This window comes from Heteronotia binoei, chromosome 9 (genome assembly GCF_032191835.1).
Source record: "Heteronotia binoei isolate CCM8104 ecotype False Entrance Well chromosome 9, APGP_CSIRO_Hbin_v1, whole genome shotgun sequence".
Taxonomy (NCBI): Eukaryota; Metazoa; Chordata; class Lepidosauria; order Squamata; family Gekkonidae; genus Heteronotia; species Heteronotia binoei.
The window spans coordinates 53,878,435-54,003,299 of record NC_083231.1 but is presented as its reverse complement, the minus strand read 5'-3'; the positions used below and the strand labels follow the sequence as shown (position 1 = coordinate 54,003,299).

General features: G+C 41.3%; 3 protein-coding genes across 3 annotated transcripts; 1 reads left to right on the top strand and 2 right to left on the bottom strand.

Annotated features, from left to right (window-relative positions):
- Positions 1-10,995: 10,995 nt before the first annotated feature.
- ASIC5 (acid sensing ion channel subunit family member 5) lies at positions 10,996-41,985 on the bottom strand. The gene is made up of 10 exons (XM_060247322.1): positions 41,946-41,985; positions 41,079-41,385; positions 40,634-40,865; positions 39,955-40,077; positions 34,344-34,493; positions 23,671-23,818; positions 16,331-16,387; positions 15,348-15,516; positions 12,042-12,133; positions 10,996-11,269 (listed from the first exon to the last, which is right to left on the bottom strand). The coding sequence occupies exons 1-10, from the start codon at positions 41,983-41,985 to the stop codon at positions 11,079-11,081; spliced, it is 1,509 nt and encodes a 502-aa protein (XP_060103305.1). The 3' UTR covers positions 10,996-11,078.
- A 13,225-nt stretch (positions 41,986-55,210) lies between these two features.
- Positions 55,211-70,505, top strand: TDO2 (tryptophan 2,3-dioxygenase). The gene is made up of 12 exons (XM_060246605.1): positions 55,211-55,397; positions 55,728-55,830; positions 56,839-56,929; positions 59,955-60,025; positions 60,522-60,649; positions 62,005-62,191; positions 63,330-63,437; positions 64,573-64,684; positions 65,210-65,267; positions 66,894-66,973; positions 68,994-69,084; positions 70,212-70,505. Exons 1-12 carry the CDS (start codon positions 55,363-55,365, stop codon positions 70,363-70,365), a joined length of 1,218 nt encoding a protein of 405 aa, XP_060102588.1. The 5' UTR covers positions 55,211-55,362; the 3' UTR covers positions 70,366-70,505.
- Positions 70,506-71,193: 688 nt separating this feature from the next.
- CTSO (cathepsin O) lies at positions 71,194-87,030 on the bottom strand. The gene is made up of 8 exons (XM_060246606.1): positions 86,654-87,030; positions 84,921-85,029; positions 83,996-84,129; positions 82,742-82,909; positions 82,141-82,262; positions 74,026-74,189; positions 72,599-72,691; positions 71,194-72,162 (listed from the first exon to the last, which is right to left on the bottom strand). The coding sequence occupies exons 1-8, from the start codon at positions 86,810-86,812 to the stop codon at positions 72,128-72,130; spliced, it is 984 nt and encodes a 327-aa protein (XP_060102589.1). The 5' UTR covers positions 86,813-87,030; the 3' UTR covers positions 71,194-72,127.
- Between the last annotated feature and the right edge of the window lie 37,835 nt (positions 87,031-124,865).

The window sequence follows — 124,865 nt, the reverse complement described above, 5'->3', positions numbered from 1 at the left end:
TCTATGATTCTGTTTCATACAAGTAACTGCAACTGCTAAAATATTGATGTTGGTTTCCAACCATAGCAACAACCATGGAATGCCTGGCAAATAACTCATAGAGGGCTTTAGAATCATCCAGCTTTTGATCATCAGGAGCTTGGTAGAGAAACCCCTAGATATGTAAAACCTTGCATGCTTGTACTTGTGCTGAAGCAAACACATAATTTGTCAGCAGCTCTGCCACAGAGCAGACATGAAAATGTTCTTCACAGGGTGTGTGAGTGAAATGGCAAGAGACTTAGTTGGGTTGTACCAACTTTGCTAAGGGATTCACTTAAACAATACTTTGTAGACATAAAGTGGGATGTGTGTGTATGTGTGCAGGAAATGGGAAGAACTTGATCTCCGTCTCTGTTACGGCAGGATATACTAGCCTCCAGCAGTCATTTGCATTTTGATACCAAGAAGATATATTTAGAAAATGCAGCTTGACACCAACAACTGCTAATATCATTTCCCCTGCACATTTGTTTTGAAAAGGTCATATCCTTCCTTTGCTCGAGACTATTCTGTGAAAAACCACATTAAACCATCTGTTGGAGCTTATTTTGAGAAGGCAGATATAGAGCAATGAAAATGATTTCTGCACTAATTACTGGCATGGCCAGACCCTCTCCCTCTGTTCAATGTCCATTTCTCAAGAAGAGTGTTGTTATCTTCTAAGACATCCCATAATTAAAATGCTTCTGGTGTTAGGACAATTCCACTAGGCACTTCGTTATTCAGAAATGAATTATTTTAGAATAGTCACTCATGCTGGCTTTTTTTGAGCTTGAAATCTGGAAGGCCTGTCTGAGCTGTCAGTTTTGCTTGTGATGATGATATATTAAGGTTGCCTGCTCCAGGTTTTATTTATTTGTTTATTTATTGCATTTATATCCCCCACAAGCAGGCTCAGGGTAGCTCACAACAAAGTCAGTAGTAAAACATTTAAAATAATTAAACAATCAAATTAAAACCTCATAATTTAAAAACAAAGTTCCCAGGAGCTATTGTGTGTATGCCAATTACTTATTTATTTACTTTACATTTATATCCTGCCCTTTCCGCAAGTGGACTCAGTCAAATAGGTGAAAAGCACCAATAGTAAGATTGAAAGTGGAGGATGGGGTGAAACAGGGGCGGCCAATGTACCTAGGCACCCACTGCCTCAACCAAAGGCCTGGCAGAACAACTCTGTTTTACAGGCCCTGTGGGACTGTAATAAGTCCTCAGAGCCCTGAACTCACTTGGTAGAGAGTTCCACCAGGCCCTGTTTGAGGCTAAGCAAATGTCTTTAGGAGCAGGGAACACCAGAAGATGTTCAGAAGAATGCAAGGTTGGGAAATACCTGGAGATTTTGGGGTAGAGACTGAGGAAGGCAGGATTTTAAAAGGGGAGTGACTTCAATGGGGTATAATGCCATAGAATCCACATTCCAAAGGAGCCTTTTCTTCAAGTGCACTGATCTCTTTTACCTGCACATCAGTTGTTACCCCAGGAGATCTCCAGCCACCACCTGAAGGTTATCAACCCTTCTTATATTGTTTTTGTGTCTTGCAAATTTGCTATGATATCTGTTCCTCCCAGTCTTCAGTGGTGAGGCTTTTCCTGGATGTGATGACAAGAGCTAGCCTTTCCCCCATTTGGACCTTAAAGGTCATGGAAATGGAAAAACAGCAAAGCCCTCTGGGTTGTCAGTTAGAAACGCCACATCATACAGGCCATTGGCTTCATAGAATGTTAGAAAGTTGTGTTTGGAACTTGTTGCTACCTGGAGGGAGGGAGGGAGGGAGGGAGGGAGGGAGGGAGGGAGGGAGGGAGGGAGGGAAAGGAAGGGGTGTTTTTTTTGGTTTTATTTTGTATATGTCACATTCGAATTTGTAAACTACCTTGAGCCAGCAAGCCTTGTGCAATTTTTCATGCAAATGAGGAGGATTAAGGTACAAATGTAACAAATGCCTCATAAATAAAAAGTTGCTTCCTGAAAGTGGTGATCCTGTTGATCATACGTTTTCCAAGGGCTATAATTCCTAACATTTATGTTGCATTATGCAGCTATTGTTATTATTCTTCTCATCCTCCATCTCCACTTCCTCCATAGCCTTGCATCATCATTGGAATGGCAGAAAAATATAAACATTGCTCTTCATCTGGATTTCAACATGTAACCCAATAGCTGCCTGTGTTCTGGCTGAAACCCAGGAACATTGATCACAGTAGAATAGGCCGATCCTTGTGATATCAGTACAACAGATCATGTTTCACATATAAGTTTGGAGATATATGAAACATCTGTTTCCTGCTTGCTAGAGGTATGAGTGGTTTGTATTGCATTCCCTGTCGCCATCTCCTTTCCCTGCCTCCTTGCTCTCTCTTTAAGAGTCTCCTGGCAAGGAAAGTGGTATAGTCTGGCATTCTAAACTGAACATAAAATATTTTAAGATCCAAATCAAAACAGTGAAAATGTCATCCTCCCTCAAACAATGAGTTCCTATAAGTGTTACCTAATGCTCTTTATAAACATTTCCAGTGAAATATGAATCATGGAAATACTTTGCACCCAAGGTGGTTCAAATAAATATGACAGGGAAAGTATTGTTTACAATTAGCAAGATTCCTACCAAATGTGGGAATTTGGATAAAAACATGTATGGGTATAGAAATAAAAAGGAAGGGAGGATGCTATCCTAAAGAGAATTATAGTCTTTAAAGGTAATTGAAGAGTTTAGAAGGACTGATGGTACTTAGAATGGTGATGTATTTGTCTTTTTTGTCTTTTTTTAAAAAATCCAAACTATGCTGTCACTCTCAAAGCACAAACAGTTTCCACTGTCCTACTTCCTGTCAATCTCTGTGTGCTTGTAAAGTATTTATCCTCCAGTTTTGTCTGGGGTGGCACTATCATGTCTAAGGTTCAAAATACATTAAGGCCACAAATTTGGATGAAAAGGACAAAATGCCATCAATACACAGTTCAGTTTCAGTTTTGCTTAGTTCATTCAGGAACTGTGTACTTTCTGTTGATACCTATCTTCAAAGGATCAGGCTCCAACATATCCACTAGCATTTGGAACACTTGTATCCCAACTTTCTATCAGCATTAGCATCCAAGGTAGCTTACAATGCTATACAGTGTTTAAAACCAACCAACCAGGGCTTTACCGAATATTTCCAAATACCACTGATACTATACAAATACTATATAAATACCACTGATACTGATACAAATACGGAATTCAACTATTCGGAATTCCAGAAATAGGTTCAGATGCCTATCCAGAATTCCCTAATTCTGAATTTTACCAAAAATGCGGTAAATATTCGGTAAACCCTTTACCAAATTGATAGCCCTTCCTGGGGGTCATTGACTGATGTCATCAAGATTTAAAGAGAACTAGGGGAACACCACCTAGCTTTTTCTACATCATGTTCTATTTTGATATAGCACCAATATTTTAACTGTGTTTTTAATGTTTTATTGTTTTAATGTTTAATTATTTTGTTTTAAGATGCCAGTCTGGCTTGTTAGCCGCCCTAAGCCTGTTCACAGGGAGGGCAGAATATAAATGGAATTAATTAATTAATAATAGTAGCAGCGACAACATAACATACATAGATTGAAATGTTGAGAACCAGTTGGCAGCTTCACCTCATGCCAGGGTTGTCAAGAGATTCTCTGGCCCCTTCCCTCACACCAGCCAGATCCAACCCAAACACTATATGAAAATAAACTACAGGACTTGCTCAGTTCCATTGGCCTTCAGGATGACCCATCCCCAATAATTTTGTCTCACTTGTCCCTGTATCTCAGTGGTTCCAGTGATGTCCTTTTTTAAACCAAGGAGGCAGTTGACTGGATTGTCCATAAATGCAGCCACACATTGCTCAATGACAGGAGTCCCTTCAGGCACTGGCAGCCAGGAACTGGCCTTGAACTTAAAAGATATTATGCCAAAAGAATCTGTGATAATCACAGGATAAGACAGAGGAAGTAAAATCTCAAGAAAAATCCAACCATCCTTAAGAGAACCTTGCGAATCTCATTAATTTTGTGTCACCATTGCCCCTATCAAATCTAAATATCTGCATTCGTATGTGTGTTTCAGCAACAAGTTTCTATTAACAAAGGGCTACTTACACCACTGAGTTGCAAAGTTATTAGGGTTGTTCTGAGCAGATAAGCTCTGTCTATACAAATAAAGACATTCAGGCTGTTTTGTCAACACAAACTTGTTGATGACACAGAATCCTTCACAGATGTTTCTTTGTTAGAAAAATGTACCCACCAGAATTAATAATCTTGCTATTGTTTACGTGTTCAATTTTCTTGGGAGGAAAGCAGAGAGTTCAGACACCACTATTTCACAATAATATCTGAGTGACAACAGAGATGGGAAATAGACACACACACACACAGAGCTCACTAGTGCTACTAGGCAGCAGCAGAAAAGAACAGCTGTGGCCACACAGATGTCAGCAGTCAATTTCTGTCCTGGTTCCTGCCTCTCTGTTGCTGCTCTGTGCCAATTGGCAACAATCTTTACGTACATATCTCAATTTTGGTCATTCCCTGGGTGGTTTTTCTTCTACCTTCACATGCAGAGCAAAAATGTAAGACAAGCATTTCTATTCTGCCAAGGACATTGACTCTTTCCCCAGTAATTTCATTTCAAATGATTGGTCGAATGTTTAAGGATTATTACAAGGAGAGGGCACAGCTTGATGGTAGAGCACCCATTTCAAAAGCAGAGGGTTCCAGGTTTAATCCTTGGCCTCTGTGTTAAATCAGGAAATGTATAAAAACCTTATCTTGCTGAGATCCTCACAGCAAGAGATGGAAGAATATTGTGGGCTTGAGCCCTTGCTTCCCATCATATCCATATAATCAACAAGGAGAACAATCATTTAAGTGCATAGTTGTATTTTCCTGTTCTCATTACTGCTTATCCAAGCAATGGGTTAGGGAGTGTAAATCATAGATGGACTGTATGACCTGCCATGTGAACAGATCATAAACCTGTGCTTTGTGTGAAGGTGACTTCATTTAACTTCAGACATCTTAATAATATTACCTTAAGCACAATTATTAAGAAGTAAATTCCATTAGAATCAGTCAAACTGACTGCTGTATAAACATGCTTAGGGCCAAATTATTATTTTAAATATCTGTTTGGATACCAATTTCTGAAAGGTGTAAAAAGCAATCTAATTTGCTTGCTTCGCATGTATATTTTCTGTCCCTTATTGATGACCTATTATTAGTAGTAGTCTTATTGGAAAGGAAAGGTCCCCTGTGTAAACACCAGTTGTTTCCGACTCTGGGGTGACGTTGCTTTCACAACATTTTTATGGCAGACTTTTTACGGGGTGGTTTGCCATTGCCTTCCCCAGTCATCTACACTTACCCCACAGCAAGCCGGATACTCATTTTACCAACCTCGGAAGGATGGAAGGCTGAGTCAACCTCGAGCCAGCTACCTGAAAACCCAGCTTCCACTGGGGATCAAACTCAGGTCGTCACCAGAGCTTAGGACTGCAGTACTGCAGCTTTAACACTCTGCACCATGGGGCACTTAGTGGTCTTATTAGTGACATGCAAATACTAAAAACTTCCTCCAAAAGTCACTTGTTTGGGTTATTGACACATGTTTCAAGAAATGCAGCATTGTACTTTGTGGGTGAATATTAGCTGGCTGTACTGAATCTCTTCATGTGTATCTGGTTTATTTCAAGTTAAACAAAATTTGACATTTGTATTCCAAACAGTATCTAAATGATATTTCCCTGCATTGATCAAAACTACACGTGGAGTTAAGATTGTCTCAAAAAGCTATCATTTTAATGAAAATGAAAGCACAATTAATGCAATCATTAGAAGCAGAAGCAATGAAAATTAAATTAAGTCTAATCAATTTTAAAAGTTTGTAATTGGTTTAAATAAACTCTGCAGTATATCATTAAAGATATTATTGCAAGAAAAGTTAATTAATGTCACAGTTACTAAAGCACAATCAAACTGTTTATCACTTAACAACTGGGCTGCATCATGAAATATATGAAAATGGGAAGCATTATTGACATCAAATTTTCATGCAGGTTTTGTGCAAAAAATATATATACCGTAGTTTATGCTTTCAGGCTTAAAACTATATCAACAGTAGTAACATCTCTTCCCTTTTCCCTTGGAAGTTTCAGGTGAAAAATAGTTAATGTAGTTAACTATTTGTTATGTAATTCAGTGGGTTAGATGATCCAACCAGTTTTTCCATTGACCACCAAAAAGGCTATACTGGGGGTTATGGGACTTGCATGGATTACAACCATATGGGACATAATAAGGAGGGAAACTGAGTGCCATGAGTGAAAAAGTTGTCTGCATCCAACCCTAAAGTCTCATTTATTTCAGTGAGAAAGTTAAACCTATATTTCTGTAACTCTCTCTCTTTGAAATAAATGGAGTTGAAATGTTTAACAGTCCATGAATACTATTTATTAGCATACTTTTCTCCCACTAGAACACATGCCTTGAGGAGGGGTTACAGTACAGGACCAGAACTTGGAAGCAAGGCCAGTTCCACCAGGTTTCATGGACCCAGTGTGACAGAAACTTAAAGGTAAAGGTAGTCCCCTGTGCGAGCACCAGTCATTTCCGACTCTGGGGTGACGTTGCTTTCACAACGTTTTCATGGCAGACTTTTTACGGGGTGGTTTGCCATTGCCTTCCCCAGTCATCTACACTTACCGCCCCCAGCAAGCTGGGTACTCATTTTACCGACCTCTGAAGGATGGAAGGCTGAGTCAACCTAAGCCGGCTACCTGAGAAACCAGCTTCTGCTGGGATTGAACTCAGGTTGTGAGCAGAGAGTTCAGACTGCAGTACCGCAGCTTTACCACTCTGCATCACGGGGCTCTTCTGACAGAAACTTAGTGGGCACCATTTCCCATTTGATACAGCCCTTTTCTCTCCTAACCACTTCCTTCCATTTGGCCCCTTCCCCTTTAGCTGTATCATTTTCCCCCTCATTCTCCACACCTTTTTCTATTTCAATTTGCTTAATCTGGTAAGAAGAAACCATATAAAATCACTACCCTGTGGATGCAGGTATAGTAGAAATACTTGGCTTTCAATGAAAAAGTAGTTTAGTACATTACTATACTACACTGTTAACATGGGGAAAGACCCAGAGCTCATGGTTTGGTGGGGAGAGTGGGATATAAATGTAATAAAATAAAGAAATAAAAATAAAATAAATGGTTCCTAAGTCAGATAGGTCTCACAATTTGTCAAGTGTTGTGTCTTTAAAATTCCACAGAAACAATCTTAAGACTCCTGGTGGGTGGGAATGGAGAAATTCACTTTTCTGTTACTGTTCCCAGTAGTATCAGCAGCAGAGCCTTGCATCCCTATAGATATCTGAAGGAAAATCATACAGGAAGATTTTAGGGGGAAGGGAGGTTAGTCATTGCTGCTCTGGAGTTTGTTTTATTGCCTCTTGCTTTTATGGCCCTTGGTCTGAAACCTGAATCTCTGCCTTTTACTACAGCAGGGGATTATTAGTGAAATGTGAAAGGGCAATTGTTAGTCTTTAACATGCCCTTGGACTATTGGTTTATAAAACAAATAGTTATTTCACAGCAGGAGAATTAAGTTGATGCCTATAAGTGGGTCCTCAGCCCTCAGGCTTTGACAGCTGTCCCACCTTGCCAACTGCTGACACCTGCTCTGCTTGGAAGACCCAGATTCTAATTCCTAATTAGCCTTGAAGCTCACAAGTCTGATTTTGAGCCAGTTGTTATCATCTCACAGCCTAAACTTCTTCAGAGGGTTGTTGTGGGGACAAAATGGATGAAAATGAAGACATGTACATCACTGTGAATGCTGCAGATGAAAGATGGAATAAAAGTATGGGATAGGTGTGCCCTGATCCCTAGGTGGATGCTGGTGCAGGTGTAAATGGGTTCTGTCTTCTATGATACTTCAGCCTTGAACTCTATTAAAAACAACAAAAATGATCTTTCATATCATTGGAAGTTTTATACATTCCTAATAAGATTATGGGATGTGATTAAAATTGGTGGCATTGACTTCACTGAAATATTTAAATGTTTGATACTGGGATTCCTGCTGGCTCTTGGTGCTTTGTAATATAGAGAATGAGATGATCAGAAGAATTCATCTGTGGTTTCTAAATGTGCCTAATGTTGTATTAAGGTATTTAATGAATCATTTTGTTATACATTCATCTATTAATTAACATATATTACCAATTAGTTTTGTATTTTTGCATATTTCTATTAAAACCAAAAAACTGTACTTTTTGGATTTTCAACTGGTAGACGAGAGGAATCAAATTATACTTGCACATCCCCACTGATTAGCACATCACATTTTCTCATGTGCAGGTCACCTGCAGTATTCCTGTACAGTTGGACTAGGGCCATAGCAGCAAATCCATGAGGCTACTTATAGGTATCACACATTGCAAAGACAACGATGATAGTTTTTGGTGCACATTAGTTCATTTGTTACAAGGAAAGGCGAAAGGTAAGAGGGACACCTGCTGGTGATGAAGTGCAATTAGTGATGTCCAACTCCAGCGCCAACCCTTCCCTTACTATTGTTGAAATGGATTTATATTAGTGAAATCTGCATTTAAAATCATAATAGAAGAAAATGTGTTTTTTAAAAATGAGAAATGCACTAGCCAACAGGATGGGAAGGGTATTTTCCTGCTCTCACTGTATTGTTTTCTATCTGAGGGAATGTTTCTGCACATGAAAGCTCATACCTTGAATAAAACTTTGTTGGTCTTAAAAGTGCCACTTCACTCAAACTTTGTTCTAAAGATTAAGGGTGGTGATAAAAACTGCATGTTCAGGAAGGCATGACAAACCAGGAAAGATGTGGAGTGAGGAAGCAAAACTGAGCTCTTTAGATTCTTTCTGCTTTTAAGAAAGGGGTGTGGGGGAAGGTATTTGTGAATTTCCTGCATTGTGCAGGGGGTTGGGCTAGACCCTGGAGATCTCAACTCAATGATTCTTTGCTTCTAAGAGAATTATTAGGGAGTGATGTGGGAAGGGGAAATGACCATTCTTTATGAGTTCTCCAAGAAAGTGTAGACAACCAAGCTAATAATGAGCAGAGATGAGAAACTGTTTATCACTAAAAACTGGTTGAGTATTAAAACACTCTTGGGTGCAATCCAGTGAAAATTAGGTATGCTTGAATCCTATTGAAAATAAATTCAATTCAATTTCACAGTTCAATAGTTGAAGCTCACTGGTTTTGACAGCTGTGAGAGTTCCTTGCATTTGGTATGCATATCCAGATATAAATGCATGTGCTGATGTGAAGAGAATACTCATGTAGAATTACACACATTTCTTTTTTAATCTCATGGCTGGACATGATGCTGGGATATCAGCAAATGTCCATCTTTTTGACTGCAGGATGGGAAGAAGTGGAAGTATGCAAAAATAACTAGTAAAATCTTTTGTCATTTTCAATTGGATTCTTCAGTATTAGAATTAAAGCTAATTGCCTTACATTAACAATCTGACAGGTGAATTTCTACTGAATTTGGTAGGAATCTCACTCTCTGTTCCCAGACAAAAGTAAGCTAATCAATAAATATCCAACAGTAATGTTTCAAGTGAATTCATGTTATAACATGTTACGTTTAACAACACAAACAAGCTATTTTATAGGTGAATCACAGTGATTCATACACTAAGCTGTTATGGACAACAGCCTGGATAAAGTTAATGACACAATACCTACAAAATTGATACTGATCTATCTTGCTGTATGAGGTGAACAGGCTCAGTATTTTGAAAAAGCTGTTACAAAAATGTTTGTCAAATGAAGTAGTGTCTGATAATGGCTATGAAGGGAACTAACTATGGAGTATAATATTTATTTACTAGAGTTCTACAGTATAGAAGAGGGACAATGTTACACATTTGAAATGGCATTAAATGGTACATAACATTTTGTTAACTATATATATAAGTAATTCTGTACATTTTTTTGCATTAAAATACAATTGTATATTTTTGATATTTTGTACTTTCATGCATCCAATGGCAGAAAGAAGCAACAGTCATTTTCTGGGCCTTTTAAAATAGCTTGCTACTGAATGGATCTACCAGAAATGCTAAAAATGTCTTGCAAGGGGTGGAGGAGCGGGGAGAAAGTCAATTCCTTTCCAAATGAAAACTGGTGTGCTTCGAGTTCTGCAGTCAAAACTCACAGCTCCCAAGTAATTCCCATAGATTTGTAGGGGCTGATTGTGGTTGCTCATTGGCCATCAGTATATGATGGAAAAGTGAATTCATGATCCAACGCTTCAAATAATAGGTTGTATCCAACCAGCTTTTTAGCTGGTGAAAATATCCCTTGACCACCTGAAGCAGCTTTTCTGGGGATAATGGGATGTACACAGACAAAAACCATGTAAGATGGTGGCTGTAGTAAGGAGAAGAATCATGCAAGACAGAGCAAAAAAACTGGCTGTTCCCAACCTACCGTAAAACATGAAATGAATGCTCCACACATGATTTGTATAATGCTTCCTTATTACTAAAAACATTACTTGTTGAACTTGGTTCTGGGACTGCAGATTTATCATAAAACCTTTTGAATTTCACAGACATAGCTATATTACTTGAAGCTGCCTGATCCTGAACTAGACCACTAGTCTATCAAGGTCAATATTATCTATCAGACAGCTTTCCTGCTGTCTGATCCTTTTAACTAGAGATGCTGGGGATTAACCTGGGAGCTTTTGCATGCAAAGGAAATGTTCTAGTCCTACTGAACCACAATCCTGCCCTCACTCAGCAGCTACTGGGAAGGGGAAGGATGAGAATTCCCCTTTGGTTCAGTAATACTCATCTTTATATTGAAAGTGAACATTAAAAGGTACTGAAGTTGTATTCTGAGCATAGCAAACAAAAGTCTCACACATTTCTAAAATTAATGGTATGGTCCCCTTCATTGTAAGCAAAAGAAATGCCATTTACAGCTCCTTTCATTCCTTTTCTGCAAACCCTTAACATTCTTGTATTCTCGTCTTGTGTGATTGTTGATTTTGATCTGAAGTATTCCAGTTGGGAAGTTCTGGTGCTTTCAGTAGAAGAAAGACACACATCCAGCAAAAGTTAGTGAAAATGTATTCAACAACCTCTATGATTGTGATCATACTGGCTCCACAAAATAGTCCAAGCTGCCCACCTACATCAGCTGCAATGAAAAAAAAAATAGTAATTTGGCAATTTCTTAGTTTATTCTGAAATGCCATGCAAATTAAGTGGAAATAGGTTATGTTTCTATCTGTGTAATATGCAGGGCTTTTTTTGAGCACAAACACACAGGAACACATTTCCAGCTGGCTTGGCATCTGGGGATGTGGCCTAATACGCAAATGAACAAAAAAAGCCCTGGTAATATGACTTCAAAAAAACAAACTTGTATAGGACTGAGATGCTAGCAAGGAATCTTAGAATAGCCAGAACTGGGAATTCTGTAGGTTTCAGGGTGTAAAAGGAAAATATACCATTTTTTCCCTTGCCATTTCATTTGTTTCTCTGTCTACAATAACATATTATGTAATAAAAATGTCTCTTTAAGCAAATTAAAGTTTATTGCATCAAAATACTAACAAGGATGGTTATATATCATGATACACCATCATCCAGCTTTCTTTTACTTGGAAGCAACAAGTAAGCATGTTTTTAAATTACTACATTGTTGTTTTCAGGGCTTTTTTGTAGCAGGAACTCTGCATATTACCTGCATATAACTCTGCATACTACCCCTGGTGTAGCCAATTCTCCAAGAGTTTACAGGGCTCTTAGTACAGGGCCTACTGTAATCTCCAGGAGGATTGGTTATACTAGGAGTGTGTGGCCTAATATGCAAAGGAGTTCCTGCTACAACAAAAGCCCTGATTGTTTTTATTTTATACATGTGAACACAAACATGAAGAAATGCTTTTTAATTGGGGGCCACTTACCAAGCAACTCAGATATGCTCAGTGCCTTCTGCTGCTGTGTCATTTTGTAATTCAGATCATGATATTTAATGTCAATATAGACAAGGTTATGCCTAGGGACAATATATTATGATTAATACTGCTGTTATTATTATTTCAATATTTATATGAAACATTGATGCCACTTTAGCTATTGCCATATGATTTGGTCTCACATCACATTTTGATCTGAGGAACTCAGAGTAGCTTATCTGGTTCTATTCTGCCCATTTTATCCACATAACCGGGTTTGATTCAAGGTACTGATCATCACATATAAAGCCCTGCATGGCCTTGAACCCTGCAGGACTACCTCTAGGGTTGCCAAGTCCAATTCAAGAAATATCTGGGGACTTTGGGGGTGGAACCAGGAGACATTGAAGGCGGAGCCAGGAACAAGGGTGTGACAAGCATAATTGAACTCCAAGGGAGTTCTGGCAATCACATTTAAAGGGACAGCACACTTTTTAAAATGTCTTCCTTCCACAGAAAATAATGAAGGATAGGGGCACCTTCTTTTGGGGCTCATAGAATTAGACCCCCTGGTCCAATCGTTTTGAAACTTGGGGGGTACTTTGGGGAGAGGCACTAGATACTATACTGAAAATTTGGTGGTCCTTTGGGGCGGGGCAGGAAGCAGTCTGGGAAAGCTCAGGCTGCTGCGATGGAGCTGGGTGGGAAGGGGAGGGGCAAGGAGAAGCTGCTGCAATCCGAGATAAGAAGGGAAGGGAAGGGAAGGGAAGGGAAGGGAAGGGAGGAGTAGAAGCATCTGGGATCGGTGGTAAGGGGAGAGGAGAAGCTTCTGGGATCGGGGCTGGGTGGGAAGGGCTGCCATTTCCCTTCCCCCCGCTTTCTGACTTTTTGGCCAGTGGGGGGAGGAGGCTCCAAAACTGGGGTCCCCCGCCCAGGTGGGGGATTTGGGAAGCCTAACTACCTCTCCCACTATGTCCCACCATGACAGCTTCACTCATTTGTTCACAGTCTTCTGTAGGTGCTCTCCTGCAAATGGACCAACAACTGTCCACATATGTGCTTTCTCTGTTGTGGCCTCCTCTCTGTGGAATGGCCAGCTCCTGTCATTCCACAGATTGCATAAAATATTTATTTATTTATTTTAGTAAATTTCTATTCCGCCCATTTCCCATAGGGCTCAGGGCGGAATACAACATATAATAATAAAATACAATAAAAACATTTTAAAACAGACAACTCAACAGCACTCAGATTGCCATGACATCACATATTGCCCAGCCAGCGATCTCACATTATGATATCTCATAGGGATGGCAGTTTTTATTCCAATTCCTAGCACAGATGACAGTGTATGTTTTTAAATTACTACATTGTTGTTTTCAGGGCTTTTTTGTAGCAGGAACTCTGCATATTAGGCCACACACCATTGATGTAGCCTAATATGAGATGTTTCCATTGTTTGGGGAAACTACAGGGATCAGCACTGTAATAGAGCAATGGATGCAAAGGATCCTGGGAAAACTTTTGTGAAGGTGCCTCCATTGTCAAGTAAGTTGTAAAATATAGTGTTTTAGATTATTTTAATAAAGAAGGATTAATTGACTGGGTCAGGCTCTTCTGAAAGGATGTTCTTCTGTAACTCTAATCTGGACACTGTGCATTATAATTTTCATAACAACCCCGCTAATGGGTCCCATTGTTTAGGCTTTCTGACATAAATGAGGAACAACTGGTCCCCATCTTTGGCATATGGCTGTAAATAGCTGGGTTTCTCTTTTTATATTTTTGAAAAAAATTAATTGATGATGCTATTAGAGAATTTATGATGTATGCTTATTAATACATGTGCTTGATTACTGTAGCTTAAACACATGGAAACAGAAACATTTCCCAGTAATCTGCCATGCCTCACTGAGTAATTGCTAACATGTGCACTGTTTGTGAACAATAAAATAATTGTCAAACCAAGCTAAATAAAAATGATGCCATGAAATTCTTAAAAGCTCAGTACAGTATCATCATCATATACTCCTATTTTTGCAGATAGGTTATAAAAGCAAACGTAAAAGTATTTTCTACAGGGAAAACTTAACGCATGATAACTAATTAGGCATCAAATTGCAAATAAAGACTATCAAACTCAAAGGATCATAGACTGAAGTCTGCTAGCACCAAATTGGAGATATTTCTTCAGAAAACTGAAGGCTTATGCCACAATGGCTATGGATCAAAGCAGAATGCTAGTTTTGCCTGAAGAAGGTCCCAGGTTTACTGCCTCCTTCAGCTGTAAAGTAATCAGGTGACCATTTACAGCCTGCCATACACACTGTAGGGCCATCAGCATTCAGGGTATGACAAGCTAGATGCACTAATGACATAACTCAATATATAGTAGCTTTAGATATTAATATAAGTATGTAGTAACTTATATTAAGGCCCATGAAATGTTTAGACTTGGGAATATGAAATATGGAATATAAGGCCCATGAAATGTTTAGACTTGGGAATAAAAAGAGAATAAATCAGTAAGACAATTATATTGCATCTTGTTTTAGTTTTACTTTCATAGGGATTCATGAAATAGCATGTATGCTAATAGAAACACACTTGGAGTTTTCCATGTATTCTTACATCTTTGGCTGCCTTATTCATTTCCTGCTGTATACATTTTTACATCTTGCCTAGTAAACTAATTATAAAAGTAGTGGTTTAAATAAAATTGAAATCCTTAACTTATTAATATATTGTTTTAAAAAGAAAATGAATTTGATTGGATCACTGTATCTGGCTGCTCATGACTCATGAGTGGATCTTCCCAGGGAAATTATAACCACATAGGGTCTGATTTGGATCCAGGTAGGGATTTAAGTCTTCTCATCCATGTGATTTTGCTGAATGAGACCAACTGCTGTTCCATGCTGAATGGGAAAAAAGACATGGAATTTCACTTTCCTTGCATTTTTCCTTTCCTGGGATAACAACAGCATACAGGAGGAGGGTCAGTTTTGATTGGTGAAGTCATACAGGCATGCAAAGTTGAAATTATCTTTTCTCTAGCATCATGAACTTGATCTGAAATGAGACCTGAGTCTCGTCTTGTTAGGACTTTAGATTGCTGTAAAGGTTGAAGTAGTCTCACACCAACCTAAACTAATCCATAAATTATTATTGACTCTGTACTGAATCACACATACTTTGGAACCAACACATCAGTTACCTTCCATTGAACCTAGGCTGATCAAATCATTAATCAAGGTTATTCATGTACATGCAAAAGCACAGTGCTTGTTCCATCATAATTAGAAATCAAATTACCTTATATATTCTGGGCTTTTGCTTAGTTTTGCAGACAGGAACTTCACAGCCTTTTTACTTGCAAAAGTTGAATAGGAGATAGTGACTGGATAACGTGTTTCCTCACAAGGTACTGGACAAGTGGAATTATGTGTTCCTACTGTGCACAGCCCCATCAGTTCTATATTATCTAAAATGGCAAGAAAGTCCATACATAAATGTTGCCTGTTTCTGAAGAGGAAAAATCATTTTAACATTTGTCTTTTGCAAAGAATACTAATTAAATATGATTTATCATTATAAAACAAATTGATTAGTAAGCATATCCTTGTCAGAGGGTAATTCATTACTTCAGGACTTAGAGAGTAAACTATATATAAAGTATATATTTATTATCCTTTTACAATGGAAGGGATAAAACCTGAAATATTTTACAATGGAATTTCCAATAGAAATATATTGCTGTCATTCACATTATATTCTTTGGGCCTTCTTACAATGACATAAAATTGTGTTTCAGATGGAAAAAGGCACAACTGGAATTGGTGATATAAGGCCTGAGCTACCATGATATTCAACTGTGATCACTGACAGTATTTGGGAGAAAGCCAAGTATCTTTCCCCTGGTAAATCTCTAAAAATTATTTGAAAAGCAAGCATGTAGATTAGATAACTAACTCTTGTACTGCCTTGATACCCATGCAAACCAGGCATCTCTAGTTCAACTATCTTCTAGCCTGCTCCTGAAATCATGTTTACTATGGACTGGATACTGCTTTGGTGTGACAAGGGCTCCAGACATACAGAGCTTATGGTAAGTTCAAACTCTACCTTTCTGTAGGCCCCTATGGCACTTGCATGGTAAGTGATTGCAGGAGCCACCTGGTTTGCCAGTTGCAAACACTGCCACCACTACAGGGCCATGTGACAGTTCTGCTTACACCACAGAAGCATCTATGAACTGGACTTCAGACTTTGGATTGCTTGTTTCTGATTTTACTTACACACTGTAGGAGAAACACACTTATAAAATTTTTCCAAGTCACACTCTGTTCCAGTTCCTTTTCAGTCCATTCATGGAAGAGATTAGGAAAAGAAACAAACAAAAGTATCAAAACACACATTTGACATCTACTGCTCTATTACGGTGCAATTATTCCAGTCCAAGCTCATTTAAGTCAGTGCACTGTTATACTTTTATTTATGCTCACTCTGAGATTTTATAATTTTTATTAGTTTTAACTACAAAAGAAAGAAGCATAAGCATAGATACAAAAAAAGGGAGGAGGGCATATACAGAGTGGAAAAAGCAGAAAAAAGAAAAATACAAATATATAAGTTTTAATTCTACCTCCAAATAAAATATCCAATTCGTTCTACCTGCAAGTATAGAGTTCTCCATATATTTTACCATCTTTATCTTTCATTATAAAACATTTTTTACTAAACTGTTATTTGCAATACAAGTCTAAACAGTTCTTCAACACATATAAGTATAAACAAGTCAGAGCAATCTCAACACGGAACTAGCTGCTTTGGCTTAACCATGTTAAAACACAGACTAGTTTGTTAGTTTAACACTATCCTCATTAAAATAGACACACAAAAATCATATCTTTATCCTTAAGAAGCTAATGGAGCAATCTATTCCATTTAAATGGCTAGTCCTGGAGGGGGTCTTCTTTACCTACCAAAGTAAAAGGTTCAATTTAACATCATTAGAAAAAGTGCAAGAGTTTTGGAGCAGACATGTTGAACTGGATAGTCAGGAATCTGAATTGAAAGATAATAAAGAAGAAGAGGACTCGAATAGAACTGAAGAAGAGGAAGCCCCAAGAAGGAAAGAAGATAGGGTAAAGACTAGATCACAAGTATCCAAGGAAAAAAAAAGAATACTAGATAGTAATAAGGCGCAGGAAAATGAGTAAATCAGGCTTAAAAATTACATCGATAAACATCAATGGACTTAATGAACCGAAAAAAAGAAGAAAGACTTTCCTCCAACTCAAAAAAACACATTCGGACATTATTTGCATACAAGAAACACATATTAAAAAAGATGACTCAAAATATCTACAAAACAAAAATTTGGGACAGCTGTATCTATCCGCAGACCTGAAGAGAAAGAGAGGGGTCGCTATTTACATTAAGGAGCATATAAAATCGAAATTACTCTATAGTGAGGAATTTGGAAGGATCGTTTTGGTAGAAATAGAGGTTGACGACAGAAAAATAATAATAGGGAATGTGTATGCTCCTAACAATGGCCAAGAAAAATTCTTCGACACATTGCATAAGAAATTGCTGGAATTTGGGACTGCAAACTATTGTATTTTAGGTGACTTCAATGCGGTTTACGATGCACATAAAGATAGGAAACCTGGGAAGGAAAAGATTAAAAAGACAAGAGGTGTCTTACCAAAATCCTTCTTTAATATGATGGAAGAGTTAAGTCTGGTGGATGCATGGAGAACAAAAAACCCTACAACGATGGATTTTACTTATTTTTCGCATGTGCATAACTCCTGGTCCAGGATAGACATGTGTTGGTTGTCAACACCCTTAGCCACATTATTGAACCAAGCAGACATTTTACCAGGAACTTATTCAGCTCACAGCCCAATACAGATTATTTTACATAAAACAGTAACCAGATCATGTTGGACATTAAATACCCAAATATTGAAAGAGCAAGAATTCCTAAAAGAGGCGAAAGAAAAGATTAAGATGTTTTCGATCTTAACCGAAAAGAAGACTCACCAATACAAGTAATATGGGACGCTTTTAAAGCCTTTTTCAGAGGTATTGCCATTAGTTATTCTGCCAGAAGGAAAAAAGAAAGATTACGAAAGTATAATGAATTATTGGAGAAATTAGATAAACAGGAAAAAGTGCAGAAGGAAAGAAGTACGGAAGAAATTAAAATGAAGATTCAGAAGACACAACATCAAATTAATTTGCTTTTGGCGGAAGAATTGGAGAAGAAACTAAAGTGGACCAAGCAAAATTACTTTGAAAATGCAAATAAGACTAGCAGATGGCTAGCATATAAATTGAGAAAGCAAAGAGAGAAGAAAATAATTGGATCTCTGAAAGATGAAAATTAGGTGGAAGTGACGCAGAGGGAGAAAATAGAAGAAATCGTTAAGAAATTTTTTCAGAGGCTCTATAAAGGACAAGAATTATCAGAACATCTGCAAAGAGATTATCTAGAACAAAGTAAAATGAAACAGATATCAGAAGAGCAGAAAAACTCATTAGAAAACTCAATATCTATGCTCGAGATAGTTGAGGCAATGAAGAAGCAGAAGAAAAATAAAGCTCCAGGTTTAGATGGCCTACCTATCGAATTCTATACATGTTTTGAAGAACTATTGATGGAGCCATATAAAAGAGTCTTGGATGAAATATCAGAGAAATCAAGGATCCCTGCGTCACGGGAGGAAGCATTAATATCATTAATTCATAAAGAAGGATCAGACTCAACAGAAATAAGAAATTATAGACCAATTTCCTTACTCAACATAGATTACAAAATTTATGCGACTATTTTGTCAAACAGATTGAAAAAAATTATACCAGATATTATAGAAGAAGATCAGACAGGCTTCATTCCCGGAAGAGTGATGAGATAAAATTTAAGAATTATACTGAATGTGTTGGAATACTATAAAGAGCATCCAGAAAAACAATTTGCAGCGTTTACTTTGGATGCTGAAAAAGCATTTGATAATGTAAATTGGAAATTTATCTTAAAGACCTTAAAGGCAATTGGATGTGGAGATGGATTTGTGAAAGTAATAAAGACTATATATACTAACCAAAAAGCAAGGATTAATATTAATGGATCCGTTTCAAAACAGATAAGAATAGAACAAGGCACGAGGCAAGGCTGTCCGCTTTCTCCTTTGCTCTTCGTATTATCATTAGAACCTTTCTTAAATGTGATAAGAGAAGATCAGGAGATCACGGGAGTAAAAGTGAAAATAGAAATTTATAAAACACAAGCGTTCGCAGATGATGTTTTGCTTACCCTTGAAGATCCTAACAATTCGATTGAAAATTTTAAAAGAAGATTAGAACAATACAGGGAAGTGGCAGGGTTTAAAGTAAATTATCAGAAAACTAAATTTATTACTAAAAATATGACAAAAGATCAGATTGCGGAATTGGCAACAAAATCGGGATTTTCCTACGAGTAGACAGTTAGATATCTTGGCATTCACCTAACTGCGGATTTGAAAACTTTATTAAGAGATAACTATGAAAAAATATTAGAAGATATAAGAGCTGTTTTAGAAAGGTGGTGCGATATGCAAATCTCATTATTAGGAAGAGTCGCCTCGGTAAAAATGAACATCCTACCTAGGGTATTATTTCTGTTTCAAATGATTCCAATCTCAATTCCCCAGAGCTTTTTCCAACAACTTAACAAATTAGTGACAAAATTCATTTGGCAGAATAAAAAACCAAGGATCAAATTAAAGGTTATGCAAGATTCTAAGCAAAGAGGAGGATTTGCGCTTCCGAACTGGCAGATGTATTACAAAGCGTGTGCCTTGACTTGGGTGAGAGATTGGCTACTATTAAAAAATAAAAAAGTGTTAATTTTGGAAGGTGCTGACTTGACAAGAGGATGGCACTCTTACATTTGGTATAGCCCTCCAGCAAAGGATAGCAAATTTCTCAGACATGAAATAAGAAGAGTGCTTTTTAAAGCTTGGTGGGAAATAAAAATGTTGATATATAGATATACACCTAAATGGCTCTCGCCGGTGGAAGCGGCTTTACACCCAAATCTTTACTTTTGGGAGGAAAGCTATACATATGAATGTTTATTAGACTCGAAAGGAGAATTAAAAATTGAGGAATATTCTAAATTAGACTGGTGGTTAAAGGTACAAATAAGATCCAGGTATAAATCCGATAAAGAAAAAGGCTTCTCGAACAGAGTAAACGAATTTGATGCAATTATTTTTGAGTCAGATCGGAAATTAGTCTCTAGAATTTATAACTGGTTACTAGAATATAAAATGCAGGATGAAGTGGTAAAAGAAGCTTGGGTGCGATGGATGAAAGATTTCAGATACAGTATTGAAATTACCGAATGGGAAAAGATTTGGAAAGAAAATTTGAAATTGACGAAATCTGCTTTATTTAAAGAAAATTTGTACAAATTGATTTATCGCTGGTATTATACCCCAGATAAACTGTCCAGAGCATATCCAGAGGTTTCAAATAAATGTTGGAAGTGTAACAAAACAAAAGGTTCTCTCTTCCACATATGGTGGCTCTGTGATAGGGCAAAGAAATACTGGATTCAGGTGTCCATATGGATTCAAAAGATATTAAAAAAACAAATCCCCCATCTACCCGAACTTTACTTATTAAATTTCTGTAAAATTGATGTGTCCAAATCAGAAAAAAAAGTTCTGCTCCATATACTAACTATTGCCAGAATTCTGTACGCCAGATATTGGAAGACCTATAATATTCCAAATAGGAATGAGTTTATAGTTAAATTAATGGAGACTGTAGAAATGGATCTCTTAACCACGAAGTTGAGAGATGGTAATATTACGGAATGTAATGATACTTGGAAATCGGTGTACGAATGGGTGGAACATTTAAGATTTGAATAGATAGAATAAGATATAAGTGTTAGAAAGTTATCTATACGTTCCTTTGTAAATGGTGGTGGGTATGTTGAATTCTCTGAGTATGTATGTTTGCCTATGTTATATGTTGTATGTATAATATAATAAAACAACTTATTTTTCTGGGGGGAAAAAAGAAGCTAAAAGAAAAATACAACATAGTATTTTGTCTATCTCAATATAAACAGTTTCTCCTGGGAGACATACTAAAGACAAATCTGCCAGTTTACATAACAACTGTGCTGCCTGCCTTTTTAACAATTAATCCAACTCTTATATCCCTATTGGGCTAGAAAAAACAACTTATTATAACCCCAAAATAAAAATCACATGCCTGTTCTTATTGAGAGTTCCATACCCACCAAGATAAGAACATTTCAAGAAACCCTTCTTACTAAAAAGAAATATATCTCCGGATTTGTAACTAATATGCACCTTCTCTCTCTTTAATACGATCTGTGACCAATATCTTTATCCTTGACAGATTAGAAATAGAGCACACTAATTTATCTATCTTATTATAGACAATTTCTTCAAACAAACATATTAGAAGGAGATCTACTAATAAACAAAATAATTACAATATCTATCTTCTTAACAGTTATAGATTAATTTGTAGGATTACCCATATCAATAACAAACATAAAAAGCTAAAATCATTATCTGTTAAAGACCAGTTCACCAATTTATCAAACAATTACGCTATCTGCCTTCTTAAAAATTAATCTAAATTAACTATTTTTACATAAAATTATTTTCAGAGACTTTTTAGTCCTTTTTTAATGTCCAAACAAAACAACTTATTGTAGCCCTCCTCCCCCCCAAAAAAGGAAAAAGGAATCTTACTTAGCCTTCTAATATCACATATCAGATTTTCTTACAAATTCCATATCCAACTATCCACTGAGAAAAATCTAATTCAGGAGGCTCTTCTTTCTGAACGATTTCCACATCATGATTTTCTGATTAAAATGCATCTTCTTACTTCTTAATGCAGTCATCCTTCTTGAAGAAAGTGGGAAAAATTCCACAGCCTTTATTTCTCTCAACCTAACTTGAATCAGTATCTATTTCTAGTCTTTTTAAATTACACCATAGGGTTCCATTTTGATTTTCTTTTGTTTGTTTCCCAATGAGTTGCTCTCCCATTTCAATTCCACAGACGTTACTGGGTTCTCTTTAGCACTCTGCTCATGTAGAGTTGGGATTTCACTAGCTTTTAGCATAAAAGCTCCCATTTGCTTCTTAACCAATTCTGTCAATAAACCAAGATCTTGCCTCAGGGACTTCAAACTGCTTAAAATATCTTTTTTTGTGAAAAATTTCACTTAGCAAAGCCATTTTTCTCTGTCAGCAAACTCAGTCCATTAATCCAGGTTGAAAAGTAGCTCAGAGTCCCAGATAGTCTGTCCTTCCCAGTCTCCTCCAACTGGAGTTTAAAATATTAGTGTTTGAATTGCAAATCAGATGACAAGGAGAAATCCCTCTAGCAAATATCTCATTTTGTTCAGACCGTATTGCAGCTGAATAATAGTCTCTTTAACAAATATCCAATTATAATCTGGGTCAATTTAAGTATCCATATTCAGATTAATTCAAATTGTTTCCAGTACTTAGAGATGTTCTTAGCTTTTCATGGCCTCATTCACAGGGAAATTAGAGGTATCGACCTCTTTCCCTTCCTTTGAACTGCCAGTTTATTGAAATGTAAAAACGACCCATTAGCCATTGGGTAAGGGAAAGGACGGTGGCTCAGTGGTAGAGCATCTGCTTGGGAAGCAGAAGGTCTCAGGTTCAATCCCTGGCATCTCCAAAAAAGGGTCCAGGCAAATAGGTGTGAAAAACCTCAACTTGAGACCCTGGAGAGCCGCTGCCAGTCTGAGAAGACAATACTGACTTTGATGGAACAAGGGTCTGATTCAGTATAATGCAGCTTCATATGTTCATATGTTCATTGGCACCTGAAAGCCGACTTACTTGCATTGTAGAATTGTCATGCTTGAAATAGAGGGGTGATAGATCAAAAGCTTATTGAAGAAAAGAAAAGCAAGCAATCGGGCGTTCACCTCTTGCTGCAGTAATGGCGATCACAACAGCGAGAGCTTCAGGGCATACAGAAAGAACAGGAGCAACTACCGTTGCACCCCTGTCTTGTTGTAAAAGTCCAATGCCAAAAAGAGACCCCTCCAGAGGGTCTGATTCAGGGGGGCCGCAAGCAGGAGAGCTTGTGGATCCGACTGAGAGCAAGGCGACGTCTCACTCTGTATGAATGTAGCATGTAATATTTGCATTGCACATGCGAAAAGCCGATCCAATGTATTTAAATTTGATTCTGATAGGCATGACATATAGAAACTATCACTCCACAGCAAATAACTTTATGCTCATGATACTTATTCTTAAGACACCGAAAACCTACATTTGAAACTAATCAATAGAATCTATAATTAATATATAATTATCATAGCCAATCTATAACATCTATAGATTTTAATCATTATGTTAGACTGCAAGTATCATTTGTCTTCTCTCTTGCAATACAATCCTAAACAGAACTACACTTTTCTAAATCCTTTGGTGTTAATTTATTTAGGATTACTTTGCTACTCCAAAACTGATTTCTATTTTCTCATAGGATTTCTTTGAAAATCACTCTGAAAACAAATGTAGCCTCTATCAAGACATACCTGGTAGCATGAATGGTAAGCATTCACATTTCTGTTGAATGTGCCGTGCCTTGCATTCTTGTAGACACCCATAGGTGCTATAGATCTTGTGATGCTGAAGTTTGATATTTGGGTTGCACTCTCCCCAAGGGTATTCTTGGATAACAGTCTTAAAGACAGACAAAAAAGAGTACATGCATCCATTTCTATTGTCAAGTTTTGATTGAACCAAAAATGTCAGTTGTAACACTTTTTAAAATCTAAAATGAATGAAAGTTCAAAATGATTGTGGTGAAATTAACCTTTTGAGTCAAAATCAAACTGAAATATAAAACTTTAAATACCCTCGCTTGATGTTCTGCAGGGCAGATCTGAAGGATGTATGGTTCCCTCCTTTTCAATTTTATGCTCACAAGAACTCTGCGAGTTACATTAGACTAGTCACATACTCCCTCATCAAAGCATAACTCACAGAGTTATTGTGAGCATAAAATTGAAAAGGAGAGAGCCATGCGTCCTGACTGAAGTTCCTGGAAGGAAGGGAAGTTTAAGAAAGTAATAGATAAACTTCTAGACACTTAAGAGTAAACTAAAGCACATTTGTTAGCTTCATTGTATCTATTAATCTGGCAAGACATCTGACATTTTAGTGTTAAATCAGTGTTAAAAGTAGGGCTTTTTTATTTTAGCAGGAATGCACAGGAAGGCAGTTCCAGCTGATTGGAGTTAGAGGGTGTGGCTTAATATGCAAATACATTCCTGCTGGGCCTTTTCTATTAAAAAAGCCCTGTGAGACAAGGGAGGCAGCTGGAACCTCTGTGTGGGGGTAGAGAACGCCTACTACCTACTTTTCTCATCTAGAGAATAGTCCAAGACACGCTTGGGAAACTTGGAGGAGATTTACTTTGGCGGAAAGGGAGCTCCGGAGGGGGCTCCTTTGAAGCTTTGAAGGATCTCCGGTGACGAGTGCATTACATCATCTGCAGAGGGTCTCCAGAGTCATTAAATTGACTTAAATGCACCAGGATCCAGCACCTTTATACTACAAATAGCATCTGGATTACAACTAGGACGGTGTCCACTTGGATAGCTGCTGCTGAAGGTATTGATTCTTATCTTTCACTCCGGGACTAAAATAAGGATTTACAAAAATAACTAAAAGGTAGCAAAAAGATTATATCATGCTGATATAAAGAAAAGGAGGAGGGGTGAATTTGGGACTATTTAATATTAAAGAACAGAGTTTAAAAGTGAAAAAAAGAATGTTTTGAATACTTGCGGTTTCTAAAAAACACCCCCATCTTCACAGCATTGCTGGTCAGTATAATTCCACAGGAAGTGATGTTTTGTATCATCGCATGATTTGATACCAGTGAGAACAGGATTTGGAGGCAAGTAAAGCAGGAAGTAACCATTGGAAGAAGGTCAAATTGAAAGTCAGCCAGCCTACTCTAGGACTGAAAAACCATAGAAAAACATGGGCAGCCATTAAAGGAAGGGCAAAATAAAATATTATTTTAAAGTGTTTGGGACTTTGGAAATTAGTGGAATTGGCATATTTGGACATTATAAAGTTAACACTATTGGACAGTATTGTTCAAAGCAACTATAGAAACCTGAAAAGGAAGAAAATTTTTTGAAAAAAGGGGTAAGAAAAGTCATGACCACCATTTTGGATTTTTTTTAAAAAATTGAAATATTAATATCTTGGCTTGCGGTGCCACAGGAGTGGCGATTTTAAGGTCATTGGAAAGAGCAAGTCTTGCTCCTTTAAATCTGATATATAGTTTTCAATTTGCGGAGACCAAGTTTTTGAGTATTTTTTAATGTCAGATCACAAGCCAATACGTACAAGAGCCATGTCAATGGAAAAGATGCAGGAGCAGTTAGAGGCTATGGAAGCAAGGCTGATGAAAGGAATGAAGGAACTCAAGAAAGAAATTAAAAAGGACATTGAAGCTAGTACAATAGCTTTAGAGAAAAAAAATGAAGATCTTAAAAATGAAACTCTGGTAACATCAAAAAAAGTGGATAATGTGGAGAAAGAAGTAAAAGAATTTGATTCCACCTTAAAAAGTGTGCAAGAGAAAGCTGTATTGCAGGACTGTAAGCTGATGGAAAACCTGGTACGTCTGAGAGGAGTACCTGAGAAAGAACAAAATCTGAAGGATTATATAATAAAAATTATTGTGGATTTTTTGGAAGATGACTTAGAAACATCAAAATACCAATATCACTATGAGTATAGAGTCAATTCTCTCTATGCTAAGAAAAATAAATTACCAAGAGATGTAGTAGTAAAATTTGTGACATGGGATATGGTGGGAAGAATTATAGCCAAAAGCTTTGAAAAGAACTTCGTGGTGGAAGGCAGCGTAGTGAGGATTATGAGAGAGCTGCCAAGGAAAGTACTGACTGATAGAAAAGCCTATAAAAATTAACAGGAAAAATACAGGACAATGATATAAGGTATATATGGATTCTACCAGAAGGTTTGAGCTTTGAACTCCAAGGCAGAAGGATTACAATTACAAGTGTACAAGAACTGAGAAGATTTTTTGAAGAACATAAAGAATTTGGCGACACAGCTTAAAGAAGAAAACATAATGGATTACAAATTATTATCTTGGAATGTAAATGGACTAAATTCACCTCAAAAAAGAAAAGCAACATTTCAATGGGTTACAAAGCAAAAATGCAACATAATTTGTTTACAAAAAGTTCATATTAAACAAACGGATTATAATTTTTATGGAATTTTATTCATTGGCTAAACAAAAAAAGAGAGGTGTACTTTTCTATATTAAACAGGAATTGAAGCCAAAAGAAATTTTTAAAGATAATGATGGGTGATATTTAGCAGTGGAAGTAACATTAAATACAAAAAAAACACTGCTGCTGGGACTATATGCACCAAATGGTGCGAAAGACTCTTTTTAAAAAGAAATAATGCAACAGCTAGATCAAGTGTCATATGATCAAATTATGATAATGGGAGATTTTAATGGTACAATTAAAAATCCATTGAATAGATCGGGGAGGAAAAAAAATAATAAGGAAGGGAAACTGCCAAAATCTTTTTTTGAATTAGTTAAACAAGAAAACTTGGGGGATTTATGGAGGAAGTTCAACTCTGAGGTACGGGACTATACCTTTTTCTCAGCAAGACATAACACTTTTTCAAGAATTGATAGGATATGGTGTACAAAAGACTTAGGACTTATAACTAAAAATATAGAGATTCTTCCTAAAGTAAGATCAGACCACAACCCATTAATGTGGTCAACTAAGTCAATTAAAAAAAACAGAAGTTGGAGGTTAAATGAAAATTTACTACAAAACAAAAAAAATATAGGGATATCTCTAGAAAAAGAAACTAAAGCTTTTTTTCAAATAAATGAAACTGAGGACATGGAATTTCAAATGGTATGGGATGCATATAAAGCAGTGATGAGAGGCATTTTAATTACATTGAATAATAAAGATAAAAAAACAAAAGAAAAACGAATGCTAGACATTCAAAATGAAATAAAGAAAAAGGAAATGGAACTAAGGAAAAGACCCGGGAAGAAGAAAATTATTAGGGAGATTACAATGTTGCAGACACAACTGGGACATTTGTTGAATAAAGAAGTAGAGTAGAACCTGAAAAGACTGCAACAGAAATCTTTTGAAGGAGCAAATAAACCTGGTAAATATTTGGCTAGGCAATTGAAAAAAAAAAGAGAAGCTAAAATTATAAGTAAAATAAAAGGTTGGTGGAAAAGAAATTGAAGATCAGGAAGGTATAAAGAGGGAATTTTTTAAATATTACGCCAAATTGTTTAAAAAATCGAAAATAAGTAAAGTTGGAGGTATATTTGCAAAGAATTAATGTGGCTCCATTGACAGAAAATATGGAAAAAGTCTTAAATGATTCGATGGAAATTGAAGCAGCAATAAATGTAATGAAAATGGGAAAAGCACTGGTCCAGATGGATTTACAGTAAAATTTTATAAAGTCCTCAGAGAAGGGTTAATACCCAAACTGCATAAACTGATGAATATTGTAAGAATGGAGGGGAAAGTACCAAATATGTGGAGTGATTTCTTTGATTCCAAAAGAAGATAGAGATGTCACAGATGTAAAAAATTATAGACCAATTTCATTGTTAAACGTGGTTTATAAAATATACACAAGCATACTAGCAGAAAGACAAACAATTTTTGATGAAGTTTATTAAAGAAGGGCAAGCAGGATTTCTTCCAAGGAGACAAATAAGGGACAATATTAGAACTGTTTTAAATATTGTAGAGTACCATGAAAGACATCCTGAAAAAGAAGTGGTGCTATTCTTTGCAAATGCAGAGAAAACTTTTGATAATTTATGTCTGCGGTGATGGAGAAATTGAGATTGGGAGAGAATTTTATTAGAATGGTAAGAGCAGTATACACTGAACAATCGGCAAGACTTTGTATTAATACAGATTTAATGGAGTATATGATGATCAGCAAAGGAACAAGACAAGCTTGCCCTCTATCTCCGTTTAGGGTGACCAGACCGTCCCGGGAACCCGGGAATGTCCCGGTTCTGGCCACCCAATCCCGCCTCCCGGGCTGCCTATACCGGGACCATTAAAGGTCCCGGTTTAGCCAGCCCCGGAGGCGGTGGGCCGCGGGCGCCGGCGGGGAAGGCGGGGAGTGAGGGAGGGAGCATCCCTGCGCCTGCGCAGGGCCCCTGCGCACGCGCAGGGACGCTCCCTCCCTCACTCGCCTTCCCCGCCCGCGCGCGGGGCCCGTCGCCTCCGCTGGTCGCTGGAAGCCCTCCAGAGACTCTGGAGGGCCTCCAGCGACCAGCGGAGGCCGCGGAGAGGCCGCGGAGCACCCGGCGCTGGTCCCGGAAGGCCTTCCAGAGCCTCTGGAAGGCCTTCCGGGACCAGCGCCGACCAGCGAAGGCGTCCCCGCGGCCTCCGCTGGTCCCTGGAGGCCCTCCAGAGTCTCTGGAGGGCCTCCAGGGACCAGCGGAGGCCGCGGGGACGCCGCGGAGCACCCGGCGCTGGTCCCGGAAGGCCTTTCAGAGCCTCTGGAAGGCCTTCCGGGACCAGTGCCGACCAGCGAAGGCGACCCCGCGGCCTCCGCTGGTCCCTGGAGGCCCTCCAGAGGCTCTGGAGGGCCTCCAGGGACCAGCGGAGGCCGCGGGGATGCCGCGGAGCACCCGGCGCTGGTCCCGGAAGGCCTTCCGGGAACAGCACCGACCAGCGAAGGTGTCCCCGCGGCCTCCGCTGGTCCCTGGAGGCCCTCCAGAGGCTCTGGAGGGCCTCCAGGGACCAGTGGAGGCCGTGAGGACGCCGCGGAGCACCCGGCGCTGGTCCCGGAAGGCCTTCCAGAACCTCTGGAAGGCCTTCCGGGACCAGCGCCGACCAGCGAAGGCGTCCCCGCGGCCTCCGCTGGTCCCTGGAGGCCCTCCAGAGTCTCTGGATGGCCTCCAGGGACCAGCGGAGGCCGCGGAGAGGCCGCAGAGCAGCCGGCGCTGGTCCCTGGAGGCCTCCAGAGGCCAGCGCCGGTAGCGGAAGGGCCCGGTGCTGGTCCCTGGAGGCCTCCAGAGGCCAGCGCCGGCAGCTCCCTCCCTCCCTCGCCATGAGGCCGCCACCGCAGGACTCGCCGCCGCCGCCGCTGGTCTCTACGCCGCCCTGGAAACAGGTAGGGGGGCCGAAAGCGGGGGGCGGGGGGCGGCCTTCCTTTCTTCCCTCCCTCCCTCCCTCCTCCCTTCCTTCCTTCCTTCCTTCCTTCCTTCCTTCCTTCCTTCCTTCCTTCCTTCCCTCACTCCCTTCCCTTCCTTCCTTCCCTCCCTCCCTCCCTCCTCCCTTCCTTCCTTTCTTTCTTCCTTCCTTCCTTCCCTCCCTTCCTTCCCTCACTCCCTTCCCTTCCTTCCTTCCCTCCCTCCTCCCTTCCTTCCTTCCTTTCTTCCTTCCTTCCTTCCCTCCCTCCCTCCCCCCTTCCTTCCTTCCCTCCCTCCCCCCTTCCTTTCCTCCCTCCCTCCCCCCTTCCTTTCCTCCCTCCCTCCCCCTCCCTCCCTCCCTCCCTCCCTTCCTTCCTTCCTTCCTTCCTTCCTTCCTTCCTTCCTTCCTTCCTTCCTTCCTTCCTTCCTTCCTTCCTTCCTTCCCTTCCCTTCCCTTCCCTTCCCTTCCCTTCCCTTCCCTTCCCTTCCCTTCCCTTCCCTTCCCTTCCCTTCCCTTCCCTTCCCTTCCCTTCCCTTCCCTCCTTATGTTCTTATGTGACACAGAGTGTTGGACTGGAGGGGCCACTGGCCTGATCTAACAGGGCTTCTCTTATGTTCTTATGTGACACAGAGTGTTGGACTGGAGGGGCCACTGGCCTGATCTAACAGGGCTTCTCTTATGTTCTTATGTGACACAGAGTGTTGGACTGGAGGGGCCACTGGCCTGATCTAACAGGGCTTCTCTTATGTTCTTATGTGACACAGAGTGTTGGACTGGAGGGGCCACTGGCCTGATCTAACAGGGCTTCTCTTATGTTCTTATGTGACACAGAGTGTTGGACTGGAGGGGCCACTGGCCTGATCTAACAGGGCTTCTCTTATGTTCTTATGTGACACAGAGTGTTGGACTGGAGGGGCCACTGGCCTGATCTAACAGGGCTTCTCTTATGTTCTTATGTGACCAGAGTGGTGGAGTGGATGAGCCATTGGTCTGATGCAACAGGGCTTCTCTTATATTTTTATGTGGCACAGAGTGTTGGACTGGAGGGGCCATTGGTCTGATGCAACAGGGCTTCTCTTATATTTTTATGTGGCACAGAGTGTTGGACTGGAGGGGCCACTGGCCTGATGCAACAGGGCTTCTCTTATATTCTTATGTTACACAGAGTGTTGGACTGGAGGGGCCACTGGCCTGATGCAACAGGGCTTCTCTTATGTTCTTATGTGACGCAGAGTGTTGGACTGGATGGGCCACTGGCCTGATCCAACAGGGCTTCTCTTATGTTCTTATGTGACAATACTGACTTTGGTGGACCCAAGCACTGATTCAGTGTAAGGGAGCTTTGTGTTTGTGACTGGAGTAGATAATACTGACTTTGGTGGACCCAAGCACTGATTCAGTGTAAGGGAGCTTTGTGTTTGTGTCTTCTGTCGGTCACTTCCGGGTTCCTGTCCTGCATCTCGACCTGTGTTATTAGTGACAGGCTGCTTCGGCGTGCCGCTGCGCCGGCCCCCTGGGCCCCACAACGATGGGACCGATGCCACAGGGACGGGCTCGAAACACTCTATAACCCCTCAAAAGAACAGCAGTCTAGCTCGCTTCCCCCGAGCCCTGCCGCCATAAGCCTCAAGGGGGCTCATTTTGCGGCATCTCCCGGCGGGAGGGTGGCACCCGCACGGGACACATATCAAATGAAAGAGGGGGCGCAGGGCTATCAGAAACAGCCGGCGGAGGGAGTCGGGAGACCACCCCACTGGGGGATCCACACCCCGAAAGTGATGAAGGTGGCGCAGATAGAGCCAACAGAGCAAACAGGACAAAATAAATAGGCTGCATTATGCAGCACAGTTGAGAAAGTGCCTTATCCCATATACTGATGAAGTATATACAGGATTTCAGAACAAAATTGTTTCCGGCGGTGATATTTGGGGGATTTTTGGGGATGTCACAGGAAGTGCTGTGAAGTCACTTCCTGTTTCCGGCAGTGGCATTTGGGGGAAATGATGTCATTTGGGGGAAATGATGTCACAGGAAGTGATGTCACTTCCCATTTCCGGCAGGTGACGCGGGGAAATGATGTCACAGGAAGTGATGTCACTTCCTGTTTCCTGTGGTGGCATGACGTCACCGGAAGTGACGTCACCAGAAGTGATGTCACTTCCTGTTTCCTGTGGTGGCATGACGTCACCGGAAGTGACGTCACCGGAAGTGACGTCACTTCCTGTTTCCAACGGCGCGCGCGCTTTGCGTGCGCGCACCCCTACCTCCCCCCCCCCAACGTGTCCCTGGCTGGCCTTCAGACATTATGGTCACCCTATCTCCGTTGTTGTTTATAATGACTTTAGAAATTTTGCTGATGCAAATACAGGAGTTTAAAGAGATAGAGGGACTGAAATTGAAGGGATTTTCCTATAAATATAGAGCATTTGCTGACGATGTTATGTTCATAAATGAAAACCTATTAAAGTAATGCCACTGCTCTTGAGTAAAATACAAGAATATGGAGAACTGGCTGGATTTTATATAAACAAAGAGAAATCAAAAATTTTGTGTAAAAATATGAAAATTGAAAAACAGAAAGAATTACAGAGCTTAACTGAGTGTAAAGTTACGACTAAAGTAAAATATCTAGGTGTGGAAATTACCATGAAAGATATTGACTTATATAAAAATAATTATGAAAAGTTATGGCATAAAATGGAAGAAGAAATGTTAAAATGGAATAGACTCAATTTGTTGTTATTGGGAAGAATAGCCGCAATAAAAATCAATATTCTACCGAGAATAATGTATTTGTTTCAAACAATTCCGATTGTGAAGGATAATAAACAATTTATTAAATGGCAAAGGAAAATTTCAGAATTTGTGTGGGCTGGGAAGAAACCAAGAATTAAAATGAAAATGTTAACAGATGCTAAAGAGGTGGATTTCAACTACCAGATTTAAAATTATACCATGAGGCGGTGTGCTTGGTGTGGATAAAAGAATGGATAACTCTGTTAAATAAAAAACTTCTAGCATTAGAAGGACATGGAAACAAATTTGGGTGGCACGCATATATGTATTATGGTAAAAGTAAAATGGACGGCTTTTTCTCGCACCATTATATAAGGAGAAATCTGTTAAATACTTGGTTAAAAAACAAAAAAAATGTAGATGAGAGAAAGCCGTTGTGGATAGTGCCAACGGAAGTAATAGAAATATATGCTGAAGGTGAAGGAAAGTGGCTATCATATGGTCAAATACTGAAAATTCAATGTGGTAAAATCGAACTAAATATGGAAGAATTAAAAACAAATATGATTGGTTTCAAATTCAACAAATTAAAAACCTGATGGAAAACAACATTAAAAGTGAAGGAATAAGAAAAGAGCAAATCGAATTGGAAACAGTTCTGCTTGGAGATAATGAAAAGTTGAAAACTATATAAACTATTACTGAAATGGTCTACTGAAGATGAAGTAGTAAAATCTCAAATGATAAAATGGGCAATTAATGTTAATAAAGAAATACAGATGGAAACATGGGAATACTTGTGGAAGAACTCTATGAAAATTTCGACATGTTATAGTATTAAAGAAAACTGTTATAAAATGATGTACAGGTGACTCCTAAAAAGTTAGCAAAAATGAACAACAAGATGCCAGATAGATATTGGAAATGTAAAAAGCATGAAGGTTCTTTCTACCATATGTAGTGGACTTGTTAAAGAGCGAAACAGTTTTGGCAAATGATTCAACAAGAAATTTCTAGAATCTTGGGATATGAATTTAAGAATACTCCAGAGACTTTCCTATTGGGATTACAAATGGAGAAATTTCCAAAAGAAGACAGAACTGTAATTTGGCACTTGCTTTCAGCTGCTAGGACATTATATGCGCAGTTATGGAAGCAAGATAAAATACCAGAAAAATGGGACTGGAGTGTAAAAGTTATGTCATGGAGTGAAATGGATAAACTTACAAGAATCTTGAAAGACTATGATTTAGAGGGATTTAAAATGGATTGGGATAAATTCAAAAGATATATATATATATATATATATATTTATTTATTTATTTTATTTATTTAGAATTTATATCCCGCCCTTCCCACAAGTGGCTCAGGGCGGCTTCCAGCATTAGATCCAACATAAATTAAACAATATTTAAACATGTGAGGGAATAACTTTAAAACAGATAAAACAGATAAAACCATAAAAATGAATAAATATTCCAATATATACAGAGATCTGGCAGGTTGCATTAAAATTCTCAAGCTAGGTGTAGGCTAACCGGAAGAGGGTTGTTTTACAGGCCCTGCGGAACTGAACAATATAGAAAAAGAATGGAAAGTAAAAGGACATGGGGTGAATTTTGAGAATACCACTTAGGTTTTTAGAAGAAGAAAGATGAACTATAATAACTGGGTGGGACTTTATAAAGTATAAGAAATGGGTGTTTTTATTTCTTTGCAAAATGGTGTGTGTGTGTGTGTATATATATATATATATATATATATATATTCTTTTTTTCTTATTAAGATTCTTTTAAAGTTAAAGATACCTTTTGATATTAGAATTTTAGGCAATTGGCACCGGCGGAAGTCAAGATTTGGGGGGAGGGGAGGAGGGGAAAGTGTAATGTATGGGGAAGGTAGTAAGTGTTTATTAATATTTTATTAGTATTGGATATAATTACCATATATTACCAAATAAAATTGTTTAACCTAAAAAAGCCCTGTGAGATACAATGGTGACATCAGGGGGTATGGCCTAATATGCAAATAAGTCCTTGCTGGGCTTTTTCCTACAAAAAAGTCCTTGTTAGAAGAGTGTGCAACTAGCACTGCAGATACCAGGATTCAAGTTGCTGCAGAGCCAAACAACTCACTCTGACGCCAGTATCTCCTTTTCTCAGCATAAGAGTAATTTTTTTTTGCTCAACAGCAACTTAAATACTGGTATCTGTAGTACTATTTTAACACTCTTTTTACACTGCGAATACATTTCTTACCTTAAGTTGGCGTATTGCAGCATGGCCATGCATCCCAACAGGTGTAGATATACCCAAGCCATCAAACCGAGGAGGTTCTTGAGGTGAATGGATAGCAAAGGTTATACCAGCATCAACAAAACCAAGAGCAGGGTCATCAGTGAACTGTTCCTAATGGACAAAGCATGCCCCATGTCTTTAAAAAGTTACAGTAAAAAGAGAAACGATTGCTTCCAAACCTGTAATTCCTGCATTCCCATGAACCTGGGAATTGCCCCAATGAAAGATAACCTACAGTTGCAATCAACATTATATAAAGAACAGAATTATTAAGCATTAGGTACATCATATAGCTCAATCTCATCAGAACTCAGAAGCTAAGCAGGATCAGTACTTAGATGGGAAACCACCAGGGAAGACTCTGCAGAGGAGGACAATGACAAACCATCTCTGCTTCTCACTTGTCTTGAAAGCCTCTTTCTGGGGTCTCCATAAGTTATTTATGACTCAATAGCACTTATGTACAAACATACCATTTTGTAATACATAGTTTAATTATATGTCATAATTCTGTACAGCAGCAGCAAGTCAAACATTAATGTAAAAATCATATTTAAATTTTACAGGTTTTTTTGCAAGCACATTCCATTTACTTGGCTATTTCTGCCAGATTCATTTCCATTCTAACACAGATAAATCTGCACTATCAGAGAAAGAGCTGCAATTTTTTTAATGGAATTCATAATTTGAACCCAGTTTCATACCAGAAGTCTTTCCTATTGGGTAAAAACATATTTTATTTATTTTTTATTCTATGACTTATATCCCGCCCTTCCCACAAAATGGCTCAATATCCTTCCTTTTATATAAGGAAGAACCAGCATTGTCACCCTCACTATCATTAAAGAATTTCCTTCTGGATCAATCACAAGGGCTTATCTGTCTTTTTGCTCAGTCATCTGTGGGAGTGGAAAACAATTAATGGAGAGGAGAATGGCTGATTGTATTTAATTTTTCCTGGAGTAAACATACAGAAGAGAAGAACAGAAGTAGAGCCTGCTGGATCAGACACTGGCCCATCTAGTTCAGCATACAATTTTATACTATAGTCAACCATTTGCACTGGAGTGCCAGAGAAACATAGAGGCCAAGGCCCTCCCTTACTGCTGCCTCTCAGTACCGGTATTCAGAGGTTTGCTGAATACCTTCCCTTCATTCACCATGTCTAGTAGCCATTGATGGACCTCACCTGCATGAATCTGCCTAACTCACTCTTAAAGCATTCTGTACTTGTGGCCATCACTACCGCAACTGAAATTAAATTCCACAGTTTAAATACTTTTTCAGTAAAGAAGTACTTCCTTCAATCATTTAATCAATCAATATTTTTTGTATTAACAACAAAATGCCATAGCAACCAACAACCAGACTCAACAATAGGGGGAAAAACACCTCAATAAAACATTCAATACAACAACAAAATTATATGAAAATTTAGGCTGAATTATCAATAATAAATTATAAGGATTTAAAATTTATCCAGTGACATCCTAAGAAAACAACCCAGAGTGGTAAAAAGGAGAGTAGTCAATATATTCATTACTCATTTTTAAAAAAAATCTATAATGGCAGCCACAAATCTTGCCACTTGAAGAAGTCCTTCCTTTTTTCTATCTAGAACCTATTTACCTGGGTCTGATGTTAGGCTTACTGGCCTATAATTTCCTGGATCCCCTCTGGATCTTTTTTAAAGAAACTGAGGTGACATTTATTATTTTTCAGTCATCTGGCCACAAGCTAGATGGGATTCACTGATGAAATTATGACTTGCGGAGTACCTTCTGTCCCATATGGAATATGTTTTAGACTCTTCGATAAGCAATAAATAAATAAATAAAAATCCTCACCACTCCCATATTCCTGGAATTTTTGCCAACTTTTAGAGGTGGAAAGGGTTTTTTAAAATTTGTGTTTCTCCCTGTATGTATCCTACAGAGCCCTGCACTCAACCGATCAGCATCTTTTGGCTGTTCTTGGCTTGAAGGATGTCCAGCTAGCCTGATATAATAAGCTCCCATCTGAGGTCAAGACCCTGTGGGATTTATTGCAATTCTGCAGGGTCTGCAAAATGGAGCTATTCCATCAGGTGTTTTGTTGAGGCAGCAGGTATTCAAATTCTACTCTTGACCTCCCCTGCTGACAGCCCTAGCCTGGTGGCTAGGGGCTCAGTTTTCCATGGCAACACTCAGAAGGCTTCCATCCACCACCACTGACGACAACTTTTACTCTGGTTTTTATTCTTTGTGAGATTCTGAAAATTTAAAAGCTTAAATTTTAATTGTGGATTTTATATTGCCTCTTCATTGCTATTTATGTGACCTTGTAAGCCGCTCAGAGCCTGTTCATGGAGAGGGCAGGATATAAATTGAAGTAAGTAAGTAAGTAAATAAATAAATAAATATTAACCCTCACCCCAACCTCCCAATTCCTGCTGGGATTTTTCATTCTCTTTCTCCATGAAGCTAAGGATATGATTTGAGATGCTACCAATTTCCCAGTGAACATGTTCAGTAGATGAACGTACCTTGATCAACACTGACGATCAGACTGTAAAGCCAATCAGGGATATGTGTGGATTGCACTGAGCAACTTGAGCAGCTACTGAACACTCAGTTGGTAGATGCCTGTTGGTCAGAAGCAGACTCCCAGCTGATCACAGGAGGGTCTTGTTTCCCCACCCCCACTCCAGCCTCACAGCAAAATGAAACCGAGAAGGGACAGAAGCAATGCTTTTGATCTTTGCTTTGCCAAAGCAAAGAGTGTATGGAAACAGCATCCTAACAAGTTCCAGGTTGGGAGATCAGAGTTCCAACTATTTGCAGGTGTTTGAGCTTGCCAAGGTACCCCCTCTCTTTACCTTCACTGTCAATGGAGGCACAGATAGTGGCCACTGGCAAGTCCGCATTTTTTCATCTTCGACGGGCGAAGCAGTTGGCCCCCTTCCTTGAGCGCCGGGACCTAGCAATGGTGATCCATGCAACGGTCACCTCGAGACTGGATTACTGTACTGGGGCTGCCCTTGTGCCGAACCCGGCGGCTGCAGCTGGTGCAGAACGCGGCGGCTAGGCTGTTGTTGGGACTCCCGAGGTGGGAGCACATACAGCCGGGGCTGCGTGGGCTGCACTGGCTGCCAGTGGTGTACCGAGTCCGTTACAAAGTGCTGGTTATTACCTTTAAAGCCCTATATGGCCGAGGACCTGCCTACTTGAGGGACTGTCTCTTCCCATATGAACCCCAGAGAGCGCTGAGGTCAGCTGGAAAGAACCAGCTGAATATCCCTGGGCCAAGGGAGGCCAAATTGAAGACTACTCGGGAACGGGCCTTCTTTATTGCAGCTCCACTACTGTGGAACCAGCTCCCGGAGGAAGTACAGGCCCTGCGGTGTTTGGACCAATTCCGCAGGGCCTGCAAGACCTTTCTCTTTTAAATGGCCTTTACTTAATGCTGAGCCAAGATAGATTCGCTGAAGAAGCTTTTTAGCCACTAAATTTTATAGAATATCTGAGTTATAGCACCATAATGTTAATTTAATATAAGTCGATTTAAATGTTGGTTTTATTTAATTGTAATTATTGTGTAGTATTGTTTAACTGTGTATTGTATTTATGTGTTGTGATCTGCCCTGAGCCTGCCTTGGCGGGGAGGGCGGGATATAAATAAAAAGTTATTATTATTATTATTACCTGTACTTTATACAGTGCTGTATGCAGCAAATTGTCTCTTTAAGCAGATGCCTAAGTGTAACCGGTGTCAGGGTGAGCTCAGGAAATGCAATCTAGTTATATTTCTCTCAGCCCATTGACTTCAGTGGACTTAGAGTATATGTGATGAGTACCAACCAATATATTATTTGGGAAAGTGATAGTTCAAAAATGTTATTTAAAATTCTGCCATTTAAAAATAATACAAAAAAGTTGCAGAAATGATTTAACAGCAACACCTGTGATGCAAGCCCCAATATAAAGTTATTTTCAAAACATGTTTCTGGGATCTTTATTGTGTTTTAAAAAGGTACCAAATATGTTTTAAAAACCCAGAAACCTCCCTGCAATCTTAGCACAGTGTAGTGTACTGGGAGTTTCAAACTCTTTGTTGGTGAGGCTCCTTGCAGCTGCATTCAGATTGGCCACCCTTGCTGAGCCAGTCAATCCAGCAATATCCATTTGAATGAAGCCATTGAGAGGCTCCTTGCAGCTACACTCAGAGTGGCCACCCTTGCTGAGCTGGCCAATTAGGTAATATCCATTTGAATGAAGACCATGCAAATGAGGGTTCCGAGTGCCTGTTTTTCTATTGGGTTTTTTATTGCTAAAGATGTATTTTGGGTGGAGTTTCTGTGTATACAGTTATGGCTAACTGCGTGTATTTTCAGTTGTGTTTTTGCTAATAAAAGAGCTGTGCTGAAATCACTATAGTGTCTGACCCACAACTTTTCACTCAAACATTTACCTAAAGTGGTGGTGGAAAGTCCCATCGAGTTTCAGCCAACATATGGTGACCCCATAGGATTTTCAAGGCAGGAAATGTTCAGAGGTTTTGCCATTGCCTGGCTCTGCATAGCAACCCTGGATTTCCTTGGTGGTCTCCCATCCAAATACTGACCAGGACCCAGCCTGCTTGGCTTGTGAAATCTGATGAACTCCAGCTAGCCTGGCCCATCCAGGCCAGAGTTTACCTAAAGTAATACTAAACATATGGCAAATAGCACACCAGCAAAGTTTTATAATATTTTCCCTTGAATACTATACAAAAATATTTCCATAGGGAATACTCCGCAGGAATACTTGCTTTATCTCACCGCTTTCTATACTTATCATCCCAACATTGCATAGTCATTTATATTATAGATCTGTATCTATTTTCTGTTGCATCTACATTAGCTGCAAGCTGATTCCATTTGACTCCTGCTTTCTTTGTACCTTAAAAGCCACAAGCTATCACAAGGAAGAGTAAAGAATTACTCTTCTCTGGTGCTCCTCACAAAAATCTTCCCCTCCAGAATTCTATATATTACCAGGAGTTTGTGCTGGCTAATTCCCCCCTTTAATTAAGATTCTACTGGTCTCAACATTCTGTATTCCCGGTGCATAGTCTTTTTTTTTTCCTTTCAGGCCATTGTTTTTTGTATGAACTGTTTTCCTTCGAAACATCAATTCTTAAACTGTTTTTCTTCATACTTGGGAAGTCCTTCCAACTATATAAAACCCTGTTTGACCTGCAAGTATCCCTGTTTTAAAGACTTTGATGCCTAAGAGGGGGTGCAACCACTTTTTCTTTTAAATATAGTGATATGTTACTGAAGAGGAAGATGATTATTACATTATGTAGTATCACTTGATTTTCTCTTTGTAAATGATAGAATCTAAGCAAGCTGACTCAATGTCTTGCACTAAGATTACAAATGCTTGTGGTAAGTGAAGTGTAGTTCTGTATTTATTGTAAATATCTGGGCTAAAGAACCATGTTTCATTCAGGTTACCCAAAGTTTCATTCAGGTTACCCAAATGCTTTTAACTAGCAAGATTTAGTGTTGCATTTCCAGAATATTTCAGCGGATGCATATTGCATTGACCTGTTTGATGTCAAAAAGCAAACTCAGTCCCCTTCCAGAGAGGCTCACTCTTCTTCTGGTTGGAACATTAACATGGTTGAAAGTGAAGCAGTTTCCATATTCAGTGAAGACATGCTCAAAATCCTTTAACAAAGAAAGGAAAAGGGGAAATTGCATTAGCTTTCCTAGTCCTCTTAGTGTTCTCCTTGAGAACTGTATCTGTTATACCATTAAAGGTTATTGGAATTGGAATTGGAGAACTGTAGCTGTAGATTTGGATTTATGGGCAAAATCTCTCCATTCTAAGTTCAACACTTAACCACACTTGTACTCTTTGTGTGGCTCCAAAATGGCCATTTTTACATGCTTTCCCTCAACTTCATTTCTGACCAATTCCCCATTAAATTTGTTCCGGCGTCGGAGCTGTTTTTCCCCCCAATGCTTCTGTCTGATTTTGCACAAGCTGCCTCAGGGCTGCAACTCAGTCTGCCTCTTTCCTGCAACAAGCAGAAACTGGTTTTCAGAGGATCTTGCTTGCCATGGGAAAGAGGTGGAGTGAGTCACAGCCCCGAGGCAGCTTGTGTGAAATCGGACAGAAGCGTTGGAGGGAAAGGAGCTCTGACACTGGAACAAGTCTAGTGGGGAATCAGTTACAGTGTCCACATTTCCATTTACGTTATGATAAAAACATAAATATTACCTGAGGGTAACAAGGCTTCCCAAAAAATTCACATTCCAACAATGTGCTATTGTTGAGATAGAAACCATTATTCCTGGTAAACTCCTTGATGCTGAAATTTTGATTTCTATGAAGAAAATCTGAGAGCTCCTGGCCAAACTTGTCCTCAGCATCAAACAAACTAAGGACACCAGAAACTATACTCCAGAGGAAGAAAACGATGCTCAGGTTAGCTACAGCTTGGGTTTGGTACCTGTTGGCACAAAACAAAAATGCTGCATGAGACTCAAATACTCCAGTTTAATCCTGAGGCAGCTCTTAAAACTCTTTCAATGAAACAAAGAACTTGGGGCAGCTTTTTGACTGTATCACTGCCTTCAACAACTATGCTATACATGGCCAATGCACGCTAAGGTGTTTAGTGCCTGAGAAGCAAATAAGGACAGAGGAAACAAAAGTGACTTACCTGTTCAGGTTACAAAAAGTTACAGCAGGAAACTCAATATTTTCAACATATTGAACAACTACTGATGTTGTGGTGGGCCAGCTGAAATAGTTGATGAAACGACTGCGGATTTGCCAAGCAACAAGGATAATGGAGCCCAAGACTACTAACATCCATAGTACCTTACGTGTCTTGCTATGGGTTCGGACAATATTGTGCACCCCATGGAATGAAGTGGAATTTGCAAATTCATAATCATACTTTTTCCTTTCTTCCAGGGATGGCAATTGTCTTCTGGTCAGATACAACTTGGCTTTTTCCAACAAACCTTGACATTTGATAGAAGAAAAAAAAAATTACTGACACAAAAGTGTACTATAAAACCATATGAGAAGGATCCTTTAAGGTGCATTTGGTTAGGACTTAGGACACCATCCTTTTAATAAAGCTAGCCCTCAAAGTATTGCTGCCAAATGTTCTGATTTTCTTCCAGGTATTTCTGTACGCGTGTCTCAAAATCATGTACATGCCTCCAAAGAAGCCCTGGCTTGAAAACAAATGCATTAAATTAACAGCAACTGTTCATCAGCTGTGCAAAAAAAAAATGTAGAAAGATAATTATTCTCCGTGTTAAAACAATATCAATAAATCATGGCATTTATCAGATTAAAGAAGTGACACTAATTGCAATTTACCTGTTCCAGTTGTTTAAAATATAGTTCCTTATTTAAATGATATGTTTACTTGTAGTTGCACTCTATTTAGATCTATAAATATCTTGGTTTTACTAGTTTCTGCAGAAAATAACTAAAATCAAAGCCTTTCTACCACCAAAACTCAAGTCAAATTAAAAACACTTGCCATCTCAGACAAATACTTGTTACTCACCCTGGCCATGAAATCCACTTAATTTCCTGAGCCTCTCCATTGGTCACATATGATTTAACAGAGGAGATGCAATGCAGCTATCAAACAATATTATTTCACTGCAAGTAATTTGCTTATATTAAAAAGAAAGGGGCGGAGATTATAATAAATCCAAGGGCAATTTACAATCCCCGGTTGCTACATTCTTCTTTCTACATAACATGTTCACATTTAAAAAATAAATAAATGATAGGGTTATATTAATGACCTGATCTGTACATAACACAAGGCAGATAAAAATGGAGAGGTACACATGAAGTTTCCTTATACTGAGTCAGACCACTGATCTACCAAGGTCAGTATTATCTGCTCTGACTGGCAGCAGTTCTCCAGGGCCTCAAGCGATGTTTCACATCATCAACAACCTGATCCTTTCACTTCAACCAGAGATTCCGTGGACTGAACCTGATGTCCTACCACAGAACCACAGCCTTACAGTAAGAGTTAATGGAATTTAAAAATAATCAAGAAATTAAACAGTTAATTGCTAGAAAGCCAGAATTCAAATTCAGATGTTAATTTTAGCTGCAACCTGGAAGAAATGGGTAGTAACTATTTCCTTCTCTCTGTGGTATATGGATTGTCTGTTGAACTATAAGAGGAGGTCTTTGTCCAAGCTTTCACTGCCTTGTTTATCTTTCTTTTGCCATGAGCATTGCAAACTGCAAATGCTCTTATTCTATGTTGAAGGAACAAGCATTTTGGCCAACATCTCTAGACTTTATATTATGTGGCTGATCCAATCTGGCACCATGTTTATTCATTTGAGAGCCACTGGTCCCACAGTCCTTGCCAATCAAGAATTAGAAATTGAATATGATCAGTCACAGTGCTGATGAACCTTGAAATCTGAGGGGAGAGGGCTCCATGATCACAGAATGCTTGCATGTGCAGCCCCCTGGTGAGGCAAATAATTCCCCTGGTGCTGTTTTGGCTTGGAAAAATAGCATGGGGGGGCCTTCCTTATTCTGCGCAATGTCCTGATCCGAATTAGGCTCCCACAACAATTTTAAGTGGTGTTTCCACCACAAACTCACAGTTGCAGTATGACTGTGGATTTCTGCAATGGACTCACATACATTGTAATATGCAGTTTGGCCCTAACTTTGTTTTCTCTCAGAATTACCAGAATAGCTTCAAGAGGAATGATAAAAAATATCACATAAATTGGAGCAGGAACAACCTCTGCTGCAATTAGTGGAAGGAAGGGGTCCTGTTTGTTTGTGGCCAGCTGAAAATAGTGTGAGCCGGTTTGGTGTCGTTAAGTGTTCATACTCTTACCTGGGAGAACCAGGTTTGATTCCCCTTGCCTCCACTTGCAGCTACTGGAATGGCCTTGGATCAGCTCACTCAGCCCCACTTACCTCACAGGGTGTCTGTTGTGGGTAAGGAAAGTAAAGGAGATTGTATGCCGCTCTGAGACTCAGAGTGGAGGGCGAGATATAAATCCAATACTATCATCATCATCATCATCATCATCATCATCATCATCATCATCATCATCATCATCATCATCATCATCAAGATCATCATCATCAACATCTTCTTCCTTCCCCTCCCCCTCCTCATAATTAACCTTTGTCTGCAAATATCCCCTTGATTTGCAGTAAGGAAGGATTATTTTGCTGTTGGGCTTAATTATGGTTAGTATTCTACATTACTGGATTCCAATCTCAATTGGAGCCACTACATTATGTAATTTTCTGGAATTTACCAAAGCAATACACTACCATTAACTTGATCCTTACCTGGAATTGTTTTGTGTACCCTGAACTTTTGAACATGATGTGTAGCCACTTATTACCGTTCAGGGAGCACAGCTGGTTTGCCTGATGTGAAAAGCAAACAAAAATTGACTGTTAGGTCTGTACTGATATAATTGCTCTAGTTATCATTCATTAATTAATTCTTACAGACCAATTAGTCATAAACAAATAAGAAAAGATACAAAACACATAATTATGAATTCAATGTGAGCAGCCCTGAGCCAGCAGGATATAAGTTGAAATAATAATAAATAAATATATAATAGTATTTGCATTAGAAAATATTACTAAATATCATAAGCAAAAATTTAACCACAGCAAAAGTCACAAGGCTGAATTAAACCGCTTATCTCAGGCAATGCTAATAAAAAAAAATATAATAGACCCAGTCTTATAGAAGTTGGCACATAGGAAGCATATGTTGACTTGAGGGTCTTAAATGGGTACAAAGATGGCTAAGCAAAAATAGTTTATCCTCCACCAAAGATCCTCTTGAAGAAAACACACTCCATCTTGAATAAGACAAGTGAAGGTGTCTGCCACACCCACTGAAAAGCCCATGACTGAATTGTTGCCAAATGGATCACTGTAGGTTGAGGGCACTACTAGGATAAGGCTGTCTGAGGATCATAACTTGTGCAGGGCAGAATCCTGGGAGAAGTATGAAGGACCTAAGTGGTAAAGGGCTTTAAAAGTGATGTCCAACACTCTGAACTGAGCTGGAAACAACCAATGCACTGGCACTATGTGTTCCAAGCAGGCTGCCAAGGCATTATCAGAAAATGAGGTGAGATGTCCGCTGGGTACTCCATATATCCTATGGAGCCCAATCCCCATAGGGTATAATGAAGAATCCATCTGTGGGTATCTGGGGCTCTCAGGGGGCTATTTTTTTTTATGTAGAGGCACAAAAGTTTTGGCATAGCATCTGTTGCCTCTCCTCAAACCCCCCCCCCCCAAGTGTCAAGAATTGGACCAGGGGGTCCAAATGTGTGAGCCCAAAAAGAAGGTCATTCATTATCATTCATTATTTCCAGTGAAGGGAAAGCATTTAAAAGGAGCATGGTACCTTTAAATGTGATGGCCAGAACTCCCTTTGGAGTTCAATCATGATTGTCACAACCTTGCTCCTGGCTCCACCCCCAAAGTCCCCAGATATTTCCTCAGTTGGCCCTGGTAACCCTATGTATCATTTAGTTGGTTCTGCAACCAAGAAACCCAAAGGAGATTGAGACTGGGAAGGACAGCCATGAGGGAGCTAAAAAAAGCCTGAAAAGATACTTATGGGTAAGGATGGGTTGCTGGTGACTAAGCTCAAGATAATATATTCCCCATAGTATTCCCCATTACTATGTATGGATATGAAAGGTGGACAATGAAGAAAGCTAATAGGAAGAAAATTAATTCACTTCAAATGTGGCACTGGAGGAGAGTTTTACAGATATCACAGACTGACAAGAAGACAAATAAGTGGGTTCTAGATCAAATCAAGCCTGGACTTTAAAATGACTAAACTGAAGCTATTGTGCTTTGGGCGCATTAGGAGAAGACAAGAGTCACTGGAAAAGACAATAATGCAGACAATGAAGTTGAAGGCAGCAGGATAAGAGGAAGACCATAGAGAATCAGTCAAGGAAGCCACTGTCCTCTGTTTGCAAGACCTGAGGAAGGCTGTTAATAATAGGACATTTTGGAGGTCATTAATTCACAGGGTTACCATAAGTCAGAAACAACACGTGCACACAATAAAAGGTTTGTGTCCTTAGCTTTTGTGTCCTTAGCAGAGGGAGGAAGAGGAAGCATGCTTCTTTCCCCTGGGGCCAAAACATGCACAGCACCTGCCTGGGAGCTGGTGAGCTTTGCATGGCAGGAGGCATTACCCCTTCAGCCCTGCTTCCCCTACCAACCTGTGTGAGCCAGTTTTCCACTGACATTTGAGAACTGCCATCCTCTGGCCAGATATTTATTTATTTAAATGTATAGATTAACCCTCTTACACAAGGGATCACACAGCAGCCCAGAGCCATCCTACTAGTAGCTTCCAATTGTCCTGCTATCCCCTTTATAGCATCCCTGGTATACTTGTTAAATCTTTACTGATTATACTATGAATTTATCCAATCCACATTTTTATTTATGGTAATCCACCAAATAATAATGACTTAAACCCTATTGCTATCTGGTTTCGGGCTTTATATTTGTCGGGAATTCCCCGGGGGACCCCTATGGAATCTATGTAGATTCTCTCATCAAAGGAGGTGCTTAACACATCCTGCTTATTCCTGTTATGTTTACTCCCAGTATTATGTTCAAAAGCCAGGGTGAATGGTATTGCCAATTGTATGCTCTGAGGCCACTCATATTCCACACATAACCAGGGCCAGTATCATTCATTTTGATACACAGGGATGCCATTAGGGCTCGATCCTTGTCAGGGAACCAAGCCCCCTGTCCTTGGACATTCCCTTTATAATATCTGGGTTCTTGTTTTGCTGTATTCCTTAATACATTACCGAACCTGGACCGTTCTGAAATTGTTAGTGGCATTGGGATTATGGCAAATAGGTCATGATAGTGAACTTGACCTCTCAGAGAGAGCCAACAGTTTTTTACACAAGCAACATTAGCAACTTTCTCCCCAATTTGAAAGACTAGGTTTTGTTCCCACCCCCTAGAACAAGAGGAATGAAAATAAATACCCACATTATAGTCAATATTCGTTCCATATCCAAACAAAAATAGCAAAAACTGTTATTATCCAAATGCAAGCTTTCTTTTGTTTGAGTTTCCCTATTTCGTTAGCCTCTCTGTTTATTCAGGGCTAGTATGCAATTTTAATTTCTGAAACACCACTCTACCCAGATCCCTTGTTCAGAAACCCACTGTCCTATCCAAGAGGTCTCTGAGTCAGAGCTCGACCCAGAGTTAGATTCTTTGCTACTCCCAATATGATTTCCTATGCACTGAAGGCATAATTTTTTCTTATGAAAATTCACAAATTGAAGGGGTTGTGAAGTCATTTAATTCTTCCACCCACCAGTATCCCCACTATAATAGGGAATGGCTGTCTTTCATGTCACCTCCCATACTTGTATGGGATTTTCACCAATCTTTCTTAAAAACCACCAAGTTTTCCACTCACCCCAACCATTACCATTTATAACCCAAGAGTGTTCGGGGGGGTGTCTTAACCCCCAAATAACTATTTTATACTAAGGGCACAGTTGTTGGTCAACCTCTAAATCCACAGAGCTAATTGTCCAGTTGTACAACCATGGGATTACTATCTCATTGTACCTACGCTCGGATCTCCAATCTTTGTTATCAGGAGTATAGCACCAAGCAGGGAATTGAGACATCTATAAACTAAAAGCTCAAAGAATGGACAATTATGCCCTTTTTAAAAGTTAGTTCCAACGGATCATTAGGATTCAGCTTCCTAGTCCACTGGTCTTTGGCCGTTTTTAAAGGCACTGCTTCCAAGTTAGGCACGTCCTTATCTCTGGTGTGACGAGTTTAGCCTTTTCCCCTCATCCTTACAGCAGCTTCTGTAGTTAGTAGCAGCTGAAACAGTCCCTCCAAGATTTGACAAGGAGCTCATCTCCTGGTTTGTGCCTATGGACAGGGGATTCCAAAGGCAGTTTGGGCAGTGTGCGCCTGTTGACAAAGAGAAGACAACGTGGACAGCAAAGCGGCAACATATTGTGTTCGATCCATTCATACAACAATACTCTGCTGGTCTGTCCAATATAGGACAATTTATATATCAGCTCATAAGGGTTCACCCCCAGGTCTTTTTTAGGGGCAGTTCTCATCCTTAACAAAGCTAAAACTTTTGTCTATGGCAGTTTGGTTTCCATTACCAATTTAGTTAAAGGTCTTCTTTAAAATCTTGTTACAATGTTTCACTCTACCTCAAGAAAAAGTGGGGCAATAGAAATCTCATTTAATCCCCTACTGTGGTCATTACCTCCTATAAAACTCACCCACAAAAATGCTGGCTCAAATCCAAATCTACACCCTTAATTAAGCCCTATGTAGGTAATATGTGTTTTTAAGCCTACCTTTGCTACTGTTTGGTAGCCCGTGGTGCAGAGTGTTAAAGCTGCAGTACTGCAGTCCTAAACTCTGTTCAAGATCTGAGTTCGATCCCTGATGGTTTTCAGGTAGCCAGCTCAAGGTTGACTCAGCCTTCCATCTTTCCGAGGTCGGTAAACTGAGTACCCAGCTTGCCGGGAGAAAAGTGTAGATGACTGGGGAAGGCAATGGCAAACCACCCCGTAAAAAGTCTGCCGTGAAAATGTTGTGAAAGCAACATCTCCCCAGAGTCAGAAACGACTGGTGCTTGCACAGGGGACCTTTCCTTTCCTTCCTTGCTACTGTTTTAGCTGTGGCTGAAACTATGGGATAGGCCTCTAACCATCCAGTTAAGTGGTCTACTAATACCAGACAATGTTTCAGTTTTCCCATAATTAAAGCCTTCTTTTCAAGCCAGGAATGGAAACCATGGTTTGATGAGTGGTTTCAATTCTGTTTCTACTTTGTACATTATTAATTGAAGCTCTGCATGAGATGAAGATGTTTCTCCACTATACATGATGGTTTAGAGGGGTGTTCACACTGAGCAAATATGTATTTTTAAGCCATGAGTTGCATTTTTCAAAGTGTCCTGGTCCTGTCTTTGCTGTTTATTTTTTTTTACAAGCTAGTTGGTAGTTTACAGAACTTTGAACTTTAATCCTCCCACTGAGAATAGGTATCTGATTGGGTTATTAATATTGCATCAACTGTTGGCCATATTTGCCTAACCTTGAGTTACTGAATCTCCATTTACTTAAAGCAGACTATTAATTGGATGTGGAGGTTAAATGTAAAGGTCACTGTGTCTGCGGAAATTACAAAATACCTAGGGAACAAGGAAACCACAGGTGCTTAACAGCAGAGGAGATATATATATTGATGCTTTTATGACATAAATGGTCATTCAAAGGGTTCTTTCCTGTCTATTCACATTTTAGAGGCAATAAATATATCTAAGCAGCCTCTGTGATTAGAACAGATCCTGAGGTATGGCCGTAGTTAAGGATATTAATTTCTTTTAGAGAATAGACAAAACATTTTAGGACACACGGACATCCACAAATCAATGGAATTGAATGATGCAAATTGTGTGAAGTTATTTTCACTTCCCTGTTAATGGCCACATTGAAATGAAGCTGTAAGACAGCAAAATACCTTTATGGTAATGGACACAAGGACTTTGCAGCTGTGAAGAGAGTCTGACAGGGTCCATTTGGAAAAATCCTTGTCTACCAGCTTCTCTTCCTTGAATTAGAATTAGAGAGTAACGTGAGTTAGACCCAGCAGACATGTACTTGTGGGAAAGCTGACTATTTAGACTTAAAAGACTTGTATTTTTGCTCTCCAAAAAGAGGAGTCCCTGGCCCTCACTTAGGAGAGAGGCCAAAGGGAGACAGTTGTGCACACCCAAGGCCAATGCTGAGCAGGGCACTGTCTCAAATGATACTTACAAAGCTATAAGAAATTGATACTCCTAGAGCATCTTCTCCCCCCCCCACACACCAGCTCCCCAAGATGGTCTCCAGCCTCTTATTTTCTGACTCACAAAATTGATAGCCACCAGGTTGCATCTCTTGAAAAGATTCAGTGATCTGGCAAATACTGATGTTGTGGTGTTTGTTTGTTTTTTGAGCACTTTAGCTGCATTCCCTTTGAGAACTTTCCTTTTGAAGCCATTTTTCTCTCTTGTTTTGTCTTGTGGTACATCACTAGTGATTGTGCTGATTTGTCTGTGGCAGGTGGCATTAAAAGTGCACTGGTGAGTTTCATACATACATATTTTTATATTGTCTTTTCAGAGATATACAGATAGGGTTGCCAAGTCCAATTCAAGAAATATCTGGGGACTTTGGGGGTGGAGCCAGGAGCAAGGGTGTGATAAGCAGAATTGAACTCCAAAGGAGTTCTGGCCATCACATTTAAAGGGACAGCACACCTTTTAAAATGCCTTCCTTCCATAGAAAATAATGAAAGATAGGGGCACCTTCTTTTGGAGCTCGTAGAATTGGACCCCCTAGTCCAATCCTTTTGAAACTTGGGGTTTTTTGGGGGGATAGGCACTAGATGCTATACTGAAAATTTGGCGCCTCTACCTCAAAAAACAGCCCCCCCAGAGCCCCCGATACCCGCAGATCAATTCCCCATCATTCCCTATGGGAATCGTTCATGGAGGTGCATAATGGCTGTGGGGGTGGGGCTTCCCCCGCTGGCCAGCTGGCTGGGGGAGGGGGGAAGCCTGTAAAACCGGGGGATCCCCCGCTGGGACCTGGGGATTGGGAAGCCTATATACAGACGAAAGTGGTTTACAGACACACATTCAACATCACCTCAATAGGAGAGTGGGAAAAATTAAGAAAACTTAAAGAAATGGTGCCATGAGACCAATTTGGCCTGCCATAGCTTCTCTATCCATGCAAGGAGACTGACTCTTCTGCGTAGCAGAAAACCAAAAGCACCACTCCAAACCCAGAAAGATCTTCAGAGCCTTTAAGGCTGAACAGGGCCATTAGCTAAAAGGCCTTTTGCCTCAGCCCTTTGGTGAATTCAAGTAGCTAGAAAGAGGGAAGGACAGATTCCCAGCCAATCTTTCTCAGTTAGCCCAGATACTTTCCCTAATTGTTCATGTTTCCTTTTTCCTTCTCCCTAATGTATGGCTAAAGCATACCTTTTCATGTTGAATATAATTTTTGAGTCTAGTGACAGCTTTAAGAGCAATAAGATATCATTCAAGCTTTAGTGTGCAAGCCACTGGACTCAAACTAAAAAAAGAAAAAAGAAAGAATTAGTCCCTTGACAAGGCAAGGACAGATACCTCAGCCAATACAAGGCAATCAACAGTCCTCTTGGTTCAGCTGAACAGAAGGTCATTTCCCTCACCTTTTACAGTCAGCTGACCAAAAAAGCAAGGTTTCTTTTGGCCTATAAATTCTCTTGATGTCATCATCAATTGTGACATTCTCAGTTCAACAAACCATTACCACTGCCAGAAGCTAGCCTTTTGAGCATAAACTCATATCTTTCAGGGAAAGTGTTAGAATCTTCTGTCTGCCATCTTACTGTTGCGACCACTGTTTGTATCTGTAGCAGTTAAAGAAGCAAACCACCTCCTTGTTCACAGAAGGAAATGAGCTCTCATGGTTTTCTTGTTTATCTATATATTAGCTATTTATATAGACAAAGCTGCAAGCAGGGCTTTTTTTGAGCAGGAATGCACAGGAACACAGTTCCGGCTGGCTTGGTGATGGGTGTGTGGCCTAATATGCAAATAGCTTCCTGCTGGGCTTTTACTACAAAAAGCCCTATGTGACACAATGGTGACATCAGGGGTGTGTGGTCTAATATGCAAATGAGTTCCTGCTGGGCTTTTTGTACCAAAAAAGCCCAGACTGCAAGTATGTCCGACTGACAGTAGCTTGCCATTGAGGGTGAATGAGCTCTCTGCTAGTACCTGATGCTTGAAATCCTCTAGCTAAGGGATAAGATTGCTAACTCCAGGAGAATTGGAGGTGGAGCTTGGGGAGGGCAGAGGTTGGAAAGGGGAAGGGGAAGAACCTCAACAAGGTATAATACCATACAGTTTCCTCTTCAAACCAGCCATTTTCTCCAGGAAAACTGATCTTTGTAGATCAGTTGCAATTTTGAGAGACCTTCAGACCACACTGGAGGTTGGCAACCATATTAGGAGGTTGAACTGGGACTTCCTTTATATAATGCACATGCCCAGTCAATGAACTACAGTTCTGTTTTATTAAAAACTATTCATCTTCAGACTAATTCACACTAGACCTTTAATCCTGGTTTAGCCCTGTCCCCAAGCTGACATTCTACACTAAAATCATAGAATCATAGACTGCAGTCATATGCTAAATAAAGCAGTTTCAATCCACTTTCAATGCACTTTCAAACTGGATTTTGCCAGTTCACACAGTAAAATTCAATTGGAAAGTGCATTGAAAGTGAACTGAAACCACATTATTTAGCATGCGTGATCCCAGTCATAGAATTGGTTTCTCTGATTCTAGTGTAGAATGTCAGTTTGGGGACAGGGGCAAAGCCAGGATTAAAGGTCTAGTGTGAAATATCACTCTTCCACATTTTTTTTCTTTTTTCTTTGCCCAACTGATCCCTGTCTTGCCTGCTACTCTGTCCTGCCAAGAAGCTGAGAAGAGAAATAGAATGCTCTCCAGGCACACTCACTGTAAAGCAATATCCAGCCAGCTTTTTATCACAATTTTGCACCACTCACCTTTTGTGTCCCACATGGCTTTTGTCTTTTTAGGACCCAGCAGAGCCTTTTTTGAGTGGCTTACAAGGCTGCTTCCTTCCTTTTTTGCTGGGGGGGTGGGTGGGGAGGCTGGTTGGATCTAACATCATGCAAGGAGCAGAGCCATGTGATTCAGAAGAAAAGGGATGTGCACCACAAATGTGACTAGGTTTTTTTTAAACGTTTTCTTTTTCTTATTGGTGTTTGTTTATACTATTTTATTCTTTGTTTTTACTTAGGTGGGTAGCCATGTTGGTCTGAAGCAATCGAACAAAGTTTGAGTCCAGTGGCACCTTTAAGATCAACAATGTTTAATTCTGAGTATAAGTTTTTGTGTGCATGCACAATTATTCAGATAAGTGTTTCTGAAGAAATGTGCATACACATGAAAGCTTATCCCCCAAATTAAAAATTGTTCTTTGTTTTCATTGGTTTCAATGGGAAACACATTTCTGACTATGTTATCTGTTTTTCTTTGTTTGTTTTGGGTTTTTTTTTTTATTCCTGGGTGGTCTCCCATCCAAATACTGCTTTGCTTCCAAGAGCTGACAACATCGGGCTATCCAGGTCAGCGCAGGTATATAATATTGCCTACATCCCAGTAAGCACCTATTAAAGGGGGAGGCATTTTTGCTCCAAGCAGTTGGCAGCCCTAGTTGGAACCAGGCCCAGTCTGCAAATGGCCTCCAGCCTTGCTGGGTCAGAGCTTTCTGACACCGCTAGTGTGAAGTAAATTGCCTGATGATCCTTCTTTTAAAAGTTTCCCCCTCCTATTTAATTCATCATTGCTCCAGAAAGTCTTTCCCCTGACAATCCTCACACTCTGTATTTGCTAGCTTCGATCTCTTGCTACTTCTAATTGTTGATAGTTGGGATAAATAGCACTATGGATAAATGGCACTCATAACATCCTGCCAGATAGATACCTCTTCTTGAAAAGAGATGTCCTGCAATTTTGGGATCATATATGAAAAACTATGAAATGGGTAGTTTGACCCTGATGGAGTGAGGGAGGGAATGTGCTTGGCTTGTCCTTGTCTTCTGGCCTATTTGCTTGGCTGACTTAAAGCTCATTCATGGGAGCCTCCAGACCACAAAAGTATGTGCATGCTTGCACTGCTTTACCATAGCTGTCTCTTCCATTTCCCCTATGAACCCAAAACAACAAGCTTACAGAAGAGGTGCTTTCCTTGTCTCATGTAATTCCAGGAGGGGAAGGTACAGGATGAGCCTTCTGATCTCCCAGCTTTATCTCCCTGCCTGTCTCCCAAATCTGAGTATGTTCATATGAGCTATCTGGATTACATTTATACATTCTTTCACAGCTGGCTGGCAACTGTAGCATAACCAAGAAAGATCTGACCATGTGCCAGCATGATTAATGCCGCCAACTGATAGGGATGCCAAGTCCAACTCAGAAAATTTCTGAGGACTTCGGGGGTGGAGCCAGGAGACTTTTCCATTCCCTAAAACAAATAACAATACAGCAGTGCAATTCCCCTGAATAGTCTTCATTTCCTTGTCCCCCAACAGCAGCTAAATGAAAGTGAACCTACACTAACAAAGCAGCCAAAATAACCAGAGTTGCAAGCACACACTTTTGTGATCTCACTGGGGCTTTACACACAGAAGTTGCTGTATTTCCAACCAACTTCTTCAGACTAACACAGGCAAATAAACAGAGATAGAGAGGTGGATTTTTTCTCCATCCCATAAACAGGTTCATATAAAGACCTCTGAAACAAATCTAAAACAAGCACAGAGACTGTGCTGTCTCTCTTTCACACACTCTCACACACTTACTGGCTCTGATTCCTATACAAAGACATTTGAACATACGTGTCTCTGCTGCAGGCTTCTAAACCTGCAGGAGATCTAAAGGCATATGGTGGCTGTAGGGGCGGAGTTTCCCCCCTGGCCAGCCAGCTGGCTGGGGGTGGGGTAGAGCCTAGAAAACCAGGGATTCCCCTGCTGGGACCAGGGGATTGGGAAACCTACCAATTGATTAATTCCATCAACTATGCAGATGCAAAAGCAGAATACATACTCTTAACACATATGTTTTTAAAAATGCATTACCTGTACAGGATGATCATTTTTAATGTTTGAAGGCCTGCTTTACAAACACTGAATCATCTCTAGATGCAGTCATTGAAAAGAGTCTGCAGGTGGTGTTGTGAGTTCTAGCTAGATTTCATTATGTTTGGTTTTTGAAAACAGTAGCCATGAAGTAACTTCTTTCTAACTGAAAATATTTTAGAAAAAGTCTCCTGGGCATCTTGTTAGTTGAATCACAAAATGTTCCAAGGGTAGTTGGGTTGGTCTGCAGTAGAACGGTTAGATTCAAGCCCAGTTTCGCCTTTTTCAAGGTATTAATTTGTTGGTCTCTAAATTACTCTGGACTCAAATCTAACTGTGGCATAAAATGAGATTAGGCCTTTCAGTATGGGATTATTCATCCTGAACCTTCCTCACTCTTGGCAGAAATCCATACTACTTTGGCATAAAACATCCTGGACTGTGCAGGTGTACCTCTCGAATTATGTGAAAAATGGTATAATTTCTTTGGGTGACATCCCAAACACTCAGATACAATTGGGCCCCAGGAAAAAGACATCCTGCATAATTCAGTTCAACAAGTGCCTAGTTAATGATTAGGAAGAATTGAGTAACAATGTTTAACAAACATGACTGTTTGAGGGAAAGTAGTGAGAGTTCAAAATTTTTTAGTTAAAATGTTTTTCAGCCTAGCTAACATATGGATTTTTAAAAAATATTTAATTTTAATGTGGAGATACAGGCATTTGATTGCTCTAATTGCAGCCTTGATTCCAGGGAATCCTTGTTATTATCGTCATGACATAAACATATTAATTTCTCACTTGCTTTTGTATTTATAACTAGGGCACACTTTCTTTAACAATTAAGAACACACAACAGCACTGGTCATTTTGTATATTCTTTCTTTCTACTTTGATCTGGAGCCCTTTGCATGATTGAAAATGGTTAGTCAGAAGAACTGCAGAAGAACCTTTGACCTTTGTGAGCATTTCTTCAGTTCTTGTTGGGTTGACTGAAGGAATTGATTAGTTGACAAAACAAATACTTCATGGAGTCCCTTTCAGAGTAACTTCTGCAGTTATACACAATGACAGGGATGGGCAGATAAAGAAGCAGTGGATTGGTCTAAATCCCAGGATAATCTTACATAAAAAGGACACTACCCTCTGTTTAAGAGGAGCTCAGTGCATTTTTGGATTCTGGAGTCATGAGTGGGTGTCCATTTTGGGAAAACAAATATCAGTGAGTACATTTCTGTTTTTTAATAAACTATGGCTGGCAGTTAAGATAAGCACTATTTTGATGGCCACACTTAAGAGACATTAAGAAAGGATGAAATATCGCCTACTGGAGTAGGTTGTTTACTATTTTTTTAAAAATAAAAATAATAAGGTGCTATTTGAAAATAATATGTTTTATAGTGCTATGTAATTAAAATGGAATTGTGAAATCAGCCCATTTAAAAAATCATGCTTCATTTAAAATCATGCCCATTTAAAAATCATGCTTCAGGTCTGAACAGGTCTGAACAGTTTGATCCTTTAGCCCAACTGTCTTTTGTTTTATTCCTAGATTTAATTTTAACAAGTGGTCTTTGTCAGACGCGGAAGACAAGTCACAAGAAGGGCAAAATAAAGCCAGCAAAGGGGGGCTTATTTATGGAGACTATTTACAGGTAAGTGTAAATTTGTGATGGGACACACTTTGCTCTTCATCTGTAAATATGCTGCCTCAAATATATGGGGTGTGAGAGACTGGAGCCTCAGTATAGACTGGAGCCTCAGTATAGATTGGAGCCTCAGTATAGATTAGAGCCTCAAGTATTTATGGTTGTGGAAAATAATTTCCCTCAGATTTTATGGTAGTTTGTGGATGATAGATAGCAAGAGTTTATTTTAATACAACTTGCTTTGGGTTAGGAAAGAGCAAAACAGTATTTAAATTTTGTTCAAGCTGGCTAATAAAGAGAACAGAGCAGAATACACTGTATTTACTTTACAGAGCAGAATACACTGTATTGTTGAAACAAATTAATACAGGGTTGTTGTCATCATAGGCTGAAGTTGGGCAGCTTGGGGCCCATAGCTTCTGGTGAGGGCCACTGCTGCTGACTCCCTATTCATATATCTCCACTGACGACCTCTCAGAGAAGCTTAGGAAGGCTGCAACTCTGTAGGGATGTAGCACTTTTTATAGGTCCTTTGGAGTCCCCCTGACAATGATGGAAATCTAGGGATTCATAGAGGTTTGGGCAGGGCACTATTCATTGTGTTTTTGCTGAGTTACTTTGATAATTCTCAATGTATTTTTGTGAATTGTTTAATTTAGTTACCTGCATAGGGTCCCTGTTGTCTTGGATAAAGGTGGACACTTAAATATTTTAATAAGTGAATAAACATCCAGGCAAATGGATGTGCTTTTCTCAAATTAGCACACCATTTATGCTTTATGCACTTCTTTTTGTTAGCCTTTTCAGCACAGTAGACAATAGTCATGTCCTTAAATTAAGCTACAGTGCTACAAAGGCCATTTATTTTTAAATAAACAACCATAGATTAATATGACTCTGATCTTAAAGTTCTGCGTGTTCATGCTGACTGTTATATACAAATTAATGGAAAGAGAAGTTCAGTTGAATTAATTGTACTGCCTTAAGAACAAGCTTATATTCTTTCATTTAAAGCTGGACAAAATATTGAATGCTCAGGAACTTCAAAGTGAGAAGAAGGGGAGCAAAATCCATGATGAGCATTTGTTCATTGTGACCCACCAAGGTAATCTTCCAGAACAAAAGCAAAAATAGGATCTGGCAGCTCGTGGTTATTATTTGTTGATTGAACTATATCTTTAAAATTGGTATGTAAAGCATAAATAGATCCAATTAGAGTCCATCAACATGTTTGCCTGTACATTATTAGTTTCTCAGAAACATGTTAGATATGAAAATACAGATGGAGGCCATAATGGGGTACAGTTCAAGTTTAGGGGGAATTAGATTCCCCATTGTCATGACCCCTTCTAAGCCAGGCTCACACATTAGAAGAAGACCCAGGTGAGCTCCAGGAAGAGTCAGAATTGAGACACATCCAGAAGCTCAGGGTTTCCTCAAACTGTGGGTCCTCAGGTCATGCCCCAAGAACCTGCAGTAAAGACCTTGAGCCCCTAGCTTCCAAAACCTTGTGCCAAGAGCCTGAGGTTGAGACCTTGCCACTGGGAGCCCCAATAGATGTTCCAGAAACAGTAGAAGCAATCCTGTGGCCAGACCAAGCCAAGCCAAATACAGGACCACTGGCCCAGCAGATTTTGCCACCACCCCAGCAGGAGCAGCAGAGGCAGTAGCCCATGCAGAAGCAGCCCAGTGGAGATCCCATGCCAGTAGGTTTGCCAGATCCCTCCTGGGAACTGGCAGAGGATGGTGGGAACTTAGCAGGAGAAAAAGGAAGGCCCAGGCCAAATTACTGGCATTGCACAGGAAATGATCATGTTATGATGTCACTGCAATAGGGTTGCCAAGTCCAATTCAAAAAATATCTGGGGACTTTGGAGGTGGGGCCAGGAGACATTGGGGGTGGAGCCATGAGCAAGGTTGGAACAAGTACAATTGAACTCCAAAGGGAGTTCTGGCCATCACATTGAAAGGGACTGCACACCTTTTCAATGCCTTCCCTCCATTAGAAATAATGAAGGATAGGGGCACCTTCTTTGGGGGCTCATAGAATTGGCCCCCCTGGTCCAAAACTTTTGAAACTTGGAGGGTGTTTTGAGGAAAGGCATCAGATGCTATGCTGCAAATTTGGTGCCTCCAGGACATTTTCACGAATTTTAAAGATGAAATAATCCAGTGCAGCAGGGCACAAGAAACACAACAGGGCTGTACTTGATCTTTGATCTTTGAAGCTATGCTCTATTGTAAAATATATGATGGTTTTCCAGAGCTTGTAGAAGCTTGTTAGTGAAACAGAGGATCAAGTACGGCCCTGTTGCATTTCTTGTGCCCTGCTGTACTGGATTATTTCATTTTTAAAATTCATCAAGACATCCTGGAGCGTTGGACTCCCTAGAAGAACCTACCTTTGCTACGACTTGGACTACTCTTCTCATCTTCTTGGCGTTAATTCGCCTATAAAGGGACTTGAGTGTGAACGTGGTCTTTGTCTATTTCATGATTAATTTCACTTTATATGTTTATATTTATAGGTGGAGCTATATTTATAAACTTTTGTATCATTTGTTATTTTTTTTTAGGCTGGTTTTTCGCGGAGGTGTATACCTTGTTCCCTGCTCCACCTGGGGGATTGGCAACCCCCACCCCTCTCTCTCACACACACACTTAATGGGTCTGGTTACTTGCTCTGAAAACGAAAACAACACAAATAAAAGCTGCAGCTGACCTTCCCCATGAAATGCTTCCTGTTTCCTGCTCAACTTTAAAGGCACACAAACAACAGAAACACATATTTTAAAATGGGACCTGTTTGCAGGTTTCTAAACCAACCGGTGTGCTAGAGGTACATGGTGGCTGTGGGGGCAGGCTTCCCCCCGCCGGCCAGCTGACTGGAGGCGGGGGGAAGCCTGTAAAACCGGGGGATCCCCTGCTGGGACCTGGGGATTGGGAAGCCTACACTGCAATGCTCTGATATTTGGACAAAAACTCTGATAAAAATGGCTTCTACCATAGAGCTTTTGCTCAAATACCATTGCAACCCCAGACATCATTGACATGATGACATTACTTCCTATGTGATGCCAATGATATGGTCTGGGCCTTCCTCTTTTTCCTGGTAAGTCAGCAGCAGGATGGCTGGGCCTGGCAACGGGGGACCCCTGCCTCCACTAGGGAGGGGGGCAACCTGTGCTCTTACTTTTCAGCCAAACCATGGTTCCAGAGGATGTTGTGCTCTACTTTTTGTGCTCCAAGCCCAGGCTCTTCAAGAAGACCTTTCTTGCTGCAGTAACTGGAGTCAGAATACCCTCATGCTTTCTTTTATTATTGTGTGCATTCACTCTCCTCTGTGTTCTACTACTTCTGAATTCCAATTGCAGTATTAAAAAATGTTCACTAAAACAGCCAGTATGGTATACTAGTTATAATAGCAGACTAACATCTAGGACATCCGGGTTCAAATCCCAACTGTCATCTCTCAAGTATATTTTCATCATACCTTTCTCCTAAGGATCTTCAAGTAGCATGCATGGTTCAGTCAGTTGGGTGAAGAGGTGAGGAGCATGAACTCTAATATGAGAGAATGAGGTTTGATTGATTCCCCACTTCTCCACATGCAGCTGCTGGTGAGACCTTGAGTCAATCACAAGTTCTCTCAGAGCTGTTCTCTCAAGAGCTCTCTTAGCTCCATCTACCTCACAAAGTGTCTGTTGTGGGGAGGTAAAGGGAAAGGAGATTGTAAGCCACTCTGAAGGGTGGAGTATAAATCCAGTATCTTCTTTTTTCCCTACTATGTGAGGCTGCGAGAATATGCGCTGCCCATTTGTACCTTGTGTGATGCACTTCTCTGCATTGCTCTGACAGTGTATGTTCAACTGCAGATATTGGTAGGTGTATGATCAGGGATGGACAGTGTTGTCCTTCTTAACTGCCTTAGGGGATGAGGGCAAAAAAGACGGGGTTCATGTACAGGAAAAGTGGAGGCAAGTTCTCTAAGTGTTTTATTTAATATTCCAATCTTAAGGAAACCTTTTATAGAGTCATTTCATAATAAATCAAGAGATACTTAACTTTCTGAATTCATTATCCATGTCTGCTAAGATGGAAAACCAACAGTGTGTATCTTTTAATTGTAGCTTATGAACTATGGTTCAAGCAGATCCTGTGGGAACTGGATTCTGTCAGAGTGATATTTCAAAATGGTCACGTAAGTTGTATGAAAATATATTCAATTTTTAAAATATTTGCTTTATTGGCTGTTTTTCACCAAACACACATTGAATATTTGAAATTCAGCTGTTTACTGAAGGTTTTTTGTGTTGAGAAGAATTAGAACAGTAAATTGTTCTCTGTTTGGTATCCCAAAACCCCACAGAAAGCAATCAAACCTAACAGTTTAGCTAACTGCTGAAGGCTGCTATCCTGTGCTATACCTGGGGAAAAGCCCTACATGTGACTTACTTTTGAAAAAGCATTCATAGGCTTGTGCTGTAAGGCTGCAATATTAAATACACTTACTCAGGAATATGCAACACTGTGAAACCCAGTTGTGAGAAAGTCCCAAAGAACCCTGTCTAAATTACTTAATTAATTAATGCTGTCTTAATTACATGAAAAATGATCAAAACAAAGCCACGATTCCCTGCTCTGCCTTGCCAGTGAGTTGTAAGGTGTATTTTTCTTTTCCCTCCTCCCCAATTAAGGTGAGAGATGAACGGAATATGTTGAAGGTTGTTGCTCGAATGCAGAGAATTGCAGTGATCCTTAAACTACTTGTGGAACAGTTTTCTGTTCTAGAAACTATGACAGCCCTGGACTTCTTTGATTTCAGGTAAATTCTTCCTTTGATTCATTCATGGGCTAAAAGAAAGTTTGCCATTTGTCCTCATTACTGTTCAAATGAACAAGATTTATGTCTGCTTTGGCAAAAAGAAGCTGGTTGCATCAAAGGTGTATGTAATTTTGTCAGGATAGTTTTTACATATAGAATAGTATTTTCAACTCCCCAACTCAGTTTGCTGAATTAACAGAACAAAAAAGACAAGGACTGTCCACTTGGATCTTAACTGAGCTGAGAAGTCATTCCTATTACTAATCCTATAACTGTTCTGGATTGTCATTATTTTTAGCTACTTCAAAGCTAGGTGGCTAAAGTTAAGTGGGGAGGAGAGGGGGAGGTGATTAAAATTGAATGAAAAGTGGGGAAAATAATTAAAATCAAATAATGAAAGATTCATTCAAATAACATTTGATAATTAAAATGAACAAGAAAAAAACCCCCATAGTGTTCACATTCCAAACAGAAACTGGTCGAGCAATCCGAGAAGACCTGAAGCCTTGAAGAGATGCTGCCAGTCAGACCAGAGGAGATCTAAATGAATCACATGGGATTTACAAGGAAATCCTATGCAGAGCCACGCCCTTCTAAATCCATCAAAGATTCATGCTTTTATTTATATTTCACTTTCCTCCTCAGTTGAAACTCAAAGTGGCTTAGAACAGCATCTCCCCCTCCTCCATTGTCCTACAACAACAACCCTGTGGGGTAGGCCAGGCTGAGAGTTTGGTATGAGCCCAACATCACACAGTGAACTTCCACGACAAAATGGGGATTTGAACCTGGGTCTCCCAGGATCCAGCTTTGCCACTCCATCCACTAAACCATGTTCCTTCTCGGTACACTTAGAAGGGTTTAACTCTGTTTAGAGTTTTATGTTTTCTTGCTTGGAAGTAAGTCCCATTTAATTCAGCAGGACTCACTTCTGAGTAAATATGGCAAGATCAGGCTGTCTGACTCTGTAAGGACTCAGGTTTGATACATGCAATATATCAAGACAAGGAAAGCGAACGTTATACAAATATTCATGATTTGTTCTGAATGCAGAAAGTAGCAGTTACTGAATTCAGAAAGCTTTTTGTGCAGATTGGTGTCTGTTTTAAAATGGTAGGCTGTTTGTAATAATTTCTGGAATGATTCTCAGTGCAGCAGTCCACTGCTTTGGCTCCAAAAACTTTCTTACCATTTCCTAAGATACTGAGCCAGCATTTTCTTTTCTTAAGTAGCAATTAGACATGGTGGTGTTACATTTTGCTTACTGAACTGGTTTCTGCAAAAGCGTATATGAAATCATACTTCACTTTTTACATTACAAAACTGTTCCCCTCCCCCCTTCACTATCTTTAAAGAGATTATTTGAGTCCAGCATCAGGTTTTCAGAGCTTACAGTTCCGCTTACTGGAGAACAAGATTGGCGTCCCACAGAGCCTGAGAGTCCCATACAACAGAAGACATTACCGGGATAACTTCAAAGGAAAAGAAAATGAGCTGCTGTTGAAATCTGAGCAAGAGCTAACCCTGCTGCAGCTAGTGGAAGTAAGGGGGCCTATTAATTGGTGACCAGCTGCAGGGCAGTTGTAGCAAAACTTTACAAATTACAAATATCCCATTGATGGTGGTCAAGAGGGATTTACCTTAGTTGAGCAGAATTAGTCTATTTGAACAAATCTAAATCTCTCTTGCCTAAAATATATGAGCTATTTGCAGACTTAGGTAAATTTTTATGAACCCTGTTTGCAGGATGTCAGTTAGGGTGCCTCTTAACATTGTGAGGAAGCTTCTATGATTGAATTTACAAACTACAATTGTACATATGGCTGTCAAGCTCCCACTGGGGGTGGGGTTTCCCCTGGTTTGGAGGCCCCCATCCCACCGGCATGGAGCTGGCTGGTGGGGATATCCCTGCTCCCAAAGAATTCCATTGGTGCCCAATGCGATGCCATCCGGAAGTGAAGTCATTGCGCTGAGCATGTTGCGCAGGGGATGCTCTAGCATTTGGGTAAGAACTCTATGGTACTCCCCTTGCAAGTCAAAGGTAGGACTTGGCAACCTTAACTGTACACATAGGAGGAATGAATACTTACAAAGCTAGCATAATGTATTATTTGTATGGCAAGATGTGTATGGACATTGATCCACATTCCCAGAATATTAAATTTGTTATCTGAAGCAAACCACTCTCCTGTGAAACATGGTCAAAAGTGTCACTGTCAATTAACAAGCTATTAAAATCAGACAATGAATTGTACTCAACCAGATTTTCCACAATGGAAAACGGAAGAGGATATCCCCCTTGACTCTGAAAAGGCTATGCTGGGGATTGTGGCACCTGCATGGCCAATATTCATGTGGGACAAGGACTTTAGTAAAGAGGGGAACTGGGTAAGAATGAGTGCAAGAACTGGCTGGATACAATCCAGAATACAACCCATATAAGAACATAAGAAAAGCCCTGCTGGATCAAACCAATAGTGCATCTAATTCAGCATCCTGTCTCACACAGTGGCCAATCAGTTCCTCTGGAAGGCCAACAACATGGCAGAGAGGCCAAGGCCTTCCCATGATGTTGCTTCCTGGCTCTGGGATTCAAAGATTTAGTGCCTCTAAATGTGGAGGTTTCCCTCACTCACCATGGATAGCAAAAATTAAGAATTAATTTATTTTATTCTTTAAGGCATGGCTAGAAAGAACGCCTGGACTCGAGCCAGAAGGATTTAATTTCTGGGGGAAATTTGAAATGAATGTACTTAAAGGACTGGAGGAAGAATTTGCAATGGTGCAGGTACTGATAATTTTTTCTTTGTTAAACAAAGAAGTACTTAATTAAACTTACAGTAATCAGTCATGGTGTATTTTATGGCTGATCAATAAATTTAGCCATCTGTGTGACCACCTGAAACAAAGTCCTGTATGTAGCTTCATAGGGTAATCTATTTTGGGGGGAGGGATTTACACAAGGCAGATGAATTCCTTTTATACAAGTGGGGTCCCGTTAAAAACTTGTGGAAGTGGCTGTTCCATTCGCCTCTCCCTCAACTTCTTCCAGTCTCTTACTCGCTCTCCTTCCTGTCATCCTTTTTCTTGTTCTTTCTCTTCCCCATGTCTGTCCCTTTCTCTTTCTGACCCCATCCGCATTATTCTTTCTCTCTTTTTACACCTCTTATGCAATCTCTCTTTCTGGCCCCCATCACTCTCCTGGACACCTACCTGTCTCTTTCTCCCACACACAGAGGAGCAGCAGCAGTGGCTCTCCTGGCCACCTGCTTACTGCTTGCCTCCCCAACCTCAGCAGAGGCAGCTCTCCCCACTGCCTGCCAGTATCCTAGGCAATTACCTAGTTTGCCTAGTGGTAGAGCTGGCTCTGTATGAGAATACTCACCAATATTTAGGGCTATGAAACTGTTGGAGAAAGACCACAAGCTTCAGTATATATGACAGGCAGGAACAATAGAGGTGAGCCAGGACACAAGTTTCAACAAACATAGTCAGGTGAAAGGAATGGAAATCAGACCTGTGTGCTTCCTAACCAATATAAAGCACACCTCAATGATCTGATGAAAAGTGAACTGAACTGCAGGAGTGCTGTGAAAATGGTGGCCTTGCTTTTAGAGTGTGGCGCTGCAGTCTGAGTCAGAATAATCACATTTCTGAATGTAATTTGTGAACTTCAGGAAAGACTTCAGTAATGGATCAGTGGAGTAGGGGTGGAAAACCAGAAGTATTTCCTACCTAGAAGTGGTTTTAAAAGTTGCAGTAAAGCCCTTTTCAGGGACAAATGAGTTACCTAAGATGGATTGAACAAGATAAACACTCATCTTTAGGGCAACAGAAAGGAAAATGGAAGGGAAAAAAAATCTATTCTAGAAACAAAAAAAATGGTAAGCTTTTACTGTTCTAAAAAATATTGTGTTTGAAAGGCAAAAGACGATTCTGAGGAAAAAGAAGATCAAATGGCAGAACTTAAGAAACAAAAGGAGGTGCTTATTTCATTATTTGATGAAAAACGGCACGAACATCTTCTTAGTAAAGGTAGGTTTAAATAATTCCATGCAAACAAACTAAAATATGATTTTAAATTGTTTGTGAACTTAATATTTTAAGTAATACATGAATTGATTTTAGGCTGAGATCCTGAAGTGCTTGGGTAAAGCAGTGGACGACATATTTGCTGCTGAGGATTGTTCTCCAACAACATACATAGGGTCACTGATACCAACTCTCATGAAATTGAATTTCTGCTGCTTTGAGAGGGAGCCTGTATCTGCATCCTGCTACTAAAAGAGATCAATCTTCATGGGGACAATTAATAGTGAGAATTAGGGGAACAGGATAGGGCAGGGCAGGGCAGGGCAAGACAGGACATGAGTGTTATGTATTGAGTGTGTTATGAATACGGGAGATCAAACTGACTGACTACTCCTTGCCCTACTATCAAAGCTCTCAGTATACCCCACCTTAAGTACTTACTGTGCTAGTCCTGTTAATGTGTGTAGGAATTTCCAGTGTCTAACAAAGCAGAAGGAACTTAACAAGAAAAATATTATATTTTTGCAGGTGAAAGAAGGTTGTCCTATAAAGCAATGAAAGGAGCTTTAATGATCTACTTTTACAGGTACTTTATAAAGAGTTATTCATTTATGTGAACCTTTCACTACCAGAAATGTTCTTTTCCCTCTGTGGGAAGTGGTCTTAAACATTGTTATCTCTTGCATGGGTGTTTGAGATTCTTCAGACAGAAATATCCTCAGCATTTAGAAAATAAAACTTTGTGCAGTTTAACAGATATATAACCTCCCAATATTTATTTTTCTGGCAGTTTAAAGCAATAAGGTTTGATAGGTTTGCATTGCAAGTTTTGGAACCCTCCCCCAACCCTCCCATATCGATATTTATTTAAACAAAATTCCATTTACTTCAAGTATTGTTTATCTTCAAAAATTATCCTCACTATTTGTTTGCATGCCTTTTAGAATTAAAAACAATCTGGCAGTTCAGATTTTTGTAAAGTTTTCTGCAATCAATGAGGCTGAGTAACTAAGCCTACTTAGCTGAACACACGTCAGAGCAGGTGGAGACTGTAAATGTCTGATCCCATGCATGTTTACACAAAATTGCCCAACTATGAAAAGTGCTTCTATAGTCCTTTATTTTGCTATCCATGTGCAAGTGCTGTCAGTCTTAGGGATACCACGTACTCTTAATTCGATTAGCAGTTGTGTTCTTGCAGCAATGGGCCTCTCAGCATGAACTTTTCTCTGTCTAGCACTCAGTGATTAATGCATTTATTTGCATTATAGGTTTGATTGACTGGCATTTATTTGCATGATTTTTATCTTGTATTTCCAACAAAACATCCAAGGTGCTTAACTATGTATATACATATCCCCTAACTGAAATAATTAGAGGCCTATTATAACTCCCATCTTCTGAATCTAGGAGGGTAAGCACCTTAGACAGGGCCTTGTCAGTAGTGACACCTATCCTGCAAGAACTCCATCCTCACAAAGGTTCCTCTGGAACTGTATGTATTTTTTTTCTCTTATGTCATCCCTTTTAGACCCGTTGAAAGCAGTTTTATTGTGTCATTTCAGACTGTAGTTTTAGAGACTGTCTGAATACTTTCTAAAAAAGAATATTTAAGATCTTATCTCTTTTTGATAAATTTTATTTGTTACTGCTTTATGTGTTTATTGTTATTTTAACTTTGTTTTATTAATTAACCATATTTTTATACTGTAAGTTGTCTTATATATAGTTTTATAGAGAGGTACAATATATTTTAAATAACCAGGGAGATTACAATAACATAGAAAACAAACCTATAAAAAAGAAATATTTTGATTGATAAAATTCACACCCTACCTTTCTGCCCTTGTAAAACCCACACAATGCAAAACACACAAAGTAAAATTGCATTTTAATAACCATTTAAACCAACAAAAACGCATCATTAGAACAAATAGTGGCTTAATGGCAAAACCATATTATTTCCACCTTTGCTTTTATTCCTCTTTTAAGTGCTGTTTAGCTGTTTAGTTATTTTGTACATTTGAGAATTGTTATCAATTGTAATTGGAATGTAATTACTATCTTGGTATATTTTAAAAGTTGTGTGTCACTTTGAGAACTTTGGTTTGGCTTCTAAGTATTTAAAATAAATAAGCATATGCAAAACTTAAATGAAATCAACTTAAGTAAAATACTGAATTCTACTTATTCCCGCCCCCCACCGCAAAAGAGAAGAACCTCGCTTTCAGATTCCTTTTCAACTCCTCACTTCTCTTATGGATATAGATGTCCTGATGACCAAATGGAGATGTAAGTTTTTGCTCCTATGTTCATCCTGCAGTATGTTCCGTGGAGAGATATGTAATCAGATCTCTTGCTGTCCTTTAAATAAAAACCCTGACACAGGATATGTCTATATTTGTCTGTGATTTGGATCAGGGCTATTGTGCTGGGTGTAAGGAAGTTAACTGGTCCATTCCATGCCATCTTCCTGACAGAAGTAAGCCCTTCTCCACCAGCTGGTACTAGGGTAATGGGGGTGGTTCCGAGATAAAGAAAAGCTTGAGATGTGTGTATGTGCACATTTTATTTTGGAAAATGTTATGAGTCAAAGCATGAATTCTTTTTGCCCTCCATCAAGTCCTTGGTTTGCATCATCCGCCCCCCCGTGATGAGTTTTATAAATGTTTTAAATAACCTTAAATCTACTGCAGAACACGTAAGTCATCCCTTTTGCTACTATAGAAGAAGACTGCAGATTTATACCCCGCCCTTCTCTCTGAATCAGAGACTCAGAGTGGCTTACAATTTCCTATATCTTCTCCCCTCACAACAGACATCCTGTGAGGTGGGTGGGGCTGAGAGGGCTCTCACAGCAGATGCCCTTTCAAGGACAACTCTTGCAAGAGCTATGGCTGACCCAAAGCCGTTCCAGCAGCTGTAAGTGGAGGAATGGTGAATCAAACCCAGTTCTCCCAGATAAGAGTCCCCGCACTTAGCCACTACACCAAACTGGCTTTGTAAACAAGGCTTTGTATTAGAGCCCAGAAAATTAAACAGAAGCTTGATGAATTAGAGGAGTGGACAGGGCTTTTTTTGAGCTGGACCACACAGGAATGCTGTTCCAGCTGGCCCAGGCAGTGTTCCAGCTCGGTCTCATCGACTTCCCTCGCTGCCTGGCGGGGCTCAGGGAGCCCAGCCACACTTGTGCAGGGGCCTCCTGACATCCAGGTGTCTGGCGGGGCTCGGGGAGCCCTGCCGCACTTGCGCGGGGGTGTCCCGGTGTTGTGCTGTCGGGCGGGGCTCGAAAAGGCCTGCCATTCTAGCTCGGGGGCTTCCCGATGTCATGCTATCTAGCAGGGCTCGGGGAGGTCTGCCGCACTCTTTCTTTCTTTCTTTCTTTCTTTTTCTTTCTCTTTCTTTCTTTTTCTTTCTTTCTTTCTCTTTCTTTCTTTTTCTTTCTTTCTCTCTCTCTCTTTCTTTCTTTTTTTCTTTTTCTTTCTTTCTTTCTCTTTCTTTCTCTCTCTCTCTCTTTCTTTTTTCTTTCTTCCTTCCTTCCTTCCTTCAACTCTCTCCTCCCTTTCATTCATTCATTTTTTCTTTCTCCCAGTCCCTCTCATAAATTCATTTTTGTCAGTCCCTTTCATTTATTCATTATTTTTCTTTTTGTCAGTGTTCTTTCTTTCTTTCTTTCTTTCTTTCTTTCTTTCTTTCTTTCTTTCTTTCTTTCCTTCCTTCCTTCCAACTCTCTCCCCCCTTTCATTCATTCATTTTTTATTTGTCAGTCCCTTTCATTCATTCATTATTTCTTTCTTTCTGGCAGTGTTCTTTTTTCTCCCCCCCTTTCAAGCCCTGGGAGTGGATAAACAGTAGATATTGTAGTTTTTATGCTGAGACACATACCTTGTACCTCAGGCGAATCACAAAGGTATCTGGTGCCTACTGCTAAGTATTCATGACTTCTGGCAGTTTAAATTTAGTACTGTCCATCAGCGTTCAGGATAACCTTGGAAATGCCGATTCTTACATGCAGTCAGTGATAATCATACAGGTCCAATATGTATTGCAGCTGTTTTGGTGAACAGCAAATGCGTGCAGGCCGTCAGTTCCTCAGGAAAGCATACACCTGCACTTTTTTGCCTGGCTAGATATACCTGGAAATTTATTTCATTAAATGAGTTTTTATGCATCTCGTTTAAAATGTGCCCTTGTCTGTAGCATTTACAAACAAAGCAAAGATCATGTCAGCAGTTTTAAAGAGCTACCTCAGTGATAACAAAATGACCTATTTACTTGGCAGTATGTGCTAAAAACTTGTCCCTGTGTTTAGATAACCATGTGTGTATGGTGCACAGAATGATTGGCAGCAAGGCTGGTACTGGAGGATCATCTGGGTATCAGTATTTACGCTCTACTGTGAGGTAAGTCTACAAAGACTTTGTCACCTTTGATGAATATGAACACACAAGTACCAGATACAAAGAGAAGAAAAGGAAACTGTCATGACTTAATCATTTGCTGATCTTCTGACACTGAAGAGGTATAAGTTGTCTAGCACACGGTCAAATTTGTGTCTGAAAATTCTTGAAAATTGAATTTAAAAAATGATGGCTAAAGAATGATATACAAAAACTGGTTTCTTTCTTTATAAGGAACCATTTTTGTCCTGAAAATACAATACACATATCATAATTAAATAAATGTGGTTAAAACCTGTTGTTTTCATAGTAGCTTTTGTAACAAAAACTTTCAAAATTATTATGTGTGACTACCGGTTATATGTGCAGGTGTGCAAAACCCCTCCCCCCCCAGTATTTTTTGGGTTTGGGTACACTGAACCTGAAAATGTTGGTACACAACATTCCTGACTCCCAATACCAGTATGGCATTCGGGTTCAGTAAAGATTCAGGATTGCCAATTTTTTCCAGCTCCATTATACACTATTGGGACCACTGACCATCAATCTGGGGTATTGGGGCTCAGCAGGAGAGCTGCTTTTTGAGGTAGAGGCACCAAATTTGCAGCATAGTTGCTCATGCCTCTCTTAACCTGCCCCCCCCCCCAAGTTTCAAAAATATTGGACCAGACAGAGGGTCCAGTTCTGTGGCCCCTAAAAGAAGATGGAGGAGAAAAGGGCATTAAAAAGGAACACAATTCCTTTAAATGCCTTTTGCAAGCTGTGGTTGAATTTTGAAGGCATTTAAAGGACTCATAGTCCATTTAAATGCCATCCCCAAGCCACAACTTCACCTGGAAAGCATTTAAAGGGAATGCAATCCCCTTAAACACCCTTTAACATTAGCTATCCAATGGACCTGAAAAATCTCAATTTTTCTGGGCTCAGCCATATTGGATAGTCGGAGAATTACCTCCACTGATATCTGGATGAAAAAATACTAGAATACTGGTAAGGGTTTTTTTTAGTTCAGTTTATACCAAGCGCACACCTCTAGTTATGGTTGATATCAATAAGCATATATGAAATTAGAAAATATCAGGGCATTCCTAATCTATTCAAAGCTAATGTATTTCTTCCTTTCTTTACAGTGACAGGTACAAAGTATTTGTTGACTTGTTCAATCTTTCAACATATTTGGTACCAAGACACTGGATACCAAAGTTGGACCCAACTGTCCATAAGTTTCTTTATACAGCAGAATATTGTGACAGTTCCTACTTCAGCAGTGATGATTCGGATTAAAAAACATCCTTCGATGATCCTTGCAAATAACTGACTTGTAACTGACAGTACTTTAGTGCTTTAATCAAATACCTTGTGCATATATTATGTAATGTACATGTTTATATATTTATATAAAATATTATATACCTTATAAAGCATAACCGTATTTCAGATAGACTCTATGAAATAAACTAACACACACACACAAACAACTCAAACTTGTTCACTATGAGGTATCAAGGTGCTAAGAAAATAGGAGGGATGATCTGTTAAAAAAAATAACACCCGCCCCCCAAAACAACAACAGCAACAATAACAGCAGCTTTTTCCTGTAAGGGCCATTCTATGTATATATAGATGTTCTTCTGTTCAAACTTCAGCTTCCCTGCATGCTATTATTGGAAGGGAGTAGTTTTATGGTGTAGGAAGGCTCAACCAATCCTTTCCTAGGACCAAAGAATCTTCTGAGGCCCAAAGGATATTGATCTGCTCACAATGCTATCCTCACTTGTCAGAGCTGACTGACTTCAGTAGATGTAGAAGGTTGTTACTCTTCTTAGGTTGGCTCTGAAAGTATACTGAAGAAGCAGCTGTTATTGGGTTTCCACTGCTGCCTTCTGTGACATTTTAGTAATCCAGTCAAAATACTCAATGGGATAAAAATGACATATAAGAAAGATTTCCTATGTAATCATCAATGCAAAGCAGCCAAGAAGGTCAGAGCGCCTGCTCCGGCTGCAACGCCACTGAGGATGTTCTCCGCAGCTGAGAACGAAACGTCTGGAAGGAAAACTTTCTCCAGTAGAACACGGCACTTGAGCCCAAAAGATTCTACAAACCCTAATATGTAATCATCATCTTTATTATAAAATCAGTAAATATGAATTTGAGCATACAAAAATATTTTAACATCTCAGCTAACACACAAATATTTTCATCAAAGCATTGTTAAAACTATGGACAAGTATTAAAGTTCCTTCATCAAGTGTTACTTTCTAAATTTCAAAAAGTTAAATCATTGTGCAGCCATAAATACACAAACATTATTTATCAAAATATGTACCATATATCTTGCCTTTCTTCCTGTGAGGTGGGTTAGAAAAACTTAAGATTTTACAAATCTTGTCAGAGCAAAGAGAAAGGAACCATAGTTGCAGCTGCTGCATACAAAGGGATAACATTCATTATATCTACTTTGATTTGCAATGTGCTTTCCAATCTTCATCTGCATGAACTGTTTATTCAGCTGGCTTTGTTTTTGCATCTGTTCAGACTGCAGCCATTGTATTTTGCTTTCACAACTGTGCGAACAGGATCACTGCTGCAACCTTTTACAAAGGAATTAAGGCAGAAGAGAGTGACTGTCCAGTGGCCACACTGTAAACATAATGTACCTGATGAAGTCAGGTTGCCCTGATTCAGGTCCTGTTTTCCATTTATTGGGCAGCCTTGGCTTCAAAACTCTCATTAGAAACATCTGGACAAGTGGAAGTAAGACACGAGTGCCAACTGCATCCTGAACTGATAATATACAGCATGGTTCAGTACATGCCATTTATAGTGCCAGAATTAAACCATTCTAATACTACTGTGTAACGCTGATTAGGATGGCACTGTTGTTTTCCAGCTGTGAATGTCTGTGTAGCACAGGATGGAAGACGAAGCACAGCTCAGGATGTGTCACAGTTACAAAACTCATCAGAATGCCCCTTCTTAAAATGGCTTCAAACTGAGGAAAGTGATGATCAAAACGATTGCCCCATCATTTAGCTCAACCATTTCACACAAACACAGCAGAAACTTCATCAGCAATACCTAGAAAGCAACCAAATAAAAATTACCATTGCATTATAACTAAAATGGAGCCTGTGCTGCTGACAAAATGGGTGGGGGTAGCTACTTATTACCAGCCCTTGTATTGTATGAACATTTAAACCTTGTTTTTAACATCTTAAGTATGACCGATTAGGGATATTCAGGATTTTGCTTGTAGAGTGGTCCCACAGAGAATCTGTAACTCTAAATGAGTCTAATCATTGCACTTTAAAACAATTACGTCAGGCATGCATGCAAGATAGCCCCCAATGTGTCTATATAATATTTGACATATTTGATCCTCAAGGCAGGGATGACATGCATGCTCCAGAGAACTGAAAAAGTTCTTAAACAGGGCCTTCCAGGCAATACATCTGTACTTGCATCTATTCCAATATCTGGTTGAACTAATCATGATACCTTCTGCTCAACTTACCACAAACATTGGAGCCTATTTTAACATGAGCATAGCCATCTATTCCCCATGAACGTCCCCAAGAGTTCCGTACTATCCAATAGGGGATGCTACCTGTAAAATAAGCTCAATAAGCCTTTATGTCAGCCACACAGAATAAAGATAATAATTACATCTTCTGCAGAGCCTCATTCTTGTAGTGCAAGGAATGTGCCAATTTACTGTCTTCCTTGAAATTACACATCAAGTTTGCACTAAATGCACAGGCACATAAAATACAAAATGACCGAGTATGCATTACAATGCAAAGGCTAGATCAATGGAAATTCAGCAAAGGATGAATCACAATTTTAATTTAATCTTGCATGCAATACTGTTAGCAATTGTGTACATCAGGGATCCCTAACCTTAACGGCTGACACCCCCACACTGATCTCGGCGGGAGAAACCTCTGTAGCAGCAGCTGGCAACACGCTGAAGAAGCGGGCCCTGCCCTTGCCTCCTCTCCACTTCTTTCCTGGGCATGGGAAGGAAGTGGGATGGAGACAAGGGTGGTGCCACTTCTTCAGCGGGTTGCCAGCCGCTGCTACAGAGGTTTTTCCTGCCAAGATCAGCGTGGGAAGGGTCAGCCCTTAAGGAGCCGGGGAAGGCGGTGCTTCACTGCCCCTTCTTCTGCCTTAAAATGGTAGAAACGGATGGTGATGGAGGTGCTGCGAGGAGGGACAGGGTGGGGAGGCTGCACAGCCGTGGGGGGGGTGTGATGGGGAGGCTGCTCGGCCGCAGGGGGTGGCAGGGAATGCTGCATGGCCATGGGGGCGGGGGAGGGGGGGCTGCGTGGCATCATGGGGGAAGGGGCTGAATTTGGTTTTCCCACCCTGCCAGCCCTGGTGCCGTAGGTGGGCTGGCCCTGGTGCCAGTCCCCGGCACCACAAAGGTTGGGGACAACTGGTGTACATGACTTGTGAATACTGCAGACCTCCTAATAAGAGAACACATGTTCAGAACCCTATTGTGAACTCTAGGAGAATGGCAGGCTAACTTCAGAAACTAAGGCAGATAAGCAAACTCAGACCCCTCATTAAGTACAAAAGCAGCTAGTTCCTCCAACAAAAGCACATCATGAATCCAGGGGCTGCAACAGACCTGAATGTTTCCTTGAAACTTTACTTTATAGAACACATTCTAACTGTTATCTTTTTTTTAAATGTTAACAGTTTAAGTTGCAAAACTAAAATATAAATATTGTGTTGTGTCTTGAAGAATATGAATGTACACATTTTTTTTTTTTAAAAAAATATTCTAATTGTTACCAATTTTTTAACTTGTAAACATACATATTTTGATGGAAGCACATGCCAGTGACATCAGGAGGACTTTCTTCTGAGCAAAATGGGATGGATCTGAACTGATGTATAACACTCATTAGAGAGTAGCAGAAGGAAAGCTACCTGTTGTATCAAAGCCAGTAATGAGAACAGCATGATTTGCTTCTCCACTGGAACAGTGGTATTGTATGATACCGCCCAAGTAATCTTGCCAGCTAGTCGCATCTACAATTATCACCAAAGGACCCCATTTAACAAGTATCTTCATCATTTCTTCTTCATGCCCACTGCAAGAAAAAGAAACACACCCTAATAATCAGAAAGTTATCTAGCATCAAATTAGACTAAAACAGTCCAGCCCCAAGCAGCCTGGAAGGACAGGATTCAGCTCTTTGAGTTAGGTATCCACTGGTCAATGGATTATTTGCTGGATGACGCTAGTAGAAGTGAACTGTCAAAAATGGTGTCTGTGAATGTTAAAGATCAAGGGATCACTTGACCATGTGAAAATAAAACCAGGTAAAATCAGCTGTAACTATGGAAATTGTTACATCAAATCTGCTGAAACAAACCAAGGAATGCGGACAGGATATGGACTTGACAGCTTCAGGCAAGCACTGCTAAAGGCAGCTGTGTACTTGTGCAAACTTCCCAGCTTGTGCTGTGCACATGAAACCCCAGTCAGATTGCCAACAACTACACCAGTCACTTGTTTAGAAGGGGAAGCGGGACTGTGCCTTTAATCCAGCTCTCCACATATGTTGCAGAGGAATGCTGCCAGATAACCCAGTATCTATCCTGCCACCCAGCAGCCAAGCTTCAATATGTGCTTTCTCAGTCACATTGGCCAAGACAGCTCTGGCTGTCACAATACTCTTTCCCGCACTGTGAAATGTTTCAAAGGGCATTAATCTGACAAGCAACAAGAATGAAAGAAAATGAAAATAATTCCTCACATTACTGTTTTTGTTTTATACAATGACCTTATTCTTTTCAATCATATAGGCACATACGGGATTACAAATGGAATCTGCATCCCCCATCCCCAATTCTATCTGTATAAAAATATTTTTTACTGCAACAAGTCGAGTAACCTCAAATGAAAACAGTGTGTTGATTTCACAATCTCACTGTTTGTTCAAGTTGTATGAGAACAACCCTGTACATACTGCAGAGAAAAATAAACAGCGGACTCCTTTTTATGGACAACTAGGGTAATGGAAAACGACCCTTGGCACTTACCGTGAGGGGTCCTTCTCCTAAGAGGATAGGAGGACATCTTGGGTGTTTCCCACCGTCCAATCAGGGAGGCAGGAATCTAAAATCTTCCTCTTCCTGTGGGAACCACCCTCTTGCTCAGTTCGGGTGACTCCGAGAAGCAGTACGGACAACTTAACCTATATATAAACAGTAAACTGCAACTTTAAGGCAAAAATTTTGCTATGAAACAACTGGCGTAAAGAGAAAAAGCAGGCCACAGTACCTGACCTAATAAAACACCGGAAATCTGATGTCAGAGAAAAGAGAGGAGAAAATAACACTCCACAGATAGGGCGATAGAAGGGAGGGCAAGATGTCCTCCTATCCTCTTAGGAGAAGGACCCCTCACGGTAAGTGCCAAGGGTCGTTCTCCCTAAGAGGCGGAGGACATCTTGGGTGCTCCCAGAGCAGTGTGTTAGTCAGGGAGGGATTGCCCTAATCCGACAGCACATGCTGCAATATTCATCTGCCAAAGGCTGCGTCCGCAGAGGCATACGCATTCAACTTGTAATGGCGAATGAACGTGGAAATAGAAGACCACGTGGCTGCTTTACAAACTTCCTCAACCGAGGCGTTCTTATCAAATGCCGCGTTGGTTGCCGCACTTCTTGTCAATGAGCAGTAATCCCAGTGGGTTCTTTGAGATGCATTGCTTTGTATGCCTCTGCTATGCACTGTTTAATGGCATAACTTATTGCCGCTTTGGACATTTTCTGGCCCAGTCTGGGCGATGCTATATTGATGAACATAGAATCTGACTTGCAAATTTGTTCAGTTCTGATCAGGTAAATCTTGATTGCTCTGCGTACATCAAGCGTATGCCATACTCGCCTCTTGTGATGCTTGGGATTTGGGCAAAAGGATGGTAAGTTGATTTCCTGGTTTTTATGAAATTTAGAAGAAACCTTCGGCTGAAAAGTAGGGTCTGTGTAGAGGACCACCTTATCCTTGTGAAAAACACATAGCTCTCGCTAAACAGCGCCCCGAGCTCGGAAACCCTTTTGGCCGATGTTACTGACACTAGAAAGATAACCTGCATATGCAGCATCTTCAAAGGAACCGACATTAGAGGCTCAAATGGTGGGTTAGTTAAAGCTGAGAGTACTGGATTTAGTCGCCATGTAGGAAAACGGTGAATTTGAGGAGGATAAGTTAGTGAAGATCCTCTAAGAAAACGGAGAATGTGAGGATGAGATGATAACTTGAACCCCTCCACCTGCTGAAGCACGGATGATAGAGCTGCCAACTGATGTCGAAGTGTAGCTGGTTTAAGACCCGAACGTAAACCATCCTGGAGAAACTGAAGGATCTTCGGAATAGTAGGCTGTAATGGGTCCACGTCCTTTCTCCGACACCATCTGCGGAAGGCTTTCCATGAGGCGTTGTATATCTGCGTAGTGGAATCTTTTCTGGAGGCTAAAATAGTGCTTGCTACCTCCGTTGTATAACCCAGATCTAGCAACGATCTCCTCTCAACCTCCACACGGTCAATCGCAGCCAGTCGGGATGTGGATGCCACACCGGCCCATGATAGTGCATCTGGCCACATTGGTAGATGGAGTGGTTCCATTATTGACATCTGGTGGATTGATGAAAACCAAGAATGTCGAGGCCACCAGAGAGCAACCAGTAAGACCTCGGCTCTCAGTAGATTGACTCTTCTGAGTAGTTTTGGAATGACAGGAATCGGAGGAAAGGCGTAAAGAAGACCTTGAGGCCACGGGGATGTTAGAGAGTCTGTGGACTCTGCCTGTCTGTGGACGAATCTCATGAAGAACCTTGGAAGTTGGTGATTTTGACTCGATGCAAACAGATCCAGGATCGGTAGACCGAAATGATCCACTATTTTTTTGAAACAACAATTTGTTGAGTGACCACTCCCCGGATTGAATGTTCCCTCTGCTGAGCCAGTCTGCCTTGATGTTGCAGATCCCCCGAATGTGTTCCGCCCTGACTGACTTCACATGCTCTTCTGCCCAGCTGAACTACTTCACGGCCTCCTTGTGGAGAGAGGAAGACCTGGATCCCCCTTGACTGTTTAAATAGGCCTTGGCCGCTATGTTGTCCGTCCAGACTAAAACATGTTGACCGATGACCTGATCCCGGAAGTGAAGCAACGCTAAACGGATGGCCCGAAGCTCCAATAGGTTGATCAGGAGTTTTGTTTCCCTGGGAGACCACTGGCCTTATGTGGGTTTCACGTCGAGAGTCGCCCCCCCAACCTGAAAGACTGGCATCTGAGAAGATCTGCATTTCCTTCTCCACGCAGTAAATCTTCCCCTGGCGTAGGTTGGCATCTATTGTCCACCAATATAGGTTCTCCTTCACCTCCAAAGGTACTGTAAGAGACAAGGCACGCTTCTCCATAATCTGAAGCTGGTAAGGGCGTAAAAACATCTGCAATGACCTGGTGTGAAAACGCCCCCACTGGATCGCCTCGAGATTCGAGACCAACAGACCCATGAGTCTTGCCAAGGTCTGGAGGGACGACGATCTTTCTTTGATCACCTGTTGTACCAATGTCTTGGTCCTCAGCACCTTTTCCTCTGGAAGGAAGAGAGAATCCCGGTTTGTGTCGATGACCATGCCCAGGTGTTCCAACCTCTGTGTGGGGCGTAAATGGCTCTTGAAGAGGTTGACTATAAAGCCATGCTTTTGAAGACAATTGATGGTGTGTTGGACATCTTGTAAGGCGCTCCTCCTGGATGATGACCTTATCAACAAGTCGAGATACGGATGTATATGTATCCCCTGTTGTCTGAGAAGAGCTATTATGTTCACCAGTACTTTGGTGAACACCCTGGGTGCTGTCGCCAGGCCGAAGGGCAGAGCCCTGAATTGGAAGTGCGATCCGTTCATGCAGAAACGAAGGAACTTGCGGTGTGCCAGCAGAATCGGGATGTGAAGGTATGCTTCTGTTAAGTCCAAGGATGTCATGTAGTCCTGATGATGAAGAGCTTCTGTTATGGATTTGATGGACTCCATACGAAAGTGGTGGAGTTTGATGGCCCTGCTCAGAAACTTCAAATCCAAAATTGCTCTCCAGTCCCCGTTTTTCTTGGGAACCGTGAAAAAAATCGAATAGACACCTTGACATCTCTGATTCTGTGGTACTGGCTCTATTGCCGCGCACTCCAATAGATGACGAATTGCTTTGAAGGTGATGTCTCTCATGGTTGGGTTTGAACGAAGAGGGGATATAAGGAAGCGATCTGGGGGAGTTCTCTTGAACTCTATGGCATATCCCTGAGAGACAATTTCTAAAGTCCAAGAATCGGCTTGTGAGGTCGCCCAAGCCTGATGAAAATGTAGAAGGCGACCCCCAACGGGAATGGAAGTCCAGTCAGGCTTTATTGGACTTGGGATCCCTGTCTGGCTTATCCAATCTGTCGGGCTGGTGCCTCTGGAATCTCGGGTTATTAAAATTTTTGTGAAAATTTTGTCTGGACTGTCCCCAGGATGATTTTCTAAAGTCCTGTTTCGGCTTGGAGTTGCTGGTCGAAACCCGAAAGGAAGTGGATCCGAAGCCCTTCCTATCCGGGCGTCTGAGATACTTAGGCATAGCCTTCTTCTTGTCACGTGTCTCCACTAGGATCTTGTCTAGAGTGTCTCCAAACAACTTCTCACCCTGAAATGGGAAGGAAGAAACTATTGACTTAGAATGAATGTCCGCCAGCCAGGCACGAAGCCACAGCCCCCTTCTCGCTACTGCCGATGACGCCATTGCTCTGGCAGAGAAGGTAAGCGTATCCAAGGAAGCATCTGCAGAGAACTCAGCCGCCTTAAGGAGCCTGTTGGTGCCCTCAAGAATCCTCCTGTCTACGTTGGGAAGTAGTTGAGTTAGGCGTCGAACCCAAACGATTGCCGCACGAGAAACAATAGAGTTTGTGGCTGCTGCCTTAATGGCTAAGGCCGTGGCCTCGTGGTTCCTTTTCAAAGCTAAGTCGATCTTTCTGTCCCAGTTGTCTCAAACCGAGCCATGTCCGTCTTCAGACAGGAGTCCATGTGACTGTAGGGCCGACACAGGCGCATCAACCAACGGTACCTGTAGCATTTCATTGGCAAAGGAAGGTAATGCATACAACTTCGTAATAAAACCTGGCACCTGACGATTAGCACTTGGCTTCGCCCACTCTGCCTTCAACTGGTGTTCAAAAAACTCGGGGAAGGGAAAGACCTTATCCGTGGATTGGTACCGAGGGAAGAACTCAGTGTTCCCCTTAGGTTTGTTCTTAGGATTAGTTAGAGGGCAGCTGGCTTCCTGCTCTTCAGATGATTCATAGAGGTCTAAAGCTGCCAGTACTTTAGCTAGGAGGGGTTGGTACTCCTCTGCTTTAAAAAATCTTAGGGAAGGTTCTGGGCCTGTACTGCTTTCTATCTCCTCATACGAAATAAACTCGCCCTCCTCCCAATCCTCCCTCTCAGAGTCCTCTGATTGATCCCCTTCAGGTGATCTCTTCTCCCTGAACATTTACTTGCTAAGGTCTTCTTCTGTGCCTTGGTGAGCCAGGCATGATTCTTGGGTCTTTTTGGAGAGGGGGACCTGGAAGATGAGTGAGAGCTTGGAGCATAAGATCTCTTATGAGCTGCTGCTCTAACTGCACTGCCTACAGTCTGCTTAATGCACTCTAAAAATTCATAAGCAGAAGAAGATCCCATTGTGAGTACATTACCCTGCCCCCCAAGGGGCTGAGAAGACTGTGCAGTCTCTTGGAGGCCGTGACCGAAGTCTCCTGGCTGGAGGGTGGCCTCTGGGAGTCTTTGCTGCTCAGCAAAGGACTGCTGCTGATTGGGCCCGCTTCATGCAATTTTCCGCGCTTCAAAATGGCCGTCGGGAGAAGAAAGTGCAGCACGTGCTTCTTCTGTGGCCGAAGACGACCAGCGCCGCTTTCTGCTGCTCGCTGGCCACTCTGCCGCAGTCTCTTGGAGGCCGTGACCAAAGTCTCCTGGCTGGAGGGTGGCCTCTGGGAGTCCTTGTTGCTCAGCGAAGGACTGCCGCCGATTGGGCCCGCTTCGCGCCATTTTCCGCGCTTCAAAATGGCTGTCGGGAGAAGAAAGTGCAGCACGTGCTTCTTCTGTGGCCGAAGACGACCAGTGCCACTTTCTGCCACTCGCCAGCGGCCCGCCCCTACAGGGCACATTGCCGGTAGCCGCTGCAAGCCCAAGGGTCATGCCGGCTCCGGAGGATCCCCGCTCTTCGGCCCCGCGCCAGGCATCCAACGCGGGGTCATCCATAAAGTCGTCCCTGGGACGGCGCTGCATCCCGCCTTCTCTTCGCGCCGCGGCTGTCCCCTAAAGGGGCCTGGGCCGTTTCAGCGCTCCTTCCCTCAGACGCTGAGGTAAAGGAACAATTTTACAGAGGAGGAGGGAAGACAGAAAAATCACAGAGAAAATCACAGAGAAAAGACAAAGAGGAAGGAAATATTTTTTTTATATATAGTAGGAGTAATAATGTGAGGAAAAAAGGGATAGGAGCCTATCCTAAAGCTTGCTCTCCCTGTCGAGGCAGGAAATGAACTGAGCAAGAGGGTGGTTCCCACAGCCACAGGAAGATTTTAGATTCCTGCCTCCCTGATTGGACGGTGGGAAATACCCAAGATGTCCTCCGCCTCTTAGGGAGAACTGTTCTTTCAAGGAGGATCTTTTAAAATCTGTCTTGCAGTGCGGTTAGCAAATCTGTTCTGCTTTGTTTTTACATGGAAAAGAAAATAATGGATGGAATTTACTATACAAGTATATCAGGTAGAGTCCATTTCGCCAGGAAGATAAGGAATTATTAAGGGCTGCCAACCTCCAGGTGGCACCTGGAGATCTCCTGCTATTACAACTGATTTCCAAACACTGAAAATCAGTTCCCCTGTAGAAAATGGCTGCTTTGCAGGGTGGGCTCTATAGCACTGTACACCCTGCTGAGGTCTCTCCCCTCCCCAGACTCCACCCCCAAATCTCCAGATACTTCCCAACCAGAGCTTGGTAACCTTACAAACTATTGATGCAATTCCAGATTTCACTAATGGGTGTGGAAGAGGGGCAGGTCTTAAGCAAGACCTGAAGGACAGTTTGTGTATATACTGTGAAGGAACATGTCTTTGTGTGTGTCTGCATGTGCATGTATATGTGTGCATGCCTCTAAGTCATGGTTGAATGTTCAGAGAGGTGGCTTGCTATTGCCTACCACTGTGCCTCAGCCCTGGTATTCCTTGGAGGTCTCCCATCCAAGTACTTGTCAGGGTTGGCCCTGCTTAGCTTCTGAGATCTAACAAGATCAGGCTTGCCCAGGCTATTCATATCCTTTCTGAAGATCATCTATTCTGTTTAACTGGCTTGTTTATACTTCATAACGGCAACAGCCATGTTAACCTTTCTAAGCAAACCAATTTACAATATGAAGATCAAATGAAGTGCTACTAACAATAGTTATTTTTAGTCATTGTCACTAGAACTAATCTGAGAAAAAGTAGAATAAAGAGACATAGTATTTTTACTTCATAATTGGCAAGACCAAAGATTAAATTCCAGTACACAGAATTAATTCATATTTTGATAGCCATGGCACGGCTAGTCATAGCCTCACACTGGGTAGAGAAACATGCACCCACATTAGAAGCCTGGTATAAAAAGCTGTGGGAAACGTTCATATTATGCAAAATTGCTTATAATTCATACGATATATCTTATGAGCAATATGAAAGACATGTAGTGTCTGTTTGGTAGCCCTTACTTACTTTTCTTTCTGAAAATGACATCATTCCACAGAATCAATATTATAGAAAGTTAATTTATTTTTGATAGTGCTTATGTGTATTATGCAACCAATTGTTAAAAATCGGTTAGTTTTATGTAACATGCAATGAAGGTCAGACTTTAAAGGATTGTATCAGATTAGATATAGTAATGTATCTATTTATGTTTCCATTAGTTTTCTGTTTGATTTTTAAATGTAATTAAAAATTTTTTTAAAAAGAGACTTAGTATTACCTGAAGTCAAATGCAGCATATCCTGTGCTTGAGATTCCAAAATCTGAGTGACTAAAATAGTGACATAATCCTGTTTGAGCTTTAAAAGGATACCTGGAATCTCTCACTAGCTTCACACGGGTCTGAAAGAAGTCAGTACAAATAAAATTACTGTGATGAAATTGCAATAAACTTAAGCTGTAAAAAGTTGCCTTTGAAATGGCAGGGCTTAGTATGACTGGGCCATGAACTTATATTTCCAAACTAATGTTTGGCTTGCTCAAGTATTACATTCTCTGGACAACAAAGGGAAAGGGTAGAGCAGGCCATCATAAACCTGAAGTTGCTCTTGATCTCACCTCATAGAGAAGCTGGGGCTGGGAAGTATCTGGTCATCAGATGCCTTGTCAGAACAGGCCACATGATGGCCAGATGCTGGAATGAACAGTGTATCTTTTTTTCCAACATGCCTTGAAAGGTTCCATGAGGAACCTACTAACTATGGCAAGAGAGCAAATTCTGGACTAGAAGATACTTGGTTTAATTTAGTAATCAGTATTTTTGACAAATTCTCAGACTGTCACTCATTAACACAGACGGTGGAGATGTGAGAAATAACTACCTGATTCAGCCAATACAGAGCACTGATAGTAGAGCCGCCATTGCAACCGTTGTTCTCATATGAACAATCGATGACCTGTTGTACACTGAGCTCTTCCAGAACATTCCTTTTTATTGCATATGCAGACTCTACACCACCAACAACACTAAAAGCCCAACAGCCTCCACACTAGAAAGGGGGGGGGGAGAAAATCAAAATCCTTATCAGTCCTGCTCATAAATTCCTATTTTTAAAAATATTTCAATATTTATTGTATTTATTTTGACTTTTATTCTGCCCTCCTTGCAAGCAGGCTCAGGGCAGATCACAACAACAACATACAATAATCCAATAACTAAACAATAATTCAATAGTTAAAACACTTAGCCAGAACCTGGCTAAATTGAAATTGACCTGTAGCCATCTAGCCATCGTAGGTATGATTGTGACCTATAGCACCTTATAGCACCTGTTTATCTATTTTAATTAATTTATATAATTGAATTGTATTTTAAACTCTTGTTTACATTGTATTTTATTCTAATCATGGTGTTCCATGTCTGTGAGCCGCCCTGAGCCCGCCTTTGGCGGGGGAGGGCGGGATATAAAAATAAATTTACTTTACTTACTTACTTACTTTACTTAAAAACACTCTAAGTTAAAAACAGGTTAAATTATCAATGAAAGAACAGAAGCTGGAGCCACTGGGCCTCTAAGGTCTTCTCAGTCTGGGCCACACAGAGTTGGAGAGCTTCAGCAAGGGAAGCCAACTTGGATATAGTACCTTAATGCTACAGTTGATATTATGCTCAGTCTCTGACTGTGTTTGCTCAGCATATTGCCAGTTATTGGGCATCTCTGGGGTTCCTTCCAGAAAGTCTATTTTTAGTGAAGGTGGAAAGACTTCTGTGACTTTTTAATCTGGCATCTGTTGAAGTGTCTTTGCAGTTTTCCCATTAGCTACTAGTTGTAGAAAAGTTACTCTATAAAATTCAGAATTAACGCTATAAATACATGCTGTTCCTTGCACACTACCACTAATAACCAGAGACTATCTCCTGTCTAGAAACTCCCCATCTCATGATTTTGGGTTGTCACTGGAAACACTTGAGAGCCAGTGTGGTGCATAAATTGGACAAAGATTAAGTTGTGAGAATAAAATGAAGGAGGGGAGAGCCATGCATCTCGCTCTTTGGAGAAAAAGCCAGAAAAAGTGTAACAAATCCATAAACATCTGCACAAAGATGTTAGGCTAAAATGAAAGACAGAACTCACTGCTTCTTGATTTCTCACTGATGTAACAACATTTTTATCTCTCCAGTCAAACCTTGCTGGTAAGGGTGTTTCTGTTCCCTCTGGTTCTGGAACATATTTGGGAACTGTAGAAGGTCTACTTCGTAAATAAATAGCTGAAAAATAAGCCAAATACTTATACTTCTGGGTTTCAATGCAACTAAAACCTATTCAGATATTTTGTTTCTAAAAGCAAGTCCAGAATTAGACGTTCTTTCAGTTTTACTTAACACAGATTCTCTTTGACATAGCAAGTCTCCACCTTTTGTGTTCTCTATGTGCTGTAATACACACTGATTCCCCACTAGCCTTGTCCTGGTCTCATGCTCCTCTTCTCTGCGGTGCTTCCATCGGATTTCGCACACACTGCCCTGGGGCTGCCACTCACCTCACCTCTTTCCCACAAAAAGCAGAAACTGGTTTTCAGAGGATCCTGCTTGCTGTGGGAAAGAGGCCGGGCAAGTGGAAGTCTCAGGGCAGCTTGTATGAAATCTGATAAAACTGCCGTGGAGAACAGAAGCATGAGACTGGGACAAGGCTAGTGGGGAATCAGTCTCAGAGTTAACTTCAAGCTGCATTCTTTTGCTATGTGATCTAATCTATTAAATATATGTTGGCTAGGAACATCCATACTTTATATTCATCAGGTCCATCCCAGGTATACAAGTACAATAAATGTGAATAAAAAGAACAGTAAAAAGTGATCACATTATTATTTGTTATAGCACTTTTAGTGTTCAAAGCACTTCATATGCATTATTATATGCTTTCAACAACTTTGTAAGCTAAACCAATATTATTTTCATTATTACATGGTGAGCTTACAGCATAAGCAACATTAGACATTAGTGAAAGTTGGTAATGCTGGGAGGAAAAAAACATTCTTTATCATTATAAAACCACATACATCTAAATTCTTCAGGAAATAAGTGGGAGAACTGATTTATTCCATAGAAAGCAGTGATGCTGTCACTTGGCGATAATGAATTCAAATTCCTAATTCTTTTAACACTTTCCTAGAGAGAGAGAGAGAGAGAATAATTCCATCCATAAGATTCATATTCATACACAACCTTCTTGTGCCTATAGTTACTGTAAGAATTTTTAGAACATGGAGAGGAACCGTTGCAAAATGTGTCCTATCACAAAATATTCAAAAGTTTCAAGACAAGCATTCTTCTACGACAAAGGCAGCCGTTTTGAAAGGGGTGCTCCCAGCACACAAAAGGCTATATCTCTCGGGCTTTTCTGAAGCACTTCCTGCTCTGATGAAATGGAGGAAAACTAGGATCAACTCAACATTTTGGGGATAGGATTGCCAAACTCCATGTGGGGCCTGGAGATATCCTGGAATTACAACAAATTTCCAGATAATGGTTCCCTTGGAGAATATAGTTGACTCCCGCATGATCCTGGTAATACAAAAACAGTGAAAAGTGAACTCTATGGCTTTATACCCTGCTAAAGTCCCTTCCCAGGTTCCAACCCCAAAGAAGGAGAAAAGGAGTTGGTTTTTATACTCCAGCCTTCACTACCTGAAGGAGTCTCAAAGCAGCTTACAATCAATCACTCTCCCTTCCTTGCCCCACAAGACATCCTGTGAGGTAGGTGAGGCGGAGAACTTAGAGAAGTGTGACTGGCCCAAGGTCACCCAGCTGGCTGCATGTGGAGGAGTGAGGAATCAAACCAAGCTGTCTCTCCATGTATATCCCAAGCAGGAGTTGGGGAAGAAAGAAGTGGATTGCAAGAAAGATAGTCATGGGCACTACCATGGGAACCATTGACTTAACCTGTTTTTGTATTACCAGAATCATGCGGGAGTCAATTTCCCAAAACATATTTCACATTGATCAGCAACATCTGTAGAACTGGCCTAGCAATGTGGGGTTTTTTACAGTGTTTCCTCTACAGCTCACAATGCAGGTATGGGAACCATATTTTTGGACATTTCACATGGTTATCCTCTACAGATGTTACTGGAGTGGCACGATGCCAGACCAACTCACTTGCCACCTACCACTCTAGCAATGAATTTCACAGCTCTTTTCCTCCAGATAAGAGAATTTTTAAAAGCATCTCTCCATTTATCTCCCTTTCCTTTCTAAAACAGCGTTTATCTGTTATCTGTGAAAAAAGCAAGCTAATAAATATTTTAAGAACATTTCTATAAATAGACGTGGGCGTTAGATCCCCACAGAACAGCTTCAGGGGAGGGGGCAGAATTCCAATTCACGCTGTTACCAATTCATGGCTGACGCCAGCGGGGGGAAAATGGGGGGGGGGGAGGGGAGAGAGACCTGGGGGCCGCAGCGGGAGAGAGAACCCAAATATAAGAACTTTCCGTTTCTTTTTGGATCAGTGAAACAAATCCTCTGCTGGAAAACCTGCGGCTCTTCACAGTGCGTATTTCCAATGGAAACACATGTAGAATTCTCTTTATAAGATGCAGCTTGGCTCAGCGGCTGAATTCTATCAATCCCTGTAAGTCAAGCTATGGGGGGGGGGGGGGGGATGAGAGCTGTGGCCGAACCGCAGCGGATGAGCAAAGGCGGAGTCGGAACGTGGAAGCTCCAGCGAAGCGCTTCTCTTTGTTGAAGACGAGCAGTGCCTCCGCGGCCTCGCCATTGATGCGGTCCTTACCCGCAGGGCAGCTTCTTTCTTCCACTCGCTGGCCCAGGAGGAATTGAAGCGCTTGAGGCTGTTGTTGCGGCGGCCCTCGCTTGCGTCAGCGGCCTGGGGCCAAGCTCCATCCCGGAAAGAGGAGGGCAGGCACAAGAGCAGCAAGGGCCACAGCTTCATGGAGGGCCGGCGCGGCTTGCTACTTTGGGCCGCGGTCTTGGGAACGTGTTTGGCGGCGTCTCATTTCTCTTTCGCTTTGCTGGCCCCTCCTCCGCCGTCGCCTCCTGTCGTCTGCACGCAACGGCGAGGCGAGGCCCGAAGGAGGCCTTGGCTGCTTCCCGCGCCTGGAGCGGTGATGGGTCATTCAGCCAGTCGCACAAGACTGGCTTGGCTCCAACGTGCCGGGAGGCGGACTCACCAAAGAGAAACCTACCCCAGCGCTGAATTCTGCCCTAAAGCGTCATTACGCGGCCACTGATTTGAATAGCTTTAAAGGAGGCTTGCTTGGACAAGTGCGTGAGTGAAGGATGGGTTTATCAATGGCTATTAGCCTCATGGATTCTAAATGGAACCAATAGTGTCAGGGGCAGCATACCCATGAAAAGCCGGCATTTGAAGCTACCCAGGGGAGGGTGCTGCTTTCAGGCTCACCTTGCGGCCCTCCCAGTTGGCCACCTTTTGGATTGATCCCACAGGTCCCTTCGTGTATCACCTCAGGACATTTCTCGCCTTTTACCACCCATTGGCGCCTCTGACGAACATGGCTTACATGTAATGTTAACTAGCGGCCTTTTGGAAAATCTAACTATCCAATAATTGCTATGAGGGTAAAATATTCTGAGATCTAGGGAGCAGTGTTCCGTTTGACTTAGTGTGAGCTAGCTCACAGTTTTTAAGCCTCCAGCTCACGTATTTTTGTCTTAGCTCGGGAAAAATGAACCCAGAACAAACTAATGTATGAAGTAGATCACAATTTTAACGTCAGTAGCTCATTAAGTAGATTTTTTGCTTACAAGACTCCACAGTTTAGAAGGAGTATTGCTAGGGAAGAAGCCTAGGTGCACCTGAACTCTTAACAGCTGGATCTATACAGATCCCTCTTTTGAAGCATTCGATTCCCAGTCCACCATCAAATCATAGGTGACTGTGGACTATATTATAAAAGTCACTATGTCAGTGCTCCATATCACCTCTGTGACACAAAACAATGGATCCACCATGGCATAGATTGTTATGATTTCATATTCAGTCCTCCAAAATCCACTTTCAAGTTACAGATCACCTCCATCAACATGAACTACAAAAAAAAATCATGGTTCTGGCATTCAGGTTATACTGATGTTCTCTGATTCTTTGTTCATCTGCTAACAGAGTTGCTGCCTATGGCCCTTTTTTGGCCCTTTTTTGGCAGGGATGATTAGATAAAACAATCCAGTTCAACATGAAGAAATTATTTTACTACTAGACACTGGGGGGCAGCAATGCACTTTTAAACAGACTAGGGTGGCAGGCTGTATCCTCCAAAAAACAAATTGCAGCAGAGAATACATGTATCCTTGGTCAAATCATAACAATTGAACAGCAGATCAAAAAGGTAAAAGGTTTCTGTGAGTATACTTAAGTATATGCATCAAACAGGTGTATTGAATTTACCATGATTGTGGGGAGAGGGAGGGGAAGACAACATTAACACATGTAATATTTTTGTACTCAGGTTTTTTTTTTCATAGGATGATGGGAAAGAATATAATAGGTAAAGGAAGCAGCCTCTCTGTGATCTTTATTAATGGCATTTCAAGGAACTGATTCAGAGACTCCCTTGGGTCTACTTAGGATATGTTAACATGGTTCAAATGCATGAAGTGTGCAAAACAGATGTGAATGTATTGCCTGTTTTTGTTACTCTCACAAATCTGAACAACTTGGGGCTAATTAACTGTGTATGTGATCAATTCAATTAAAGTATCTTCAAGAAACTGAACCAACATTCTCTGCACCTTTTTGTGCTTTTTGATCATTCTAAAATTGAACCATACTGACTGCAGCTGTTTGTGCATTAGTTCACATCTGAGTGCTGCTGAAAGGAGGAGAAAGATGCAACACTGAAGGATGTATGTCTACTGAGAGGTGCTGTATATGGACCGGAATGTAATGTCAGCCTTTTGCCAAGCAAAATTGCCCTGTTACTGACATGACTATAGTTTAGTGAACCTTGTGCCGACTTTTGGTCTTTGAGAACAAGCTCCATGGTAGGAATCTTAGCATCTGAGCCTGCATGTTTGCCCAGGTGTTATATAATTTATATTCCCCTTGGATTTACAAGAAAGATACTTGTGCATTTTATATTCCATGAAACTAATAGTTGGACAGAGAACCTGTGCTATTTTATGATAGCTGAGTCTATAAGAAGTGGCTCATAGCTACGTCATCATCTTGCTCTCCAGGATGGTCTTCTGATGGAGTTAATTTGCAGCATCTAAGATGTCTGCTTTCATCCCAGGCGACATATCCAGCCTTTCCTAAGAAGGGAATCTGGTGCTGAGCTGGTAGCCCTAGATTGTAAGAAAATGTATTTCCCCAGCAAGTGAGTAGTAGTTTATGACCTAGAAACAGGGGCTGCTATCTACTCAGCTTCGCAACATCCTCCAATAAAGTAATTGGGTTCCCTTCCACAGGCAAAACTAGCTTTCAAAGCTAGTTATCTGCCAGTGAATTGCAATTGTTGTTTAATATCCATTTCATATAACTATTTTAACCTCTGGCACCCATAAATTTTCAGTGACTCTTTGCACTGTAATGGGCTGAGCTAGTTATGGGCATGCCATGCTTTTTGACTCCTGACTGCAATACACTGAAACTTGTAATCAAGTGCTGAAAGCTGATTTGCACCAAGACTAATGCAGGTGGCATCATTACTTGATGTTAACATGGGCAGGCTGAAAACCATAGCTGCTCCAGGAAGAGTTGCCAATCCCCAGATGGAATATTAGCCACAAGAGAGTAACAGAAGAGGGTAAAGACAAACAAGAGCCATGACAAAATAACTAGAAAACAAAACTTATGTAAATTCATTAAGCTCTGAAAAACAGGTAATTAATAAAGTTCATACAAATGGCTTTTCTATAATGTTTGAGATCAGTCCAGAGCATTGAAGAAGCCTGTTTTCTGTGCTCTCAATTCTTACAATGCTTTCCAGCAGAGTGCTTGTACTGTCCCAGTAGTCAATAAAGTTTATTCCAATCTTGAGATGTAGTAGAATTCTTGATAACTTGCTTCTCAACAATAAAGTGAGATTTCTTTGTACATGGTGTGAGTTCATGGTCTTTTTGAAATGTGTCAGTGTATATATTGGCATGGGTTTCTAGTTTTCTGTTACATCTTTGGTGATGCCTCTTTAATAAACACTTGGGAAACGGTCACAACTCAGGAAATCACTGAATATGCCCCTTGAAAACCACATGCAGCTAAGGCTATAGTGGCTGCATGGGCTCCTTTAATAGAACGGTTTAGACTGGATGACAAAAGTAGCTATGGCTTCCCCTACGGCTACAGGGGCAGACCTAACACAACTAGCGCGCATCTGTATAAACGGGGCAGATGCTACTACTTTTGATGCGGGAGTCAATGCCCTTAATTTAACTCCAAGAGACCAAGTAGGATGGATGCAGGCTGTCATTCCCCTGATGTGGCCTGGAATGGACGCCATGGCAATGTACTTTGATGATAAGCAACATCCCGGGGAGAGCCCAGGGAGTTACCTAGGCAGGAAGAAAACGCTAGCTATCCTAGCCATTAGAATCCCGGCAGTGAATGGAGAGTATAATTTTGATCAGCCAGACTTTAAGGCAGCAATATATAGGGGACTGGATCAGGACACCAGAGCAGCTATCCAGCACAATTTAATGACGTGGCTAGACCTTAACGAAAAAAAATCCGATATGTGTCAGACTTAATGAGGGAACGTGCACCCAAAACCGGCTGCAAACCCTCCCGTAGAATACAAGAGACTAAGCAGGCTGAGCTCATATGGGCTATAACATATGCCAACAACGGGTCACATTTTAAGCCAAAGCATGAAAGAAATAGAGTTCATCCAGCCCGAGCAGAATGAAACAAGGATCAAGGAGAAAATAGAGGCTACCAGGACTTTAGACAAAACCACAAAGAAGGACTGCCGGCCCCACATATACCAGCTCCCCCTCCCCTTCTGGCAAATCAGTACAGCCACCCCAGCAAGAACCGAGGATATGGGCTGCCTCCTATCCAGGGTCAATACATGCAACAGCCGAACCCATATAATCCTCATGTTCTTTCGGCCCCGGCACCTCAAGGAATGTATGCACCCCAGCAACCCTCAGGAGCTCCAGCAGGGCCTGTGCCTTCCCCTCCTTCCCTGCCTCAACTAGGTGGAAGTACAGGCTTCTGGGAGAAGGCGCACACCCCGGACACTTCTAGCATAAGGAATGATACATGGAGGTAGCTCAAGGATATGGGAGAGGACATGAGCCTATATGACAAGAAGCCTACGCACGTTCTCCTGGCAGTTGTGCAGGAATGGGAAAAGAAGCTCAGTATGCAGTGGGCCCATGCAAATGCTCCTGTGGCCACCATTACCACTTCTTCCCCTCCTCAGCAACTGTACCCAGATCTAAGTCAGTATAAATACAGGTGCCCCAGGTCCCATCCTCTTCCCACCAGAGTTGTGGCACGTTTTAAGCCTAACGACTGGGGAAGACTGATGGTACGAGCGGGCATAGGGACCCTGGGGAATATTCAAACCGCAGATCTCCTAGTAGACACTGGTGTTGCCTCAAATGTGCTTCACCCAGATCTGGTTGTAGCTGGAAACCCTGCCCATGTGCCTGTGACCCTTTCAGGCTTTGCTAGAGGTTCCCATGCATCCAAGCTCTGGGAGAACATTCCTATTAGTGTTGAGGGTACTGCATACAAGAAAACAAGCTTGTGAGGACAAGGAAGAGCCTGGTATTCTGGGAATGCCTTTTCTGGGAATAAACAAGTTCACTGTAGATCTAGCCAATGGACTGCTGTGGCAGCTGGAAGACGGTCCTCCTCTCATTAATGCCGTGCATAGATGTGCCGCCCTTAAGACACCACTCCCATTGGCGCCTCTCACCTTAGACCCATGGACTATCGAGTTTACCAATGTTTGGACGGAGGACAAAGCGAAGTGTGGCTTGGTTAAAAATGCTTGTGTGCTGATTGAAGAAAGGGATCCCCTATCTCAAAAACAGTACAAATACCCGGCTGAGGCCGAAGCCAGGATCACAAGAAGAATTGATGGTCTTTTGTAGTGGAATGTGATTCTTCCCATACAGTCCATATGTAACTCGCCTCTGTGGCCAGTACTGAAGGCAGATGGGGTAACATGGAGAATGACAATAGACTACAGAGCGCTAAATGCTGTCACTCCCGTGGTGGCTCCTGTAGTGGCAAAATACAATGAAATCCTGGCAGCCATAGCGGCAGGGTTAAGGTACTATAGCATTTTGGACTTGGCCAACACGTTTCATTTAATTAGGCTCCATGAATCTTGCTGGTACAAATTTGCCTTTACATTCCGTGGGCAACAGTATCCCTTCAAACACACACCGCAGGGTTTCCACTCTAGCCCCAGCATCTGTCATGTGCATGTAGTACAGATGTGGGAGAAGCTAAGCCCCTCCTCTCAGGACCACGTGATCAGTTACGTGGATGATATCCTGATTCACAAAAGCAGGAAAAGGCACATGAAATCACGCAGGAAGTATTGAGCTTATTGCAGGACACTGGCTTCAAGGCAAGCTGAGAAAAAGCGCAACTAGTAAAAACAGAAATGAAATACCTAGGACTGACACTAGGAGCCGAAGGCAGATCCCCAGACGCACAAAGGGTAGAAGTGATTTCAAAGCTCCCTGCCCCCACCGATTCACATTCACTAAGAGCTCTGCTAGGAACGTTCAATGTCTCGCACACCTTCATAAAGAATTTTGCAGATAAGGCCTGTCATCTCTGCACTGCTTAAGAAAAAGGCACAGTGGGAATGGGGGAAGGAACAGCAGGTAGCTTTTGCCGGTCTCAAGAAAAGCCTTTTACAAGCCCCCGCACTAGTGCACCCTGACACGACAAAACCATTTTACATTCACCTGGCCACCTCTGAGCAAATTATCGCTGCCACCCTGAGCCAAAACTAAAACGGGACTATTAGAGTTGTGGCTTAGGCATCTTGCAATTTGTCACAGCCAGAGAAATGCTTCACCCCTTGCAAGAAGGTATGCTTAGCCTTAGTATAGAATCTGCAACACTGGGAATTCATTATCCGGGGAGCAAAGGTTTTAGTACAGACCACACACACTCCGTTGAAGTACATTCTGTCTGGAAAGATTCAAAATGGGCAGGTCACTAATAGCAAAATTGCACAGTGGACGATAGCCTTGGTAAGCAAAGGCGTTGACTTTCAAAAGGAGTCAAAGGAGCCGCCCTCTCTTTATGGCCTGATGATTGTAGGAGCAGAACATGAATGCCCTATATTTGAACTTAAAAGGAATACATGGCCTGCGGAGGATCCCTAGAGGAAGCACTGCTGCAGGGTTTCACATGTTGGTTTTGTGACGGCTCCTCACTACATGTAGGAGGGAGAGCAGTGACTGGGTTTGGAGCAATTAGAACCTTGGATGGATATGAGCTTTCAGGCTCAGCATGTCCTCACTCCAGCCAAGCAGTGGAAATAGAGGCTCTCTGGTGGGTCCATTTTTTTAAGCCCTTAGAGATCTCTTTAGCAGTATATACAGACTCAGAGTTGGTGGCCAAAGCCACCATGTGGCTCCCTGGATGGCTTGAGAGCGGAGGGGTGAATTTAGGGGGAAAACCGATACCCCACCCAGACAAATGGCATAGTTTGGCTGGGCGTGTCCTAGCCAGGGCTGGCCAAACCTGGATTACCCATGTCAAGGGACATCAGAGGGACCCATTCCCTACCAGCCAGTGGAACAACCGGGTAGATGAGTTAGCAAAAGCAGCTGCTTATGCATACCTGAACACAGGTAGTGGAAGAATTCTTCCTGGTTTGTGCAGTTATCACTAGGAGGCAAGCTTCACGATTTTTCCCGTACCTGGACCTGACCATCATCCAGGACGGAGACCCCGTGATTACTCAACTAGCTGAGAAAGGGAAGGATCCCACTGGCTGGTATGTGATAGAAAAGAAGGAAGAAGTGTATTGGGTCATTGACAGTGAAGGGAATCCTCATTGGGTAGTTCCTACTGAAACGCAGGGAGATCTGATCCAGTTTGTCCATGAACAAGGCCACAAAGGCAAAGATGCCACCCTAGAAAGAGTAAGAGAAACTGGATGGTGGCCGGGCATGTGCAAGGACGTAGAACAATGGGTTAATAATTGCCTCTCCTGTGCTATGGTATGTGCAGATCCGGCCAGCACAAAAGCCCCCATTCAATATCAAATGATTGAGGGGCCATGGGCTCGGATCCAAATCAATTTCTTTGGCCCCCTAACTAGCACTCCACTAGGATACAAATACTGCCTGACTGTAATAGATCCATTTAGCAAATGGGTCGAGGCATTTCCCTGCCGCAACAACAGGGCAGCGAACACAGCCAAAGTTTTGTTTAACAACTTCTTCAGCAGATTTGGGCTCACACTTCGTCGGGGAAGTTACCAGAGAACTATGTAAGGCTCTGGGAATAAAACAGAGATTTCACATTGCTGCACACCCGCAGTTATCCGGAGCCATAGAGAGAACAAATCGCACCTTAAAGGAAGCTCTCAGGAAAATGGTGCGATCCACTGGGATCTGGGATGAGAAGTTGCCCATCATCCTCATGGCCTTTAGAGGAACAAAGGCAGTACATGGTTTCTCCCCACACATGGTTATGACGGGGCGGAAAATGCTGCTGCCAGAAGCATTCTGGATAAACACACAAATCCCTTCTGAACTGGAGCCTGCTTTAGTCACGGATCAATGGGTGCGCACACTGATCAGTGAGCTAAGCAAGGTTCACCATCAAGTAGCCCACCAGCATATCCAGTTTGATAATTGCTGCTGTTTTCTTATTCAGTGTCTAAGGAGGAATAGGGGATTTTCAAAATGGCATGATACATCTGGCCTTTTTATCAATGTTATAATGTTACTGCAAATGCTCCAAAAAAGAGAATGGAAGTTTTGTCACTCTTCGACTGTTTACTTATATAGTTATGCCCAACATTTATATGCCATTCCCTCAGACCCACTGGAGGTGGTTCACGTCAAAGACAAAATTATAAACATAAGCTTATTAAAAACTAACCATTTAAACTAGCCAATAAAACTCAGAAACACATAAAAACTATTACTCCTGATCTTCTTGTCCTAGGTTTAGGAAGAAATTATAGGACACCACAAAAGATTTGAAGTAGATCTTCCCATCATTTAAAAAAGGGAAATTCCAAGCATGTGGGTCTCTGTGGGGAGGGGGGAGAATGAGGTTTAGCAAGTCCCATTATCACATTCAGTTTTGCCAATTAAAATTGTCCTCAAAGAAAAAACAGGATTCCCCCATCCTTCTAAGACCAATAACATACTGGGTGATCAATTCTGATTTATGAAAGCATATGTGAAATTAAACCCTCTTTCTTGTTCACCTTAGCAATACACATAACTTGCCACTGTAGGCATCACTATACTGCTGTTTGCACAGCTAAGAACACCTTAGCAACTCCTAGCGTTAAAATCAATTAACACTGAATTGGCACCCCACATGGATGTTTGCTGTTTAAACTGCTGGGACAATCAATGAACAGATATCCCAGTGTCCTGTCTAGTTTGGCTGTCAGATTTTTAACTAGTAAGTAAAATTTAAAACATACAATCTTGCTTAACTCAGATTCTTTGCCTGTTTATATTCTTTAAGCACCTTCCCCCACAAACACTTACATGATCTGTTGAAATGCATAACATTCAATGTCTATATAATGACAAGTCATGCTTTGAGTTTGATTCTGCTAAGACTAAATCTTTTCATACTTTATCCTCTCATTTAATTCAATAGGGAAAAAAATCTTTATCTGGATCATGCTGACTTCTCCTTGATCTAATAAAGTGTTAACTTTCAGACTAAAACAATCTTATTAATCATGGTCTCTTTTCCTCAAATAGATGATGTGGTTTAAATTTATATCTTGGTGCTTTTCTATAAGGCTTCAATTCCAGAGCCATACTGGGTCTGTTTTTCTTATCTGTATCTCTTTTAGCCAGATTTTGCACAGCATTGGGTCGCCATTGAGGAGAAAGGTGGGGTACAAATGAATTAAACCAAATAAATAAAATACATTGAGATGACTGGGGTCTAGTTTCCATCAAGCAGATGAGCTTGCAAAGTTTAGACCTCAGATAAAAAGATAATAATAACAATCAGGGCTGGGCTTAGAAGTGTAAAGTCAGGTCTTTGACTGTCCTGGCTTAGCAGGAGGGCAACTCAAATGTAGGCTGTACCTAGTGATTGGTGAGTTCACTCACATCTATCTTTCTTTATTCTTTTACTTCCTCACCTCAGGGCACTCTGAGTATTGTAGCATGTAAAACACCTCACATTAATGACTAGGAATTCTAGAGACTACAATTCCAAGAAAACATTAGGAGTAAAAGGAAGAAGTGGCACCTGGTTCTTTTTGGGAATGTAGTTCACAGAATGCCTGCTAGTTAATGCTAGGCATTCTGGTAACCACAATAACAATTTATCTTATTGGTAGAGAGAATAAAGCTAAGGAAACAAAAAGGAGGACAGATGAAGACATAGCAAGAATTTCCTCTCCTTTTGCCAGCTTCTCGAAGCCCAGTACCCACCAATAAGATAAATAAATTGAGGTGAAGGGGGTGGTGTGGTGCTGGAGAGATTTTTCTGTAGGTCAGATCCAAGCAAGAAAAGAACTTGGCTGCTGGAAAGTTCATCTCATAGCCCAAGCTAAAGGAATACACATTTGGTTAGCATCTCTGAAATTTAAACAGATCTCACAACAAGAAGTCTTCAGACCATTACATCCAGAGTCAAGAATAACCTCAGTGCACATTAATCCAGGTGGGCAGCCATGTTGGTCTAAAGCAGCAGAATAAAGTTTGAGTCCAGTGGCACCTTTAAGATATAAGCTTTGTTGTGGAAGCATACTTCTTCATATACTCCTACTTGAAAATGTATTATGCTAATTACTTTCAAAGCAACATACATATTGGCTGACTAAGAATGACCATTACACCTGAATACTATGTAAGTTTGCTCATTTTTAATATTGCACTCGAGTTCAAGCTAGAATACATTTTGTAGTTTAGTATAATTAAGATCTTCATGTCATACCTAGAAGATACAAAAATTAATGCAAACTGGTAACTGTTCATGCTTTGTGTTGTTTCAGGCTAACAGTCATTTACAATGGATGACTTCCTGCATGGACAATCGGTAGGAAGCCAAATGTCAGTTAAAATGCTACCTGACACCTACTATTCACTCATGAAATGATGGATTCCTCACTCATATCTGTGGTGCTCTTCCAACTGGTAATGCCATGTTCCTGTCATTTTAATTGTTCCTCATGATCAAAATTATAAAGGTTACACTATTGATGTTTTCATTTTCAAGACAGCATTGTTGTAATTTTTCAACACAGAAGAACACAGCCAAATGGAAGGAAATGTTTTTAACTTTTATTGATTACACTGTTTCCCAGAAAATGACATATTATATTCCTTTCCATTTCAACAATGGATATAGATGCCATTTGTATCCACTGTACAAGTATATAAGGAGATGAAATGAATAGAAGCACACAATTAACTAATTTATTATGGAAACACTATTTTATTACTCTTCAGGAACAGGTCCATATGTCATTATATCAAAGTAACCGAATTTCTATTCCAAAAGTGATAGATACTGATATTTAATTCCTGACAACTCGTGCAGAGGAATAAAGAGATAAGAAAATCTACTGAGATACTTTGAAGGCTTTTCATTTTTAGCCACACTGGCAATTAGTTTCATGTGCCACATAATTAAATTTCCCCCATTTGTTCTTGACAATAATGGATTCTAGTGGAAATAGCATTCATTTTCTCTTGGGAAGGTCAGTGCCTGCTTTCTGGAAGGGAATCAATGCTTGATCCTGCCTCTCTTCTGAAAGGAGAACCACAGATAGTCTGGCAGCTTACATTGCCTTCTGCAGTCTGGCCAGTTGGATGGGCACAAAGAGACGGCTTTTGAAAGCCTTTGCACTTCACTCATCTACGGTAGCCTTTTTGATGGCAAACTGTGGAAGAGCAGGATACTTTATTTGGATATGGGATTTGTGGCAGAATAAAGAGCAAAAAGCAGAAAGTGAGACTGGCAAAGCTGGTGGTGCACTACAACGTTCCACAGATAATCAATACTGTGATTCCCTTTTGTTGCAGCACACTTTTAAGAGCTTTACTGATTGCACAGTTGAGGTAGTTTTGCTGGGGTGGGCTCCCCTTTTATTTGCATTTATGGCTTTGAAGTCATCAAGGGAAGGGGGGAATTAGTCAGAAGGCATTACATAGTCTGATGGGAGTAGGGATGTTTTGGGGCTGGGGTGGTTTGTCCCAAATGTAAACTCCATCTGGAGCTCTTCTGGGAACTTGGCTCTTTGATGATGCCAGCATCATTCTGCCCCCATAGGGTTACCTTTTTAGAAGATACGTCCTCTTTTTTTGTGTGTTGATCAGATGGACTCCATTCTCTTTGGGGACCTTTATAAAAACTGATGAAAATGTCCTCTTTTTTGGGTTAAAACGATTTAGGAATATTCCTAGTTAGTAGCATTTATGATAGCTTAAATAGTAGAGGTATTTAAAATGAGATTTATCATAGAGATCACATGTTTGAAGTAGGCAGTTGGAAAATACGTCCTCTTTTTTGCTTTTCAAATATGGTAACGCTACTTGCACTTAGTTTTGTGTGGTTTAAATTGTTTGTCCTTACACATTCTTCCTCTTGGCTTTTGTCCCCAAGTTGGACATCTTGCAATGTTAACCTAATAGGCAGGGGTTGTTTTGTAGAAAAATAGGTGGTGCAGCTCATTAGCATAACTTATTAGCATATGCCTCTCCCCCCCTCCCAGCCAAAAGCAATACAATGCAAGAAAGGAGAGCCCTGGGCGAGTTAGGACTGCTTGGATTGGCAAGAGATCCAGCCCGCCCAAGCAGACCATGCTCGCCTGGGGCTCTCCTGTGCCGCTCTCCTGCACCCTATCAAAAGGCCAGCAAGCCATCCACCACCCAATATCACAGAAGAAGTGGAAAAAGGGTGGCATGGACTTATCTATGAGTTAATGAGGGCTGTTGGGGGTATGGCAAAACTCCTGGTGGTTGGGTGGATGCCCGCTCTCCTAATCTAGGGCTTGAAGTATATTTTAATAGTAACTAAAGCACCCAGAAAGGGCCTAAGTTATGGACTAAATATGATGTGGTTAGGGACCTGAAGTTCTTGGGATTCCCCCCCCCCCCCCATTATAGCGTTGGTGTGCCCCTGGGTTGTGAGATTCCACAAGTTTTGGTGAAATAATCTGGCTGTTGTATATGTGGTTTATTCCTAGACATTGAGATCACCCAGTGTCAGGGAGTCTATTTTTTCATATTAATTCAATGTCATATGAATGGGTCAGTCAGGTAGCTGCTTTGGATCAGTGCAGTGTGTCTCTGTTTCACAGACAGCACTTCAGAAGCAGTCTCCTTTTGCAATACAGAGCCAATGGAAGTATCCACGAGGCTATGGAGTCTTAGCATGGGGATGCATACAGGTCCATTGATGCATCATTAGTTTCTAGTGTGAGAATCTCCTATGGGTAAAGCCATCAACATTTTCAGACAATTTTGACTGAATTAAAGAGGAAGGGAATTGTGACCTGTGCCAGTGGAACAATTTTTAGTTCATATTTTTTAAATAAAGGAATTATTTCCTAAGACTGTAAAATTGGAGTGGAGCTGCCCTTTTATTCTAAGACCAATTGATTAACACCTGCATCCACAGTCTTTAGGGGACACAAGGAATTAGAGAGTTGGACTATACAGAAGTACCAGTTGTTCCTTCTTATCCATCACCTATCTTTTGTGTTTAATAACACATCTTGTTTTGTTTTTGAGATTCTGCTGTAAAAAATGGCAGTGCTGATTATATTTTTGGCACATGTATAATAAGCTAGTTATTTCCTAGGTCCATATGGGACAAGGATGAGAGAGCATTAAAGTTAAGTAATTTTAGGTTTGAGGCAACAAAAATTCAGTTAAAGCTTCCTTTTTCAAAGGCTGATCGGAAGAAGAGAAGGCAGACAGTGATTTTATATAGCAGTGTTCTAATATGCACCACCACATAAAGGGACTTGTTGGGACCAAGGATGTCTGTCAGGGTTCTTGTTCCAGCACCAAAGTGGGTTGCCACTCAAGTATCATCAGTTTTGGACAGTGGCATTACAGGTGGCACTGTCACCTCTGGACTTTTGTACTTCCAGATTAGGGCAGTGTCCACATAAGTAGGTTTGTGATTTTCTATTCAGGAGGTTCAAAGCTTATGAGAGCTTTGTGATGTCCATGTGTCCTACTGATGTTTGTCTTTGCCTTGGTAGTTGGCAGATTTTGTTTGATGATTTCTGCTGAAGTTTCTTTTTCATTTTTTTTAATGTGTTAAGTCATGAAGGGCCCCAGTCAGGGTGTTCATTTTATGGTGTTCTGGGTAAAAAAAGACAGGATGAACTGCTCCAGTATTATCCCCATTATCTGGGTGACATCTTTCTGTACCATTTGATGTACAGGATATAATGACTGATGATGATGATACTTTATCATCCTGAGCTAGACACCAGGGTGGGATGCCCACTCAGACACTGGGTGTTTTTACACTGACAGTTTGTTGCTCTCTTATCTCCGCATTGGAAACTCACCTTTTACACTACAGAACGTGCTCACAGCCGTCTTGCATCGTTGCTTCCTTAAACATCTACATTTGTTTAGGCAAAATGGGTGCCGACTCTGCTGTTACCTTGTTTTTCTTGAAACTAGTTTTGATCTCGACATTTCTCAAGAGGCGTATCAAATGAATGGTTGTAGAAGTTTTCCTTTATATTTTCAGAGGGTTCTCTCTCTTAAATGAGACTCAATTTCAGTCATCTATAAGGCAGATAAAAACCCCTTCTTTTCATTTTCTTCCTGCTGCTCTATTTATGGTCATTCTACTCAGCTTCTAATAGAGTGTTAGAATGGAACACTAGGTTTCTGTCATGCTGGTGACTAGGAATAGTGTATTGAATGTACCTTTCACCTCTCTACCTTCTATTTCTGATTGTTCTCATTTCAGCATGTCTTTTGTTAGATTCCCATATGACTTTATCTGTTTACTGTCTATTTTCTCCCTGTATGACCTGTCAAATAGTATAACTTTGAAGCCATCTGTTCCATTCAGAGACCTTTAAGAGCAATTTTCTCTTCCTCTGAAGGTCTAACACTTTCATCCTTCAGGAAAGTGAAAGTATCTTTTCAGCATTATTTCAGAAAACAAGAACAGTAGAATAAAGCCAGTTGTTATGGATATAACCAGGAATATAGGGGAACAGTTGCTGAACTTTACCAAAAAGACCATAGAAAATGTTTGTGTACACAGAAACAGAGCTAGCCTGGTCTTTCAGCTTAACATGCCAAAAAATGGCCTTTAAAGACCCAGAACAGATAGTCTTGGAGAAGGGGCAAGAAACAAGGGGGAAACACCATTATATGACCTTGTATAGATTAGAAGCCACTTAACCCATATCAATAGATATCAATAGATATTACTTGTTGAGGCACAGGTGCAGAAGCATCTGAAAATGTCAAGAGTGTCCAACTTCACAGAAGTAAAGATATGATTCATAGATGGGATACATTGGTTGAGGGCCAAAAGATAGTCATACGTATGAAAGACTTGTAATCACTATTTTTAAATAGACTTTGTTAAGATAAAGAGTAATAAGAAAGTACGAATAGGCTCTTATATATTGTAAGAATTCAAGTATCGATAACTTGTGTGGTGTTTGAAGTTATAAAGGAATGAATTAGCCAAGAATGTGCACCATTATTAAGTGGGATAATTAGCTTTGGTTAGCAGATGATGTTAAAACCTTTAAATGTTAGAAGGAGAATTGATTGAGAGCTTCTTCTCAGTATGGCCTCCTTGTGTATGACCTACTTATCTTTGGATAAGATATTTGTCTGAACTCATGTAATCACTGTCCTTTAATTATCTATGTAACTATGATTACTGATAATAGTACTAAATAATTCTCTAATAGTATTCACTTGTGTACTGTACCCATAAAAAACCTCAGAAGTCATTGAGATGTACCTATAGCCAGGAGTTAAATGACCACCTGATATAGGGAATTTTACTAGATGCTGAGGGCTTCTTAAGTGCATGACTATAGCTCAATCAGGTCTGACCAGTGTCATCTGGAACACAGTGTAATGTATTGGAGTAGTTTTGTGTAGTGGTTAAGTGTACAGACTCTTATCTGGGAGAACTGGATTTGATTCCCCACTCCTCCACTTGCAGCTGCTGGAATGGCCTTGGGTCAGCCATAGCTCTCAAAGAGATTGTCCTTGAAAGGGCAGCTTCTGTGAGAGCTCTCAGCCCCACCAACCTCATAGGCTGTCCATTGTGGGGGAAGAAGATAAAGGAGATTGTAAGCTGCTTTGAGACTCTGATTCAGAGAGAATCCTCCTCCTTTTTCTTCTTCTTTTTCACTAGGGAAACCTAAATTCAAGTCCCCACTCACCCTGAAACTCACTGGATAACCTTGAGCCATCCCCCCTGCCTAAACTACCTCCAGAGATGTTGTGATGATAGAATGGATAAGCAGAGAGAAGGATGTATGCAAGTCTTGCGCTCCGTCAAAGAAGGGTGGGGTAAAAATGCACTAAATAGATGTTATGCTTGTTGCCACAGAGGGACATCTTTCTTTAGAAAAGATTACAATTTTATTATTCCCTGAGCATTATGTAAATGTATGCAAAACTCCCCAAAATAATTCCCATTCATGTTGATGAATCTGCTTCTCCATGATAATTCCTTAACCATCATCTGATATATCTGTTCTATCTCCTAATTAATATGCCCCAGCGTAATTCATAATTTGTTATTTCTTGCTTTTTGACTTCAGTAATATCTAATGCGTACAGTTAAAAGTTAAAGAAGGGTGTAATTTAATCCATGTAAAATGAGACTGGATATTTCTGTTTGTTGGGAAGGTGAGTTTATATTTCAAAGAACAAAGATTTCCTTTGGGTTTGGATTAAAATTGGCTTTAAATTATTCCAAATGATTCTTAGCCAGGAGGACTGTTTTAATTATATAAATTCAGTAATAAAATGATTGAATAATGGATAGTTGAGTTTGCGTACTATTTTCATGTGCACATTTAATGAACCAATCACCCTCTTTTCATGCATTAACTAATTAGTCTCATTAATCTCAAACAGCACAAGTTAAGGGCTTCTTTCTTAAACATGACTCATTAGGTTGGATCCAGCCAGCCTTTCTTTTTGCACAGTCTCCTTCAGTTCTCCTCATTACAGCCTGTCCCACCTGGCTTTTTGTCCATGTGGGTCCCATGAGCCTACATAGCCTTTTTGGTAATCGACAGGCTCTTTCCCCTTTTTCTTTCTCATCAGTGGAAAAGCAGGTTGGATCCAACATAGATACAGAACCAATAGGTAGTATTTCCTCCAGGTTAATTAATTCTTTTACTCTATATTGATTGGTTACAGTAATGTTATGCTATTGTATGATTTAAATAAACTGTCAAAATTAAAAAAAATTACCATGTCTAGAAAAAGGAGATCATTTTATGGATAGAGGATATAACTTCTAAATGCCATATTGGTATTATTTGGGAATCCTAATTATTTCAAATAAATGTGCTAGAGACAGGTTTGCTAACTTCTAGGTGGTGCCTGGATATCTGTTGAAATTACAGCTAATCTACAGAGTATAAAAAAATGGCTGCTCCAGAGGATGGACGCTATGAGATGATGCACTTCTGAGGTCCCTCCCTCATTAAGCCCTGCCACACCAGGATTTGGTAGGCCTAGCTGGAGTGTATGAAATGAACTGGTAATTGGTTCTAATTTTTGCCTAAAAGTGTTAAAAATACTTCTAAAAAAGAAATGATCAGCAGGTTTCTCTTCTGCTTTTATTTTTAACTGTACTATGGAATAGCTCCCATTGTTTGCTGGTTTCATTCTATGTGTTTGTCAACTGCAGATTCTTTATTTACCAATAAGGAAGTTATCTACGGTAATTCAGAGCTTGTATCCATATTCAGTCTATCCATATTGGATTTTGGGTGATTCCATAATGTGGCACAGATACATTAACTATCTTACATCCTTACTTTTTTAAAATTTCTGGACTTCCTTTAGTGTGCCATGTAGATACAGTTCAGTGCAGCTTAAAACTGCATCTTATTTTTTCACAGGGTCCCCAGTTCATAAATATCAAATAAAGCAACACATAAAGTAAATACAATCTAACACCCTATAAAGAACATAAGAGAAGCCATGTTAGATCAGGCCAATGGCCCATCCAGTCCAACACTCTGTGTCACACAGTGGCAAAAAAATTATATATATATATATAATATATACACACACACACACTGTGGCTAATAGCCACTGATGGACCTGTGCTCCATATTTTTATCTAAACCCCTCTTGAAGGTGGCTATGCTTGTGGCCGCCACCACCTCCTGTGGCAGTGAATTCCACATGTTAATCACCCTTTGGGTGAAGAAGTACTTCCTTTTATCCGTTTTAACCTGTCTGCTCAGCAATTTCATCAAATGCCCATGAGTTCTTGTATTGTGAGAAAGGGAGAAAAGTACTTCTTTCTCTACTTTCTCCATCCCATGCATTATCTTGTAAACCTCTATCATTTCTCCTTTTATAAATGGGATGTCAATCTGTGTACATTAAATATGCTAAAGAGCAAAAAGGATTGTGATATGACTGGAAAATTGCATTTTTTAAGGAAAAGGAAAGGTCCCCTGCGCATCCCCACTCTGCATTTTTTTTAAAAAACAATGTTTAAATCAATGTTCATGTGTACTTAAACCTATCAGTAACTGGTAAGAAAAAATAAAGTTTTGAACTGATTGCATCAGTTTTACTTCAAGGAGGGATGGTGGCTCAGTGGTAGAGCATCTGCTTGGGAAGCAGAAAGTCCCAGGTTCAATCCCTGGCATCTCCAAAAAAGGGTCCGGGCAAATAGGTGTGAAAAACCTCAGCTTGAGACCCTGGAGAGCCGCTGCCAGTCTGAGAAGACAATACTGACTTTGATGGACCAAGGGTCTGATTCAGTATAAGGCAGCTTCATATGTTCATATGTTCAAGGAATTAGAATGGTGTGACTTCTTAGTGTTATGTATTGTTTGTTTCTGATCTTTATAGGAAATTCAGTAGAGTTTAAATTCCCATTGTCTCCCATTTTCTCCCAGTATTTGTACTTCCATTACAAGCTAGATAGCTAAAATATTTGCACTTTTCAACAAAATTAACTTTTCCCAGTTCTATTATTCCCTCCACAACATTTAGATAGCTTTGATATTGTTTCATCATTCCTGATAGGTTACTAGCAGCCTATATTGACTGTCCATTTCCCCTTAATGTTGTGTGCATATTTCAAGTTTAAAAGCTCACTGTGTTTCAATTTATTTGCCTTTTACACAGTGTCATTAAGTAGGACAAACTTGTTTGCCCATATGGGACTTTTCTTTCACAGTATCATTAATAATAGTTAAGCTGCTAATTAAAGGTAATTTACTTTGATTTGTTTCATTTTGCTTAACTATGATAAATGCCAGTCTGGTATATGAATAACACTGTTAGATCCAAAAGAGATATGTAACTATTTGTTATGAAGAATACTTCTATTTTAGTTGTCATCCAGTAACGGTTTTGGTTTTTTTGTTTGTTTGTTTTTAAGAAGAGACATCCCATTTAAGATTTGGAGTTTTATTGATTCTACTTCCAGTTAATAACTCAAATGCTAAGTCTGTTTTCAGTTCTGGTTTTTTTAATGTAAGTCAAAATGATGATTTTTTAAAAAAACATGGCTTAAGAACAGAATATCTCTTAAAACAAAATACTTGTTTTAGGATCTAGAGATTTTTCAAAGGTCATTCTGCTGCATTTGTCACAAGGGTAGTAATAAAATAATGTAAAACACGAATGATTGATTTCTCTGCTCTGTTTCTTTCTGAGAGTTCATTTTTTTTCCCTTTAGAATAGATGCCTCGAATTTACAGTAACTTTTAAGTTTTTTAGGCTATTTGCATATTTCCTTTTTATTTATTTATTCCAAAAAATTCTAAGCTGCCCCTCCAGAGGACCTTCTTGAAGCAGCTTTCAAAACAAACCTTGATTAAAAAATAAAACAGCCAAAGACTAATAATTAAAAAAATTATAATAGCACTTGAAAATCGCTGTGTTCAGTTGCAAATATTATTAATGGGCACATGTGCCTTGCTAAAACACTACAAAAGCAATTTTGAACTGATATGATGACATTAAGCAGCAGCATTGTGAGTGTTCACATCCACACCCACTCCTTTCCCTAGGCTGCTGTTTATCTGAAAGGAAAAATCCACATGCATTAGGCCCTCTGAAAGAACTCTACTCTGAAACCACCTCTGAAGCCAGCTGACTTCCTGAATTAGGGTAGGCAGGCTGTAGAAAGGAGAGGGTGGCCATGGGAGGTGTAGTTGAAACACAGTGGCAGAGATGCAGGTAGGGTTGCCATCCTCCAGAGATGAGTTCCTCTGCGGAAGAGGCCTGTTTTGGAGGCTATACTGTATGGCTTTATAGCTAGCTAAGCTCCCTTCCCTCCTCAAACCTTACCCCCAGACTCCTCCCACAAAACCTCCAGGAATTTCCTATCCTGGAGTTGGCAACCTTGATGCAAGGCCTGCAGCAAGAACTTCCTCTTGTTACATTTACTGTTTCCGCAAACTACCCTGGATGTTGAAAGTTGGTGATTTTACTTAGAGAAAGGAGGATGAGAGAGAAGTAGATGAGAAGAAGAGCTCATCAATAAAATGCTACCCATCATGAACGTGTGTGTCATTTTGCAGCACATACTGTGTAACAAGACTTCCTTTCTCCCAGTATATAATTTAAATGCACCACATTTGCTTCTACTGCCAGACTGATTAATATTCTAAAACCAGATATATTTTTGATCTCTTTCTGTACACTCAGAAGCGAATGTGATTTCTGGATATATTTGCATTTGGATGAGGAGTAAGAATGCAGTTCACACTTCCTAGCCACTTTGCATAATCTGCAAATTGGCTAGGTCTGATCGTTCAACCACTTTGACTTGCATAGACAGATTCAACTTTGGATTTTCATACATATATTCACTCTTAAAATTGTGTCCCCATTTATCTAGCCTTCTTGACAATCCACAAAAGTTTCTCCATGTCTCAGGATCATTTTACTTTCTTTCCATTCCAGGTTGCAGAATCTGTTCTTGAGGGCTTTCTCTTTGAGATCTGCAAAACCAGCAATGAGTTTCTGTATTAACAGTGCCTGAAGATCTGATTGTAGATCTTTCTGTGCTGTCCGCTAAAGTTTAAGGATAATGTGACCTCATTACTTTCAACATAAAGCAGATTGGAGAGAAAGAGAAAGCCATAAGGATGAAAGATGGCAATTTGCATGCCAATTCTATTTTTATTTCTATTTCTTCATGTCAGAACTTCCATTTCTCAAATAAAATACAGAGCCAGTGTAAACTGTATGAAGTTAAGGAAACAGAGGCATCCAAGAATAATATTTCATCTAGACAAATATGCTTCCTTTACTTCTAGACTTGGGTCTATTCCTTCCTATTTAAAATTTACTAAAATGTCATATTCAATTACAGAAAGCTGGTCATAATTTTGGGTGTACATCTTTAATTTTGCCACATCAAACATTCTCAACAGTAGCCATTGTATTTCATCATGGTCCTGAAAGAGGCCCCTTTAATTTCCCACATTCCCACTTCTTCCTCTGTAGCAGGCTTTAAATAAACTGGATATTACTTCCTTAGGGTAAAGAGAGAGAGAGAGTACACTTCATGTTATTATATGAAGGCTCAGCAGACAAGCCAGCTCATAACATTCTTCCTTTCTGTTCTGTGAACTCAGTGGTAGTCCTCTATCACTAAAGAGAGTCTTGTAAGTAATATGAGAAAAAACAGTCTGTAGGGAATGAAAGAAGATATAATTAAAGGTTGGTGTGTTGGTGACTAAAACTAACTGTAACCCTGAAAAGAAGAGTCCCACAGGGTCCTTTTTAAGGGCACAGTTGTTAACTAGCAGAGTATGCATTTTTTTAAAAGTAAAAGGCAGATTTCTTTTAAAAAAAGGATGTTCCATGAGATGAACTTGTCAGAGCCTACGCCACCCCCATCCCCAACCAGTATTCAGGAGGGAACTGGCAACTCTTAACTGTAGCCAAGAGATAGGCTGGGCAATTAGATAGGGAGAGGCAATTGCTTTTCTCTTTCGCTTATGGTATGAACAAATATTAATTACAATTCCATGGGAAGTGCTAGGGATCATACAAGTGCTTTTTAAAAAATAGAAACAGAAATGCTTTCTGACTTATAATTAAGTGTAACAGAAACATTTTAAAATTTTTCCTCCTCAGTTTTTCAGTGGCAATTGTGTGTGTGCCTAATTAATATCCTGAGGTGCTTTCAGCTGAAATGTTACATTTATTAGTGGAAGAGACAAAACAGATGAGACACAAAAGATCCATGATTGGGATCATCCACAGTTTTAAAAAAGCAAATTAGTAGCTCTAAGTGGCTGCTTGAATGTTGGTGAGAGTTGCTTCTTCCACAATTTAAAGCACATGTCCAAAGCTGCACCTGGTTCTGTGATTCAAATGAGACTTTACTTTTGATTTACTTAGAATTGCTCATGACCAAGCCAGTGGGAAGATGCATCTAGAACTGGCCACTCCTAGACTTAATGCTTCATAATGATGAGGAATCTTGGAAAGAATGATCCTTCAGAGCGGACCCACCTACTTTTGGCATAGAAAAAACATCAGAATTATTTGGAAAGACCAGCTAAACATTTAACTATAAAATGGTCTGGAAGCTGCAGCCAGTCTGTTATGTAGAAATGTTGCTTCCTTAAGGAGTGAATAGATGAGAACATGATGTTTGAATGTACATTTTGGAAACTAGAAAAAAAAATTCAGTATATGTTTTCCTCTCCATTTAATCCCTGAAGAAACTAGAAAAAAACTAGAAAATTGGCCCCTTCCCAGCCGCACTGGCAACGCCAGTCATAGGCTGGGGGCCGTGCTTTGCCCTCCCGGAAGGAGGGAGGCTGACGTTGGCTTCCCGGCCATCCGGGAGTTGTAGGAGGGGGCGTGGAGTCGGGGCTATAAAGCCCGGGCTCCCGCCCGTGTTGCGCTCTCGGTAGGGAGAGCCACATCTTCTGGCGTCGTGTTGCGCTCTCGGTAGGGAGAGCCACATCTTCTCTCGTGGCTCTCGGTAGGGAGAGCCACATCTTCTGGCATTGTCTGGGCTGAGGCTTGTGTGCACGAGCTGCAAGCTGGCGTGGCACAGGCCCCTTCTCAACGTTACCTGGTCGGGGCTGCGAGGAGCAGTTCAGGGCAGCTTGGGATGGTGCTGAACGGCTATTAATTAGCCACATCTTCTGGCGTCGCCTGGGCCGAGGCTTGTGCGCGCGAGCTGCAAGCCGGTGCGGCACGGGCCCCTTCTCAACGTAGCCTGTTCGGGGCTGCGAGGAGCAGTTTGGGGCGGCTTGGGACAGCGCTGAATGGCTATTAATTAGCCACGTCTTCTGGCATCGCCTGGGCCGAGGCTTGTGCGCGCGAGCTGCAAGCCGGTGTGGCACGGGCCCCTTCTCAATGTAGCCTGGTCGGGGCTGCGAGGAGCAGTTCGGGGCGGCTCAGGACGGCACTGAACAGCTTTTAATTAGCACATGAGTGGCAAAGTAGTTTTGTTCGGGGCTGAGGGGAACCCGAGCGGGGGTGCACGCGGTGAAGCTGGGTGCCCCCCCTTTCCTTCCCCTCCCCGGTGGCTGCGCTAGAGTGGTGGCCTGAGGAGTGCGAGCAGCATCTGAGTTGTGGGTAGGCCCCCCCCTCCGCTTGCAGCCTCAGAAAGAGGCAGTGGCCCGGTTACAGGGCATCTGCTTGGTAAGCGGAAGGCCCTAGGTTCAACTCCCAACATCTTCAATTAAAGAGGGTCCAGATGGATAGGCTTAAAAACCTCAGCTTGAGTCCATGGGAGCTGCCGCCAGTCAGTGTGGACAGTGCTGACCTTGGTGGACCCGGGGGCCTGATTCAGTATAAGGCAGCTTCATATGTTTATATGTTCAAAGTCTTCTTTGGAGCCAGTCTAGTGTAGTGGTTAAGGTGCGGACTCTTATCTGGGAGAGCCGGGTTTGATTCCCTACTCCTCCACTTGCACCTGCTGGCATAGCCTTGGGTCAGCCATAGCTCTGGTGGGAGTTGGCCTTGATGGGGCAGCTGCTGTGAGAGCCCTCTCCGGCCCCACCCACCTCACAGGGTGCCTGTTGTGGGGGAGATTGTGAGCCGCTCTGAGACTCTTCGGAATGGAGGGCGGATATAAATCCAATATCTTCTTCATCCTTTTGAAAGGGTAGATTCAGTGTGAGCTCTCTCGGCCCACCCACGTCACAGGGTGTCTGTTGTGGGGGGAGAGGATGGAGAGGTTTGTGAGCCATTCTGAGCCTCTGATTCAGAGACAAAGGTGGGGTATAAATCGGTGGTCGTCTTCAACCAGAAGGAAGGCAAAGCTAAGTCAGTGGGCCAGTGCACATCTGCTGGCTTCACCTCCCAAATAGCTTCATTGGGTCATATGTTACTTTACTGCTCCCCCCCTTTTCCCTATAGGTAAGGGGGACTTATAATTTTCTTATCGGTAGCATTGGGTGTGTACTCACAACTTGCTACCTCGAGCTCAAAACCCTGTTGGTCTCAAAGGGGCCAGTAGGTTCAAGCGTGGTGCAGAGGGTAACTACCTGACAGGAGGTTGGCCCAGCAACCCGGTTCCCCGGGCGGCTGGGCACGGAAGCCCAGTTTCGGCGGGCCTTTAAGGGCTAGAGGGATGATTAGGGGGGCAGAGGGGTGCAGCAGATGTTCCCTTGTGAAGGGTGCTGCATGGTAACTGGACGGGCATCTCAGTTGACCTTGAAAGGGAGGTTCTGGCTCATCTTCCTGGTGCAGGGCTGAGCCGGGGATGCGGACATGCGGTAAGAATGGTGATAACGGGGGGGCCTTCATTGGCCGGGGTCGTGCTTGTGCATTGCCTCAAGGCCAGAGTGGTTAGTCTGCCACACAGTCCCCCCCCCCGACCGTGGTTAAGGCATCGTAGCATGGCGCCCTGCTTCTCAAGCAGCGCCGGGTGAGCAGTCATTGCGGGGGCAACACTAGTGGTTACAGCAGCGAGATTAGCCGGGTTATCTGTAGGGCGCATGGAGTTACTTTTTGAGCCCTTACGAGGCCGTTCCCTTACACAGTTTACCATATGGTGATCCGGCGTGGCCTTTGGGGGGACCATTTTTTGTGGCTACCGGGGATATGATTTGGTGGGGCGAATAGGTGTCGGGTTTTGCCCCTCTCTGGAGAAGTGGATAGAAGGTCAAAGGTGGACCCAGTTGACAAGGAGAATGAGAGGCTGAGACGGGGAAAAGTGATAGGACTTGGTCCAGTTGGTTGCCTAGTTTCCTGATCTAGGTTGGTGTAATAGCTAGGGTACAGCTTTTACGGCCTGCAGCCCTGTTCGAGGCGGCGACATACGCACTGTTTATATTTTGACTTCCTAGGAGCAACGTGGTCGCAATACGACGGGGCCTTTAGGATCGGGTCGGCGGTCAACCCATGGCTCCCTTGGGGCCCGATTAAGTATCAGTTTTGGCTGTAGTCGAGGCCCCCGGCAAAGCCCAATTCAGGTGATAGGGCTGATGGCGGCCACATGGTGCATAAACTACAGATTGCGTGGGTGCCGCGGAGCGGCAGTCCAGGTGGGTCAGCCCCGGCTGCTATGCAGGGATTTACGATTAAGGGTGTGTGTTCTTGGAAGGCGTAAGAATTTAAATGTGAGCTCCCACTAGGGGGGTGGCATATGCCCCTCAGCATGTGGAAAATCCAAACAAGGGCCGGGTCAGGACACCTCGGGGGTGTAAGTAACCTGTAGCCGATTGGAAAAGGGGAACCAGCCTAATGAGGCGGAGGTTAATTAGGCCGGTTGTAGTGCAATTACCCCCCCTCCTGATTCTGGATAGGGGCTATTTGATGATGGTTTTACCCTTGGGTCTAGGATCCCGTATCTGGGACTTTGGGTCCCTTGTATGCCTTCTAACCTTTGTTCGGTAAGGGGGGATTGAGCACGCGGTTAGGGCTAAAATAACTGAGCGTGCTGAGGGCAGGGTCCTCCGCCAGTACCCACGTTAGGGGCATCCCCCGCGGGGCGGATATAATGAAGTGTCAGGGGAACGGCGCCTGATACACCATTTGGCTCACCCCAGGGGTGGAGCAGTGGATGATACCATTTTGGAGGTCCCTGTTCAGTCATGTACACTTTGTTGGCCAATCAGTTATAGTGGTTCTGGGTTTCGTGGTGGGCTGCAATGACAAAGGGGGACAATTAAGTCAGTGTTTCGCCTTTTGCCCGCGCACCCGGAAGAGTTCGATCTTCCGGGTCTTGCCTTTGAAGGAAGTATTACATGGAGGACCTGTGCGGGGGCTTCGGGTTACATGGGTCTATGAAAAGATAGAGTGCGGGCAAAGCTGTGGCTCCTGGGGGGGGGCCTTCTTGCAGCACCTATGTGACGCCGTGGAACCACTGAGGTTCCCTCAGCTAGAGTACAAAGGACTGCAGGCATGCGGATGGATCTAGAGGTATTGGGGGAATTTGTGGAATCCTTCAATGGAATCTCCTTTTGGAGGAATGACTTAAGTTGGAAGCTGAGCCCCAGATATCTTTGGAAGAGGCGGAGTATATTTAGGGGCATTATGCGCGGAGCAATAGCTCAGCTTGGTTTGTGCTTGGGTGTGCCGTGATTTTACTTTTTTCGAGTTTTTTCCTATTGTAGTAGTGGTTTGGCTTTTGGGTGAGCAGCCGGCCATCCATTCAGTCCAGTCCACTTTTGGTGTTTATAGCATGCCCATGGTGCATGTTATCAACTACTGGTATTATCAACTACTGGTAATCCAGGTCAACGGGAGTGACGGACTTGGTGTAGTCATTTATTTTGTGACGCCTTCGTTTGTTGCTTGCAAGGCACGTTCCGGGGGCATGCAGTGGGGTGGCGGACCCTCTATCTCTTCAAAAGATTTAGCGTCTGGCCTGCTTGCTCTGGTTGCTGACTGCACCCAGCACGAATGCCACCGCTGCCAGCGCGAATGCCTCCGGAACTTTTGGCAGTTCAGGAGGCGGAATCTGACTAGTATGGGCACCAAGTAGTGAAAAGCAAAGTACGGGGCGGAGTTGCAGTTTCGGGTTGTTAGGAGGGCTGCAAGGCTCCGGGACACCTGGTTGGCCTCAGCGGTATGCATTGTCCAATTTTGCATCTATCAGAAGAACTGGTAGGTGCAGCTGACTGTACAGGGGTTAAAACCGGTGCTGCAGCAGAGGGGCTCGGCACTAAGTCTGGTTAAGGTGTAGTGGCGGAGTGGCGCCCAATCAAGGCTTGGAGCAGTATTTACTTCTCAGGGGGAAAGATGTTGGCCCGTTGTGTCATTACGGCGATGCCCCCCTCCTTATGAATTATCAATTTTGGGCAGTGTCAGGTAAGGCACTGGCGGAGCGAGGAGTGGGGGGGTGTTAAATTCGAACAAATACATTTTGAATTAGAGCCGCATCTCCGGTGGCACCATTGGGGACACACACCCCCGCCAAACGTCGAACTAGACGGTGGCGGTCAGCAACCTATAGGTTGTTTGCACATTGGTCTTTCATTGACTGCGTGGGGGCACGTGTGCAGTGGACGGCCCACGGGCATGATTTTGTCTGGTTTTGACTGTTTTTTTTCTGTTTTTCAGGTGCTGGGGCTCGTGTGAGAGAGGGCGAATCCTCATCTGCGGGCACAGCATGGTTTTGTGTGGCCCACCAGGCCAGGAGATGCCAGCTGGCATTCAGCCAGGTCCCAGCGAGTAGACGACGGTTTAGTGGCTGGATCGCCATGGCATACACAGGCCGGGGATCAAGAGTTGTTTCAGGGGAAAAGGGTGCCTCCTCAGCACGTCCGGGTCCTCTGTATGGGGGGTAATGACCTGGGTGGCCACAGGGTTTTCAGGGGAGCACCTATGACCTAGCACCAGGGGTGCGGGTGGTCTGTATGAACCGCAGATGGGCTACACAGCTCAGTGCGGGGAATGCAGATCACGGAAGAGCCTCACCTGGGTGGATCTTTCCATGGGGGATCGATGCTAGCCCAGGTGGAGAATGGCTTGGGGCCTGGCCACTCAGCAACAACCCGAATATGGCGGGCTTGTGCTGGGGGCAGGGTTGCTCGCCCTCAGGACAAGGCAGGGTCAGGGGGTGACCCCAGGGCTTGTCCTTCTAGGCCTCATCCATGACAGTTATAGGTTTGATACGTTCTTTCAATAAAGTGGAAAAGGGTGTTGGATATATTTCTTCCCACGGGTCGAGAACGCTGACCTGATCGGTCGGAGGGGATTTCTTTTCGGTCATCTGAACAGGGTACCCGGGCCTTTGTTGAACGAGCTATGGCTGGGGTTGCGGTCGACTCTGGGCTGTCTGTTGGGGCCCTAATGCCTAAGCAGAGGCGTGGCATTGGCAGTAGCAGGATGAGGTATTGGCTACAGCCTTTTCAGGGGAGCACCTATGGCTCTGCACCAGTGGGTGCAGGTGGTCTGTATGAACGGTAGATGGGCTTCACGGCTCAATGCTGGGAGTGCAGATCATGACAAAGCCTCACCTGGGCGGATCTTTCCTGAGTGATTGATGCCGACAGAGGTGGAGGTGCAGTTTGGGCCTGGCCGCTCAGCACCAGTCAGATGGTAGTGGCCATGTGCTGGGGGCAGGGTGGCTCGCCCTTCTAGGACAAGGCAGGGTCCTGTGTTTTGACCCCAGGGCTTGTTCTCATAGGCCTATACCTCTTGCCATCCTTATCGTTCAAGTTATGTTTCAATAAAGCGGCCCGGGTTTTTTATCCAACACACTGTGTCAGTCTCTTCATTCCGACTGGGGGGGGGGCAAATTGACCCCTTCCCAGCCGCACTGGCAACACCAGTCATAGGCTGGGGGCCGTGCTTTGCCCTCCCGGAAGGAGGGAGGCTGACGTCGGCTTCCCGGCCATCCGGGAGTTCAAGGAGTGGGCGTGGAGTCGGGGCTATAAAGCCCGGGCTCCCACCCGTGTTGCGCAGTTCTCTCATGGCTCTCGGCCCACCCACCCGCCCTATGCAGTACAGGTTTTACCGATCGCCTTATTAGGGGCCAGGTAGGAATTTTTTCATTTTCATGGAATTGGCCTGTGTGAATTTGTTTTTTGCCTACCTTGTACTGCATGATAGTGTAGGGAGTATAATGAGGTTAGGTAGATTTGGTTGCTTGGCAGGATGAGGTATTGGCTACAGCCTTTTCAGGGGAGCACCTATGGCTCTGCACCAGTGGGTGCAGGTGGTCTGTATGAATGGTAGATGGGCTTCACGGCGCAATGCTGGGAGTGCAGATCACGACAAAGCCTCACCTGGGCGGATCTTTCCTGAGTGATTGATGCCGACAGAGGTGGAGGTGGAGTTTGGGTCTGGCTGCTCAGCACCAGTCAGATGGTAGTGGCCATGTGCTGGGGGCAGGGTGGCTTGCCCTTCTAGGACAAGGCGGGGTCCTGTGTTTTGACCCCAGGGCTTGTTCTCGTAGGCCTATACCTCTTGCCATCCTTATCGTTAAAGTTATGTTTCAATAAAGCGGCCCGGGTTTTTTATCCAACACACTGTGTCAGTCTCTTCATTTCGACTGGGGGGGCAAACTGGAAACTAGAAAAAAACCCACAATTCGGTATATGTTTTCCTCTCCATTTAATCCCTGAAGACATTGATTGTCTGTTTATTTCTATGGATTTATGCTGTGAGAAGTAAATAAATAAATCCATAATGGTAGCTGTGTTGGTCTGCTACATCAAATGAATATGAGTCTTAAGGCACCTTTAACATTTTTAGCAACACATTTAGTGTGATGTAAATTGCATGGACTGGAGCCCACAATGGAACCAGCAGAATGCCACATCATATTAGAGTATTGGGCTAAAACTTGGGGGCCCAGGTTTGAATCCCCACTCTGCCATGGAAACTTGTTGAGGGCTCTTGGGTCAGTAACTCTCTCTAAGCCTAACCTACCTTACAGAGATGTTGTAAGAATAAAGTGGAGGAGCGAGAATTATGTTTGAAGCAGCTTTGGGTTGCCATTGGGGAGGAACATGGGCTATAAATAAAGACAGAAGGTGGTTGCTGCCAGTCTGTCTTAAACAGGAATAAATCTGCTAGTCTTTAAGATGCCATAAGACTCTGTGCTGTTCTTGCAGTAAGTAGTTTTACGATGCCACAGTCTAAAATCCTCATGCCTATGTAATTATGGGTAACATCTATTTTCTCCATATGGAATTATTCTGGAATGGTTTAAGGATTATGATTTGTATGTAATAAGCGCTAAATCAAAATAAGCTGTAATATTTTCTTCAAGGTTTTCCATGGTATCCAGTCCTCACTCTTTCCTGTAAATTATAGGCTAAAGGCAACTTCCCCCCACCTCCTTGGAGAAAACTAAGTATAATTTATCACTCATAATTTTGAATGGAAATAACCAGTCTGATTTTATGCTTAAATGAATGGTTTAAAGAGGTAATGAAAGATAATGAGCCAAAAGTAGACATAAGGTAAGTGAGAACATATGCATTGACTTTCAGTAATGAGGACCTTCATTAAAGCCAAATGAAGACTCTTCCAGACTGATGAAACTCAAGGATGATAGCATTAGCATTAGCAACATACCTAGAGAACACAGTCAATAAAAAAGCTACCCTGGAATATGTTAATAATGAGAACCCAAGTCGACATGCCAAGGTCTCTGATGGAGCATTAGCTGACAAGACTTCTACTGGCAAGTTTTTTTGTATGTTCAGGGCAAACCAAGCACAAAAAAGCTAGGTAACCTAGAAAAATAATCTAGTATTTATGTGAAACAATGATGATTCACATTTGGCAAATAAGACATTTGAAAGTTAAAATTACTCTGCTTCCAATACTTGTGTTCTCTTGAACTGAGCATCCCATACAACAGTGTTTTTTAAAATGTTTGCTTAAAATTAAATCTTCATTAGTTTTGGCCGAGGACCTGCCTACCTTAGGGACCGCGCCTCTCCATATGTTCCCCAGAGAGCACTGCATTCCAGCTCACAAAATCTCTTGGAAATCCCGGGGCCCAAGGAGGCCAAATTAAAAACAACCAGGGAGCAGGCCTTCTCTATAAAGGCACCCCAATGGTGGAATCAGCTACCAGAAGAGGTGCGGGCCCTGCGGGATCTTAACCAGTTCCGTAGGGCTTGCAAAACCGCCCTCTTCCAACTAGCCTTTTAAGATAAACCTGGAATTATCATCAAGCCATCTTGTATATACTGCGACGGTAGCACCTTTATACTGTTTTTAGATTAATGATTTTAATGTTAACTTATATATTGTATAATTTATATTGTTCTATTTATTGATTGTATTATTTTGTTTTATTGTTATACCATGATATTTTATATCATGTCTTGTAAGCCGCCCTGAGTCTACCTCGGTGGGGAGGGCGGGGTATAAATAAAAACATTATTATTATTATAGACAGCACAATAATAAAGAACGCAATATAGAGTAAACCAACATCAACAAACCCCGAATCTTAGTGAGTCAGGCAGATTATCAAGGATAAAAACCATATCTCATCTAAATTCAGTGTAATAAACAACAGATTCATATGAACATATGAAGCTGCCTTATACGGAATCAGACCTTTGGTCCATCAAAGTCAGTATTGTCTTCTCAGACTGGCAGCGGCTCTCCAGGGTCTCAAGCTGAGGTTTTTCACACCTATTTGCCTGGACCCTTTTTTGGAGATGCCAGGGATTGAATCTGGGACCTTCTGCTTCCCAAGCAGATGCTCTACCACTGAGCCACCGTCCCTCCCCGAAATTCATATTGTATTGACATCAAGAATGTTGATGAATAGTATTTTATGCAGTATACATCTGTACAATTGGTGGGTTCAGCATGGTGGCTGGTTTGATAGCTGCTGTTAGAGCATGCTCACAATTCACTGACTTGATCAGGTTACTTGTGCCCAAGGATCACCATGAGCAGAGCAGCTACATGTTGAGTGTAAATACTACTTTTTAAAATCTGAATAGTCGATGCTGGCATTCATTGGTCTGTGGCATTAGCTGTGTTAGTGAACAACTGGATTGCTGCCTTACATGTAGTATCCTGCATGTTGTCCTGCAGTTTCCAGGTAGCACATGAAATCCTGCAAAGTATTTCAATGCAGTTTAGAATACTTAAATTAAGAGGAACTTGCTGGGAGGAAGGTGGGCAAAATGGGCAAGGCTAGAAGGCTAGAGAGACAAAGTAGGCGGTTTTCTGCACTGCTGCAGCAGGATCCAGGTAATGAAGGAAAGCATATTTTTTGCAAGCTTATTTTTTTCTGTCTGATGGTAGATGCCTGGGGGCTGGGAGACAGAGATACAGTTTTGTAAAAGCACAGTGTATTTTCATTCTGGTAGTCCTATCTTCAAGGCTTGGGCCTAATATTTCTTTGGGATAGTTGGTGAGGCCCTCAATAAGCACTGAGGTCTGAAAACCACTTACCCCCCCACACTCTGGTATTGATTCAAATCAGGGTCCCATGCACTTAAGAAATGAGTTCCCTTGTTGCTCACATGTGACTGTCTTAAAGTCAAAGTCTGGTCAAGGGAACCCAGAGACCACATGTTAAAAATCATAGGCTTGAATCTAGCGATGCACAAGCAAAGACATAAACAGACTCATTCAAAAGTATAAATGGGAGTCACCCTAGAACCCATTAACCCATTTATACACAACACTAAATTTTGGTACCACATATTCTCACAATAGTAGAGTTTGAATCACTGCGTCATATATGGCTAGTATTCAAAGTTTATTCCTGAAAAACACACACAACATTCTTAGGCGTCAGCATTGTTCTTTACTTTACATACACCAATTGTGGCAATATTTATAACTCGACTCTGCTTCCCTGTGGATGTTGAATTTGAAGTGGTGTTTGTTTTGCTAGCAACTGACAGGATGATGCTTAAGATTTGCATAGACATGGCACTAATTTTCTGTCCACTTGCCTGATTCTGTCAACCTTGATAAAGCCAAGCCCATTTGCTTGATCACCTTGAAGTTTATTTTTACGCAATTTCAATAAACTGGATCATGGAGATCACACCTGGGCTCATTCACCTGCATTTTAAGAATGCATATTGTTATATGCAACTCTTTGTTTTTCTATTCCTGAACCAAACAAGTATCCAAAATGGTATAATAAGGTAATTAAAGCAGTGGTGAGGGTTCCATTGATTTCTTTCCATTTCTGTGACAGAATATTAGTCACTTTCAGACTGTATATACTTATTTCTGAATGAGACCGCCTCCATGGTACAAAGCAGGAGAACTGGCTGAGAACTCTGCCATAGAAGTGTTGCAAATGAAGGAGTGGGAGTGGAACTTTTCCTGTTACATATTGTAGGCCAAAGATTTTGCATCATAAGAATGTCACTACTGGGTTAAAACAATTTGAATATATATTGCAATTTTTCATAGAGTGTGCAGCTTTGGATGAGCTGTGTATGTGTCAGACCTATAACCCCTTCCTCCAGTCTGAAAACTGTATCCCATTCCAGATATTCAATCAAAAGAAAGATCTAGGAGTTCTTTCTTTCTTTCTTTCTTTCTTTCTTTCTTTCTTTCTTTCTTTCTTTCTTTCTTTCTTTCTTTCTTTCTTTCTTTCTTCCTTCCTTCAACTCTCTCCTCCCTTTCATTCATTCATTTTTTCTTTCTCCCAGTCCCTCTCATAAATTCATTTTTTTGTCAGTCCCTTTCATTTATTCATTATTTCTTTCTTTTTGTCAGTGTTCTTTCTTTCTTTCTTTCTTTCTTTCTTTCTTTCTTTCTTTCTTTCTTTCTTTCTTTCTTTCTTTCTTTCTTTCTTGTTGTGTTTTTTTGTAGGCAATGTTTTTTTGAGACAAAGTTGTGAAGAAACCACCCAAATTTTCAAGGTGATCAAGCAAATGCTACAAGACTATATATCAGAACCTGTTATAAATTATTAACCACAATTTTAATCCAGAAATAGTCTGGTACATGTTAACCTCCCACTAAAATGTTGACAAGAACTTTGAATGAGAAGAACAAACAGACTTGCAAACTGTTTTGTATAGCTAGTTTTCCCCTTTTCTTTGTCATTTTCATTTCCCTGCCTTCTTTCTTTCTTTCCTCCCTCATTGTTCCTTTTCTTTTCTACCTCCTGCTCCTGCCTTTCCTCATCCTTTCACCTTTTTCCAACCAACCAAAGCAAGATAATTAAAATAATAAAAGGACACACAAGAGGCATCTCATTTTCCCTCTGTCAACCTTATCTTCTTTCCCTTTCCTGAAAGCCCCCATTGCCTCGTCCATTTTCCTGCTTCCTTATCTCTTTTCCACACACCAGACAACCTACCTTTATCTCTTCACCCCACCCCACATCTTAAACTTTTCTTTCTTCTGTTCCCCCGGTAGCCTACCTATTTTTCCTAGATCTGTGAGCTTGATGAGGATTTGTTTTTTTCTTGTATGCTTGAGTGTTTTCTAATAAAAATCTATTTTTAGTTTACAGATCTCCTGGTTATTTTAAAGGGGCTCCTACAGAGTACTGACTCCTGTATACACAGGATATTTCTCCTGTATAAGTTTGTCATCTTTGCTCACCAAGCCAAATTCCCCCACATCTCTCCCTTGAGGGCAATTTGGCTTGCACCTTGGGAGGGTGGGGTTTGGGATGGGGAAGGAGCTCATTGGGGATGTAATGCTGCAGACTCTGCCTTCTGAAGATGCCGCTTCCTCCCAGGGGGCTGCTGTCTGTAGTCTGGAGATCAGCTGTAATCACAAGAGAACTCCATACCCTACCTGGAGATTGGTAACTCTTAGAAGCATGGGATTACCATTAATACGAGGAAGTACTCCTGCTGGACTGACTGGGTTAGAAATTACTAAATGACAGAATGTAGGGCATAATTCTAGATGTAGCAAAAGAGGCTGATTTATTGTCCAAAGATATTTTTATCAAGATCTCCATAGTGTATGGTTAATTCCTTCTGCTGTCTTTCTTATGAACACAAAGCTAGATAGGATTTGCTTGTTTCAAATGGATAGATAACCAGAAATGTATACATGTCTCTGGATCCATCTTTGAGAAAAGTATCTCTCTCTTTGGCTCAGGCATGGCAAAATTGCAACACTTAATAGTCTCTTGTCCAGTTAACTCCATCACCCACTGGTTACTTGGTGATCTTAACACAGAAACTGAAATAATAGTTTACTGAGCTGTAAAGCTGCATCCAAATGACTTTGCTTGTGTCTCTAGGTATGATTAGACTGCTTTCTCCTACCCACTGTCACCCCTCCCCCCATCTGCCATTCCAGCCTCCAGCTATTATACGGTACCAAAGTTAAAGGAGAAGAGGAGATCAATTTGAGATTTTTGAGCTGAGATGTCTGTGTGTACTTTCAAGGTCTATTTTCCCGTGAGCCTAGGTAATCCTGTCATGATTTGTTATGACCACTTCACTGAGTGAATTGGGCCAACAGATCCAGGATTGTCCCTGGATCTGTACATGGTGTGCTGTGTTATTGTCTTTGCCCCCCTCCCCAATTTGCTTATTTAAATTGTATTTTTGTTCATAATATTTTCCTATTGCATATTTTCAAACTGTTTTGGGTCTCCATTGGGTAGAAGGTACTATAAATAAAATCTCTAACCTCAAAAAAGCATGCTGTTTGTATCCAATGATATTGTTCAGATGGCAGCTCATTGCTATATCAGCTTAATATAAAAGTGGATTTTATGAAGCATTGTGGATTTTTCCTGAGATTTTACAGATTGACTTGTTGTTATTCATAGGATTAAAGTTCCATTATTTTTTTTTAAATGGTATGTATTACCAAGCTAAGTGTTAAATGCATTCCTTACAATTCCAGGCAAGTACCTACAGACCTGATTCAGCCCATTGCAAGAGGCTTCTGTGTGCAGAGCATTAATTTTCCTCAGGCAATGACCTTGTAAGAAGATGAAAAACACTGCACTAGAAAAAAAATACTTTTCTGAATATATGAAAAGATTTTAAAATGATTGAGAGTTATTTGGTTATAAGTGAAAATGTGAACTTATTTCATGTAAACACTGGAAATACAAGTGCAAAACAAAATAAAAGCAGGGATTGGATTGTTTTCATAGGTCTGCTCTGGTCTTTCCATATTAATACATATGAGATGAATGTTCATTGCAAGCCAGACTGTGAGTAGTATTTATGAATTCTAATTTTGTACAAAAAGTCCAGAAACAACTGAATGGGAGAGCACTGGTCTCTGTGAACAGTTTAGGAAAGAGGCCAGCTGGCGCACTGTTCAGGGCTCCATCTCAGTTCTTTGCATGCCTTCGAGGCTGTTCCCACAATTGCCTTTACCTTCTGCAGCTGTTTATCTGGCACTAGCACCCAGTCTCTGTTACGTGCTCTCATGAGTGAGGATTCCCACTTTTAGTCGCTATTTGAACAATTCCATGAGGCAGATTGTAATTCTTAATGAACCTTGGGATTAAACAATTGACATCCAACAGTACACTCCTAAGAATACTTTCCTTGAAGCAAGCCCAACTGAGTGACTTGAGCAGGATTCCCACCATTCCCCCAAAGGTCTCAGGGCAGTGCACATGGTTCTCTCATCCTCTCCCACAGCTTCACAACAATCCTGTGAGGTAAATTAGGCTAAGTCATGACTGGCCTAAGATGACCCAATGAGCTTCATGACTGAACAGGAATTTGAATCCCAGTTCTAGTCCAACATGCTAATCACTACATGATCTTGACTTGATTAAGAAAGATATTTATTTCTCACCTGGGCAAAATAAGTAAATCAATTAAAATTTTAACTTGGTTAATAGTTCCATAAACATTTTAATGGAGTTCTGCTGTTCATCCACCATCTTTGAAGACACTGTAAGAGTTATAAGTATCTGTAAATATTCCCCATTTACTTGAACAGTCAGCACCGGCTTGTTGGCAAATAGCGCCCTAGACAGGCACCCCCCACCGGTGCCCCTCTGAGCGCACTCCGCTTGCCCCCCAGCCGCACTTCACTCACTCCCTGTTGATGCCGCTGCCACCACAGCCAGCCTCCTTCAGCCTTCCTTGCTCCTCTCGCACCCTCCGCTGCTGCGGCCACTGCTAGCCTCCGGCCTGCCACTGCCACACTCCAGTCGCCCCTGCCGCTGCACTCCGCTCCACTCCGCTTGCTCCCCCCTGCTCGCCACAACAAACCAAATGCACAGGCATGGGCTGCCAGAAGCCAGTAGAGCTGTAGTCGTGGCAGCGGGGGGGGGGGAGTGAAGTGTGGTGGTGGGCCGGAGGAGGCTGGTGGTGGCAGCGGCAACAACAGCAGGGGGGGGAGTGGGAGGCAAACTAGCTGGTTGCCTTGGGCACCGGAAGGGGGGAGCCCAATTCAGTGCCCCCCACCTCTCAGCACCCTAGGCAACTGCCTAGTTTGCCTACTGGGTGAGCCAGCCCTGTGAACAGTGGAGAGGGCTTTTAGGGTATGTTTACACTACACTAAATAATGTGTTTTGCAACTCAATTTTTACTATGTAAGAATAGCAAAAACCCAGTTGCAAAATACATTATTTAATGTAGTTTGAATGCACCCTCAAAAGACACCCAACTACACAGGTTTGACAGTAATTCTAGAAGGGTAGCTGTGTTAATACGTTGTAGCAAAAATAAACAAGAATCTTGTGGCACAGAAAATGTTACTTTTATTTCATCTGCTTTTATGGATGACAGTACTTAGTAAGGAGCCACTTCATTGCAATTGAAGAAGTGGGCTGAAATGGAATAACAATTGTTAAGATGCTACAAGACATCCATTTACATTGTTTTAAAATTTTGTAAACTACTTTAACAAATTGGTTTTATTGGGCTTAACCTAAATGTATGTAACTGAGTCAGTGTGGTTTAATTACCACTCTCCTCTAACATCCATATTGATTATCTCCATTACATTTGACTGTACCAACACTCCACTGCAATAGATTTGGTTGAGAGGTTATGATGGAACAAACACCACCTTATGAGTTTCATAGCTTCCACCAAAGTTGCTCCAGTACAAGTCTCTTATTATGCTATATGATGTATTTGTATTGAGGTGAATATTTTTTCAATCCACTAGAACTTTTCATTGAGGACATTATTTATTACTATGTATCAAATTCAAAATGTATGGCATTGTTTCTGTGGCACTGTAAAAATGCATTGTGGTAATTCCTGGTATTTGGTCATCTTCAAAATGGCTGTTGCCAAAAACATTGGATTTTATCCATTTTGTTTACTAGGGTTACCATATTTTGAAAAGCAAAATATTTTATTAGGGTTACCATATTTTGAAAAGCAAAAAACAGGGCATATGTCCCAACTTACTACTTCAAACAAGTGATCACTATGACAAATCTCATTTTAAATGCTCCTGTTATTTAAGCTTTGATAGTTGCTACTAACTAGGAAATATTCCTAATCTTCCAACTCCCAAAGAAGACATTTTCAGTTTTTTAAAAAGACCCCGAAAGAGGAGAGAAAAGGGAGGACATGTTCTCTAAAAAGAGAGCATCTGATAATCCTAAGTGAAGTTTTGCATGAGATAATTTACAAATTGAATAAGTACACTATTGTGAAGTCTCTGCCACTATTGTAGATACATTTTGGATTGAAAACTTCTTGAGTAAGATAGCAACATCATTCAGCTTCTTTACATCTCTATGACTCTTAGACAGCCTTTCCAAGGATCCAGTTTACCCAAGGTATTAGACATTCAAGTAAAAAGAACATCACCTGATG

Excerpts from the sequence above, each read along its gene's own strand:
- ASIC5 (XM_060247322.1), bottom strand. The coding sequence starts at position 41,985 with ATGGAGAGGCTCAGGAAATTAAGTGGATTTCATGGCCAGG. Across the intron at positions 16,388-23,670 it reads CTTACCATTCATGCTACCAG|GAACTGGAACAGAGTGTGAC; the intron begins GTATGTCTTGAT and ends TGGACTGAAAAG. Across the intron at positions 11,270-12,041 it reads GAGCATATCTGAGTTGCTTG|CTGATGTAGGTGGGCAGCTT; the intron begins GTAAGTGGCCCC and ends TTTTCATTGCAG.
- TDO2 (XM_060246605.1), top strand. The coding sequence starts at position 55,363 with ATGAGTGGGTGTCCATTTTGGGAAAACAAATATCA. Across the intron at positions 64,685-65,209 it reads CGAACATCTTCTTAGTAAAG|GTGAAAGAAGGTTGTCCTAT; the intron begins GTAGGTTTAAAT and ends ATATTTTTGCAG. Across the intron at positions 66,974-68,993 it reads CCTGATGACCAAATGGAGAT|ATAACCATGTGTGTATGGTG; the intron begins GTAAGTTTTTGC and ends CCCTGTGTTTAG.
- CTSO (XM_060246606.1), bottom strand. The coding sequence starts at position 86,812 with ATGAAGCTGTGGCCCTTGCTGCTCTTGTGCCTGCCCTCCTCTTTCCGG. Across the intron at positions 85,030-86,653 it reads AGAAAGAAGCTGCCCTGCGG|GAAAGTGTTAAAAGAATTAG; the intron begins GTAAGGACCGCA and ends CTCTCTCTCTAG. Across the intron at positions 84,130-84,920 it reads ATTTCCTGAAGAATTTAGAT|CTATTTATTTACGAAGTAGA; the intron begins GTATGTGGTTTT and ends CTTATTTTTCAG.